Source organism: Anabrus simplex, chromosome 1 (assembly GCF_040414725.1).
Source record: "Anabrus simplex isolate iqAnaSimp1 chromosome 1, ASM4041472v1, whole genome shotgun sequence".
In the NCBI taxonomy this organism is placed as follows: Eukaryota; Metazoa; Arthropoda; class Insecta; order Orthoptera; family Tettigoniidae; genus Anabrus; species Anabrus simplex.
In genome coordinates, this window is record NC_090265.1 from 658,937,617 (window position 1) to 659,081,795 (window position 144,179).

Sequence of the window (144,179 nt, forward strand, 5' to 3'; positions counted from 1 at the left end):
ATATTTCATTTTATTACCTTTTATATAATTTCTAGCCTGGTTCAGCCCTTATAAGGTAGATCGTTCGAGGAGGGTGAACGGCATCTGCCGTGTGCAATAAGATGCGTGTTATTGTAGTGGAGGACAATGTTGTGTGTGGTGTGAGTTGCAGGGATGTTGGGGACAGCACAAACAATCAGTCCCCGATCCAAGGGGATGAACCATTTAAAATTAAAATGATGCTCGCCAAGGTTCGATGGAAGATAGTACACGAAGAGGAAGACACAATTGATTGATATCCACAACAAGATTGGAAGGACATGGATCTGATGTGACTGACGGATGCTGATGATACAGAAAACTACTGAGTGCAACAAACTGAAATAGTCAGTACACACGGACCCCCTGTGGATGGGGACGATAGAATAACACCCACGGTATCTCCTCATAAGAGGCGACTAAAAGGATAACCAGGGGCTCTGCACTTGGGAGCGTGGGTTGGCGACCACCACCAAGAGTTTCATTTACTTGTGCCAGGCTGTTGACTTTCATCTATTCTATCTAACCTCCCTTGGTCAATTGTTGTTCTTTTCCAATTCCGGCGGTATCAGAGCGTTCGAGGCTTAGGGATTTTTTTCATTTTCACGCCCTTCATGGCCTTTGTCCTTCTTTGTCCGATACCTTCTTTTTTCGATTTTTCCATGTTTTCTCTCTGATTAGTGTTAATAGAGAATAGATGCCCAGCTGTACTTCTACTTAAAACAACATTCACTACCACCACCACTCAGTACACACGGAAACTTTCCGTTTTGTTCACGTGTTGCACAACCGCAGAGTAGCGACGAGGAATAATGAGAAAATGTGAAGATTCTCCGAAATATTGTCGATCACAACTTTGTCTCTAGTCCAGTTTCTTGGATGATTGGACAGCGTAGTGGCCTTCGCTTCATACTGACCCAGGTTCTATTCCAAGCCGGGATGAGGATTTTAGCCGCATTTTGTTACTTCTCCTTACTTGGGGACTGGGTGTTTCTGATCGTCTTAACACTCATCTTCGCTTACGTACAATGTATCACTTGCTTTCCCATTTTCACACCAAGCAAGTTTTGGGGCTGTACCTTAATTAAAGCCAAGGCCGCTTCCTTTCCACTCCTAGCCTTTTCCTATCCCATCGTTGCCATGAAACCTATCTGTTTTTTTTTTTGTTTTTTTAAGGCGTGTGGCGAGGCCTGGTGCAAGACTTTCGAGTTGACGCCGTATAGGTGACCGGTGTGTCTGTGATGATGGGGCTTGGGCAGTATGTTGATGGGTCACCATTCAATACTACCACACTGTAAACATTAAATAACTGTGTCAGCCATATCACTACAGAATACAGAACTCTTGGCTACACACATACATACATACATACATTCATACATACATACATACATACATAAATACATACAGAAAGTGGCCAATAATCTATTTCAGCACATAAACTAATAAACCACGAAACGAATAATTTAAACATATTTTCAAAAACTTATTTACACTCAAATACACATATAAGAAGGCCGAGTGAGGAGCGCCAATGGGTGCACCGGCATCGGTACCTCGCATACCAGCTATCTCTCCGGAGATAGGTGGCTCATACGGATAACGCGGGGCAATTCATTAATTTATTGATCTTACTTCTACTCGTAATATTACTCCCGAATTCTTAAATGATGTTTTTAATTTCTCATATCACACACCCATACTACACCGAGTTATTACCCTCATTCCAAGTGTACCACCTTCTATTCAATCAAATGTATTATCCACATAATATTTGTCCTTTATTTCTAAAAAGTCTGTGAAACCCTCAAAACCCTGCGCCGTAACAATAGTGACAGCCTACCGCTATTTTTTTCTAATTGCTTGGTGTTTAAAGAGTTGAACATCTAGGTCATTGCCCTTTTTTCTGTTAGCTTATGCATCAGTTTATCGTATAGTACGGTTGGTACACCAAATAAAGTTGCACGTTTGATTGGAAAGTGCAACGTTCTGTGGACGTGGATGATGCCAAGAAGTAAGTTTCCATATAGGGAACCATTTGAAAATCCATGTATAATACCAAAATGGCGGCCATTAAAGATGGCGCCATTAGCGGTCGTATTGGCGCACAAAATCCTTTTGTATCTAAGCTCCTAATGGTCGGGTTTCAATTTTCTTTTGTTTGACACTTCTTGTCCCCATACATTTATCGCTGTACCTTAAGGGTTATGCACAACTGTCACAAAAAGTTAGGTATTATGTTTTTGTAATTTGATGATTTGTGCACTTCTATTAAATTTGTTTTGATTCCATTATAAAGGTTTGCTCATTTTAAACACTTAACCTTCTTTGTTTCATATTGAACAGTTTTGAAACTTAATGAAAATGGCTTCAAAGTGTCTGCAGCTGCCAAGAAAACAAAGCAAAGTGGTACAAAAAGTGTGCTCATAACTTTAATAAAACAAAATTTGACAGGGCAAACAAACGCAAACGTTCCTCGTCTTTTATTTCAATTTCCTTTACGTCGCACAGACACAGATAGGTCTTATGGCGACGATGGGACAGTAACGGCCTGGGAATGGGAAGAAAGCGGCCGTGGCCTTAATTAAGGTACAAACCCAGCATTTGCCTGGTGTAAAAATGGGGAAACCACCATTTTCAGGGCTACCGACAGTGGGGTTAGAACCCACTATATCCCGAATGCGAGCTCACAGCTGCGCGCCCCTAACCGCACGGCCAACTCGCCCGGTTTCCTCGTCCTTGCCCTGTACGTCATCTGAAGACAGTCTACAGACTCCACCAGAACCAAATTGGATAAAAGCAAGGTCTGGGGACCGTACAACATAATACGGGGGCGAATCAGAAAGTAAGTTACACTTTCAAATTATGGCCATTTGCCTACACATAGGCAACACAGTTATGACAACATACCCTGCACAATGCAAGTTCACTTTTCCACATAGTGCCCAAGAGACTGTAAATATTTCTCGCATTGATCAACCAACTTTTCTATTCCGGGTGCGTAGAAATCACCTCGAGCGCTATGTAACCACCTGGAGACAGCCGCTTTCACCTCCTCATCGTATCAGAATCGTCGTCCACCGAGATCCATTTTTAACTTACCAAACACATGATAATCGCATAGCGCTAAGTCTGGACTGCTTGGAGGATGTCGCCATACCTTCCTCTTGAATCACTGCAGCAGTTCGGACGTTTGGCGGGCCGTGTGAGGAGTTGCGTTATCGTGCAACAAAATCACACTGGCGCTCAATTTACCCCACCGCTTTTCTTTAATTGTCTTACGCAACCAGTTCGACGTTTGAAAATACGAAGCCGAATTGACTGTCATGCCCTTTGGGATACATTCCACGTGCAACACACCCTCCATATCAAAGAACACTGTCGTCATTATATTTCCTGGTGAAGGTTGGACGTTAGCATCTTTTCGTGCTGGTGATGTGGTGTGCACCCATTCCATGGATTTTCTCTTTCTTTCGGAGGTTAAGATGAGGACCCACGTTTCATCCCCCTGTGATGATTCGCCGCGGAAACTCGTTGCCCTCCACAGAATACCGTTGCAAAAATGCCAGTGACGATTGGAAACGTTGACCCTTGTAAACATCAGTGAGCAGGCGTGGGCCCATCTTTGAAACAGTTTACAAAATTCAAGGTGCTAGTGAACAATGGAGAACACACTGCCATACGAAATGTTCAGCATGCTAGCGATTTCCTGCATTGTTATGCGCCGATTCTCTCTAATGATCCCATCCACACAGTCAATATTTGCAACGGTACTGGATGTTACGAGCCTACCTTCGCGATATTCGTCCGTGAGATCCGTGCGCCCGGTGCAAATTGCTTACACCATTTTAAAATACCTGGGCGAAAAATTATCACGGTCACCATATACAGCAGTGATTTCACGATGGATGTCCGTGTAATTGAGCCGTTTAGCCCATAGAAATTTGATCGTTGCATGCACCTCCAATTAGGAGTGAACACCCAGTTGACGTGCCATTGACCCTAGCCCGCTCTGCACACATAACACGACGAGATACCACACCAGCCTTCCTATCGGACGTGTCAGTAGTTACTGTATCTTGCTCCATATTGGCCGCGGTCACGACACACAGCGTGCCCTCGTGGCGATCTAGTGTAACGAACTTTTTGACTCGCCCTCGTATACTAAAATGGAGGATGAAATATGTTTTATATGCAATGAGAAGGGGATTATTCGGAAACCATTGTATAATTTTGCTTCTCTACAAGACGATAAAGTTAAGAGATATGCCTAAATTACCAATAACATAGAATTTAAAGCGTTCCTCGAGAGTAGCAATTTAGTTCCCAAAGAAGCAAAGTACAACTCGAAGTGCTGTACAAAAAGAAAAGAAAAGAAAGTAAAAGAAGAAGAGGTCAGCTCTATCTGCGAAAGTATGGCCTCTGCTTCCATTGCACGCTTCATGGGAGAGAAAATCCAGGCCTCTGACTCTGGAAACACTGAGAATGCATTCCGTATGTCTCATATTAAATATTTTTACAAAAACAGGCTTGCAAATCATCTGAGTGTGGGAAGTAAAGACCTTCCAAATACACATACTACCCGCTTACGCGAGAGAATTCTCGATCACTTCCCACAACTCAAAGCTCAACATTCAGGCAGAGATTTCTTTCTGTACCGAAACCATGGTAATATTTTTCAAAATATTAATTCTATAAACCTTGATGGTGATGATGCTGTAGCATGTGGAAGGTTCATTAAACAAATTATAAAGGTAATATCCCAGGAAGAAAAAACTTTTGATGGTCACCTGAATGATGGCTCTAGTGTGTTATTTACTCCATGGTTACACTTCAGCGGAGAACACAACGAGCAACCCAGCCTGCTTTGACTACCAGCCAATTAATAGTTTTCAACTATAGTGAAAGCATTCCAAAAGGCAACATTGGTCGCCACAAGAAAAGTCATTAACTTCCTGTTCCATTATACCTTGACCGGTCTGTACTTGGGAAAACACGAAATAAGACAATAATTGAAGGCATGCGTAAAAGAGGCCTCTAAATATCACCGAACAGAATTAGGAGGATATCAGCAAGTCTTGCTTACTTGAATATTCTCAGAGCTCAAGAAGACGGTGTAATTTGCCCCTCAAACTTCCTTCATGATCTTTTCGTGATTGGTGCGTACGAAAACATTGATCAAAAATACAGCAGCACGGCTTCAGAATCATCATTCTACGGAACCTCAATTTCTATCTTTCAAATTTCCGCCAAAGGAGATGTCATTGAACCACCGGAAATTGTCACAAGCATTTCTTGTATTGATCACAGCAGCAGAAAAGTGCCAGTACTTCCAGATGGCTGTAACTTTGCCAAATGCAAATGAAACCACCTCCTTCGAAAATGTCAATTTTAGAATTTGGATCTGAGTGGAAAATGGAACAGGAACGGCTAGATCACATTCGTACTGACAGAAACGATGTTAAAAAGCTTATTTTTACTTCAAAAAGTCGCAATTTACAAAGTCTGACCCCAAACAAAAGAGGCACTAAGGCAGCTTTGCCTTCATTCAGCATACCAGGAAGGACAAGCTTGGGGTCGAGCGTGCTCATTGTTGGACAACATTCCAGAGCCAGAGGGTGGGAATGGACCATGGTTGCTGGGGAGTGGACGATGGTCTGGTCGTCTCTTCCTCCTGTTATGGCAGCCTGCAGAGAATTGGTTAAGCGTAATTGCTACGGATGGCGTACAAGATGCTCCAAGATAGTTCAAGGTTCCATGCACGCTACTTTGTACGAACTGCACTGGGGGACGAAAATGCAGCAATAAAAACAATGTGTTTAATTGATTATTTTTAAATACGTTTCACAATTTCAAGATCATATTGTTTTGTTCATCAACTGTCATAATATAATAATTATTTTTTCCAGGGTTGAACTGAAAGATGAAGATAATTGCTTCGATAAACAGTCATGTGAGCTGTACAGAAGCAGTTAATTTACAGGAATATTATGTAATACCCACCCCACCCCCCACCCCCCCCCCCCCACCCTTTCTTTACTGTTTTGTTCCTCATTCTTTCCGTCAACAGTTGGTCACGCTACTGCTGCATGTGGACTGTAGGGTTACACCTATATATCTGAAGGTGCTAATTTTACGAAGGCACGCATTATTATATGATATGTGTTCTGCTTCCTTTAGTTTACCTCCTTACTTAAACACAACTACATTCATGTTCATAAAAACCAGAACACCTTCAAAGACTACAGATATAAAAGTTCATATTCACAGGGCATGTGCATTTGTATGTTCTGAAAAAATTATTAGCATTTGAACCATGTCGGCCCCAAGGTTCAACGTCCACATCGATATCTCGGCGCACCACCACCGACTGCTAAAATGTGCCTGCGGCTCCCGTTGTCGCTATAAACCGATGGTAATGCATCAGTGTGACATGAGCAGACGTTCAGGATGCCTCGCAGACATATGCGAGAACCGTACTGTGAGATGCGTGAATTTGAAAGAGGGGGCATTATTGGCACGGGAGAACGTGATGCATCCATTCGGGAAATTGCTGCTCGTGTGAGACGAAGTGTGTCGGCAGTGCAACGGCTGTGTTCAGAATGGTTCACAGAAGGCCGTAGAACACGACGAGATGGGTCTGGTCGCACCACACAGATCACCTACCCCCCTCCCCCGAGAAATTTGACACCTCACCCGATTGGCATTGCAGGACAGATCTGCCTCCTCCTCGGCTCTGGCGCAAAGTGGAACAGTGTAACATACCATACACTATCAGGAGTGACAGTCCGTCCCCGTTTGTTATGGTGTGGGTTACCGGTGCGTCGTCCACTTCTCCGCCTACCTTTGACTAGTATGCATAAACATGCTAGACTGCAGTGGTGTATGGAACGGCGTCGCTGGGGACAGGAATGCCAGCAGATAGTGTTTTCGGACAAATCCGGGTTCTGTTTGTTTGAAAATGATGGGCGCATTTTGGTTCGCCGCAGACAGGGGGAGAGGCATCACATTGATTACATTTGCACGAGACATACAGCGCCAACTCAACGCCTTATGATGTGGGTTGCTATTGGGTACAACAAAAAATTCCAGTTGGTGTGTGTCCAGGGTACTGTGACCATTTTGAACGACGTGAATGACATCCTGCGATCCGTAGCCATACCCTTTCTGCACGACACCCCAGACGCCATATTTCAGCAGGACAATGCGCGACCACATGTTGCTCCACGAACACGTGCCTTCTTGCTGTAACAGGATGTCAGACTGTTACCCTGGACCGCCTGATCACCGGACTTGTCACCAATGGAAAATGTGTGGAATTTGGTGAAACGACGGATGTGGCGCTGTGACCCAATGCCAACCATCAAGGATGAACTGCGGAACCGGGTGAATGCAGCATGGATGGCCATACCCCAGGACGTCATTCGCGCCTTATACGCGTCGATGTCATTAGGCATGGAACAAGTTATCAGTGCCTACTAGGCAACAGGATACGTGCTGAATCTAGGTGACTGAAATGCTAATCGTTTCTGCAGAACATACTAGTGAACATGCCCTGTGAATATGAACTTCTTGTCTCTAGGCTTTCAAGGTGTTCTGTTTTTTATGAATATGAGTGTAGTTCTGCCTTCTCATTAATTTTCATTTCATTGCTGTTTACCCAATCACTAGCAAGTTCATCGCACGTTGCGGCTCGATTATGTCTTCAGTCGCAAATGCCATGCCATCAGCATAAAAGTACATTTCTGTGTCGGTCTTTTCCTTTAGAAATCACGAAAGCTGTGCGCGCTAAATTCAGGACTCCTCCATAATGTAAGAGGAAAACATTTTCATTGAAATGTTCTTTGTTTGCATTAACTTACCTCAGACCATATCACGCTACCAGCTGGTGTTTAAACAGTCTCTGCTATTACTGTTAAGAAATCAATTAACACTGAATAATACCAGTGGACTGTATATACTGCCCAGTATTGATACTGCCAAATACTACATAGTGTACGTTAGTCAAAAGAGCAGCATGCTAATGAAATGCTCATTCAAACTCCGCAATTAACAGGAGTAACATTGGATGTGTTTTTTCAAATGTTAATTAACATATAACATCCCATAGTGAACTTGTTCTGTGCACAACACAGGTGAGCGAGTACATGTACTGGCATTGTGCCCTATGAAGAGAACTACTGATGAAAGGGATAAAATACATTTGACCCGGCTGTAGTGTAAGAATGATCGCCAGAAGAGGTAGAGTAGTACCATGTAACGTCAGTCTAATTTATTAATACAAGCCATCCATTCCAATCAGTGGTGACCACTTCTTATAAGCTAATGAGTTGTAGCTCACAAATAATTTGTATTCAGCTCACTTTTGATGTACAACACTTCTGTAGATTGTAAACCGTGCTCGGGCCCCTTATCATTATATAATAATAATAATAATAATAATAATAATAATAATAATAATAATAATAATAATAATAATAATAATAATAACCTATTTAACAATTTGTTCACCGAAAATTGAAGGAATTGAAAAACCATTAAAATTCCAGTCCACCTCTGTGATGTAGTGGTTAGTGTGATTAGCTTCTACCACCGAAGGCCCGGGTTCGATTCCCGACTCTGCCACGAAATTTAAGAAGTGGTACAATGATTGGAACGGAGTCCATTCAGCTTCAGGAGGTCAACTGGGAAAAGGTCGTGGGGAGGTTCGATTCGCACCTCAGCCATCCTTGAAGTGATTTTCCGTGGTTTCACACTTGTCCAGGAACATTCCTGGAGGTACCTAATTAAGGCAACGGCCGCTTCCTTCCCTCTTTCTTGTCCATCCCTTCCAATCTTCCCATCCCCCAACAAGGTCGCTGTTCAGCATGGCAGGTGAGAGCGCCTGGACGAGATACTGGTCTTCCTCCCCAGTTTTATCCCCGACCCAAAGTCTAACGCTCCAGTACACTGCCCTTGAGATGGTAGAGGTGGGATCCCTCTTTAAGTCCGAGGGAAAAACCAACCCTGGAAGGTAAACGGATTAAGGCGACACTCCGGAGACAAAAATATATTTTTACTTAATGCATGGATTTCACGAAATTTTGTGGGAATGTCACTTACATAAAAGTAGAAATATCATGAACATTTCTTTCATATACAATTAATAGTTTTTCCAAAATATTCTTTTTGAAATTTTTCATTCCAGTTTTTCTTGTTTAATTAACATGCTAATGTAAATTCTTAATTAGGCAGATAAAACTTCTTTTAAAAGCAGTACGTATCAATTTTTCTGTACATTATTTATATAACTTAAGGTGATATATCGTACTAAAGTTTGTGTAATGTTTACGTTCTAAAATTTTGGACTTTAAAAATCCTATTACTTAAAAAAAATCTGCAATCCGAAATTCCATACGCAGGTTTCTTAATATAGCTGTGATACATACACCATACAAATTTTGTTACATTTGGCAGAATATTATGGGAGAAAAATGGGATTTCAATGTAAAATTACAATTGGCAAACAATGCATTATTACAGTGATAAATTGTTTGAATTCAGCCGAATAATTTCGTGACAAGAAAGAAACTCAATCCCTTTAATTTCAGTCACAAAAAATTCACCAAAATGACCAAAATGTCGATTTTTATCTCCGGAGTGTCGTCTTAGGAAAGAAAAATTTAAATTTAAATTTAAATTCTAAACTATATCACCCGTTGTAAAACCGAGCAAGTGGCCGCGTGGCTAGGCTTACGTAGCTCTCAGCTTTAATTAGGGATATAATGAGTTCGAACCCGACTGTCGGCAGCCCTGAAGATGGTTTTCCGTGGCTTCCCATTTTCACACCAGGCAAATGCTGGGGGCTGTACCAACTTCCAGTTCTTTCTAATTCCTTCGTCCCCATAAAACCCAGGAAACATTCCCCATGAATTGTAAACTGATTTGGTGCACATTTCAGTCAAGATGGTTAAAAATGTTGGCAGTTAGATTATGTGAACACGGCAGTTTAAATAATATTAATTTGAATCCGTGTTAGTGTAGATTAAAGAACTGTATTTACACATGTATATCATATATCATTTATATCATTACTGTATAGTGATCATTTCAAATTATCAACTGTATGTAGACACCGTAATACAAAGGATTAGTCGTCGATCAAAATGTTATATGCAGATTGTTTTACAACTGTTAGTCTTAGCCGTCCACAAAACCTTAGAAATAATTGTACCATGTATAATACTTGTCTCATTTAGCAAAATGGAAAACAGATACGTAGGGTTTACTTTGAAACACAATCACTTTCGACTGAATTCAGATTGACGTTTAGAGATCCCTTGCTGTTGTTAGTAACGACGCTGACACAATTCAACACAAAACCCGCTTTCGTAAATCCTACTGTAGCGAGCTTGACTTGCTCTTCGTCCTCCTCTGTCAAGCCGCTAGAATGGTGAACAAAACCTTTGCGTTATATAGGAAAATATATTCTATACAGAGTCTAGAAAATCGCGAATGATAATAAAAAGCAAATAGAAGGGATTATAGTGCTATGTTTTGGATGTGGAAGACACAAAGCCATTCCCTTTCAATCTCAAAATAAATGCTGTTTTTTTTCTTAAGTTAACTACTTCCCTCACATTCAGAGTACTTTCAGAGTCATCGGTTATATTTACCAATAAATAGACGGATTCGATAAGTTAAGCCTCCAGATGGGATTCACTGTATCCAACCTGTAGCTATTTCACAGGCCAGACCAAACTGTAGCTTCCACAAAAATCTCGGTCTCATTTATGACTGGGGCAGAATGCAAGCTGCTGAGGTTTGGGTAGTGCTCACTAATAGCTTTTTAGAACTCGGCTATTGCGTCTGAATGATATGAAAGGTTTTACTTATCGGGCCAATCGTGCTGGAGTTGCACTTTTTGGCCCAGTGAGGTTTTACAGTTTTACAACCGCATAAACCGCTGGGATAGGTAACATTGTCTGGCCATCCATCTATACCTTACATCATTTCCTGTACGGTTGCTATGGTTATACTTCCGTCACTCATTTTGTCGCATCACGTTACACAAATTTTCGGATGACCGCCCCCCCCCCCCAACCATAAGACATATTTATATTTTTTAAATGCGCATCTTGAAGGAGACATGCCAGGGGGACTTCACTGGGCACAGACACAGGCAGAGAATGTGGTGTGTGTGTGTGTGTCTGTGTGTGTGTGTGTGTGTGTGTGTGTGTGTGTGTGTGTGTGTGTGTGTGTGTGTGTGTGTGTGTGTGTGTGTGTGTGTGTGTGTGTGTGTGTGTGTGTGTGTGTGTGTTCAGTCCTTAGCCCTCAGGCTGGTTGGAACCTCAACAGCTCCGCCACCAGATTTCATAGATGGCTTAGGCATCACTGAAGAGGCCTACTAGGGAAATGAAGAGTGAGGTAGTTTCCCGTTGCTTTCCTCACCGAGCCAGAAGTTGCTGTTACATATCAGTCTGCCAAGTCCACTGAAATGCATGCATCAACCGAACCTATGAGCCACATTTTCATACCATTCATAGCAGGGACTGGCTGCATAAGAAATGACATTAGCAGCATCGCTCATACCTCAGTCACTTTCACATTGTCAAATTCAAGGATAAAACTGAGACACGTCAATGAAAGTAACAAGATTGCTCTAGCCTATATCAAAAGACATAGTGCACTGTAATCACTAGGCCCCACCAGCAAAGGCATAGCACAGGATGTATCGTCGTTGTCGCTGTAACTCGATCCGAGTAAATATAACTTCTTCTTGCATACATTGACCAGTTCAACTCAGTTTATGGATGTGTTTACGATGACCAAACAGACCAATCCTGGCATAAAACATACGCCCACACAAATCACACTGAATGGATGCAGGAGGGCGGGGTTGTAATTGACGGAGTGTTCTTGCTTGTCGCTTGGCCTCTTGATGTCTGCAGCGTTCTCTTTCAAACAAGTGGACAGCGGGGGATGTAGTGTTCCACCACAGTGAACGGTAAACAGCACATACTTCCCATGTCTGTATATTTATACCAGGTGTCTTCATGATGTGTTTCAGCTGGTCCTTAAAACGCTTAAGAGGGTCTCCATGAAGTCTACTGCCGGAGTAAAGTTCACCATAAAAAATTTGGCGGGGAAGCCAGGTATCACCCATGCGGTGAACATGGCCTAACCATCTCAGTTGATGAGCGATGATTGTTGCCTTACTGCTATTTAGCTGCGACTTGTCGAGAACTGCAGTGTTGGTCATATAGTCTTCCCACTTAATATTCAAATTGTATCTCATTTTCTGTTCGTGAAAGCGCTCAAGTGTTTGATACCACGGCGATAGAGAGTCCAAGTTTCACAGCCATACAGCAGCGTGGAAATGACAAATAGCTTTGTACACCATGGGTTTGATATGAAGTTTTAAGTCGTTATTCATTAAGACTCTGTGCATTAACAGTCTGAATGATGCATGATCAGCCCCAATTCTTTTATCAACGTCTTGTTTGCAAGTACACCGTTCAGACAAGATGCTTCCAAGATGTGAAAAATGATCAACATGTTCCAGTGTTGTGTCTAGGATGGAGATACTGAACTCAGGAAGAGTTAATCCTGGGGCAGTTTGTGCAAGTACCTTCGTTTTTTTTCGCATTAGTGGCAAGACCAAAGCGATCACATGCAGTTTTAAAGGAGCTGACTGATTGTTGTAGTTCTGCAGGTGTTCGAGCAGGAGCACAGTATGTATACACAGAAAACATCAAACCGTTGTACCGCGTCAAATATTAATTGCAGCGTAACAAACAGTTGCAAGATGCAATTAATACAATGGTCGACAAACCGTAGCACGGAGAATGGCGACGATATGGGCGGGCATGGAGGTGTACAGACTTCGGATGTTTTCCAGAGGAAGATCCTGTCACAGCTGGCACACGACACCGTCCATTGCTTCTCATAATGTTCATATGACATTCCAAAAAAGGAGGCAGAGCAAAACGAAGCGACAAAATAATTTATAGAGGTGAGGCAGTACATAAAGTGAGACATGTCAAATATCTACGAATTAGGGTACATAACAGACCAGCGGAGTACGTCAAGGAAAGAGCGGTCGCTGCAATCCGTGCTACGAATGGTATCTGTCATATCAGATTGCTCTCTCTAGACAGAGCGATTGAAAAGACCGATCTACAATGACAGGAAGCAGTAATGGCTACATTCCTAAAAAGAGTGCTAGGTATCTCTAATATAACTCCATCCAAGCTTGCAAAGGAGCCGTTTTTATAATTGAGGAAATAAGATTGGATTTTCTGCTTCCTTCCACAGCAGCGTACGAAATCTTTATACGGGAAAGGGCAGAGAAAAGGAATGATTTCTATCGCACTAGTGCGTTCATTAACCGCTGATAGACTCAGCCTAATCAAGGTTTAAGATACGTTGTAACACGGTTGGAAGTTCATGCCTTCCACCACAAAATGTGCTCCACAAGTATCTTTCACGAGCTCGACAACACTTGTGTGCAGATTGTGTTATAGACAGTGTACAAGATATCATATCCTATAGTGCAAAGCAATGACGAGATCCATCACTGGAATAACCATTGAAAACAGTATTTAAATGTAAATATTTTGTAACTATGGATACTAATGCGCAATAAATATTTATATATCTTCTGCAGTTTCCACTAGCCGAAATTATCGTCCAGTCCAGTCCCAAACGTTCCCTACAGACAAGAGGTCTGGAAACTTTCCTGGCCAAGGAACGAAGGTAGCATCAGGAAGGCAGGCCAGAGATATCCGCGCTGTACGAAGCCGGGCATTATCGTCCTGGGAAAATGACGTTGTAGAGTTGCACTAGGAAAGGAAACTCATACGACCGTAGAATTTACTGGACGCATCACCCTGCGGTCGGGGTTTCTTGAATTAAAACCACCGGGAGCGAGAATCGTAGGAAATTACAACCCACACCAAGACAGCGCTCGATGGGGCGGTGTGACTCTGCAGTGAAGCATGGATCAGTGCGCTGGCAAGAATGTTTTGGTACTCGAATTCAGAGGTCGTCTGTATACAGACATAGCTGTATTTCGTCGCTGAACACCATTCGTCGCCAGTCCGTAAAGTGACAACCAGAAGTTCAAACGGGCTCGAAGATGCTCACGTCGTAACGGTCGTAATGATCTTCGCTTATAGGTCCTGTTCTTCTTCCCAGCAATGATGGTGTAGCGACTCACATGGGTAGGCCTACTTACAGTCTGTGTACGATGAAGAGTTTCTCCTTCCTGGTGGTCGACTCATATGTATACTCTCGTATTCCCATTGCGTCCAACACCGACGCACAGTGTAGTCAGAATGGTTCAAGTGGCGAGCAATGTGCTGAACGTCCAATCTGCCTCTCTTAGACCAACAATGCGATCTCTTTCAAACTAATCTAGTTAGTCAGGTGCTCCTCGATACATAGACAATTGGTGCGAAAATTGGTCAGAGATTTTCGAAACAAAAATGTCAACAAGAGAGATCAACCGTCAACAATTAAAGGGGGAAAACGGCTAAACGGGTAGCCTCATTTTACCCAACCCTAAAAGAAGCACAAGTGCTGTGTGCAGTGACAGGTACAAGAAAGTAAAGATGCAAGAAGGTAATTATTTTTAAGTTATTGTTTCTACGTCCCACTACCTACTTTTTGACGGATTTTGGAGACGTCTAGGTGCCGAAACTTTGTTCCGCAGGAGTTCTTTTACCTGTAAGTAAATCTACCGACACGAGGCTGATGAATTTGAGCACCTTCAAACACCACCAGACTGAGCCAGGATCGAACTTGCAACGTTGGAGTCGGAACCCCAGCGCCTCAACCATCTGAGCGGTGGTAGAAGGGAAGCAGTGTATATGTACAACACCTGGACCAGAAAGCCTGAACTACATATTGGTTTTTGTTTTGAAAAGTAGCCTACCACACAGAATTTTTTTTTTTTTTTTTTTTTTTTTTTGCTATTTGTTTCACGTCGCACCGACACAGATAGGTCTTATGGCGACGATGGGATAGGAAAGGCCTAGGAAGTGGAAGGAAGCTGCCGTGGCCTTAATTAAAGTACAGCCCCGGCATTTGCCTGGTGTGAAAAGGGGAAAACATGGAAAACCATCTTCAGGGCTGCCGACAGTGGGGCTCGAACCCACTATCTCCCGATTACTGGATACTGGCCGCACTTAAGCGACTGCAGCTATCGAGCTCGGTGCTACTTGTTTAACGTCGCACTAATACGTTCAAGCTTTTCGACGACGAAGGATGGGAATGTGCTAGGATTGTGAAGATAGAGGCAGTGATGCTAATTAAGGTACAGCTCTAGTATTTGCCTGGTGTCAAAATGGGAAGCCGCAGAAAACCTTCAGCAGGGCAACCAAACTGTGGGATTCGAACCCATATACAAATACAAATATGAAATGTTATTCTTCTTGTTTCCGAATTTGGCCGCTTATGGACCGCATTGAACTTAAGGCTTCTTCTTCTTCTTCTTCTTCTTCTCCCGGAACCCCTTCATCCTTTCACTTCTGATCTTCCTTTCTTTCTCAGATATGACCAGTTTGGGTCTACATTTTGGTGGTATCTCCTGGAATGTTTTGATGCTGTCCACTCGGCTTCTAAATTCTTTTCTGTTGTGAATCATATCTATTGTAAGTCCACTTTCTATTGCATCCCTTTTTACCTCTTCTACCCACTTCGTCGAAGCTTTCAGTCCACTGAAGTACTTGAATATTTTCTTAGTTAGTCGTTTCTCATCCATTCTTTCTAGATGCCCATAGAATTTTAGCCTTCGCTTTCGCATGGTGAAATGTTATTATTTATTTATTTATTTATTTATTTATTTATTTATTTATTTATTTATTTATTTATTTATTTATTTATTTATTTATTTATTTATTTATTTATTTATTTATTTATTTATTTATTCACCACCCATGGTTAGTTTTTCCTCGGACTCAGAGTGGGATACCACCTCTACCACCTGAAGAGCAGTGGGTTGAAGCGTGAGACATTTGCTCGAGGATACTACTGGGAAGGAGGGTCAGTACCTCGCTCAGGCGACTTCACCTGCTATACAGAAGAGTCCTTGTCGGAGATGGGAAGACTGGAAGGGACAGGCATGGGAAGAGGGAAGGAAGTGGCCGTGGCCTTAAGTTAGGTACCATCCCGGCATTTACGTGGAGGAGAAGTGGTAAACCACGGAAAACTGCTTCGACGATGACTTAGATGGGAATAGAACCCCATCACTTAGTCAGTTGACCTCCGGAGGCTGAGTTAACCCCATTCAAGTCCTTATACCACGTTTCAAATATATTGGCAGAGCCAGGAATCGAACCCAGCCTCCGGGGATGACAGCTAATCACAAAGGCGGACAATATGAAATGTATAAATTGACGCTTGAACTAACCTGTCCGTTGCCTATACAGTGTGTGTCTACAGTATATATATATAAAGTAGAACATCTGTCTGTGTTTGCCTGTACCTTATGCAAATCCATACCGTTCCACCTATTTGAACCAAATTGTGTATACTTAACGTTTAGGACCCTGCGGGTAACCCCATCTACAATAAATTTTAACATCCCTCTCCATTCCCTACATTTAGGCCCTTTGGCACATTAACATAGGCTAATATAGGCGAAATATTCAATTTGCAGTACAAGGACGAGACAAACCTTATTTTGAGCCTCATGACGTGTAGAACAAAACTCAGTTAGGCCCTACGGGCCCCAAAAACCATGTCTTAAGGGCCTAAAACCAATCTTTTGGAGATATTGACATCACGCTTACCCACTCTAGAAAATTGATGAAGAAATGACCAGCAGTAACCATGGCAACGTCAACTCAAGGATTCTGCAGAAAGTATACAGGCCTGGTGTTCGAAGTAGGCACGTGCGTAAATGTAGGCTAAGCAAAGGAGAGATTCTGCTACACATATGACTGTCTCTGAAAAAAGCACTTTGGGTTGAACCACCCTTAGGAGTTGTGGTTAGTAGGTGTGGGATATATAAAAATAATCGAAAATAGTTTGAAACCATAGGTTTCGGGGTCACTGAGATGAACAGTGACACTTCACATGTCGTTTAAGTCCAAGTTCACTCCCCATCGGCCTGGGTGTGAGAAGGGCTGAAAAAAAGTCTAAAATGGCCCAGTTAATGGATTTATGTGTGTGCACCCTCTGAGCGGGAGTGGAAATGGGATGAAAAAAAGTAATATAAAACGACCAATATTAAAGTAGAATCCATAGTTTTCGGCGTCGCTTAGATGAATAGTGACACTCCAGGTGTCGTTTAAGTCCTAGTTCACCAGCATTCGCACGGGGGTGAGAAGGGGTGAAAGAGAAAATATCACAAAATGGCCAAGATTATGGGTTAATGTATGTGCCAGCGAAGCTTTCGAACAAACAAACAAACAAACAAACAAACACACAAACAAACAAAAAATGACTATAGGGGCAGGACTCCTCCAACATCGTGACACTTTGGATGCCGTTTAAGTCATATTTCAGGTCCAGTCGAAATGGAGGTTGAGAAGGGGTGGAAAAAATAATATCCAAAATGTCCTAGACTATGGATGTGTGTGTTATATTCCAGCATAGCTCTCAACTAAAATTGGTGCACACATGACTTACTATACTATATGGAAAAAAATCACGTGGGGTAAGACACCCCTAGCACCGCTGGCGGAGGGGAAGACGCTAAAAAATAATCGAAAACGACGAATATTACTGCCGAATCCATAGATTTCGGGGTCGGTTAGATAAATACTCAGGATGCCTTTAAGTTGAAAGTCAAACTCCATCACAGTTCTCAACCAAACTCGGTACGGATATGAGTTACTATCCCGAAAAGACACCGTAAGGGTAAGACACGCCTAGGGGAAGAGGTGGCATGTAAAATAATCGAAAACAGCCGACATTAGTGTCGAATCCATAGTTTCTGGGGTCACTGAGATGAATAGTGGCACTCCGGATGTCGTTTAAGTCCAAGTTCAGCACTCCTCGGTATGGTGATTCAGAAGGGATGATAAGGAAAATGTCCAAATTCAACGAGATTATAGGTTGTTACACAGTTTTCGGTGTCGATCGGCTGATTGATGACAGTCACGGTGACATTTGGAATCGTGTACACTATATCTATAACTCGACGCGTAAATACATTTCGTTATAACTTATTTTTAATATTTGCATGAAATTATCCGGGCTGCCACAAGGAAATACTTTAAGGCGAAACAAAATAAGCTAGAACGTACAATTATACATATAACAATATTTCTAAATTTACAAATTTATAAAAGTATTCATAATCAATCAACGTCACAACTAAGAAAACTTAAAAAAAAAGGTAAAAGGTGTCAAAATTATAGATGTACGTATGTATAACACTTTCCAGAATAGTCCTCAACTAAACTGCGTACAAATACGAATTACTGTCTCGAAGAGATACTGGAGGAGTAAAACACCTTCTAGCAAATCTAGGGGAGGGAATGACGTACAAGAATAATCGAAAACGACCGATATTAGCATCGAATCCATAGTTTCCGCGTTCGTTGAGTTGCATTGTGGCACTCTGGATGCCGTTTAAGTACCAGTTCAGCCGCGTAGGCGTGGCGAAAAGTGGTGATGAAGAGAATGTCGAAACTTATCGAGATTAGTTTGATTAACGAGATACAAAATAATCTATAAGATTCGAAATTAAACACATAACAATAACTTCTAAACTACAAAATAGTTTTTAATAAGTCAACATCACAATAACGAAATCTACAAATATTCTCTCCACACATCATTAACAGGTAATAAAATACCTAAAAGTAAACAATCAATAAAATGTCTGGGCAGCGCCGGGTAGTATAGCTAGTTAACTATTAAAAAGCAGACCATTTCATTGTTGATCAACCTTCAAGTGAAAATGAATCGGTCTGTAACAATTCAAATACTCACCGTTTCATAGGAAAAGTGTACCGGATGACACAAGCAAAACATTTAGCAACAAAGGGTAAAATTTTGCAGTTTCCTTGTTCAACCAGTTCAAAAATGCTTCAGCCAAGCAACTCAATGTTGAAACCATCTCAGAGATATGAGCTACAGATTTTAGGTAAATGAAATATAATAAAGCATGAGAATATATTTATTCATCCCTAAAAATTCCAACCCTTTTTCTTAAGCATCGTTATCCGCTCGATTAGATTAGCAGTTTACCTTCTTCTACCGCTACGGGCGCTAATGTGAGTCAATGCATTGTTTCACTTAAGCACCACTACGAGCGCTAATGAGAGTCAATGCAGGGTTTCACTTAAGCACCACTACGAGCGCTAATGTGAGTCAATGCATTGTTTCACTTAAGCACCACTACGAGCGCTAGTGTGAGCCAATGCAGGGTTTCACTTAAGCACCACTGCGAGCGCTAGTGTGAGCCAATGCAGGGTTTCACTTAAGCACCTCTACGAGCGCTAATGTGAGTCAGTGCATTGTTTCACTTAAGCACCACTACGAGCGCTAATGTGAGCCAATGCAGGGTTTCACTTAAGCACCACTACGAGCGCTAATGTGAGTCAATGCATTGTTTCACTTAAGCACCACTACGAGCGCTAATGTGAGCCAATGCAGGGTTTCACTTAAGCACCACTACGAGCGCTAATGTGAGTCAATGCATTGTTTCACTTAAGCACCACTACGAGCGCTAATGTGAGCCAATGTAGGGTTTCACTTAAGCACCTCTACGAGCGCTAATGTGAGCCAATGCAGGGTTTCACTGAAGTACCACTACAAGCGCTAATGTGAGTCAATGCATTGTTTCACTTAAGCACCACTACAAGCGCTAATGTGAGTCAATGCATTGTTTCACTTAAGCACCACTACGAGCGCTAATGTGAGCCAATGCAGGGTTTCACTTAAGCACCACTACGAGCGCTAATGTGAGTCAATGCATTGTTTCACTTAAGCACCACTACGAGCGCTAATGTGAGTCAATGCATTGTTTCACTTAAGCACCACTACGAGCGCTAATGTGAGCCAATGTAGGGTTTCACTTAAGCACCTCTACGAGCGCTAATGTGACCCAATGCAGGGTTTCACTTAAGTACCACTACAAGCGCTAATGTGAGTCAATGCATTGTTTCACTTAAGCACCACTACAAGCGCTAATGTGAGTCAATGCATTGTTTCACTTAAGCACCACTACGAGCGCTAATGTGAGTCAATGCACTGTTTCACTTAAGCACCACTACAAGCGCTAATGTGAGCCAATGCAGGGTTTCACTTAAGCACCACTACGAGCGCTAATGTGAGTCAATGCATTGTTTCACTTAAGCACCACTACGAGCGCTAATGGGAGCTAATGCAGGGTTTCACTTAAGCACCACTACGATCGCTAATGTGAGTCAATGCATTGTTTCACTTAAGCGCCTCTACGAGCGCTAATGGGAGCTAATGCAGGGTTTCACTTAAGCACCACTACAAGCGCTAATGTGAGTCAATGCATTGTTTCACTTAAGCACTACTACGAGCGCTAATGTGAGCCTGTTTCACTTAAGCACCACTACGAGCGGTAATGTGAGCCAATGCATTGTTTCACTTAAGCCCTTATAACTACATTCGGTGAGGAAATTTTTCAAAAAGTCAAGAATATCCTGAGGGTATTTGACCAAGAAATACATTACAGAAAGAACTATGTAAATAAGTTGACTTGCCTAGGATTTGATAAAAAAAGGAAACGAGTAAAAAAAAGAAATTTTAGGATGTTTTCCGGAACTGCATTTAGGCGGGAAGTGATTTTCGAAATTTGATTTTAAGTTTAATAGAGCTATCCAAGATTGACAATTTGAAACATTTCCTGCCCCTTTATCTCTTCAACTTCCGACACGTATTCGGGAGATAGTAGGTTCGAACCCCACTGTCGGCAGCCCTGAAAATGGTTTTCCTTGGTTTTCCATTTTCACACCAGGCAAATGCTGGGGCTGTATCTTAATTAAGGGCACGGCCGCTTCCTTCCCACTCCTAACCCTTTCCTGTCCCATTGTCTCCATAAGACGTATCTGTGTCGGTGTGATGTAAAGCAACTAGCAAAAAAATACTTACGATACAATTGAGGAAATTGCTTAATTTTACGTTTTCTCGTAGTATGGTGAACCCTACTTAGCTAAGAAATGTTTTCAATATTAAAACCTTCGTTTGTAAGCCTCAATACTGCGTACATGACATTAGGAATGACATTAGGAATGCGTGGAATGACATTAGTAGACGAATAGGTTTGAATGGCGTTTATAAAAGTAGGAAAGATCACGATATGAAGATAAAGTTGGAATTCAAGAGGACAAACTGGGGCAAATATTCATTTATAGGAAGGGGAGTTAGGGATTGGAATAACTTACCAAGGGAGATGTTCAATAAATTTCCAATTTCTTTGAAATCATTTAGGAAAAGGCTAGGAAAGCAACAGATAGGGAATCTGCCACCTGGGCGACTGCCCTAAATGCAGATCGGTATTGATTGATTGTACATTGGTTGTACGGCTGTTGACAAGTTCATACGTGATTGTTGTCTTTAAGGTCGTTCTGCTATTCTTATCTAGTGAATGAAATTAGCATTGTTGGTGACCAATTGTTACACCGAAGAGGTGGTGCAGACCACCGAACACATCACTTCTCCTGCCTTTAGCCGAGAGCAGCTCGGCATATTGATGATTTCCGTCTCGCTCGGCCTACGTGCTAAATTAATGGCGTACTCTCGATCATTTCAATGGCTCTCAATTATTGGACAATTATACTGAAATAATAACAGTAATGTTGGTAGGCACTTTAGAGCAGACATTGGGCAGGTGGAAGATCACGTCGTCAGATTAATAGTAACCATGTGGGTGAGTCGAGCTCAATTGCGGTTTAGACAAACTCAAATGCAGTTGCCAGAATGTAAGGGAAAGGATTTTACACTACCAAAAAAAACATTACAGCGGTAATAAGCTATTACCTTCAGTATATTATCGAATGTCTTGCAAATGAAAAAATATTGTGTTTTTTAACATCGTACAGCAGTACGCGAAATATCCGGTCACCAGGTCGCCATTGGCGGCGAAGAAATTGAAACAGGCGACCAAATTTTAAAATTTATAAAATATTATCTCTTCTTTCCTTCTTTATTTCTTTCCTTCTTACTTTCTTTTTTTCTTTCTTAATCTGTTTACCCTCCGGGGTTGGTTTTTCCCCCGGACTCAGGGAGGGATCCCATCTCAAGGGCAGTTTCTGCAGCGTGAGTCTTTGTGTCGGAGAATACAAGTGGGGAGGAGGACCAGTACTTCACTCAGGCGGTCTCACCTGCTATGCTGAACAGGGGCCTTGTAGGGGGTGGGAAGATTTAAACGGATAGGCAAGGAAGCGGCCGTGCCCTTAAGTTAGGTACAATCCCGACATTTGCCTGGAGGAGAAGTGGGAAATCACGGAAAAGTACTTCGAGGGTGGCTGAGTTCGGAATAGAATCCCCCTCTACTCAGTTGGCCTTCCGAGCCTGAGTGGAACCCGTTCCAGCTATCGTGACACTTTTCAAATTTCGTGCCAGAGTCGGGAATAAAACCCGGGCCTCAGGAGATGACAGTTAATTACACTAACCACTACACCACAGAGGCGGGCAGTGATTTCTTATCCTTTTAAATATTTGGTACTGTATTCCAAAATTAGAAATGCCTCTGTCTCGAAAATGTATAAATTCTTTAACGTTTTGTTCGATTTTCGTGAATTTAATGTTAAATCGACAGTTATCGTAGGTGGTTTACGCTATTTTGTCTTATATACCATCACAATTAAGTGACTGCGATGGCGAAAAGAAACTACTGTAATTTTCTATCGAAATATATTAACAATGACGTTAGTAGTCACTGCCACTAGATTGTGAAATTTCCTCCCTGCTAACATAACAAATTTGCGTTCTCGTAGGAGATTTAAGGTGGATAGCCGAAATCACTTGCTTAATGCTTCTACCTGACTTGTTTGATGAGGGAAGTGTGAATGAGTGCGTGAATGAGCATATTTTCATAAAAATTAGAAATGTATATGTTGGTCACAGGTTTTTACTCTATCTCCTTCTTTTATTGTTACTATTGTTAATTTTATAATTATCATTATCTTCATTTATATTGCCATGCTGTACATTCTACAATTAGTGATATCATTACTATCTCCATATTTGAAATTAGTACTACAACGTTATTTTTAATGATTTATTGTAATATTTTTAAATGTAAAGTGTGCGAGAGGACCTTGAGCTCTAACTTCGCTAAGAATAAAGGCGACTCACTCACTCACTCACTCACCGGACTATATTCCAGGGTAAACGTAAGCTATTCCAAAACAAAGTGATAATAAATAGACATGTACAGGTATTCAAGTCTGTTTGTCTTCTGTTCTGTGAAAAGAAAATATGAAGACGTAAAAAGGATTTATTCAGCATATATATTTACCATACAAACATGAAGTGGTAAAAACTGTTTCTTTTTCCTTTCAAAGTATAGTTTTTATCAGCATATCATTAATACGTAGCTATACATTAATTTGTTTTAATATTTTCCTGTGTAGAAGAAACTATAATAGGGATGAAATAATATTTTGTAACTTCGATTATATTCGTGAGAAATAAACTTAGTACCGGTCAAAGTATTTAAAGTGGCTACTGAATTTCCACTTAGAATTTCATGTCTTGTCTGGCAGCAAACAACACAAAATGTAAATATATTAACAATACGATGTCTGCCTCTGTTAGTAGTGGTTAGCATGAGTAGCTGCCACCCCCGGAGGCCCCGGTTCGATTCCAGGCTCTGCCACAAAATTTGAAAAGTGCTACGAGGACTGTAATGGGGTCCACTCAGCCTCGGGAGGTCAACTGGGTAGAGACGGGTTCGATTCCCACCTCATCCATCCTCGAAGTGGTTTTCCGTGGTTTACCACTTCTCCTCCAGGCAAATGCCGGGCTGGTTCCTAACTTAAGGGCGCGGCCGCTTTCTTCCCTGTTCCTTCCAACCTTCCCATCCCCCACAAGGCCCCTGCTCAGCATAGCAGGTGGGGCCGCCTTGGCGATGTACTGGTCCTCCTCCCCAGTTGTATTCCCAGACCCAAAGTCTCACGCTCCAGTACACTGCCCTTGAGGCGGTAGAGGTGGGATCTCTCGCTGTGTCCGAGGAAAAATCCAATCCTGGGGGTAAACAGATTAAGAAAGAACAATACGATAATAATAATCGTGTAAAAGGGATATGCATTCTAAGGGCTGGCTGGAAATGTCGTTCAAGTTGTTGAACTAGCAACTGTTAATGATTATACAACCATTAGCTCTGTCTTTATGTAATGGCTTTGATGATTACGGTGTCGCATGCAAATTTTTACCACACTGTACGTAATCACCTGGATGGCGTACAGGCTCCACACCATCAAGTTCTTATTGACCATGAAATTTTGAACAGATGTGTGAGTTCATTCTTGGTGTTCTCTAATGAATTACCTGTGTTGTAAGTTTACCGAGAGAGTGGCTGCGCGGTTTGAGTTACGTAGCTGTCAACTTGCATTCAGGAGGTAGTAGGTTCGAAAGCCATTGTCGATAGCCTTGAAACTGGTTTTTCGTAATTTCCCATTTTCACACTAGGAAAATGCTGGGGCTGTACCTTAACTAAGGCTGTGGTCGCTTCCTGCCCACTTCTTGCTCTTACCTATCCCATGGCCGCCATAAGACCTACCTGTGTCGGTGAGACGTAACCTGTTTCGTGTGCTCCAGAGATATTTTACTCACTAAAGTAGAGCATAAAGGGTGATACTGACTTTTATCTTTATAAATCTACTTACAGTACTTTGGCTGGATCTACGCCGTGACGTGCGCAGAGAGAACAAGATCGCTAAGCACTTTTTTTTTTTTTGCTAGGGGCTTTACGTCGCACCGACACAGATAGGTCTTATGGCGACGATGGGATAGGAAAGGCCTAGGAGTTGGAAGGAAGCGGCCGTGGCCTTAATTAAGGTACAGCCCCAGCATTTGCCTGGTGTGAAAATGGGAAACCACGGAAAACAATTTTCAGGGCTGCCGATAGTGGGATTCGAACCTACTATCTCCCGGATGCAAGCTCACAGCCGAGCGCCTCTACACCATGGGGCTAGCTAAGTGAATTGCTTAATATAAATTATTCTAGTAACGTGTCTACCTAGCGGAGTAGCCACCGATGTTAACGCGCTACGGCTATGGAGCCAAGCTCTACATTCGGGAGACGGCGTGGCTTCAAACGCCAGCGGTGACTGTCCTGATTGGTTTTCTGTTGTTTCCCAATTTCACTTCCAGGTAAATGCCGGGACAGTTCCTATTTACATACAACAGCTGATATCTTTCACCTCTTTACCCAGTTTTCATTTCAATTTAATTTGCTTTTCAACCGAGGTTGGCGTCAGGAATGGCATCCGGCCGTAAAAACATGCCAAATAAGTTTATCCAACCTCATTCCCGAATCGGAATCAAGAAACGGGACAAACAGCTAGTAAAATGCATGCTTTCTTTCTTCCTTCTTCCACTGCTTTTCCTAAACCCTGCTGGCCTCGTAGGTGCGAACTATTTCATATATGTGAAGGAGGCCCAGTTTTACAGACGGATTCCCTCCCTGTTGTTACTTATTTAACGGCGCACTAACACACCGAAGATTGCGAAGGTACTGGCCGTGGCCTTAATTAAGGTATGAAAACGAGAAACGACGGAAAATCATCTTCAGGGCTGCCGACGGTGGGATTCGAACCCACCATGTTCAAAATGCAAGTACATAGCTGCGCGACCCTAACTACACGGCCAACTCGCTCGGTGAGGCCCTTCCTGTCGCCAATCTTATTGTGTGTGTCTGTTATGGTTGGTAGTGTGATGAGTAACCCCGGATTCTTACGTAATTACATATTATTAACTTTGTATAGTAACGCTTTTCTTTTCTTTTTTTCATTTTCAGGCCATGAGGGCGACAGTAAATTAGCTACAACAACAAAATGTGTAAAAATATACCGTGATTTACAGTGCCGTGGTTGTGAAGGTGTCAATTCTTTATGGTCTGACACTCCCTCGGGGGAGCCTGTTAACTCCTAGAGGGCGCGTCCCTAGGTGGTGGATAGGGGAACCAAAGAATTTAGTAGGGCTGGATGAAACACCCAATACAACCCGCGGACCAACAGGCAGCCCAGTTCCTGAGGGCTTTAAAATACTGGGACACCCTCTCTCCAAGGGTCACAAATATGGAGGGCCCAAGCCCAGGGTATGGGTGAAGAACCCAACGGCATCAGTGGCGGAGAGAATGGACTTCGGTGCAGTATCGGTGGCGGAAGAGGAAAACTTGTAGCGTCTATACTCCAGTAGAGTATAAAATGCCTTTGGGAGTGGCGACCCCATCCCAATAATATCCTCTACATTACATGGCACTAGTAAATCAGCCTCGGAAAAGGTTAGGGCGTCCCCTGCAGGAGACGTAAAAGTTGTCAGGGAACTATGAGAAATGGGCGAACAGTAACCAACATTAAGACAGGAATAGTAAATCTTATGACCCTGACAGGAAGGGCGGATGAAGTAGTTGACTTCGCGGAGAAGGAGAAGATGGAAATGATGGGGTTGATTGAAGTGAAATGGAAAGGTAATGAAAGGAAGAAATTGAGGAAAGGAAACACATTATACTGGAGTGGTGGCCAAGAGACAATACACGGAGTGAGACTAATCATTTCCAAGCAATTGCAGGAGTATTTTGAAGTGTTAGAATGTGAGAGTGGCAGAATAATGAAGATTAGACTAAAGATGCAGAATGAAGTGATGGACTTTATACAAATGCATACACCACAGACGGAAAACAGGGACGAAGATATTGAAGGATTCTTGGAGAATGTAGAAAGAGAAATTTCAGGTGTGGGAGTGGTTATTATGGGAGGTCCGAATTCACAGGTCGGAAGCGAGAGACAAGGAAAGGAAGAATTCATTGGACCATATAGAAATGGGAAAAAATCGTGAAGGATAGGAACTAGTGTACTTCTGTGAAAGGAATGAACTGATAGAGGAGAATACATGGTTTCGAAAGAAAAACAGCAGGAAAATTACGAGATACGAATGGGGTGACGGAAGAACAAAATCAGTAATTGACTACTTTTTGGTGGAAAGGACAAATCGCAGGAATTTGATGGCTATGACAGCTTTTCCAGGAGAATCATTTGATGGGAGCCATAGAGTTGTAGTGGCAAAATTATGGTTGGAATAATGGGAAAATTAAAAGAGATAAGAGAAAGTAAAATGAAAGTATTGAAATTGAAAGATAAAAATGTACAGGAAGATTTTCAGAAGAGATTAAGCAACAAATCCCAGTTACTGAAGTGGAAAATATAGAAGAGGAGTGGGTAAATTTTAAAAAGGCATTTGTTAGTGCAGAAAAGAGTGTTTGTGGCAGGACATCTACAAGAGTGGAAGAAACGGAGATACAGTGGTGGAATAAGGAAGTGAAGAAAGTGGTGAAAGAAAAGAAGACAGCCTGGCGAGAATGGATCCGAGATCTAACAGAAGCAAAATGAAGTATCTCAACAGCAAACGGAGATGTAAGAAGGTGGTAGGAGAAAAAAGAAGAAGAGCTGGGAAGAACGTACACTAAAAATGGAAGTGAACGTAAGTGGAAGTAAAAGGATGCTGTGTGAACTTATAAAAAGAGGACAGAAAGAGTTATCACAAATCTAGTGAAAAAGGAAGATGGTGAATTGTTAACACATTCAGAAGAGATAAAGAGAAGATGGAAGGAGTATTTTGATAAGCTATTGAGTGCGAACAACTGTACAGGTTATATAGAATCAATAGTGTGAGAATTCAACAACAGATCAAATAACAATGCTGGAGGTGGAGTTAGGGGTACAAAAATATTAAGATGGGAAAAAGCAACAGGGATGGGTGAAATCAGTGTAGAAATTCTAAAGGCTGCTGGAGCTGTTGGTATGCAATTATTATACCGACTACTAAGTGTATCTGGAAACACAAATATGTAGCTGAAGACTGGAATAAAGGATAATAATGCCAGTGTTTAAGAAAGGGGACAGGGAAGTTCGTGGTAACTATAGAGGAATTACACTTATATCGCAGGTAGTTAAAGTTCTGGAAAGGATATTAGAAAGTAGAATGAGAAGAAAGATTGCAGGAGAGTTACAAGAGGAACAATATGGCTTCAAGAGTGGAAGATCTACAGCGGACCCAATCTTTAGCATGAGACAGCTGATGGATAAAACTGGGAATATTGAAAAGATCTGGTCATGACTTTCATAGATATAGAAAAGTCATATGATAGTGTCCCCAAAGGGAAGGTTTGGGAAACCATGGTTGAAAAGAGATTTGGAAGATAAATATTAGAAATGGTGCAAGCAATGAACAACTGTGTTAGCAGGATACTGACCCCAGTGGTAAAGACAGAATGGTTTAGGAATAAGACTGGACTGAGACAGGGGAGTGTGCTGTCACCTATTTTTTTTATTGTGGTCATGGACGAAATTGTAAAGAAAACAAAGGAAGCCTATGGAGATAACGAGATGAAGATACTGCTATTTGCAGATGATGTAATCTGGGGGGAAAACAGCAAAGAATTGCAACAACTAGATGTACTGAACGAAAAAAAATTGAGAAGTATGGCATGACAAATCAGTACAGATAAAAATAAGCCTATGGTGATGTCGAGAGGGGAAAGGCAAGGAAAGGGAACTGTGAAAATTGGAAGTCAGAGTCTGGAAATTATGGACAGCTTTAAATACCTAGGGTGGACATGGAGATTAGCAGGAGGGTACAGCAGGCAATGCATTCGACCAAAGTGTAAGAAAACTTGTTTGGAGCAAAGAAGTACCAAGGAAAAGTAAAGAGGTAATGAACAAACTGTACTGTGTACCCACACTGACTTAAGCAGCTGAGACTTGGACTTTGACTAGCAGGCAGGAGAGTAGAATTCAAGCCAGTGTGATGAAATTCCTAAGAAGTACGATAGTAATGACAAGGAAAGATGTTAGGAAGGAAGTTAGGATAGGAAAGCTAAATGAGAGAATTGAAAAGAATAAACTAAGGTGGTTTCGACATGTAAAGAGGATGGAGGAGAATGAAATTCCGAGACAGAAGCTGGAGGCAAAGTGCGAGGGCAAGAAGGCAAGAGGAAGACCTAGAATAAGGTGGACTGGATCACTGAAGAGCGGCATAAGAAGACGAAATTTAGACTGGGATATGATCATGGAAGAAATGGTGGAAGGAAAGAGGAAGATAGAGAAGTGTCATGAACCGGCAAGAGCTGGATAAGGGGAAATGATGATGATGATGACTGTGGTTCGAGTCCCGTTGGTCGAAAGAAGTTTTACCATCATAATGTTGGCCGGTGGGGTAGGAGAAATGGTGATATACGATTCATAATCACTAGACTACGTATCAGAAGCTGGATTCAATCCAAATCTTCTTTGCATTGTTCATATGGAGTGAGGGCATATAAAGCTGTTGATGGTGCTATTCGACTATCATATATCACGTCATTCATTTCATCTCATTAACTCTTCTGATGAGGTTCGCGTCACGAAGGGCATCCGGTCGTAAAAACTCGCTACGAAGATTCATCTCATTTCATACCCCACCCTGTAGAGAAACGGGACAAGAGTCGGATATAGCCTACACTACGTGGTTTTCATTGCATAACTTTTTTTAATTTTTGAAGTACTTTGATGATGTCTTTAACTTGATCATTTAATATGTGAATGTACTTATGGTCCAAGTTAATAACAGTAGAATGTGTAAATTATCTTAGAAAACAACAATAACATTGTCGTACAATATGGATGTGCACCACACCCAGCAGCAATATTAACGAAGCGTAACAGCACAGGAAACTGTGAAACAAACTGCAAACGCCGCCCTCTGCCAAGGGGCAGAAAAGGGGTACTGTGGCCGATATACAAAACGTAACTAAGGAACAATGGTCAGCAACTACTTGGAATAAAACTCAAAGTAACTTGATCTACATTTAATGATTACATTTAAATGAGTAAACTTTACAACAAATATAATTAAATAAACACAACCAATTAAAGTTTAGATTGAAGAAATCCATAGCACTATTTGATGAAAAATATAATAAGCAACTGATAAATAAAAAATCACTTACTCTCTATGCAAATCCTAATTTTCTAAAATACTTAAATAATTCATAATAAATTGTCTTAATTTTAAAGAAAAAATTTCTTCAGATTACATTGAACACATACCGAGCTCGATAGCTGCAGTTGCTTAAGTGCGGCCAGTATCCAGTATTCTGGACATAGTAGGTTCGAACCCCACTGTCGGCAGCCCTGAGAATGGTTTTCCGTGGTTTCCCATTTTCACACCAGGCAAATGCTGGGACTGTATCTTAATTAAGGCCACGGCTGCTTCCTTCCCACTCCTAGCCCTTTCCTGTCCTATCGTCGCCGTAAGACCTATCTGTGTCGGTGCGACGTAAAACAACTAGCAAAAAAAAAAGATTGAACACACACTCTAAAATTAGTAAATAGAAACTTAAATTTTACTAGCGCATAGTGAAAATTCTGACACAAATAGTGAGTTTCATAACTGTTTAAGAAAAATTAGGGTAACCTGTCAGAAACTTTTCTTTTCACATTCGCTTTTTTTATTTCAGCACACTGGAACATCATCGCACATTTTAAATAAATCCCGGAATCATGATTCATTTAAGTCATGTTACACTTACTGCCGCTAGGTAACATTCATTTCACAGTGGCACTGTTATCAACCTACTGATAGTTCAAGCTCAGCGTAATTGTGTTCTCTTAATGCAGTCCACAGTAGAGTATAGGAATAAGTAACCGCTACAATTAGTCTAATTAATGTTCATGCCAGCTATAATAGAAAATGCTACAGAGGAAATCAAAACAATTGTATTGGTTCATATCTTAACCATAAGTCATCACAAAAGGAATACACGAACATGTTTGTAAATTTAGTACATATTGAATTACATATTTCACACTCTGATAGCACATAACAATCAGGCTCTGTCGATGGGTTGTGTGTATATGAAGAGGTGCGTACTGAAACAAAAACTAACACTCAGTACTCCAGTTGCGGCTAAAATCCCCGACCCAGCCAGGAATTGAACTGGGAACCCTCAGAACCGAAAGCGGTGACGCTGACATTCAGCCAAAGAGGTGGACAAGTAGAGAGATAAAATACATAACATTAAACTAGCAACTAATAAAATACTAAAATTTGACGAACCCTACTTTTCAAGTTAATATTTACTCGTTCCGCTGCAGAATCCCGTGCACGTCTGTGATGTAATGTTTGTATCAGCTTCCGTACGCAGTGTACATTGATCTGCTTCATAGGTAGTAGAGGGAAGTCTGTACATGTTGACTCTGTGAGGTGGTGAGAGCTAATAGCCGTGTAGTGGTGGAGGTGTAGCTCATTGCTCATTCCCCTCGACATGAGCAAGAGAAGGGGAGGATGATAACCTCTAATAACACACAGCCGAGTGTGTACTGAATACAAAGAGCTCTTTGCTTCTTCACGGCAAAAATCTTCTTCCAAGTAAAATGCTTTAATAAAAAGATGTCTTCTTTCGACGTGACTTTTGCAATCGGAGCATGTTATTAACTTTAGCTACAGTCTACGTGCACCATATGGATAATCTGCATTACTTTGGTGTCTGTACAATCAACCGGCCCATATACTTAACATCAGTAGTAGTCACATCAGAATACATGAACTGTATGAAGCTTAGGATATCGTAATCAACACCAGGTGAACTTAGCGAGCCTGAACTCTGCCGGTTTTGGTGACTACACTGGTGTGTGTGAATGTGTGTGTTTGTAATTAATCGTCTTTGATCCTATGGACTGAGACTTCACTGAAAGCTACGCTTTTCTGTGACCATCCAAGAGATGGGTGGAAAAACTCCATAAATCAAGAAATAACAACAGGATTTATATATGTGTCTAACAAACTACAATTTATTTTATTTATTTATTTTAATTATTTATTTAATTTATAAAACTATATAATTAAGTACCAGTATGGTACCATTATTTTTACATAAAGTGAACAGATGTACGAATATTAGCTACAGCATAACAGTAATAATAAACAACAACAACAATGATTAAAAATAATTATCTGATAATTGAGGAGTATCTGTTCAAAAGGTGCTATTTTCACATCATTTTTTGTTAGCATTTCGTCCACGCGCAATGCAGTAGTTGCATTCTATCGAATGCCGTGAGCAATCCAGACCATAAAAATGTAATTATTTAAAAGTAGTACCATACCGGACTATGAGTACGTTCCATGTGTACTTTATTATACGCTCCCTTGCGATTTTCTACACTTTTCTTAGGGTGAAAATAGCACCTTTTGAGCAGACACTCCTCAATTAGCAATTAAAGAAAAAAGTAAAGAAATAAAAATTTACAAAGAGACAAAACAAAATTAAATTAAAGAAATTGAAACAATAATGATTTTCGGTTTACGTTACCAGAACATGTAAACATCAACAGACTTATCATATTTCATTTATGCAGTCATGCGTAATTTTTCCTCGTGCTGTCAATTTTTTTGAAAACATCTTAATTTAAAATTATAATTTATAAAAAAAGTTACCGCAAAGTAGAATGCATTACAGTTCATTACCAGTCTGTTAAATTGTTTACACATTCTTATAACAGATTGAATGTTTATGTAGAAATTACAAGGAAGCAATGCACTATAGAGGTCATTGCAAGCGTAAGTTAACGTGTTAATGTATAACTAAATGTATTGAAGAAACTGTCGGTTATCAATCACTCAGTTGACAGATTTATATAAGAATTTATGTTGGTCTATAACTCTGCGATTTGTTTATGACATGCAATCTTGTAGTTTTTCATAATACGAATGCCGTATAAATTTATTTTGTATTTTCACTATTTTATTTGCTAACTATTTTATTCTACGGCTTTTGCTACTGTCTTATGGAAAATGTTCATGTGAAAATTATAATGTGGAGCATTTTTAATTGTTAATTTTACTATACCTTTAGGACACCTACTGTAAATTGATATCGAGCAATGCTTCCTTATTCATCATTTACTAAACAAAATATTCAACCGTACAAATGATGTATTAAAAGTTACTAATAGATTAATTAAGTATATTAAACACACTGTGTACATATATGATTTAAAAGGGAAATTCACTCTCAATACAAGGTTTAATCTTTTGCATAATGCGAAAGGGTAGTCTGGATAAGCAAAAATCTGGATAATCGAATTCAAAATGTTGACGTTAATAAAATAAAAATGCAATAGGTATAGTGAATATCAGACTGACTTTAGAAAATGGAGGTGATGCGCAGAACAGATATTCAAATTCATGATCTCTAAGAAGCCAGTGCACCATGGTAATATTTGTTGACTTCAAGAAGGCGTTCGACTCAATTGACCGACCTACTATAATCAAGGCCCTAGAGGAGGTAGCGGTTGACAGGGAAACCAGAAGAAGAATTAAACAAACCCTAACGGACACCATCTCGAAAGTCGAGTTCTTCAGAGAAATCTTTGGTCCCTTTGAAATAAAGACAAGAGTCGGGCAAGGAGACGGTCTATCACTGATACCCTTTAACATCGTTCTGAAGAAAATCATGAGAACGTGGGGGAAAGGTTTGGAAGTGGAAAAAATAAAGGCAAAACACATTGGGAGGAAAGGTCAGAACCTGAATGTGAAATGTTTAGCTTTTGCTGATTACCTTGCCATCTAAGCCAATAACCGAGAATATCGTCGTAACCGTCAATCCGATTTCGATAAAACGAAATTTCGTTTGGAAGCCTATAGAGGGTCCCTAATATAAACACAGACTGAACATACGGTGTTTGTACTCAGCGCTACGGCAGCTGCAGTGTGGGAGGCGCGCGCATAGTTCTTGACCTTGCAAGCAGCCTGCGCGTGTTCGACCTGGCAAGCATGAGTCTCCAGTCTGAATCTCAGCTGTTGACAAGTTATGTGGTTTTGCGCGCATATTTTTATTTAAGCGGCGTGTTTTGACGACGGGACAAAGAAGACAATATTCAATAAAATTATAACTAAATAATTGTTTGGCAACAAGCACGTAGCAAAACAAGCAAAGATCAATAATTCTCTTACACGAGGGAATGGAATGTCATTACATCTGATATATTTTAGAAGACGATTCATACACTTTAATGAGTGACTACCATTGAGGCGTTATCCCTTATTGAGCAGTGCTAATCCAATATTATCAGCTGCTTTGAAATTTAATATTAATCCAGACACCAAACTCTCATTTAAATTTAGAGGGATTTTGAATATAATGTGCACTGTTCAACTGCTTGGAAGCAAACGAGCGACTGTTGCTGTCCACGAAGTACAGCTAACTAGTAAGACTGCGCATGCGGGGGCTAACCCCTTCCACTTCCCCTATCGTGTCACCTGCTCAGCGCTCTCACGGCTCAGGTGGTCTTGAATTTTTCTTTAAGATAATTTAGAGTCACTTTAACCCTAAGGTCTTATCGTGACTTCTAACTCTAGAATTTACATTAAATTACAGTAGGGTGAAGAATGAAAAATATATAAAAGTGGTATTTTAAACTGAACAGTTAAATTTTTGAATACAGACCAGTGTCTTTGAAAAACTTGATAGTTTGTTTGCACAGTGAAGGAGATGAGTGTGTCCCCTTAATATCCTTAGGTATACCGTGGTACTGGCGCCATTTGTCATACAGTGAACAGTCTGTTATGATGTGCTTCACAGTCAACACACTATTGCATGTTGTACAGATGGGAGGCAGTTTCTTCTCAAGGAGGTAGCTGTGACTTATCTTGGAGTGGCCAATCCGTATTCCAGTTATTAGGACTTGATCTTGCCTTTGAAGATTGTGAAGATAGTGTTGTACTGTAGATTCCGTTGTTACTTCGTGGAGTTTGCTGTTCGAAGTTTGAAGCCATTTTATCTTCCACTGTTGGTATAATTTTGTTTTAGCATAGGCAATAATGTCAGTGTGAGGGGTAGCAATTGTTAGATCGCCTAGCGGGAGGTAAGTAGCGTCTTTAGCTGCTTGATCAGCAGATTCATTGCCTCGAATACCTCTATGAGAGGGTATCCACACAAGGATGACTTGTTTGCCTTCTTTCATGATGTTGTTAAAGAACAGTTGTATTTCTTGTACAAGGATGTGTTTCGATGATGGACTTTCTATTGCGTTTAATGCACTTTTTGAATCAGAAAAATGATGGAGTTATTACAGGTGCTGGTTTTCAAAATATATAGCATAGCCTGCTTTATTGCGTACAGCTCATTAGAGAAGACTGTATAGTAGTCAGGCAATGGGTATAGCATGGTACGTTCAGGATATATAATCCCACGTCCATTTCTTTCCTCACATTTTGATCCATCAGTATAGATTGCAGTGTGCCTTGGGTATTTATTAGAAATTTCAAGAAATAATTGATGGTAGTGAGATCTGTCAGTTTCATCTTTGACACTGTAATTTATTTCAAAGTTAATTTTTGGAAGGGTAATAGTCCATGGTGGGACATTAAGAGAGTTGTCTGTGAGGAATATTGGAGGGATATTTAAATTTAGTTCTTCAAGAAACTTGGCTATTCTGACATTGAAAGGCTGTGGTATGATCCTGACTTAATGAGTGTACCTTGATGCTTGTTAGGAAAAGCATACAACTTAATTCTTGATTCACTCATAGTTGCTAACTTGAGCGCGTAAGTCAAACTTAGTTGTCTACGTCTAATTGTGAGTGGTGGTTCATTTGCTTCTATCTGAGTGCTGGCTACTGGACTGGTACGGAAGGCTCCTAGATCAATTCGAAGAGCTGAGGACTGGATGGAATCAAGAATTTTGAGTGAAGACATTCTTGCAGAATTGTATACAATGCTGCCATACTCTAATTTAGCCCTAATAATGGCTTTGCACGTGTTCATTAGCACTTGGTAGTCTGCCCCCCAGTTCTTTGCTGCCAGGATCTTCATTATGTTCAGCCTTCGCAAGCAATCATCTTTAAGGTTTTTCAGGTGAGGTATCCAACTTAACGTAGTGTCGAATAAAACTCCTAAGATTTTCATAGTTGTTACTGTTTCAATTTTGTGATTGTCCATGTACAGCTCAGGGTCTTGTACAGTATGTTTACATTTGGAGAAGAGTATGCATTTGGTTTTAGTTTTGGAAAAACTTGAACCCTGTAACTTTAGCCCATTTTTGGATATTATCAATTGATTCTTGAAGTAACTGTTGAGTAGTTAATTTATTTATTCCTGCACATAGTATAGTCAAATCATTGGCAAAAAGGCAAGCCTTTACTGGTAGGTGAATGTTGGAGACAATGCCATTTATTGCAACGAGGAATAATGTGACACTGATGACTGATCCTTGGGGAACTCCATTGTCAATGGTTACTTCATGTGAAAGAGTTCCATTTGTCCTGACTTGAATTCGGCGATCTTTAAGGAAATTATAAATGAAGTGAAGCATGTTCCCTGAAATATTATGTTTCATCAGTGTTTCCATTAGATAGTCTTTCCACACCATGTCATATGCCTTCTCAATGTCTAAACTAACAGCTATGAGGCGCTGATTATTTAGGAAAGCTTCTCGGATTTCTGATTCTAACATATCAGAGTATCTGTTGTTGAACGTGCTTGACGAAAACCATTTTGTGCATCACTAAAAAAGTGTATATGTTCCAAATACCAGCGTAATCACTTGTTAACAATTTTCTCCAGTAGCTTACACATTGTATTTGTCAAGGCGATGGGACGATAATTATCTGGGATCAAAATGTCCTTTCCTGGTTTGAGTATAGGCACTACAATAGCACAACGCGATTGATCTGGAAATAGTTTGGAACTCCATATATAGTTGAAAATAGCAAGTAGAAAATTGAGTGCACTATGTGGAAGCTGTTTTAAAAATTCATATGGAATGGTGTCTGGGCCAGGACTAGATCTGCCGCATTTGTTGAGTTCTGTAACCATTTCTTGTAACTGTAAAGTATCATTATAAGCATAGTTCGGTGTAGGTACAGTTTCACTTAAGTCTATTGGATCTCGAGTTGTTTTCATGCGAAGAAATTCAGGTTCATAATTGTTATCGCTAGAGATTTTTGAAAATGATTTAGCCAGTTGATCAGCTATTTGTTGAGGTTCATTCACAATTGACCCAGCGACTGGATCTCTTAGAGAGGTAATACAGAATTTATTCTATTTGCCACTTATCCTTTGGATTTTATTCCACATAACTTTTTGTAAAGTTTGGCAGGTTAAGGAGGAGACGAATGTTAACCAGGAGGTTTTCTTACTTTATTTTATTTTATTTCGTGCTATTTCTCGGTGTTTTTGAAAATTGATTTTATTCTCAGGCGTAGGATTTCTTTTGTATAGGTAGTAAGCACGGTTTTTATTTCTGATAGCCTCTTTACAGGAGTCATTCCACCAGGGAACCGTTTTCTTGAAGGGCATAGGAGTTGTTTTGGGGATGCTCTGGTCAGCAGATTTAATTATTACTTCAGTGAAGTCTTGAACAATATCATTGATGTGCTTAGAAGGAAATTTGGAGTTAGATCATTTAAATAGTTATTTACAATCTTTCTAAATGATTGCCAATTTGCCTTATTTAAATTCCATTTACAGTATTGGAGTTTTGATGTGTTGTCTGGAGAACTTTGATCATCATTAATTATGATGGGGAAGTGGTCACTTCCTTGTAGAGTTGAATAAATGGACCAGTTAAATAGTGCAGCTATGTCTGGCGTACATATAGTTAAATCTATGCTACTGTATGTTCCGTGTGCTATCAAAACGAGTTGGAGCAGTTGAGTTCAATAATACTAGAGTAAATTCATCTAGTATCTTCTCTATTTCTTTCCCCCCTTGCATCAGTATTGCGACTACCCCATAAACTGTTGTGGCTATTAAAATCACCCATCAAAATGAGGGGTTTGGGGAGTTGGTGTATTAGGTTTCTTAAATCATCAGCGTGAGATGTACTATTCGTAGGAAAATAAACATTACATACACATATAGCTTGTGGTAGGTATAATAAAACTGCGACTGCTTCTAAATCAGTAGTTAAAGGAACCTCTTGATGGTGTAAATTATATTTAACATAGGTGGCTACGCCTCCACTTGCTTGATTTGGATTAATTCGGTTTTTATAATGCATGTTGAACTGTCTTAAATGGGAAACATAGTTGTCTCTAAAGTTAGTTTCTTGTAGACAGACAACTGAAGGCTGATGTTTATTTAGTAGAAGTTGTAAATACTCTCGCTGTGACCGAAAACAGTTGAGGTTCCATTGAAGTAATGATATAGTCATAAGAATGACAAACATGTGTAGTGGGAATTTTATCATCATTATGTGAGGGAAGTAGAGTCATCGCTGGAGTAATCTGGAACTAAACTGTTAATTGCTTCACCTCAGTTTTCACTGCTATCCTTAAGCAGTTTCTTGACTATTCGAGTACTCCTGTTCTTAATGGATTTTTCAGTGTAGTATGGATATAGTTTTTGAAGGGCTTGGGCTAAACCCTCTAGATCTTGGGTGTAATTGGAAGCTATTGCTGCAATGTCATTAACTCCAATACTGTTTTCAAAAAAAGGATTGGAGTTGTAAGTAACTGATGGGAAAGGACTGAGGGTTGGCTTCTAGAACTTGCTTAATTGGCTTAAGCATATCACTAATAGTTGAGCTTTCTTTTTCTGTCTTTGGTTTCTTGTAAGTTTGTTTTGTCTTGTGTTTCCCTGTCTGTCCACTTGTCTTAGGTTCAGTTGTTAGGGGAGGTTCCTTAAAATCAAGGTCTTTTCTGCCTGTAGTTTCATTGCTAGATAGTGATATTGGTCTCTTCGATCCAGCAAGATGAACACATGAGGGGTTTTGAGGGCATTCCAAATGAGAGGTTAGAGTCGTTTCGACTGAGGGTAAAGGCCCACAGTTTTGATTTTGAGAACACTGAAGAGATGTAGATGTAGCAGTTGTCTGAACAGTAGTTTGTGAGGGAGTGCAGATAATATTTTCTTGACAGTTTGTTTTAATTTGTTGTGTATCCTCTACTAGTTGGGGAAGTTCTGTTAGATTGATTCTGCCACGAGAATGACTGTTTTGATTTAATGAGGGGCCTTCATTTATTATTTCATCATTATCAGGACAGTTTCTAGCTAAGTGCCCCTCAGTTTTACAAAGAAAGCAGGTGGGTGTGTCAGAGGATAAATAAATCCAGTAATTGGTAACCTCATATTCGATTTGGAGTGAGTCTGGAAGTTTGTTAAAGTCTTCATTTTGAATATAAATCTGTCTCCGAAAACTGAGAATGTGAGAAAATCGGGGGATTGTTATACCAGCTCTAATAGGTGATATCTTTGACATTGGTTTAATGCCGAGTTTGAGAAATTCTTCTTCAATAACAATATTAGGAATCACAGGGCAAACATTGGATAGAATAACTCGTTTGTTTTTAGTTAGGATAGGTCTTATTTCCAAGGAGACATTATTTATGAGAATCTTAGGATGTTTTGAAATTAATTCTTCAACACACTTTTGACTTGCAAGGAAGATACATATTCTTCCATTAGATATCCGTGAGACAAATCGGATGTTACTAGCGCTAGTGACTTTTCCAATTGCTAGTATATAATCTCGGATACTAATACCATCGCAAGATTCAATAACAATAGCTTGATCTTTGGTAGGGTAGGATTGCATTGCTGCAGAGTAACTTAACCTTGGATTGTTAGGAGATTGATTAAGTGTGTTAGGAACAGTAATAGAGGTTGTCATGAGGTTACCTGGTTCACCGGTACGGGTGGGAATTATGCTTTCTTTATTCTGTCGATTCATGAGGTTACTTCAGACTTGCTGATTTTCATTATTTAGATTCACTGAGTTAGAAAAAACTTGCCGACCTTCATCAACAGAGGCGGCCATTATCGGTTAGCTAACAAGATGAGGTTATAGGTATGAGATTGACCCTTTAATGAACACTAATCTTCACAACGCAGATTTAAAACCACACTCACTACAAAAGTACTTAGCAGCTTCACTCTGGTGCTTCAGACGGTAAATTTTAGCTTAGAATGACCGATTATTCAATAGTTCCAAGCGACAATATTACACGCGAACATCATGTAAGTCACTGCCATCTTGACTCCGTGGTCTTGAATTGTTGGTGAGTGTATTGGCCAATGACAATGCCACATTTTTCTTTAATAATTTAAAAATATACGGCAAGAATTTTTTATGCTTTTAAAGACACTCTGCAAATCTACAGGCCAAGGGTTTTCGTCAGAATGCTTTATGATGTCAGTCGGTTCAGCGGTTCTCTCAAAATCGATGTAACTAAAATCAGCCCAGTGTTTTAAATATTCCGGTAAGATTCATGTTTGTCCTATAATATGTAACACTGTACTACATCTACGACAAAAATAAAGGTAAAAGTAAAGAGAAAATGGTTGATAATTTAATCTGTGGAATATATATAAATATTAAGTACAATATTTAGTGTACTAATATACAAATATGTTAAGAAGGATAATTTAATGTATTGATTAAATGAATTGCAATAAACGAATGCTCTCTCCCCAGTTTTAGGTGATTCGTAACTAGAGGATGGGAGTATTCTATTCTACTTTAAACACCGTTATCAATCCGCTTTTCATTTGAACACACATTAACTCTCCACTTTTATAATTTGACCCTATTTCATAGCTTCTTAAAGGACGCCACTCTGCTGTAAACACCAAAATTGAAGGAGGCCTACCTAATAAACAGGGAATAAGAAAAATATGACATTTCAGGACAGTGGAAGATAGTCCAAAAAGGTATAGGCCTAGTTCAAGAAGCATTTTATTGAAGTAGATTATTTCTAACTTTTATGGTGTATAAAATAATTAAAATTGATCAGTCAGTAAGTTGACCTACCCTATAAAAGAACATAAGTCGTTTTTGCTGAAAGTGCAGAGTTCCAGTTGCCTCCTCCATAACTGAAAAGAATCAGATAATAATAATTCAGCTTCGCTAATCGGCCAACTAGGGACCACGATAAACCTCACTTTACATTCTGGTATTTGTTCGTTTTTCGCTTGATCCACATCGTCTTCATTAGCTCACTGTGTTTAGCAAACTACACGTTAAATGATAGAAAGAAACAGTGTCTGCTCACCCTTGACAGAAGTCCAGCACGAAGTTTACAAGTAAAATGGACACGGTCCAGCCGTGTACAGAGTTCCAGCTCCCACTGTCTTTAACAAGGTTATACCACAACTGACCTGCCGAATGAACGACACAAGGCCATATATATATATATATATATATATGCCAGCGGGGTAGATCGAGAACATACTATAGGCGTGACGTCAGAGTGGATGCGCCATGCAGGCGAGCAGTGACAGCAGTAGTACAAGCAGCCGGAAAGCCGACAGTTCGTAACAGCAGACGGAGAAAAGAGCACCAATTCGAAGGGGAGAATTTTTTTTTACGTAAGGTAAGCACAAACAGCTCGCAACAGTTCATAATATTTATTTTATGACGTTTTACAGAGCGAGTGGCTGTTCGGTTTATGTCACGTAGCTGTTAGCTTGTATACAGTTGATAGTGGGTTCAAGCCCTACTCTCGGCAGGCCTGAAGATGGTTTTCCGTGCTTTCCCATTTTCATACCAGGCTGTATTCTAATTAAGGCCACGATCGCTTTCTTACCACTTTTAGCCCTTTCTTATTCCATCGTCACCAGAAGAACTTTTTGCGTCAGTGCAACGTAAAGCAAACTGTAAAAGAAAACTTTATAATATTTATTCTTTTAAATCAATGTTAAATAAAATTGTCACCGTTCCAAAATTCTCATTCACGAGTTCCTTTCCCCTATTACTTCTGTTTTCACGTGTACCTACCACGGCAATTCTCTTGGGTAGCGGCCCTTTAACTTCTTTATGCACATGTATGGAGCTCTGAATTGCACTGTTTACGGTAATGTTGACACGATGTATTGAACTGCTATATTCTCATGTTGCACGCTTCTCGGCACTCTGCGCGCTTATGTACTGTCAGTTCTGACTACTTTGATATCTTGTTGTCTAGTATCCCGATCAAGGGCACTCTCCTAAAAACAAATCTCAATTACAACGCTATTTCTAGCAAGTTGATAGTAAGCAAAGACACTATTAAGTACAAAGAGCGTTACAGAACCAATAAAAAATAGGACTAAATCCTTCCACCGGACAATTATATGCAGGTGTCTCCAAGATGTAAATATCGTAAAGATTTAAAAATAACTATGGGAAGGATTAAAAGTAGAACACAGAATTATAAAATATGAAGCAGAGTAAAACAAGGCTAGTAAACTGTGATAGTACATATATCACACCCTCGCACTATGTGTAGAAGTGAGAAATATTATTGTCAGTGTTCGATTTATTATTATTATTATTATTATTATTATTATTATTATTATTATTATTATTATTATTATTATTATTACGGAGTTATCCGTGGAAGGCAGAGGTGAAAGAAGGTGCGGGCTGGAATGGGTCTAACTACAAGGCCAAAAGATGAATTTAAAGTTTCAATAAAGGTTATATTTTCAAAATATCAAAACTTAACAAGATTTAACAAAGAGCTTTAGACTTCAAAAAAACCCAGCGAGTCAAACAATAACCAAATATCCGGTCCAAGACAAAGAAAACAATTTTCCACTAGGTGAAATAACAATGAAAGGCAGGTACAAGAATATACGTAAATGATTTAGGGAATAATATAACATCAAAAATAAGATTGTATGCAGATGACATAATTGTTTATAGGGATATAAATACTACTGAGAATTGTTCAGAATTACAAACGGACCTTGAGAGTATCCAACAATGGGTTGAGGATAATAATATGAAGGTCAATGGAGGCAAATCAACTGTTACAACATTTACAAACAGGAGTTTTAAAACTGAATTTGAATATACTTTGGATGAGGTAGTTATCCCAAAAGATGGCAAGTGCAAATTCTTAGGTCTGAGATTTGAAAGTAATTTGCACTGGAAGGGTCATGTGGATGACATTGTTGGGAAAGCATACAGATCGTTACATGTCATAATGAGGCTACTTAAAGGATGCAACAAAGAATTAAAAGAGAAAAGTTACTTAAGTGTGGTTCGTCCATTATTGGAATATGCAAACAGTCTTTGGGATCCTCACCAAGAATACCTAATAAAAGAAATAGATAGTGTGCAGAGGAAAGCAGCAAGATTTGTAACAGGGGATTTCAGGAGGAAGAGTAGTGTATCAGAAATGTTAAAGGAACTAGGGTGGGAAAATGTAAGTAAGAGAAGGGAGAAAACTAGACTTATAGGATTATATAGAGCCTATACAGGAGAAGCAGAATGGGGAGATATCCGTGAGAGGCTTCAGTTGGAAAATAATTATATCGGCAGGACTGACCACAAATATAAAATTAGAAGGAATTTTAGCAGAAGCGATTGGGGTAAATTTTTATTCATTGGGAAGGGTGTAAGGAGTGGAACAGTTTATCAGGGGTAGTGTTTGATCCTTTTCCAAAATCTGTATAGATATTCAAGAAGAGAATAAACAGCAACAGAGAAAATAAATGAAATGTTAGAGGGCATTATACCAGTACAGGTTAATGTAAATAAAAAATGTGTGTGAATAAATTAATTCCATCCCCTGGTGTAAGGAGTTTGGACAGCCAAAGTAGGGGAATGCCTGTAGGGGTGAAGTACAGTGGGGACTTCGAGGGCCCTGGGACCGCTACGGTAGCTGTGAAGGCCCTTCAGGAACTCTGAAAAGTGGTGGCAAAAGGGGCTCTGGTTAAGACGCAGCAGGTCGTTATGCTACTTAGGTTCCAGAATGGGTAAAAAAAAGTAAATAAATGCAATATAAATTTTAATCTTATACCAGTTGTATAGTATCATTTGAAGTCATTCCATATACTGTACATCAGTTGACTATATTTGTAAGTAGTACAGGAGATATTATAAGTAGAATTTGCTAAACAACACAAATTTATTAAGGATGAGCTGTGTGTTTAATAGAAAAAACTGTTAGCGTAAATTGCATAATATTGTATTATAGGAAAATTTTCTTCTCTTGTTAATTTAATATTTAGTGCTTGACAATAATGTATTTTAGTGTACCATTTGCCACCGAGGTAGACATCTCATTTGCAAATAAAGAGATTCTGATTTTGATTTTGAGATACGTTTCGTCCATCGAGAGTCGATCATCCGTCGTATATGACCGTAGAAGCAAACCCTGCCTTTACGCATTGTGTCCGTGATAATAATAATAATAATAATAATAATAATTTACTTTTGTTCCGCCATACTGGACTACATTTTGTGCTATGATAAATGCGTCCATTAATCTGGTATTATATAGTCAAAATGTTTGCATACAACATTAAAATTTATTACCTTATTTTACACCCCAATAATATGAGGCCTGCTGCCATTTCTTGATGGATACAGTACTTTCGTATCCATCTCTTGGCACAGGCCAGAGTAATGTGTAGCTTCCACCGAATTCCCAGTCTCATCCATGGCTGTGACAATATGGAAGCTGCTGGGGTGCTGAGTAATGACATTCAGAGCACGACTAGTGCATGAGAGTTATGAAAGGTGTTGCTCATATGGTCAGTCGTGCTGCAGTAGCACTTTTTGACCCAGTGAGGAAAGCAATGGCAAACTACCTCACTCCTCGTCTTGCCTAGTACGCCTCATTTTGGTGTTGCCCTTGGTTTTTGCGGTTTCCTTATAACCGCATAACCTTTGGTGGTGCTATTTGAGGATCCAACCAGCCTCTGGGCTGATGACCTAACAGACAATATCAGTTGCACAAATAAGCCAATACTGAATATTTTCATTGAATCTCACTTAAACCAAATCTGTATGTGATAGCCGTAAATAGCTTGCGGACTGACAGCCACCTACAGTGAAGTTAGGCAGTAGATATAACATATTGGATTCTGGATTGCCGGCAGCTGCATTTTACCTACTGTACTTTGAAACTTCCAACGTCCTCTTTGAATCAGTGTGTTGGAACGATCACAACGAAACAGGTAAGATCACGCAAGAAGGTAATAAGTGGCACCACATGAACCCGAGAATTCCTTCATACCCCGAAGTCTGTATATTGATTTAATCAAACATCAATAGTAACTGAGGGTAAAAACAATGTGTTGAAGATCCTTAAAGAATAATAATGAGGATGAGCAATAATTAGAATAACAGTAAGAATTCTAATAAAGTACTAGTAAATGAAATAGGTATCGACACAAGGTAACAAGGAAGGTAGGGCAACCCGCCCTCAAACTTTTATTGGCTACAGTACACAATTACACACAAAATTGAAGAAGAAAGCCCCGATTGGCCGAAAATTAATTACAGAAATTCCTGATTGGCTACATTCAAAACAGGCGGAAAGAAAGGATTAATATTGCCAACCCACAAATGACAGAACAAAATTTAGCAAAGGCAAAACTTATGAATACAAAATTTTTCCAAGAAGGTTCATTCCTTCACACCAGAGTGCATTATCATACTTTTTGGGTAGAGACATCTGTTAGAGAATGTCCACACTTCTTGATCAATGAAAAACAAGAGCAAATCAAAAACACTCAGTGACATCTTCTGATAAACCGTAGAGTCGATTCAGTTGTTAAAGTTCAGGGTTTCTCCAAGTAGAAAGGTACTTTAAGGCGGAGAATTCAAATGTGCGGCGTAGAGGTGTACCAACGGGTACAATTATTATTATTATTATTATTATTATTATTATTATTATTATTATTATTATTATTATTATTATTATTATTTCATTTGTATATTTTGTCATTTATATTTGTAAGCTGGGAGATATCCACATATGTAGGTATGAGTAATTTGTTTTGTACTGGGAAAACATTGCTATATTGGACTCTGGTAATTTGGATGACTCATGAGGTCATCCCAGTCTGATGAGTTTAGCTTGTTGTTGTACTAGGAAAGTTCTATGACTCATGTAAAACAGCAGGGAGTTTGTTTATGTCTTGGGACCCAGAAGTAGTTCAGGGCATGGTCTTGACAAGAGGATCTATAATGACTGGTTGGCAAGGACCAATCCAGACGTATCATGTGAGAGGAAGGGGAATGCCGAAGTCTTTATATACTTCGACATCACAGCAGAAAGGGACTAGTAGAACCACAACAGACACTCGGTACGGAGAAGAAGGAGTGCTGACGCTGTACGAGAAAGAAGTATTGCGGACAGAGTGTACAGGAAGGAAGTAGTGCTGATACACGGTACTGGAGTGACACGGCTACAATGAACTGGACTTCAAACGTTCGTGGAACGTACTCTTGTTATGTTCGTGGAAAGTGGCTGATCGACAAATTGTGGAGTGTTTACGCATTAAGTATTGTAGCACTTGTGGCGGCTTGGCATTATATGTTGGTGATAGCTATCTCAGACTTTCCATAACTTATGTTCAGGATCGACAAGCGTGGGTTACTCAAATGTGTATATCTTTACAACAAGTGTTTAAGTCTGTGAACACAGTGTTACGTGGTACAGTATCTGCGTAATGTTATAACTGCCGATTATGAGAATCGACAAGTCGTATTGATACAGAGACAGTGAAGGGTATTTATCTACATATATATGTACATTGTTCATCGGACTATCTACAAATGGTAGCTTAGTTCTCTCTTTCGTTTTCCCACTGTTTTCATTATTGTTGTTGTTGTAAATATGGAGTCGTCCAGCAATCTTTTGTGTATATGTATAATTTTGTGTGTTGATGAGGTGCTCATGCACGGATTTTGTTGAGAATATAGTTAGCTATTTTAGAATCAGTGGAGTTATTGATGAACCTAGGTGCAGTTCCTACCTATTTAGTCGTTTTCAGAAGGTTAGGTAAGGCCTGAAGAAGATGTACCAGTACGCAGCATTATGTACACACCCTGGGATATAAAGTTTATCATGCTCTATCTAAATTCGAGGGATCCATTCTGGTGAACTCTGGCGCCCATACTACGGACATTTCGATTAAATATTTTTATTAATTTAATTTATTTCAAGTATTTTATGAAGTTTTTGAGTAATGTCATTTATTTACATATTTATATATTATTCATGATTTTGTTTATTAGTATACATCAAATTGTTACAAAACACAAAATACAACATAATTTAGGAAATATGGAAGTGAAAACTATTTACGAAATGTGAGGTGGATGCCGTGCTGTCTACGATATACACTGACTGACAGAGCAAATGCAACACCAAGAAGGAGTGGTCAGAACTTTATGCCAATTGCAGGGTAGACTGACGTCACTGAGGTATGCTCATGATGTGAAATGCGCCGCTGTGCTGCGCACGTAGCGAACGATAAATGGGACACGGCGTTGGCGAATGGCCCACTTCGTACCGTGATTTCTCAGCCGACAGTCATTGTAGAACGTGTTGTCGTGTGCCACAGGACACGTGTATAGCTAAGAATGCCAGGCCGCCGTCAACGGAGGCATTTCCAGCAGACAGACGACTTTACGAGGGGTATGGTGATCGGGCTGAGAAGGGCAGGTTGGTCGCTTCGTCAAATCGCAGCCGATACCCATAGGGATGTGTCCACGGTGCAGCGCCTGTGGCGAAGATGGTTGGCGCAGGGACATGTGGCACGTGCGAGGGGTCCAGGCGCAGCCCGAGTGACATCAGCACGCGAGGATCGGCGCATCCGCCGCTAAGCGGTGGCAGCCCCGCACGCCACGTCAACCGCCATTCTTCAGCATGTGCAAGACACCCTGGCTGTTCCAATATCGACCAGAACAATTTCCCGTCGATTGGTTGAAGGAGGCCTGCACTCCCGGCGTTCGCTCAGAAGACTACCATTGACTCCATAGCATAGACGTGCACGCCTGGCATGGTGCCGGGCTAGAGCGACTTGGATGAGGGAATGGCGGAACGTCGTGTTCTCCAATGAGTCACGCTTCTGTTCTGTCAGTGATAGTCACCGCAGACGAGTGTGGCGTCGGCGTGGAGAAAGGTCAAATCCGGCAGTAACTGTGGAGCGCCCTACCGCTAGACAACGCGGCATCATGGTTTGGGGCGCTATTGGGTATGATTCCACGTCACCTCTAGTGCGTATTCAAGGCACGTTAAATGCCCACCGCTACGTGCAGCATGTGCTGCGGCCGGTGGCACTCCCGTACCTTCAGGGGCTGCCCGATGCTCTGTTTCAGCAGGATAATGCCCGCCCACACACTGCTCGCATCTCCCAACAGGCTCTACGAGGTGTACAGATGCTTCCGTGGCCAGCGTACTCTCCGGATCTCTCACCAATCGAACACGTGTGGGATCTCATTGGACGCTGTTTGCAAACTCTGCCCCAGCCTCGTACGGACGACCAACTGTGGCAAATGGTTGACAGAGAATGGAGAACCATCCCTCAGGACACCATCCGCACTCTTATTGACTCTGTACCTCGACGTGTTTCTGCGTGCATCGCCGCTCGCGGTGGTCCTACATAGTAGTGGTGTGACGCCGGTTCTGATCCACTTTGGGGTGGGGGGTGGGCGGGGGGCGTGGTCTGTGCTCTGATTGGTTGGGGGGTGGGGGTGTGGGCGTGGCCTGTGCTCTGATTGGTGGGTGGGTGGGGGCGGGGCTTTGCTCTGATTGGTGGGTGGGGGCGGGGCTTTGCTCTGATTGGTGGAGGTGGGGGAGGGTGGGTGTGTTGGTCTGTCTCTGTGGGGGGAGGTGAGCGTGCGTGCGCGCGCGCGTGCAGGGTGTTGGGGGCGGGGTGTGGCCTCCACCCCCTTGGCGGAGGGGGGTTACGTTTCCCCCCTTTGTGCAGCTGTGTGTGGCAGTTGCGCGCTCCCCTCCCGCTGAGTCAGCCTCGTTCCCCTCCCCTCGCTCCCCCAGCTGAGTCAGCCTCGTTCCCCCCTGCTTCCTTTGTTCTTTTGTGCAGCTGTGTGTGGCAGGTGCGCTCTCCCACTGAGTTGGTTTGCACGTGCGCTCTCCCGCTGAGCCAGCCTCCTTTGTCTCCTATTTTTAAACATGCATGCACGTGCGCCCTCCCGCTGAGTTGGTTTGCACGTGCGCTCTCCTGCTGCGATGAGTTTAGTATATATATAGCCAACATTCGTTTGTGGAAACGTATTCGCTGGTTCTGCGACCTTGCTTGTGTACATCAGTGATCTATTACATATATCCTTGATTGCTGCTCGCGCTGTTCGGGATTGACCAGAGATTTGATTCACACCTAATCTTTTGGTAAGTTTTTTCTCTCTGTTTCTTTGTAACGCAATGTAGTAAGTTATAACTTGATGGAATAGAGAGGATAATATTAGGACTTCTTTTTTTTTTGTTTCAGAGTGTGATTTAACTGTTTGTCATCAAGTAATGGACTTGTTGAAGAAACTTTCTACTTTATCCAAATCAAGAGGAAGCGAGTATAGACCGCTAGATCAATTAGCGGTCAATGAAGTTTACAATGTACTCTCGTACCGAGCTGTTAAAACTCGGTACGGGAGGCGAATTGTTGCAGATATTTTAGAAAAATCTGGTGACGAAGAGGTGGCAACATCAGTATTTTTACCAGCTCAGTACCAAGAACTAACCGATAACGACGTGGAGGAATTAAATCAAACGGGATTGAAGCTTATATATAAAGGCAAAATAAATTCACGTAACGAGGTAGATTTTGTTAAATAGAAACTTTAAAATGTTTGCTTTAATATTCTAACATTGTTCATGTGTGTATAGGGGGAAGGGTAGTCTGCTGAGGAGGAGAAGGCGCTAGAATCTTCCCTACCTATGTTTTATCTACCATAGTTTTTTAGCTGTGTTTATATGTGTGCCTAAGCTGTTTTTTGTTTACATGTGTGTCTAAAATATGAAATATAAGCATATAAGTGTAAGACAGAGAGAAGGAATCGAACAGTTAGTTATAGTTTCTTCATGTCTTGAGGGTTGTAAGGCAGAAGAAGAAGAAGAAGACTGTTGGTTAAACAATATTACACCCTTAACGTTTACTGTATACACATCAGATTCTTCGAAAGAATACTATCAAGAGCACAGGAAAAATGTTGATGAGTGTGTGTTACGTGTGATATTACAGACTCCAGGGTTGGATAAAAATGCTCATGTTTTAATAATTTCTGGTTATAACTACAAAACTCTAAGGTTTGAATCGAATGTGATAGTGTTTACTGATATGTACAGTAAGATATATCAACAGCATTTGTTATGCAGTCTTCAAGATGAGTGTGATTCCGAACTAATTCACTGTTCTTGTGACGTTATACATTCCCCGTATTCGTGGATTCAAAAACAGTTATTGAACTACAATACGGATGTACATACTGTGTACAGCAACTGTCATTACTGTCTATTTAAAGTAAAGAAATTATGTCAAATGTATTAATGTTTATTGATATGTACAGTAAGGTATATCATTAGCATTTGTTATGAAGTCTTGAGAACAAGTGTGATTTGAAACTAATTCCTTGTTCTAGTAGCATTATACATTCCTTCCACAATGGTGGATTCATGCGGAAGTACATAACTGTTATTGCTGTTTTTTTATTAAAAATAGAGAAATTAGGTAAACAATGATGGAACCAAAACGTTTGAGGTTGTCAGAAGAACTTTCCTTTTCTTTGGATAATGTAACAAACAATCATAAATTTGAAGAATTTTTAAGTGACACATACACCTCCGTAGAGAGTATGTTAGAACAATGTGGTTTGGACAGAGGGTTGAATGTGTCTGTAGACGTTATTCCATCAACTCATCTTTCAATCTATGAACCCACGTTAATTGAAAATACAAATGAATTGAATACATATTGGGTAAATCTAGTTGACAGTCTAAAGAATTGTATACAAAACAATTGTTTAAGCAAAGTAACTGTAAGAGTAGAAAAATGTTGTATGGCTTGGACATTACTAGAAACTAGTTACAGGACGCGTATGTTTACAGGGTCAATTAGAAATAGTTGTGAGTTGAAGGATCCTAAATTGTTTTTGGAAAGGTGTTACATATGGTTTAAAAAGTATGTGCAAAAAGCGTTAGAAAGTAGTGCGCTTAAAGTAAACACATCATTGATATCTGAACACATATTGCCTAGTTCGGATCAGACAACTAAACTTCACACCAACACCAAAAATCATATTATTACTATTACAACAGATTTACGAGACTGGTATGAAGAAAATGTTGTGCAAGAGACCTTAACCAAATTGAGTCGCTATCCAGAGAGAGATTCTGGGTGGGCTCTTAAGTCGCTGTTAGAACTGCGAATAAACATAAATTCATATGTAGGATTTCATGCGGGTCACCATTTGAAATTACCTAAAGCCATACGGGATAAGAAAGCTGTTGTTAATGTACAATGCAACGATGATGACTGTTTTGCATGGTCAATTGTAGCTGCTCTTAACCCAGCAAGAACGCATACCGAGCGTCGATCATCATATCCACACTATAGAAGTGTTTTAAACTTAGAAGGAATTTCATTTCCTATGGAAATGCAAAAGTTGTCTAAATTTGAAAACCAAAACGATATATCAGTGAATGTGTATGGAGTAATGTATGAAAATGGAAAGTGGATGTATGCAGGACAAGATAGCAATCAACCGTTTACAATTGTACCTATTTACATTACAAAGAAATTAGAGGGTTCTGCAAGGAAGCATGTAAACCTATTGCTGCTCCAAACGGAACAAGATAACGTTGTATACCATTTTTCGTGGATCAAATCTCTATCTCGGTTGGTGTCTTCAACAGTTAACAAACATAATCATAAGATCTATGTGTGTGAACGCTGTTTATCATACTTTGGTACACAACCCAGACTAGATAACCACATGGTTACATGCAGTCAATTTAATCCTGTAAAGTTGGAAATGCCGAAAGAGCATGAAAAAATAATCAAGTTCATTCATTATAAACATAAAGAAATAGTTCCTTTTACTATTTATGCTGACATCGAATGCGTTTTGAACCCGATTGACACAGCTATGCCAAACAATGAAACTTCCTATACAGCTCCCTTGAATTATCACAGAGCGCACAGTATCGCTTACTATTTGCATTGTTCTTACAATGAAACATACAGTAGATTTAATTTATATCGCGGAGACGATTGTTGCGAATGGTTTGTTAGAGAATTATCTAGTATTGTTCAAGATATAGCACATTATTATGCTCAAGTAGTTCCGATAGAGGAACTTAATAGAGATCAGGAAGAAGAATATTTAGGAGCAACTACTTGTCATATTTGCGAAAAAGAGTTTGTCGCAACAGATGTTAAAGTTAAAGATCATGACCACTTAACTGGAAAATTTCGTTGTGCTAGTCACCAGTGTTGTAATCTACAGTACACCTTACCGAATTACATACCAGTCTTTTTTCATAATTTGAGTGGATACGATAGTCATTTTATTATCAAACAATTGTGTGAGAAGATTGTAGAGGTAGAGGAGAATGATGATAATGCGAGTGAGGTATTTAATCCAGGAAGGGTAACATTAATACCTACTAATACAGAACGCTATAAGTCGTTTACTAAAGTTGTTCCTGTTGTTGATAGTAAAGCTTTCAGGTCGCTGCAATTACGATTTCTTGATTCATTCAACTTCTTAGGCAGTTCATTAGAGAAATGTGCTTTGTACATGAACAATGATGCTAAACATATCATGCGGAAATATTTTCCAGATGCTGTTCATTTCGAATTGATGTGTCAAAAAGGTGTTTTTCCTTACGAATATGTAAAGGAAATAAGCGTATTAGATGAAAGACGTTTACCACCAAAAGATATGTTTGGTAGTTTGCTTACTGGTAGTTCTATTTCTGAGATAGAATATGAACGAGCACAACGTGTATGGAAAACTTTTAATTGTGTTACTTTGGGTGACTATTCAGATTTGTATTTGAAAACTGATGTGCTACTTTTAGCAGATATTTTTGAAAACTTTAGAAAGGTGTGCAGAGAGACTTATGGGTTGGATCCTGCTCATTATTTTACTGCTCCTGGTTTAGCTTGGAGTTCGCTTCTAAAGACAACAAAAGTTCACATAGAACTCATCACCGATGTGGATATGATGCAATTTGTAGAAAGAGGTATTCGAGGAGGAGTAGTATATTGTGCTCATAGGTATGTTGAAGCTAACAATAAATACATGAGCGATTACAACCCAGAAATACCCGACTCTTATTTACTGTACTTGGATGTAAATAACCTATATGGGTGGGCTATGATGCAGTATCTCCCAGTAGGCAATTTTTCTTGGGTAGAAAATGTAGATGAATTTGATGTGCTAAATGTAGATGATGAATCTGAAATAGGTTATATTTTAGAAGTGGATTTATTATATCCTCGAGAAATACATGATTGGCATAACGATTTTCCACTTTCTCCTGAAATGAGGAAATCTCCTGCACAAAAGGCTCTTCCTAAACTTATGACAACACTACATAATAAACATCGGTATGTGTTGCATTATCGAAACTTGAAACAACGTTTAAAGTATGGTTTGCAATGTTTAAAAATTTACAGAATACTACAATTTAATCAAGCTCCTTGGATGAAACCTTACATTGAATTGAATACAGAAAAACGTAAGCAAAGCACAAACGATCTTGATAAAAACTTTTTCAAGTTAATGAATAATTCCGTTTTTGGTCGCACACTAATGAATGTGAGAAAGTTTAGGGATGTTAAATTGACAACACGTTGGGATGGACCTTTTGGTGCTGGGCGTTTAATAGCGCAACCTACCTTTAAGAAACGAGTCATTTTTGATGAATCGTGTGCAGCTATTGAAATGGAAAGGGTGATAGTCAAGAGCGATAAACCAATGTTTGTAGGAATGACGATATTAGACTTATCTAAAACAAAGGTAGTTGATTTTCATTATGCGTACATGAAGCAAAAGTATCCAAAGGAGGGAGACCTTACATTAGTGTATACTGATACAGATAGCCTTATTTATCATATAAAAACTAAGGATGTTTACGCAGATATAAAGGAAGATATTGCTGAATGGTTTGATACAGGAGACTATTCAGAGGATAATCCTTACAGAATTCCTAGAATGAATAGACGTGAAATAGGCTACATGAAGGATGAATTGTCAGGTGTGTTGTTTTGTAAATTTATTGGACTTAGAGCAAAAATGTATGCTATAAAAACAGAAAAGAAAACTGTAACAAAAGCCAAAGGTGTAAAATCTACAGCGAATTTGACAATAGATGATTATGAGGAGTGTTTCAGAGAAAATAAGCATATGATGAAAAATCAGTATTCTATACAATCAAATCTTCATCATGTGTTTACTGTGTGTCAAAACAAAGTAGTTTTAACACCAGATGATGATAAACGATACATCCAATCAGATGGTATTTCAACTTTAGCGTGGGGTCATTACCGCATTGATGGTGATAGTAAAGAAGTATAAGAAGTATGATGTTTCATGTACTAATTAAAATGTATGTACAGGAACTAATAAATTATTTGTGTACCTATTTGATTGTTATTAAAGTATAAATGAAGTGATTATATATGTAATTAAATGTAAAAGAGCTAGTTTGTAAAAATAAAAATAATAAATTTATATATATTGCTTGTTTTTATTTTAACAATAAGGAAGGTGGTGAAATAAATAATACACAAAAGAGGTTATATGATATTTATTTAATCAAGACACATATACAAAAAATGTGTATATAAACATAATTACACCATCTTTTTTATTATTTATTCCTTTGGACAGCAAGGACTATTATAATACATCTCCTTCACCTTTTTTGTTTACACATACGACAGTCCTTCTTCATACTGGGAGTACCATCTATTTGAGTAGTAGCGTTTGGATCATTGTTGAAGTAATGTTCATAACAATATTCATATTCAGGATGTTTTTCCTTGAATTCATCTGGCAGTATGTTCCAAAGAAAAGGAAGTTGATGATCAGCAAGCGAAATCAGAATCTCATCAGGCATATAACACCAGTCCAGAGTGTTGAATGATTTAAGTCCACTATGACGATATTTGTTTATAGAAGCACTCACCATACGCATAACATTACTCTCTTTAGAGAGCCAATCATGCATGTGTTTATTATGCCATAACGCACATTTCTGTTTTTCTTCTTGATGTAGTTCACACGGAAAGTATTCATCATCACTGGTTTCTTCTGCTGTCAAGGCTGCTTTCGAACATCCGTACATTGACAAATCAGCAACAGGTTTAGAAAAAACAGTTTTAAACTCTTCACCCAATCCGTTCACCACAACGAAACATTTGTTTTGTAAGTCTTTTAAAAAAATTTTTAACTTATCTTGTTTGTCGAATTTAATTAAAGCTGCACAACTAAAGTCAGCATCCTTGGTGTATTCACAGAAAGCACATTCAACTCGCCCATTATCCAAAGGTTTCAGATCGATGAGAACTAGTGGAGACTGTTCCATGATGAAAGAGAAGTACACGCACATGGAGTGAAGGTTTCCTCTTATCCCACATCTCTTTTATAGTAACTCCATCAATAAACACTTTATAGATGGCGACACGAGCGCGGTGAAGGAAGCATTGATTTATGACGACACCACGCTATTGTTCAGTCATACCTATTTTTAAGTTCTAGTATAGTATGTTCCATAATAACAGAGAAGTATGCAAGCATGGTGAGTGTTTCTTCTCAAGTCTACATCTGTTTTATAGTAACTTCTCCGCTAAGTGGTTTATAAGCCACAATTCGGTCATGAAGAAGAAGTGCGTAAAGAGATGTATTCGCAGGAATGTCGGTGTTGGTTTCAAATTCTACACGAATGTCGACTGGAGATGAGCGAATAGAGTCATTTTGGTGAGAACAATCGATAATAATCAAAGGCGCCAATGTTTTAAACTCTAGTCTACCAAGCATAGGTCCAACGATTTCATTTTCCTCTAATGAGTAATAAGCAGCTTGAAATTTTGTATACATATCATACAGTTCGGAAAAGTCTCCAGCACTTATTTTAACACGTATGTCTTCATTTGGATAATATTCCTCATTGAGAAAGACTTTTAGTTTAGAAATATTACAATGATCAAACACACAAGCGTTAGTGTTTTTTTTCTTTCTGTCAGTTTGAAATCCAAAGATAATAAAACGTGGTTTTTCTAGTTGTGAAGATACTTTTATTGTCCAATTCATTCGTTTGGTTGCAGGCAGAGAAGGAAGTTCATACAATTCCCACGATCGAAATGCGATTTGCAAGTTCTCATTTCTTTCTACAATGTTAAGCATGCGTGCTTGTTCTTGGTGGGAGAGAGAGAGTGAAGGCACCTTCCAGTAAATATCCTCAATAATTATATTAGAGTTATCATTATCTTCTGTAGATTTGAGGGTGCAATTATCGTTGCTACTTCTAATTAATACTAGTTCGTGGGAGCAACCTGTGATACACTTTTGATAATCTTCAGCAAAACCTAAAATATTAGAAAGAGGTATAACGATGTGAAAGTAACCTGTTGTAGGGTCAGCTAGGGCATAACCTGGACTGACAGGGAACCAACCAGTATTTTGGAGATTGGTTGTAGATTTCGTTGATGCAAAAGTCTTCATAGTACTTGCTATTCCCAAATTCCTTGTTCGATCGATTTCTGTACCATTAAGTTCATATCGACATTCGCTGAAGAGAAAAGCACCGAAATTGCTATCTAGGGTAGAAGTAGTGGATATAGCTCCTGCTCCGTTTGTAACTTTACCTATAACGTGAAGAGAACTTTTTGAAGGCAACAGATGGTATTCTTGCTTGCGTGCTGGGATTCGTATTTCATCATTGTAGCCGAATGTTGTACCTGCGTAAGGGCGATAGGTTCGCTCCTTAACAGCAGTAATAGAACGATTGAAAACAGGTTTTTCTTCTATGTTTAGCGTACGAAACATGGTGGAGGTGTTGTTTACCATACAAAAGTTTAGCTCACTATGAGCAAAACACGGAGTGTATTTTACCTTTATAAGGGCTGATAGCACTTAAACTTAAAACTTTCGTTTGTAACTGTTGTACATATTGGGTGTACGTGTATCCGTTTGTAAAAACTTTAAGATTCCGCCTGTAACTGTACTTATAACGTGAGGATTACAAGAAATAGAATCCTTGCTTGCGTAATAGGGGATTCGTATTTCATCATTGTATCCTGCAGTACCCGAAGTAGAATGATTGAAAAACGGTTTTTCTTCTTTTGGCGCTTGAGACATGGTGAATATGTTGTTTTCTCTATAAAGGCTTAGCTGGCTGTAGGTGAGAACGAGGTGTGTCTGTTTAGTTTTATATCTTTATAAGGGTAAAGAACTTTGTATCCTAAAGATTCCAGATATCGTTTGTTGCTTAATGTCAATGGTTTTAGATAGATGTGGTTCGAAGCTTTACGTTCTCCACTACCACTTCTATCGCTTGTATTTCTGTAGACGATTCCCATGTGTTCATTCGATAGGTCGTATGTGAAGCGTAACCGAAAAGTTTTCGTCAAGCAAATCAACCTTCTTTTCAGTTTGATCTTTGAGAGTCACAGTGATGTTGTTTACACTTTGTAAGGCAATAGGATAATAAATGATAGGTAAGGGTTGCTCAACTATTTTATACCCTGGAGCAACGTTAGGATAAAAATCGTAAATGGAATGTGTACGTTTTCCGTTTAAAAATGCACCGCTTGCAATATTGCACTCTACACGGATAACGTTATTGTTCGAAATGCAGATAGGGGAAGGTGAGATATTAGTTGTGTTTGGTTTCAAAATAGTTCGCCCGAAACCAAGAATAGGTGCCAAAGAATCGTCAACGGTGAAATCGATTGTATACTTGCTGTAAAGTTTTGATTTTAAAGTATGTTTGTCAAAGCTTAAAGTAAAATTACTGTTGGGTCTGTTTGTACCATTCTTTTCGTATTCATGTGTTTGATCAGGAGTATCTCCTATTCGTGCAAACTTTCTATTTAAAACATCTATAAGATCCTGAATTTCATACATTCCTGGTGGTATCTTTATATCATGATTGATATCTTTATGTTTACCTACATACCTAATTCTCAGAAGATTATTATTTTTAGTTATGTTAGGAATCGTGTATGAGGTATACAAACTCTTCATGCCTACTTCGTACGAATAGTCATCTAAAACAAGCGCTGGAGATAGTTCCATGCACAATTCCGACCCATTTCCAGTCAACGTGTACACCGACTCCTTTCTACTCTTCATGATGAATGATGTGTTGTCAACACTTATCAGCAGTATTTATAGTTAGTAGAAACTGTAGACATAAATGTCCACAAATAACGCTATCAAAAGATTGGTAACGTTCGTAGTTATATAGAATACGGTTACAACCACGCAAATAGCGTGATACTTCACAAGGTGGTCTCAAATCACCAAAACTGTCAAAATAGTGTGCATGCTTCCCTCTTTTATATATTGCTACCCAGTGTGAACCTGAAAGGGAAGAGGGTTCTAGATTTACAATACAACTCTCGTTTTTGTGTGCGTACTTAGGCAACGTGTCTCTCATGTAAACACCACGAAAATAAGGAATTCCTAACTGTAAGGCATACTGATGTAATTCAATGTTAGAGAGCGGTTTGTATGGTAGTTTCAGAGGTATAGACCCAATCCTTTTTTGTAAGGAGCTAAATAGAGGCCTTTTCCGCCCCGTAAAGCTACTGCTTCCATGACATGGTTGTGACGTTGCATCTCGGACAGTTGCTCTCTTGCTTTTTTGGCTTTGTTTATAGCGTTCACTACACCTGCCGCTCCTCCCGCTAGGCTTCCTAAGGCTGATAGGCCTGCGAATAGTGGAATAAGTGGAATAATCCCCCCCAACTTTTTTGTGGTAATGGGATAACTCTTCTTCTTTTTCCTACACTGTTGTTGTTCTTGTTGTTGTTTCCTACAGCTTTGCGTGCTGCTCTGAGTGCTGCGGAAGCTGCCTGCTTGATGCCGACACCTGGTCCTAGACGTGCGAGCGCAGAGCGAGCTTTCTGAATAGCTAACAATAAATGTTTTTTTCTTTTTTGTCTTCTTTGTTTTCCAGCTCCTAGCTTTACCTTGCCTTTCATAATTCCAGCTACGGCTAACGCCGCAAGCCTTTCCCGTACGCTTGCGTCCCGTGACTTGACTCGAGCCCAAGCCTTAGAAGCTAATACTCGATCGGCTTCACGTCGATGATTTGCATCAGTTTCTTGGTACGCAATATCGTGCTCTTTGCACGCTTTATCTAGAGGATTGATGCCTGGATCACCACGTTTCAATCGTTTTTCGAGTCGGGTGCCTGGTCCACAATACTGGTAACCTGGAATGTGTGCTTCAAATGGGAGGTGGTCAATACCTTTGTTTATAATTTTATTCAATAACCCACGTCCACAACAAGTCTTCGTCTTCTTCTTCTTATTTTTCTTCGTCTTCTTTGTTGTACTAGTAACGTTGTTGTTACTCGTTCGAGTGACAAACATCGTGTGAAAGCTTTCACCTCAAGGTAAGCATATATATATAAGCATGCAGGTGATGCATATCATTCAGTCCGCTATGGTTAAAACGGTAAAACAAACCATCTCTCTACCTGTTCGTGTAATAGAAGACGGTGATGGAGGAGGAGAACAAAATGCTGTGCGACGCCACAGTGTTCTCCTTCCAAACTCTTTGCGTTGTATCATATGTGGTCCATCGAATTGTGGAAAAACTAATCTTATGATTAATCTGTTGGAACACCCAAATGGTTTGCGTTTCGCCAACGTCTACGTCTATTCGAAATCGTTACAGCAAAGTAAATATGCTCGCTTAGAAAAGGTGCTGGCTTCCATTCCAAGTATCTCCTATTACAGCTATTCTGAAAACGAAGATGTTATACGTCCTGAAGAAACAAAACCTCACTCTGTGATTATTTTCGATGATGTAGCGTGCGATAAACAAAGTATTATGAAAACATATTTTAGTATGGCTAGACATTTTGGTGTTGATGTGTTTTATCTATGTCAAACTTACACCTGTCTACCCAAACATTTACTTCGAGATAACGCAAATTTTATTATATTATTTAGACAAGATGTTGGAAACCTAAAGCATGTGTACGATGATCATGTTAATACGGATATGAGCTTCGATGAGTTTAAGGAACTCTGCGCTCAGTGTTGGAATGAAAATCGATATAGTTTCCTTGTTATCGATAAAAATAGTGAATTACATAACGGACGGTATCGTAATGGATTCGATAAGTATTTCGATACACGGAAGGTATAAATACTGCGAATATAATATGGATCATGTTCATTTGATCTACTGAGTAGTGAGTGTAAACATCATGGAGGTATGTGGAAATGTTAAGGTTGCTGTATCTTACCCAGTACTGGAAGATGATATACCAACTAAGGCTTATGTGGATGGTATTTTGTTTGAAGCTGTAGCCAATAACTTATACCGCACTGAAGATGGAGATTATTCATTAAATAATAAGCGACTACGTTGTGTAGCCGACCCTCTACTTGAAAATGATGCATGTAATAAAAAATTTGTTGTAGATTCTCTTAACGAATTCAAGAAAACAATTGTTAACAATTCTGGAGTGGGAAGTTTGGAATTAGGATCCACTACAGTTACCGGAATAGTAAATCAAAACGCAGCTTCTAATGCAGTGACCTTGGAACATCTTCATAATTATACACATTCTAAAGAGTATTTAGACGAATCAGTTGTAAAAGAACTTAATGAATTGAAACGTAAGATTGACACTTACGCTGATATTTTTGATATTCAAACAGAGAGTGATATAGATGTTAAGAAAAGAAGACTAACCGGTTTAGAAGATCCGAGAAAACCTCTTGATGCGGTAAATAAACAATATTTGGAACTGTATGCATCTAGTCAGGAAGATGTTAATGCTGTTGTAGAAAGCATAAACCAAGCTGTAAACGAACTCAAATCAAACTTAAATAAGCAAAATAACATTATAGAAGTAAACACTGATAACCTCAATATACACAATAAACGCATATCTAAAGCTTCTAATCCAATTGATTCTCAAGATGTTGTTACGTTGCATCATCTTGAGAATTATGCATATAACAAACAATACACAGACTGTGTGATAGCCAACCATCAAAATGATATTAATGAACTTAAACAGAACGTTGCTCACTTTGATATAAAAGAAGAAACCATTAACATAAAAGGTAAACGTCTATCTGATGTTTCAGACCCTGAAAATGATCAAGATGCTATTACTCTACACCACTTAAAAAATTATGCATACAACAAACAGCATACCGATAGCATAGAGGCTAACTATAAGCAAGACATCACTGATCTCACTCATATAACTGATGTAGTAACCAATGATATCAATAAACTTAACAATAACGTTACCAATCATGTTGCTCACTTTGATATAAAAGAAGATACTATCAATATAAAAGGCAAACGTCTATCCGGGGTTTCAAACCCCAAAGAAGCTCAAGATGTGGTGACTTTGCAGCATCTAGAAAGTTATGCATGCAGCAAACAACATACTGATAACATAGAAATTGCCTATAAGCAAGATATTGCTGATCTTAAAACCCGTATATCAGATGTGGTGGTCAAAGATATCAATGAACTCAAAAATAACGTTTGCAATCATGTTGCTCAGTTTGATATAAACGAAGAAACCATTAACATAAAAGACAAACGGCTATCTGGGGTATCAAACCCTAAAGAAGCTCAAGATGTTGTCACTTTGCAGCACCTAGAAGATTATGTGTACAACAAACAGCACACCGATAATATAGAAACTAATTATAAGCAAGACATCGCTAATCTTCAAACTCACATAACTGATGTAGTAGTCAATAATCTTGATGAACTTAAAAATAACGTTACCAATCACGTTGAGCACTTTGATATAAACGAAGATACTATCAACATAAAAGGCAAACGTTTATCTGATGTTTCAAACCCCAAAGAAGCTCAAGATGTCGTCACATTACAGCATCTAGAAAATTATGCATGCGGCAAACAAGATATTGATAAAATAAAGGTCTACCATAAGCAAGACATAGCTAATCTTAAAAATTTCATAACTGATGTAGTAATCTATGATATCAACGAACTTAAAAATAACGTTAGCAATCACTTTGCTCATTTTCATATTAACGAAGAGACTATTGATATAAATGACAAACGACTATCTGGTGTTTCAAACCCCAAAGAAGCTCAAGATGTTGTCACTCTGCACCACCTGGAAGATTATGCGTACAACAAACAGCACACCGATAACATAGAGGTTACCTATAAGCAAGACATCGCTACACTCAAAGCTAGCATGACTAAAACGCTTAATTTGTTAAACGAAAAGAACATAGAATGGATCCAAAAATCCATCGTTGAAACAAAAGATAATATATTAAGCATTGTAAATGAACGCGTTCTATCTATAGTACAGGCTTTAAAAAATAAGCTGCTTGTTCATTTCCTTCTACAAATAACAAGCATACCATCAATGTACGATAGTCCCTTTTATCGTCTCAATAATGGGCATCTTACATACACGTTACCACACTCGGGAACACTTGAAGTATTGTCTATTGTTCCTGCAGCTAACAAGATTCAGTGTAAACATAATGAAAATGTTATAACAATCGGAGAAGGAACTATAATTACTGTTCACGCAAAAGACAAACTGCAATTTAAATTGGTTGGAGACGATGGTAAGCATTCAACGACTACTTTACCTTTACATATTGTGTTTGACTACACAACAAACCTGGATTTCTCTATGATAGAATAAAAAGCGTTGAAAAACGTATTACAATACCATTATGGGTTTGTCTGCTCATAGATACAGAACAAAAGCTAAAGATCTACAGAACTTCTTTGAAAAAACATGAATTGTTCAACGAATACTTGTCCGAAAAACACTCGTTTGAAAAACAGGAGCCCTTCCAAGAACTCCCGTTTGAAAACAGCACCCGTTCGACAAACACCCGTTTGAAAAACAGCACCCGTTCGACGAACACCCGTTCGAAAAACAGCACCCGTTCAGCGAACACTTGTTTGAAAAGCAGCATCCGTTCGAGAAACCAAGTACAATCTGACATAAAGAAAGACATATATGACAATCAATATCTTGCGCAAGCTATTAAAAATGTAAAATATAAATATGATGCGCTTAAATCAGGAGAGCTTTTACAAGAAAATCAACTTGAAAAAACATTTAGTCCTATATCCAAACCCTTAAAATCTCTACTGGCTACCGTCTCAGAAAAATCTAATTCATTCAACTCTCCTACAGCACCTCCTATCAAACAAGAAGAAACAGAAGAAACAGAAGAAGCAGAAGAAACAAAAGAAAACGAAGAAAGAACTCTTCTAGAACAACCCAATGCAGAAGTTCCATTCATTTTTAAAGCACAGAAGCCAATAATAGAGAATATTGCTTCTTCTTACTTGGATTTATTTACACAACCACACAGTGTACGCAAAGTATTAGATCGAGTTTATGGGGTACGAAAAGAAGAAGCTAGATGGTTTCTTGGTGATTCAGAAATACGTTTCCACGGTAACGACATAGTCATAAATAACAAAAGCTATAAAGGCACGCGAGGTCTTTATGAATTAATTTTTAAATCCTTCCCCAATAATAGTATATACACAAAGAGAGATCTTTCAAATTATGTAAAAATATTAGAATCTACAAACGCGCACAGAGTTCAGCATCGATCGGATAAACAGTTAATGTCTAATCGAGGGTATAAATATACAAACATTATTAAACCACTCTTCTCTACAGAAAGTTCGCCATGTAGAAAAAGAAAGCGAACAGGCATGGGTTTGAAGTGGAAATATAATCATCAACAACCTATTGTTGACTATGTACACTGGGATGATCCTAATGAGCTTGTACAACGTCTACAGCTGTTAATGGCTTCTCAATCTGCAGGTCATACTGCACACGAAAACGAAATTTTATCTATTATTGAAGAACTTCGAGAAGCTCGAATTATTGCATAAATAACCAGTCTTCGTTTTATACCACATCAGAATGAGTGTTGACATCAGAGCTAATATTGCTAGAGAGTTACACCGCCCCGCTCGCAGATGTTACATGCGGCGGAGGGTTATTACTAAAGGATTAGATGATCTACACCAAATGGATTTAGTAGAAATGATACCCTATTCTCGAGAAAATAATGGTTTTAAGTATATGCTAACCATTATAGATGTTTATTCTAAATATCCTTGGGCACAACCTTTAAAAAGTAAGAGTGGAAAAGAAGTTGCTGCAGTGCTGCGTAAGATATACAATAAGAGCAAACGATTTCCTAAACATATTCAAACAGACAGAGGAAAAGAGTTCTACAATGCTGAGTTCAAACGATGGAGCACATCACACAACATTAATCATTACTCAACGTACAGCAATATGAAAGCTTGTGTTGTAGAACGTTTCAACCGAACACTTCGTGAACGTATGTGGAGAATGTTTACTAAACAAGGAACTCATTCATGGATACATAGGTTACAAAAGCTTATCCATGATTATAATCACACCTATCACCGTACTATTAAAATGAAACCTTGTGATGTAAAAGACAATCGACTGCTTGCAACAGTGTATAACGCAATTAAAACAGTAGATACTAGAAAGAGAAAATTTCAAGTAGGTGATATTGTTCGCATCAGCAAGCAAAAACATCAATTTGAAAAAGGGTATACACCTAACTGGACTACTGAGCTCTTCACTATTTATAAGGTGCAACCTACTAACCCTGTGACATACCTCTTAAAAGACTGTCAACAACATCTAATAGCTGGTGCTTTCTACACAGAAGAATTGCAAAAGACTAAACATCCAGACATCTACCTAGTAGAACGCATACTTCGAAGGAAAGGAAATAAAGTGCTTGTAAAATGGTTAGGGTATGATGATTCTCATAATTCTTGGATTAAAAAAACTAATGTATTGTAAGGAATAGATTGTAATAAAAAAATATATTGTGCTTTTTTTTGTTTCCCTTTTTTCTTCCTTCTGCTCTTAGTAATAATGAAAGGATACAGATAAAGGTTTAAGAAATAAAAAAAGATATAAAAATAATTATATATTTAAAAAACTAGTGCACAAAATACAATACAAAACAATATTTAAAAAATATTTATGCATTTACAATTTTTACAAGTATAAAATTCTCCGTTGTTACTTCTTTCCAAATTGGGTGCTTTGCAACACCCTTGCTCCTCAAGCCCCCTTTGAGCAACTGAATCAAAACTGAAAAATTTTTTCATCTCTTTGATGAATGTCTTTTCATCATCATCATCATCATCATCACTATCTTCTTCATCATATAGGTCTTCTTCTTCTTCCTCTTCCTCCTCCTTAAAGAGGAAAAGATTTTTTTTCTGCCGTTCCTCTTCTTCCTCTTCTTTTCTTATTAGTACCACCACTTCCTCAATCCATTTTACAATGGAACTATTGTGCAGCTCCTCCTCCTCCTCCTCCTCCTGCTGTAAACTTCAGTCCATCTCCTCCTCTTCCTTCTCCTGATGCTGCTGCTGCTGCTGCTGAAGTTGAACTCTACTACGAAGTGGTAGTGTGGTCTGCAACTCCTGCTGTCGCAGGCTGTCGTTACAGCTCAAGTCCAACAGCATCTCCGCCTCCTGGTAATGTTGCTGCCGCTGCTGAAGGCAACCACAGCTCAAGCCCAGTAGTGTTTGGACTTGAGGAAAGCACTGCATCTGTGGTGGTGTAGGCAGCATCTCCTTCTCCTCCTCCCACTGCTGTTGTTGATGCTGCTGCTGCTGCTGAGGTTGAACTCTACTACGAAATGGTGGTGTGGTCTGCAACTCCTGCTGTCGCGGGCTACCGTTACAGCTCAAGTCCAACGACATCTCCTCCTCCTGGTAATGTTGCTGTCGCTGCTGAAGGCTACCACAGCTCAAGTCCACTAGTGTTTGGACTTGAGGAAAGCTCTGCATCGGTGGTGGTGTAGGCAACATCTCCTTCTTCTCCTCCTGCTGGTGATGCTGTTGCTGCTGCTGCTGCTGCTGAAGGCTAAACCTCAAGTCCATAGGTTTATAGCATCGTGGCAACGTCTGCTTCACTCGTACCATTTTTCTGTTGAAAAGTATTCCCTTCAATAACTGAGACGAATCTCTGATACAGTCTACAAAACCCTCCAGCATATATACTCAATCTCTTACCCCTACTCTTAGGCACTACACGCTTATTTACTAGCAGGGGAGCGCACGTGATGAAACTGTAGGTGGTTAGGCTAGGGGGGAGAGCGCTCCCCCTGAAAGCGTACGTGCAAGCCAACAACGCTCCTAATTTTATAACACCCACTTTTTTCTTAAGCACTCCTGCTGCACCCGCATGCATTTAAAAATAAGAGATAACGATGTTGACTCAGCAGGAGAGCACACGTGCACACATTTTCTTTAAAAATAACAAAGAGAAAAATGCTGACTCGGCAAGAGGGTGCACCTGCGAAGGGAACAATGCTGACTCAGCGGGAGAGCGCACCTGCATGCATGTTTAAAATAAGAGATAAGGGAGGCTGACTTAGCGGGAGAGCGCACCTGCCACACACAAAAGAACAGAGGAAGGGGGGAAACGAGCCTGACACAGCGGGGGAGCGAGGGGGGAACGATGCTGGCTCAGCGGGAGGGGAGCACATCTGCACGCCATGCTGACTCAGCGGGAAGAGAGCGCACCTGCCACAACAGCTGCACAAAGGGAAACGCGGTTAAGGCTGACTCAGAGGGGGAGCGAGGGGAGGGGAACGAGGCTGACTCAGCGGGAGGGGAGCGCGCACCTGCCACACACAGCTGCACAAAGGGGGGAAACGTAACCCCCCTCCGCCAAGGGGGTGGAGGCCACACCCCGCCCCCACCACCCTGCACGCGCGCGCGCACGCACGCTCACCTCCCCCCACAGAGACAGACCAACACACCCACCCTCCCCCACCTCCACCAATCAGAGCAAAGCCCCGCCCCCACCCACCAATCAGAGCAAAGCCCCGCCCCCACCCACCAATCAGAGCACAGGCCACGCCCACACCCCCACCCCCCAACCAATCAGAGCACAGACCACGCCCCCCGCCCACCCCCCACCCCAAAGTGGATCAGAACCGGCGTCACACCACTACTCTACATCTTACTGAGTCGATGCCGTGCGCATTGTGTAACCTGCATATCGGTTTGAAATAAACATCAATTATTCGTCCGTGCCGTCTCTGTTTTTTCCCCAACTTTCATCCCTTTCGAACCACTCCTTCTTGGTGTTGCATTTGCTCTGTCAGTCAGTGTATAATTTGTTTAAATTATGCACGTCAATTTTTATTAAGAAAATAGTCCATGGTTATATGGTTAGTGTTCTAGCTTTTAGTCCATGTTGCCCCGAGTGCGATTCCCTACCGGTTCGGAGACTTTAACATTAATTGGTTAATTCGGATGGTTCTGTAGCTGGGTATACGTGCCATCTTCAGTATTAAAATTATTCATCATAGGTATGACCCCTTTCTCATAGATGCTTAGAATAATGTCAAGAGAATATCATTAGAATTGTAACAAAGTACGAGTAAATGAAACACTGACAAGGTAAAGAACTAGAAAGACCTGCCCGCAATAGGCCTCTCCAGAGGCCAAATGCCATTATTAATATTATTATTAAGAAAGTCATATTCTTAAATAGAAATATCTTGTTTAAGAGAATAATATTATAAACAAATAAATACTAAAGCCAAGAAAATAAAGGACGTGCTAAGGGCGTATTATTCTACAACAAATGGGTATGTAAAAAGCCTTTCAGTGTAGACTGAAAAGTACCCGATTACTATGCTACAGTAAAATTTTAAGCTGAAAATGTGGGCTGAAGTAAGGTGTGTCATATTTTCTATCGAAGAGTGCCATCTCTCGCTGTGACGATGCATCAGCAGTAATGGCGCCATTCCGAGCTACTTATTGTAGTTGTAGAGACACTGGTACTGATTTAAAAGAATTGGTAAGAGTGTATGGCTGTGGCGATGAGGTGTCATAACTGTATATAACAGTTAGCAGGGCGGGCAAACCGTGACATGTATTGCAGATTACCTCGTAAGGCTGCTGCCCGATACCATATCCCTCTATTATATCCGTACAGTCGTGAACACACAAAACCTGCAAGCTGGCTTACTTTCACCTTAAGTGAAGAGAGATATACACACCATCACTTTCAGAATGGACCTTCGTAATTCACGGGATTCATTCTTTGCACAAAAAATGCTGCAGGAACAGGGTAAAGGTTACAAGTATATGTGCTTCATAAACAGAACAGAACCCTCACGGCCCAATATGAAATTAAAATATACCAACCATAAATTTGTAGAGGTAATTGGAAATAACATTTAAATTTATGAGTATATTAGTGGACGTTCTCAATGTATACGACTGAATTAAGAGGGGAATTAAAATATTAAATTCTGTGAATAATATCTCATCAATGAAACTGTGCACAAAATTAATACTGCGCGGACAGCTTACGAAATACTCCGGGCTAGAACATGAATTGAATAAGGTTGAGGCATTTATCAGGCAAGAGTGATCAAAGCGGTGAATTTAAAAAAATGCTATGTTATTTAGGAAGTATGTAAGAAAATGCATCGAGTGAAAGGATAATGAAATATCTGAGATTCATAATGCGTTCATACTGAAGAACAATTTCCCAAGAAATATCTAATTTTGTGAAAATATAAATATCTTCCTTCATATTATCTAGGTTATTCTGTCTGCATGTCGAGCGAATCATCAAAATAAGAAATGAATAGACTGAGGTACATCCATTCAACTCAATTGCTATCGACAGTAAGCCAAAAACACACAATGACTTTAGGTAGATACATTAAAAATAAAAGCAATATTTCATCTCATGATATAGTTATGAAGTAAATGTAATACGTACTAGATAAAGATTTAAAAACAATCCTTTATTATTCCTTCTTTCTTTCTTTCTTTCTTTCTTTCTTTCTTTCTTTCTTTCTGCAACTTGCTTTACGTCGCACCGACACAGATAGGTCTTATGGCGACGATAGGATAGGAAAGGGCTAGTACTGGGAAGGAATCAGCCGTGGCCTTAATTAAGGTACAGCCCCAGCATTTACTTGGTGTGAAAAGTGGAAACCACAGAAAACCATTTTAGGGCTGCCAACAGTGGGGTTCGAACCCACTATCTCCCGAATACTGGATACTGGCCGCACTTCAACGAATGCAGCTATCGAGCTCGGTTTTTTCTTTCTTTCTTTCTTTCTTTCTTTCTTTCTTTCTTTCTTTCTTTCTTTCTTTCTTATCGACAGGCTTGATAAAAACGATTGATAGTCACCTATGGCTTGAAAATTATTTGGAAAGAAGTTCCTCAGGTTGTCCATCGCTAGCAATAAAAGATATGAGATTCTGTATAATGTATAATGTATCCCACACATCTCTTCTACAGCTCCAAGATGAAATGAATATGTTTTAATGTTTACTTAAAATTCTTAAAAGACAAAGAGGAAAATATCATACATTTTAACCCTAGAACCGTACATCGGGGCACCGAAAATTTTTAATATGCAGTAATTTGGTGTTGGCAACCTCTACGGTCTCCTACGTCCGTGACTTTCCTTTGACCTTCGTACACTCTCAGCACGTGACGACTGCTTGTATATCAGATCAGATGTTTGGGGGGTACAGTTTCCTGGTGTACGGTTAATGAAACTTTATTTTTCGTAGCCAGTTTAGTTTTCTTATACTTTTCTAACACGGATCTTTGTACTTCGTGTTAAGAAAGTTTGAAATTGCTTGCCTTGAAGGCGATGAACAGATTTTACCAGAACCATATAGGTCTGAGCCTGATATCCTTTATGATTTCCTCGATGATCTACACCAGTGGTTTCAAACTCTTTGTTTGACATACCCCCAAAATCGAACTGTTTTACCTGCGTACCCCCGAAGTACAAGTATAATGCGATTATACCAGAAATAACAAATGATTGTTGCTCAATGCCAAATAATACTAACTATACTCATCCTCATCATCTTCCTCAGCTTATCTCGCTTTCTCAGGGTCCCTACTCGCACTGAGGTATGAAAGATTTGGATTTAAGGTGGCATACCCTTCCTGGCACCACGGGATTTTCAATTGAAAATCCCACCCCAGCAACACCAGGAATCAAGACACGGTCACCGGGATTACAGGGAAGCACCTAAGCCGCTCCACCACCCTGTTCCCTAATAATAATAATAATAATAATAATAATAATAATAATAATAATAATAATAATAATAATAATAATAATAATAATAATAATAATAATAATATATTGTGTACAGCAGAGGTGCTCAGCTTGGCGCCCGTTGAGGCTAGCCCAGTGCGGCCGGGCTGACGTGACGTAAATGCGGGCAGCTTACGTAGCAAGCATACGTCACAGTGCAGCGAGAGAGCGAACACAATTTGCAGGGAAGCGAGGTAGCATTGACGTTCGAGTGCAATTACGAAGCTCTCCTCCAGTACTCAGCGAAGTCTTGATTGCGGTACATTATTTAAAACAAAACTCTATAATCGCAACAATAAAAACTGACCTTTTCAAGATATTACGGTTTAATTTATACTGCGCTCGATATAAACAGTTAGTCTTATTTTCTTATACTTATTCATACAAATAAAATTGACACGTTATAATTTTTGTGTTACAATCTACGAACGTGACTTTGAAGAGCACGTGGCTTGTCAAGAAAGCACGCGGAATTTCAAATTGCCTGCCACCACGTGCCTAAGGTGGTAGCCGTGAGGTTTAGTGCCGTAAAGATGGCAGCACTGACGTTTGCGATCGTCTGTTGTTTAAAGATGTCAGCTGTCAAAAAAGCACGTGGCTTTGTTTACAAACAAGAGCACGTGGTCATGACATTGCTAGAGGTCAATGAGGAGGAGGCCACTCCCGAGAGCCGGATGTGGAGACGGCCGCTGAACTGTCCAAAAATATCTACTGCTGGGCAACAGCAGTGTAGGTGAATGTCTAAGGAGGATGAACACCTAGGTGTCAACGACAAGGATATTATGACTGCGGCAAAGGTAAAGCACTCCTGTATTATTACCAAGAAGATTCTATGGAAAGTCTCTCAGTTGTTTCAATGTGGAACACTGGTGTTTATTTATTTATTTATTTATTTATTTATTTATTTATTTATTTATTTATTTATTTATTTATTTATTTATTTATTTATTTATTTACTTCGTCCACACCAGGACAGATAACCACAATTATAGAAGATCGTAACAGATAGCTTGAAGTATATACCGTAGACCAACACTGTATTTTACATACATATAGTTTGAATTATTTAGAAATAAAAAAGGATGCCACAACAAAATATTTTTATCTATTTTCCCTCCAATTTGTTAAATATGTTGCGCATTTTTATAACCGAGGAATTTTTGTGGAGTGAAATCAGCAGACTTACTCATAAAGAAGATGTAGGTCTATCCAGTAATTAAATAAATGTATTTGAATCTCAATTCAATTCCAATTTATTTGCTTGTTATTTTTTTTTGTCTTTGGTTTTATTTGTATTTACCTTTGCTAGTGGTTTAGCGTCGTACTAACACATCGAAGGCTTTCGGTGACCGAAGGATGGGAAAGGACTAGGATTGGGGAGATACCTGCCGTGGTCTTAATTAAGGTACATCCCCAGCACTTACCTGATGTGAATATGGAAAACCACTAGAAATCATCTTTAGGGCTGACGACGATGGGATTCGAACCCACCACCTCCCGAATTAAAGCTCACAGCTACGCGACGCTAACCGCATGGCCAACTCGCTCGGTAATTCGATTGTTAGTCCATTCAAGAACTGAAATAATGTTCCTGGAGCTGAAAAAGAGTTATCTCGGGTTTGTGAGTATAATCGGGATCTCTTTGATGTATAAATGTCATAATATTTAAATTCATTATGCTGACCAAGTAGTACTCCAATATCCTCAGTTCATTTCTATAGATTTCAGATCTTTCAACAGCTTTGAAGTTCAGGTTAAGCTTACATTGTTTAGATAATATATATTTTGAACCATTAAACCTTTAAACATGATTTAAAACAACTTACATAGAATTATAATTTTGTCCTACTCTGGGCTATTGAGACTCTTTAATTTTCTATAACATAGAGTTCAGTCGGCTCTTTATTGCTGAACACTGCATTCTTAAGAGTTTTGAAATTGTCATTTAAAGAGGACGCAGTATCCCCCCTGTGCCAGTTCCAGGCAAAGAAAGAGAATATAAATACTTAAGGAAAATAAGAAAACACGACCACTGTGAAAGATTCAATTAAGAAAGAACGAGAAAACGGAGTGGCGAGATCCAGCAGAAAGGTTACAAATACAGGTCGAGTGAATAGCGAATGCAAGGTTGGATGTATAGAGTTGTAAGCCGGCTTCTTCCAAGTAGGTCAAAACAGCAATATGCAACTTCGTACTGTGGGATATTCCAAATACCTTCTGCAGGATATCTGGCTTCCTTTTACAGTCGTTCCAAGCACTGTCAGTCTTATGTGATAGTCAAGATGATGTTCACGTATTCTCCTTCTTAAAATAAGTTATTTTAAGGGTGAAGAGAATACAAGTATAGAAACAGTTGTGTGTAAAAAAAAAAAAGGACCAACCTTCTCTTCAGAAATGTAGGCTAACGCTTACCTTCTTCTTCTCATGCTTCCTCTTCTTGTATAGTTCCTTATACCGAGTGGTACAGCTGCCCCAATTCACGCAGTTTTATACAACCCGCAGGTTATAGTCTAACCTAAAAACATTGACCTTGGCAACTCACAGCTATGTCTGGTCTTACTTTTTTTTTTTTTTGCTAGGGGCTTTACGTCGCACCGACACAGATAGGTCTTATGGCGACGATGGGATAGGAAAGACCTAGGAGTTGGAAGGAAACGGCCGTGGCCTTAATTAAGGTACAGCCCCAGCATTTGCCTGGTGTGAAAATGGGAAACCACGGAGAACCATTTTCAGGGCTGCCGATAGTGGGATTCGAACCTACTATCTTCCGGATGCAAGCTCACAGCCGCGCGCCTCTACGCGCACGGCCAACTCGCCCGGTCTGGTCTTACTATGCTTTCTATACTTCGTTTATTCGTGACAACAAAATCAGCATTAACGATATATTACCGAATGATTGTAAAGATCCGTGAAAATTCTGTATCACAGAAACTTCATATAAAGAGAATATAATATCTGAATAACTAGAAGTAGTGTTCATATAACGCTGCAAAACATCAGCTTATGATAATCCAGTGTGCTAGAGATTAGAGGAAGAAAGCGGTGTTCATTAGTCGGAGGTTCGAGTCCGACTGTGCACGATTTTTTATTTCGTTGCTAAATGTTCGTGTGAGTCGCGTTGTTGAAGACAAATCTAAATCATGATCAGGTGTCATGTTGCAGGTACTCTGTTAATGTTCATTCCTAAGTAGCTCTTAAAAGAGATATCTCCAGTAAAATAAGCTATTGTCGACAGAGGTGCAATGGGCTTGTGCATGGCCATTCAATTAATGAAGGAAATGTTCAGAATAACCACCTCCTTCGTTAATGCATATCTGAGTACGGTAGAGGTGAGTCATTCTTGCTTGCTGCAACGTATGTGGTGGAACCTGACTGCACTTTGCTGTAAAAATTACTATGTGCTGTTGCATGTGCCCTACGTATGAAGTCCAGTCATTCATCGAGTCAAACGTGCACAGTTGCTTGGTTGAATAGGTGTGTCATAATGCTGACAATAAGAGCAGTGCGCTTTATTCGTTGTAGCCGTTTGCCATATAAAAGTTACATGTTATTATTCCTTTCTGATGTATGCTTTCTTTATAAATACCTTAAGAGTATAAAAATTAACATGAGAATCTCTTAGCTAGATTCGAACTTTGAACCCGTCGGAAAATTCACATGCTGGTTGCGATTAGTACTATGTAGCCATTCCAGGTGACAAAGAGTATCTCTCATATCTTTGTACTAATGGAATAATCTTCACTGTCACTTCGAAACTGATCTTGTATGTTACAAGTCCTGCACTCGAATGTGCAGACAGGTTTGCCTTCCTGCAAACACCACAGTATGCTAAAGAATCATGTCTCTCTTAAACCCCAAATAGTTGCAACCATTCCCTACGAGTAGAGTATGTACCTATTATCTGGTGAAATGAGTCCAGGTCCACCTCTTTGGTGTAGTGATTAGTGTGATTAGCTACCATCCATGGAGGCCCTGGTTCGATTCCCAGCTCTGCCACGAAATTTGAAAAGTGTTACGAGGGCTGGAACGGGGTCCACTCAGCCTCGGGAGGTCAACTGTGTAGAGTTGGTTCGATTACCATCTCAGCCATCCTGGAAGTGGTTTCCCGCGGTTTCCCACTTCTACAGGCAAATACCGGGGTGGTACCTAATTTAAGGCCACAGCCGCTTCCTTCCCTCTTCCTGTCTATCCCTTCCAATCTTCCCATCCTCCGCAAGACACCTATTCAGCACAGCAGGTGAGGCCGCCTTGACTAGGTACTTGTCATCCTTGCCAGTTGTATCCCCTACCCAGGGTCTGAAGCTCCAGGACACTGCCCTTGAGGCAGTAAAATGGGGTCCCTCGCTGAGTCCGGGAGAAAAACCAACCAACCCTGGAGGGTAAGCAGATTAAGAAAGAAAGAAATAAATGAGTCCAGCATTGTGTTTCATGTGGTATTCGCAATGAATTTTTCAGTATTCGGTGTTTACGTGGCGATAATATTATGTCTGTTTATTATAGTTTCCTTAGAAGAATATTGAGACTTCAGAAAATTCAAGTCTTCGGATGCCTGAAAGAATACGAAATGAAAATTTTAAAAAGCATGACTCCTTAAGGTTTCTATCCCTCACTGCTCCCTGTAGCTTACCCAGGCGCATCTAAGATGCCTAATTCCGCGCAGCTACTTCCTGCTAGAACGTCTAGCTCTTACAATTCTGTATTTACGCGGAGAGCGAAAGTTCTCGCTTCGTAAATTTACTAATGTGTTACAGCCTTTTGGTCCAGTTTTATGACTATTGAATGCTGTGGCGGTAGTAATCACATGACGTAAGCTACCACATCTGCTGTACAGCATTTGCATGCCATAGATTATAAAATACTGTGAAAAACACGTTTCTAACAATTTCGATGTGATGAGACTATACAAAATGGCGGTGAAATGACATGTCTGTAATTGGTCCTAACCTATCACGTTTTCTATGATACCGTGACCACCCTTTTCGGTCAAAATAAAATGGCCTCTTGGACCAATCAGGTGCGCAATTCTCTACCGACATCTAAAGGAGTGGTGATGGTTTGCCCAGTACAGTAAATGGTACAGTGTTTTTGAGATAGGCCTCACTTACTGCCTTTTGTACCGTTCTTACATTGTGCGGGGAAGTCTATATAGGACTAACTGCGCATAAAATTGCTGTAAGATGTTGCGCAAGATGGGACTAAGAGACATTTAAAACCTACCTGGTTGCATATGTTTGGGAAAAAATAGGGGCAGCTGTACCACCCGGTATATAAATATGCCGGCCTTCCTGCCTCGGGGCTGCGAGCCTGCCTCTTACCGGGAGAACCCGGGTTCGATAACCAGCCAGGTCATGCATTTTTATCTGGTTCTAAGGGCTGGTTCTAGGTCCACTCAGCCTACATGTGTAACTAAACGTCAGCTGCCTTGAAGATGTATTTCTGATTTCAAATTTTCACACCTAAAAAATTATAATTGATGTTGTTGTTTTCAGAGAATCTGACATCAGCCCTTGACCCTTGCAGCTTAATAAAGAGCATGACCGCTTTCTTCTGAGTCTAAGACATTTCCTATCCCTTCGTCCCCGCAAACAACAACATAAAATGACACTGCAGTTGTTTAAGGACTGTGAATTCAGTTGTTTTAAAGGAGTTAAATATTATGAAAATGAGACGATATTCTGTTGAATAGGAAAGAGCTCAAGCCGGGAATCAAAGAGCGGAAATGGCCTCCTAAATTTTCCATAAATCTTATAATAACTTCTGTTCGTTTTATAAGACAGTAAATCTTTCTCTCGAAACCAAACTCCACATAAATCAAAGCCGCTAGCGACCTTTAAACATGCGACCCTCCACACTTGCCATGAACTTGGATTAAAATTTCTGGCTACTGGGAAGAATTATTTATTCCCCAGATATCACGCAAGAAAAATTTTTCATTTTTAAAAACTATTCAGTATCTTAATTTAGTTTGCCTGTTAGAAGTGATGTATAGATAACAGGTTACAGAGCAGTCCACAACATCAAAAAAGTTTTTAATCCGGCTTTTTGTCTTACATCTCCCCTAAAATGGTCAGAATAATCAAATTAGATCATCAGACATCTTTCAGAATTACGAATAGGAACATTTTTAAAAATATCCTAATCCAAAATGTATAATCATGCGAAACATTTTAAAAATATATTATCATATTTATTTATTTATTTATTCTCGTTACACCTTTCTGCTTACATTGTAACCAAATGTATTTCATTCTCACGTTCCTTTTCAGCCATTCTGCCCCCGAGATATTCCACGATTTAGCAGGTTCTTTTTCTAGATCATCCTTCAACCCCGCAATAGCATTCATAAAATGGGTCCTCTCCATTATGTCCCCTGGTCTTATATAATTTACCTGCATATGTTTCTGAATATTATTATTATTATTATTATTATTATTATTATTATTATTATTATTATTATTATTATTATTATTATTATTATTATTATTATTAGAGCTGCCGATTTAATCGATTAACCGATTAATATAAAATTCCGATTAACCTAACAATGTGCTTTAACTGATCAATCGAATCGATTAAAACTGTAGTGTGGTGAAGGAAAAAGAAATGTTTTTGCGTGGCACAAGATCTGTGTATTTTATTATTTTTTGTCATTTGGTGTGCAAGCCTCAGCTATTATGTGATTAGAAGATCATTAAAGTAAGCTGATGTTCATGTCTTTCTTTCAGAAAGATGAAAGCAAGAATACCACGTTGATTGCTTTCTTCTGAAACGAGGGTAATGACTATTGTTGTTACAAACTTTTACAGGCTACTTTAGTATATTTCCGGACCTTTCCAAAACGCAGTCAGGCAGCATACTCTGCAGGGGTTGGAGAAGGTACTTGGGTTGCTGAACAATTGCGGTCCCGGACATTTGCGGTCGCCGGCCACTTGCGTTCACTGAGATAAACTTGTGCCCACTCACAGAAATTCCCCACTTGTCACAGGACATTTGCCGTCACTGCAGCAGGGGGTCGGCCTCATTAGCTTAATCTCGGGGTATCCCCGCTAACCTGCCTGAGCACCTGCTCGCGCCTTGCAGATCAACATTTTTCTCTCGCGGGCATTATTTAGAGGTTGATACCTTCAGCCACAAACACCATTCTATACTGAAACTTCCTGGTGTGAGTACTGCATTTACTAATGTGTGCTGTAAGGGAGTTGACAGTTACTGCTCTTTACAAAGGTTCTATGTACAGAAATCATAGGGAGAGTCAACCTGCTATCGACACCTGGGTGTATCTGAAGGAGAAGAACAGGTGTAAAGGACGACTGAGGACAAAAGGCGAAGAAATACTTCATACCGTCGTTCATCAGTGTGGACCACCTGAAAAAGCTGCCTTTACAGTGAAAAAGCAGGTTCAAGAGTCAAAGAAGAAAGCAAAAGAAGAAGCGACTCCACTGTCACAGATTTGCGTGCAGGAGTTGGGTGATCTGCATAACAGGGACTACGACTTTGTCACTGATATGCCAGCTCAAGGAACTTTTAAAAAACAATGCGTCGACGACGAAATCATGCACACGGACTTCAAGTAGAGCCCATAACAAGTGCTCAGATAATTCTTAATGAAGAGGCGTTAAGGATGAATAATGGCAGTCCATTTCACTTAGCTGACGACGGCATCGGAGAATTACAATTTTTGGTACCGAAAAAGGTATAGAAAGTCTTAGGCACTGTGCGCAATGTTTTATGAATGGCACGTTCAAGAGTTGCAGCAAACAGTTCGCCCAGATATACATCATTCCACGCAAACCTTCGAGGACGGAGTGATGAAAGAAACGTGTATCCAGTCGTCTTTGCGTTCATGTCTAACAAAAATAAAGAAACTTATATTCGTTTCTTTCACCTTATCTTGGAAGCGGTTCCCCTGTGGAATCCTAAGAAAATCACTACTCACTTCGAAGCAGCTACGATATCAGCCCTACGAAAAGTATTTTCGCCAGCAGGGTAGAGTGGCTGTTTTTTTCTACATGAAGCAATGTCTGCGGAGAAAAACACAGGACCTTGGCCTGACGAGCGAATACAAGGAGAACGAAGATATACGTCCCCACATCCCAATGTGCGCTGCTCTGTTGAAGCCAGATGACGTCAGTGGGGGATAGCTGGTGATATATTCTCAGGCACCTTCACAGAAAAACTTACTGGCTTCTTCGACTATTTTGTAGACTATAGCTTGAAAACAGCGAGATACCAACCATTATGTGGAGCTGTTACAGAAAGCGACATCGAAAAACAAATACTGTAGAGAGATGGCATCACAAGATTAACTCTTTAGATGGAAATCCACATCCTCGATTTGACTTTTGGTGGTTTGTTTAAAGAAGGAAGCAGAAACGACGAACTGCATGTATCTAAAACTGGAGCTCAATCTTGGTTGTAAGAGGAGGAAGACGAAATATGTGAAGAAATATGACAGGATTGAAGGAACCCTTAAGAAATATGAAGAAACCAACGACATCAGATCCTGCTTAAAGGCAATTTCTTACAGAGAAAAACTGGCGTAATCTTCTTGCTGTTTCAAGTATCTCTAGTGTAAATATGTATGCACAACGAAGGAACAAAATTATAACGACGCTTACCTAAAGCCGACAAGAATAATTGATGAAGCTTAGTTACAGCTCATTTTAAACACGACAAAATGATTTTAATACAGTCATCATGCCAGTCCAAAGCCTGAATAAAGTGTGATGGGAATCAGCATTTTAAAACATATAATTTACTGTCGACCAAATTATTGTATGCACTCGAGTTTGGAGGTTGTGACCCCCTGCGGGTGGGGGACACAGGCGTAGAATACATCCACGGTATCCCCTGCCTGTCGTAAGAGACGACTAAATGGGGCCCCGGGGGCTCAAAACTTGGGAGCGTGGGTTGGCAGGATCGACCCTGCCAAGATGGGGCCAGAAGGCCAGCGCCTCAACTGTGTGAGCCACTGAGTCCGGCATTTCTAATTCTTTCCCATTCCATTTTCTACGAAAAATATGTTAGCGAGACTTTAGACTATCAGAAATTAATTAATTAATTAACGATGGATTAACTTTTGTTTTTCTAAAATTGAAGGACTGGTGCGGAATAAAACAGTGTCTTTTACCTTGACCTACTTTTAATTATTCCACGATAAGTAAATAAGAAACTTAGTTTTTGAATTAGCCTCTGGTGTGTGTTTGTAAAAATTCACTTTGTGGTGTATTAGAGTTTAAATATTTATACGAGCTTGTATATCTACGTGACTGTTTATATAGTGGTAGCCACGGAACCGTTTCGTGATGGTGGTGATTACTGTTTTTGTGAGAAAGTAGAACGGTGCCGCCATCCTCCCTTAGAACTGACCAGAAAAAAGTCGAATAGGTCCGACTCTCTTTTAGAGTAAAAGAAGGGAAAAGCCACGAAGAACGTGAAAGTGTAAGACTGCCTGGGCTTGGCAAACATCGTACCGTGGGGGTCGGATGAGAACAAGAGTTGACCAAGAGAGGGCGGATAGGAAATATAATAGAATATATTTATTTATCATCTGCAGAATTGTATATTACCGGAAACATGACATGACTTGTTTTTCTCCTTCAGACACACCCAGGTGTTGATATCGTGTTGACCTTCCTTATATTTTCTGTACATATAACCATTTGCCTTATTAGTAACTGTCAAATCCATTACAGCACACAACAGTAAATACACGAGGAAGTTTCAGTATAGAATTGTGTTTGTGTCTGAAGGTATCAGTCTCTAAATAACGCCCGCGGCAGAAAAATTTTGATCTGCAAGGAGCGAGCAGGAGGTCAGGCAGGTTAGCGCGGATACCCGGAGATTAAGCTAATGAGGCCCAACCTCTGATGTGGTTAGCGCAAATGTTCTGTGACAACTGGGGAATTTCTGTGAGTGGGCACAAGTTTATCTCAGTGATCGCAAATGTCCATGATTTTGTGATGACCGCAAATATCCGTGACCGCTAATGTCCGTACACCATTACTTAAAGGGACTGTCATTACGGAATTTTCAGAAATTTCCAGGTAATGTGTGAATGGACAGATACTAGTTGCCAAAAATAAACAGTAGAAAAAGTGACAAGTTAGACCTCAGTTCGTGTGTGGTTGTTATTCAGAAGAGAGTATATATTCACATTCAGTGATTGTTGAACCTCAGTTACAAATGTGGCTGATGAGCCGAAGGTAGGAAATCTTGGTGAAAATTTTGGATTTAAACTGAACGATTGTGTTAAGGTGATATAAAGGAAAAAATCCGACTATGATTTTTAAGAAATTCGGAAAATCATTCAGTTATACTGGAAGTACAAATAGTCATCAATATCATTATTAAAATATCATCATGAAAATAAACTAAAAGAAATTAGAATAATAAAACAAATTGCTAAAGCAAATGGCTACAACCCAGAAATGGTAGACAATATTATACGTAAGAAGTAAAAAGGTGGAAACATGAAAAACCATGAGAAAAGAAAGAAAATCTATGAACGTAATCAATTTATAACATTTACGTATTTTGAAAGTCAAGTTTTTAAAATCGCAAATATATTTAAGAAATTTCAACTTAAAACAGCGTTTAGAACCAGAAATAAAATATCAGAACATATATATAATGCACATAGTGTCAATAAAAAGATATATATACCAATTCGGGAGTATACAGGCTCACTTGTGACGACTGTAAAATGTGTTATATAGGAAGAACTGGGCGAACCTTAAATCAAAGATATCAAGAACGTTTTAAGGCAATAAAGTACAAAAGATATTCAGTTTTTGCGGAACACATTTACAACAATAACCACAGCTTTTTGGGGATCGAAAAGGACATGAAATTAATGTTTAAGGGTAATTATAGATTTGAATTAAATACACGTGAAAATGTTGAGATATTTTTGGCGCAGACAATGGATCCAGATAAAATTATAAATGAAACAGTCGCAAGCAACATTTTGTTTACAATCTTGAGTTGACGTAACATCAGGTGTTTCCAACGCAACCTTGAGGTGACGTAAAATCATGTGCTTGCAGCGCGGTTCCGTAGTTAAAGCTGAACGTTTGTCAGTACTCGACCAACAGCCTATGGTATGTCCATACCTTTTACAACAACATTGTAAGTTTATATGTATTGTTTTCATACGTTTACACTTGTTTTTTTCTTTTTCTTATTTTACAGTTGATGTCAACAAGGCTACATTTTAAACTCATTTTAACTAATTTTGACGACGCACTCATGTGGAGTTAAATTTAAATTTTAACACTGATGATGGACCTTAGTGTCCGAAAACCGGTTATGTTTTAAAAAAGTGTGTGCTGATACGACTGGATATCTATATATATAAAAGCAAGTCGGGCTGGAGCGATGTATATATAAATATTTAAAAATGAAAAAAGACGTGAATTAATGAGGCACATCCAGAAATCTCAGAAATTTGGAACTTGGTACGGAGGAAACTGATGCCCCCAAGATCCCTAGAAAAATCGGAAATTCTCAAAATTCCCTGAAGGGGGCACGCTGGGGGGGCTCAAATTTTGGGCTCAGCATAAGAACACAGTCGTATAGTATATCCAAAACGATAACCTATAGGTTTCGTGGGCTTAAAAATTTTCGAGAATTTCCTCATTTTTATCCCCTATCCCCCCAAATCAAAATGGCGGCACAACCTGCCAGACGAAGTAGACAATTGAAATTTGGTGAAATTATAGCTTTTGGTCCCTAACCGACGGGAAAATTCCAAGATGTTCAAATTTTTCACTTTTTACCCCCCAAAGATATCGAAATATGGAGGCAATTTTAATGACTGTGCAGACATTCCTTTTGAGCTATTTTTTGGCTAAACGGTAAGTCGTATCACAAAACGGATGGCACAATGTCCCTTCAATTCGGAGTGATCTACAACTTTGGTCCTGTGACATTTTGTCGTATCTCTCTCCCTTATACGTTAAATTTGGCCGTATTTCTGGATTGTTCGTAAATTTGGTGATTTTTACAAGTATATTTCATTGTTTGACACACTTATAAGAATGATAGGATCATCACGTTGTGTGCGCACATTGGCACGATTAAGGGACATATGTGTACCAAATTTCATGATTTTAGCTTATACATAAGTAGGCAAAAAGTAATGTAAAATGTTAAAAATGCACCCAAATTTCACCCTATTCAAAATTTGATCTCAATTTACCCCCTTAATATGGGAGATACGAGGAAATGGTTTAGAAACAAACATGTAGAGCGATAAATGAGGCGTCTGATGGCGCAAACCGTTTCTTAATATCATAAACCGTTTAGGAGATATGAATCTCGAAGTGGAAGTCTGCACTTTTCAACGTGCTCATGCTTATCTGTCATCTATATATATATATAAAAGCAAGTCGGGCTGGAGCGATGTATATATAAATATTTAAAAATGAAAAAAGACGTGAATTAATGAGGCACATCCAGAAATCTCAGAAATTTGGAACTTGGTACGGAGGAAACTGATGCCCCCAAGATCCCTAGAAAAATCGGAAATTCTCAAAATTCCCTGAAGGGGGCACGCTGGGGGGGCTCAAATTTTGGGCTCAGCATAAGAACACAGTCGTATAGTATATCCAAAACGATAACCTATAGGTTTCGTGGGCTTAAAAATTTTCGAGAATTTCCTCATTTTTATCCCCTATCCCCCCAAATCAAAATGGCGGCACAACCTGCCAGACGAAGTAGACAATTGAAATTTGGTGAAATTATAGCTTTTGGTCCCTAACCGACGGGAAAATTCCAAGATGTTCAAATTTTTCACTTTTTACCCCCCAAAGATATCGAAATATGGAGGCAATTTTAATGACTGTGCAGACATTCCTTTTGAGCTATTTTTTGGCTAAACGGTAAGTCGTATCACAAAACGGATGGCACAATGTCCCTTCAATTCGGAGTGATCTACAACTTTGGTCCTGTGACATTTTGTCGTATCTCTCTCCCTTATACGTTAAATTTGGCCGTATTTCTGGATTGTTCGTAAATTTGGTGATTTTTACAAGTATATTTCATTGTTTGACACACTTATAAGAATGATAGGATCATCACGTTGTGTGCGCACATTGGCACGATTAAGGGACATATGTGTACCAAATTTCATGATTTTAGCTTATACATAAGTAGGCAAAAAGTAATGTAAAATGTTAAAAATGCACCCAAATTTCACCCTATTCAAAATTTGATCTCAATTTACCCCCTGAATATGGGAGATACGAGGAAATGGTTTAGAAACAAACATGTAGAGCGATAAATGAGGCGTCTGATGGCGCAAACCGTTTCTTAATATCATAAACCGTTTAGGAGATATGAATCTCGAAGTGGAAGTCTGCACTTTTCAACGTGCTCATGCTTATCTGTCATCTATATATATATATAAAAGCAAGTCGGGCTGGAGCGATGTATATATAAATATTTAAAAATGAAAAAAGACGTGAATTAATGAGGCACATCCAGAAATCTCAGAAATTTGGAACTTGGTACGGAGGAAACTGATGCCCCCAAGATCCCTAGAAAAATCGGAAATTCTCAAAATTCCCTGAAGGGGGCACGCTGGGGGGGCTCAAATTTTGGGCTCAGCATAAGAACACAGTCGTATAGTATATCCAAAACGATAACCTATAGGTTTCGTGGGCTTAAAAATTTTCGAGAATTTCCTCATTTTTATCCCCTATCCCCCCAAATCAAAATGGCGGCACAACCTGCCAGACGAAGTAGACAATTGAAATTTGGTGAAATTATAGCTTTTGGTCCCTAACCGACGGGAAAATTCCAAGATGTTCAAATTTTTCACTTTTTACCCCCCAAAGATATCGAAATATGGAGGCAATTTTAATGACTGTGCAGACATTCCTTTTGAGCTATTTTTTGGCTAAACGGTAAGTCGTATCACAAAACGGATGGCACAATGTCCCTTCAATTCGGAGTGATCTACAACTTTGGTCCTGTGACATTTTGTCGTATCTCTCTCCCTTATACGTTAAATTTGGCCGTATTTCTGGATTGTTCGTAAATTTGGTGATTTTTACAAGTATATTTCATTGTTTGACACACTTATAAGAATGATAGGATCATCACGTTGTGTGCGCACATTGGCACGATTAAGGGACATATGTGTACCAAATTTCATGATTTTAGCTTATACATAAGTAGGCAAAAAGTAATGTAAAATGTTAAAAATGCACCCAAATTTCACCCTATTCAAAATTTGATCTCAATTTACCCCCTTAATATGGGAGATACGAGGAAATGGTTTAGAAACAAACATGTAGAGCGATAAATGAGGCGTCTGATGGCGCAAACCGTTTCTTAATATCATAAACCGTTTAGGAGATATGAATCTCGAAGTGGAAGTCTGCACTTTTCAACGTGCTCATGCTTATCTGTCATCTATATATATATATAAAAGCAAGTCGGGCTGGAGCGATGTATATATAAATATTTAAAAATGAAAAAAGACGTGAATTAATGAGGCACATCCAGAAATCTCAGAAATTTGGAACTTGGTACGGAGGAAACTGATGCCCCCAAGATCCCTAGAAAAATCGGAAATTCTCAAAATTCCCTGAAGGGGGCACGCTGGGGGGGCTCAAATTTTGGGCTCAGCATAAGAACACAGTCGTATAGTATATCCAAAACGATAACCTATAGGTTTCGTGGGCTTAAAAATTTTCGAGAATTTCCTCATTTTTATCCCCTATCCCCCCAAATCAAAATGGCGGCACAACCTGCCAGACGAAGTAGACAATTGAAATTTGGTGAAATTATAGCTTTTGGTCCCTAACCGACGGGAAAATTCCAAGATGTTCAAATTTTTCACTTTTTACCCCCCAAAGATATCGAAATATGGAGGCAATTTTAATGACTGTGCAGACATTCCTTTTGAGCTATTTTTTGGCTAAACGGTAAGTCGTATCACAAAACGGATGGCACAATGTCCCTTCAATTCGGAGTGATCTACAACTTTGGTCCTGTGACATTTTGTCGTATCTCTCTCCCTTATACGTTAAATTTGGCCGTATTTCTGGATTGTTCGTAAATTTGGTGATTTTTACAAGTATATTTCATTGTTTGACACACTTATAAGAATGATAGGATCATCACGTTGTGTGCGCACATTGGCACGATTAAGGGACATATGTGTACCAAATTTCATGATTTTAGCTTATACATAAGTAGGCAAAAAGTAATGTAAAATGTTAAAAATGCACCCAAATTTCACCCTATTCAAAATTTGATCTCAATTTACCCCCTTAATATGGGAGATACGAGGAAATGGTTTAGAAACAAACATGTAGAGCGATAAATGAGGCGTCTGATGGCGCAAACCGTTTCTTAATATCATAAACCGTTTAGGAGATATGAATCTCGAAGTGGAAGTCTGCACTTTTCAACGTGCTCATGCTTATCTGTCATCTATATATATATATAAAAGCAAGTCGGGCTGGAGCGATGTATATATAAATATTTAAAAATGAAAAAAGACGTGAATTAATGAGGCACATCCAGAAATCTCAGAAATTTGGAACTTGGTACGGAGGAAACTGATGCCCCCAAGATCCCTAGAAAAATCGGAAATTCTCAAAATTCCCTGAAGGGGGCACGCTGGGGGGGCTCAAATTTTGGGCTCAGCATAAGAACACAGTCGTATAGTATATCCAAAACGATAACCTATAGGTTTCGTGGGCTTAAAAATTTTCGAGAATTTCCTCATTTTTATCCCCTATCCCCCCAAATCAAAATGGCGGCACAACCTGCCAGACGAAGTAGACAATTGAAATTTGGTGAAATTATAGCTTTTGGTCCCTAACCGACGGGAAAATTCCAAGATGTTCAAATTTTTCACTTTTTACCCCCCAAAGATATCGAAATATGGAGGCAATTTTAATGACTGTGCAGACATTCCTTTTGAGCTATTTTTTGGCTAAACGGTAAGTCGTATCACAAAACGGATGGCACAATGTCCCTTCAATTCGGAGTGATCTACAACTTTGGTCCTGTGACATTTTGTCGTATCTCTCTCCCTTATACGTTAAATTTGGCCGTATTTCTGGATTGTTCGTAAATTTGGTGATTTTTACAAGTATATTTCATTGTTTGACACACTTATAAGAATGATAGGATCATCACGTTGTGTGCGCACATTGGCACGATTAAGGGACATATGTGTACCAAATTTCATGATTCTAGCTTATACATAAGTAGGCAAAAAGTAATGTAAAATGTTAAAAATGCACCCAAATTTCACCCTATTCAAAATTTGATCTCAATTTACCCCCTGAATATGGGAGATACGAGGAAATGGTTTAGAAACAAACATGTAGAGCGATAAATGGGGCGTCTGATGGCGCAAACCGGTTCTTAATATCATAAACCGTTTAGGAGATATGAATCTCGAAGTGGAAGTCTGCACTTTTCAACGTGCTCATGCTTATCCGTCATCTATATAAATAAAATCGTAACGACCGTGTGTCTGTACGTTGATTATTTTGGCGAAATTTCCGTACAGTTATCCGTTTCACCTGTAATTATGACCATCTGCATCATTTTTAGCTTTGGTGTCCGTTTGTCTGTTTGTTTGTCTGTTTGTCTCTTTGTCTGTCCTTCTATAACTTGAAAACTACTGGATATATTTCCACCAAACTTCATATTTAGAATCCACTTGTCCTTGGGTAGGTTTTAGCGCAAAAAATAAAATCGTAACGATCGTGTGTCTGTACATTGATTATTTTGGCGAAATTTCCGTACAGTTATCCGTTCAGGTGTAATAATGACCATCTGTATCATTTTTATCTTTGGTGTCTGTTTGTCTGTTTGTCTGTTTGTTTGTCTGTTTGTCTGTCCTTCTATAACTTGAAAACTACTGGATATGTTTCCACCAAACTTCATATTTATAATCCACCTGTCCTTGGGTAGGTTTTAGCGCAAAAAATAAAATCGTAACGACCGTGTGTCTGTACATTGATTATTTTGGCGAAATTTCCGTACAGTTATCCGTTTCAGGTGTAATTATGACCATCTGCATCATTTTTAGCTTTGGTGTCCGTTTGTCTGTTTGTTTGTCTGTTTGTCTGTTTGTCTGTCCTTCTATAACTTGAAAACTACTGGATATATTTCCACCAAACTTCATATTTAGAATCCACCTCTCCTTGGGTAGGTTTTAGCGCAAATATCGTTTCTAAATCCCTGAACTGAGTGGGGATTTTTACGAAACCGAAACCGTGATTTTGCACTCCCTCAAAGTATACACAACCGAACTTAATGGAAATCAACCTGCCTTAATGAAAATGAATTTCTAAACCTTTTTTTTCTCATGTGCATCATTTCGATAACAGGATTTAGTAAGGGAGATATCATTAACGGACCGTTTTTCGGTACAAATCCCAGCGGGTGCGTCTAAAGCGTACTTCTTACAACTTGAAAACTAACAAGATATTTGAACCAAATTTTATATATAGCATCCATCTGTCCAGGGGTAGGTTTCCTTGGTGTCTGTTAGTTAGTTAGTTAGTTAGTTTGTTTGTTTGTTTGTTGGTCTGTTTGTCTTTCTCTAACTTGAAAACTACTGGATATATTTCCACCAAACTTCATATTTAGAATCCACCTGTCCTTTGGTGAGGTTTTAGGGCAAATATTGTTTCTAAATCCCTGAACTAATTGGGGGTTTATACGAAACCGAAACCGTGATTTTGCACTCCCTCAAAATACACACAACCAAACTTTATGGAAATCTACCTGCCTTAATGGAAATTAATTTCTAAACCTTTTCTTCTCATGTGCATCATTTCAATCACTTACAGGAAAGATAGTATGATCAAACTCTACACGAACATTGGCCCACCCAGTACCCATATGTGAGCCAAATGCTATGTCACATAATTATCCGAAAAGTAATGCAATGTAAGATATTCTTACACAAATTTCAACCTATTCAACGTTTTTGATTCAATCTGACCCATGAATAGATTAGATGCGAGAAAATATCATAGGACCAGCCATTTAGATCGCTAAATACTGCGCCTTACGGTACAATCCTTTGTCGATATGACGTACCGTTTAGCAGCAGTTAATCTGTAAATGAAGGTCTGCAATATTGTAAACATTCATATACTTTCGTATGTCCATCTGTATATATATTCATTGATGTCGATTTATAGCGATCGAGAAAGGATGTGTCTGCTATTGTAATCAGTACTCCCTACACCGACTTTGACTGCTGGCAGTAGGAATGGGGTCCTTCTCCAACTCCTGTGTAACTGGCATTAGTAAGGAGGGCCTACCATTTTAATGAATAATTCACTTTTCGATTTGTCTTGCAGAAGGCAAGGGATCATGCAGTTTTGTTTGAAAGTCCCCTACTCTATTGTGTTTGGCTCTAGGTCAGGGTGCCCGCCATTATAAACAAATGTTCCAATCTAAAATTTGACTAGCATTAGGCATAGTGGCCTGCTATTTTCATGGAAACTCACTAATTCTGTGTGACTGGCAGTAAGCTGGCTAGCAGCAGTAAAAAGGGACTGTCATTATAATGATAACTGCACAACTCAATTTTGACTGGTGGTAGGGAAGTTGCCTGGTATTATAATAAAAACTCCTCAACTGTAACCTGTCTGAAAGTAGGAAATGGGTCTGCCATTGTAACTAAAACTCCCCAAATCGATTGTGACCGCGCAGTAGGCATTGGGGCCTGCAATTATAATGTAAACTTGCCAACTCGATTGTGAATGGCAGTAGGCAAGTGAGCCTGGCGTTATCATCACAACTCCGCAACCCTCACTTTACATTGGAAACAACGTACGGGGACCTCCCCATGCTATTTCTCGGATAAGGCTAAGAGACATGCAATTTTAAAACAATCTCATTTGCTGCACGCACAGTATTTACGTCGATATCCGTATGCAATGTAGAATACCGTAGCGAAGCACGGGTACATTTGCTAGTAATGAATAATAATAAAATAACTACATCAGCACTGTTAACAAGAAATGGCTTTGTACATTGGGTGTACATTAGGTTATGTTTTAATAAATCATACATATTAATGTTATTTGAAGCAAGCAACAGTCCACTAAACTACCAGAGTCGTAAACATGGGAAACCTGTCCTGGATTAATGAAGGTAATACGAGCTTCATAATAATAATAATAATGGCTTGTGGCCTCCAAAGAGGCCTGGTGTAGGTCATTCGAGCTCACGTCATATAGGCGACCTCCGTGTCTATGAGGATGAGGTCCTACCTATGATGAATTCTAATGCTGAAGACGGCACACATACCCAGCCCCCGAGCCATTTGAATTAACCAATGAAGGTTAAAATCCCCGACCCGGCCGGGAATCGAACCCGGGACCCTCTGGACCAAAGGGCAGCACGCTAACCATTTAGCCATGGAGCCGGAAACGAACTTCATGATGTCCTGTGATATTTATCTATTGCAAGTCAATTAACCTATATATTAGTAACCATGGTGATGGCGCAGATTACCTGAACTGGGAATACAGAGACGCCATTTTTTATGTAGGGTGGTGCACAACGACGGTGCTGCGATCAGGTGGAGAAACAATTCAACCAGGTTAAGTTTGGTGTTCCTTGATTCGATACCTCTCCGATTATCCGTATTTACATTACTTGGAGTTTAACCAATCAGAGACGATTTTTAATAAAGCGTGCGGAAAATAATTGCAGTACCGTAAAGAGCCATTTTCCGCACACTTTTAAGTAAAGGAAGAAGGCAGTTACGTCATAGCAAGAAAAAACACCGTGTATCTCAGTGCTTAATGGATCGAGGGTAAGAAACGAATTGCTACAGTCGGTGCAGAACAGTCCATGGAGCTAGCTGCAAACTGAGATTCAATGAGGTGATTTACAGATTAATACAACTTTCGATTTTATGAATGAGCACATATTACTTCACAAAAGAATTGCCCTTTGAGGAAGATCTTCATTTTGATGTGACAATGTCCAATACCCAGGAGCAGATCTGCATGGAGAAAACGTTGGCCTTGCAAGGAACAACCTGTTTATCAAAGTACTTCTGTTGCAAACTATAAGTGTTACATTCGACATTCCGATAATTAGGAAATTCGATGTCTGACCTAAAGGTCTCAATCATAAAATTTAAGCGATGACCCAACCTCTCCCCGTGAAGGCCACTGCTTTCAGCGCTCAATTACGCGCACTCAGTATATTTGGAAGCGCCTGTTGTAGCGATTGAACGCTCGGCCTAAATAAAAAATTCTGATCTCATTTCGTTCGCAAATAGTCAGACCAGCAAAACATAATTGGCATTATAGCATATAGAATGCTGTAGTTTTATGAACAAGTATTGAAAATGTGCAACAATTACTTTTAAAAATCAGTCAAACTATAAATTCCAATGAAGAGGAGTCAACTGCATGTTGATACGATAAAAAAATAGGTAACTCAACCGACGTGTCACTCCACCTGTCGTCAATGGCATTTTATACTTAATGCCAAGGTTTCTTGGGGCCACCCCTAACATGGGAACAGACGCCTTTTGCAAGGCTCCTCACGTGGAGTACAGACGCTGCATGGTGGCTTTTGGTGGCATTTCCTCCAACTGAGGGACCACCACCCTAACAAACAAGCTCCTCCGCCCAAAGCCGTTTGCTAGATAATTTCCCGCCAACCAACACTCGGCGTAGAGACGCTGGTTGCAAAGTCTACTCTATTACTGTAGCAGGCCGAACCTGGCCTTACTCAAATAGGGCAAATCAAGAACGATGCTTTGCGGAAGAAGTTCAAGGTTGCCCCAGTCATAGCGAAAATTCTTGAATTAAGCCTGCGATGGTATGGACATGTACTCCGTAGCAGTGGAACCTCATTTGCAAATAGTGCCCTTCAATTGAACGTGGAGACTCGCAGATCACGAAGACGACCTCAATCACGCTGGCTGGACAGACTGAGAGATGACATGCGGCTCACCAAACTCTGCCCTCAGGACGCTATGGATCGATTGAAGTGGAGGAAACACTGCTGGAAGGCAGACCTCACAAATGGGAAAATTGCAAAGAAGATTATGATGCGTCAAATGTAAATTCCGACCGTTCATATTGGGGATATCATAAGAAAGACCTCTCTACGACCAAGATGATAGAATTATAACGTTTACCCTACAGCCCTTAGAAATAAAGTTATGCGGATTCGAAAATGTGAGAATTTGTTTCGTATGGACTCTTGTTGTTTGAGTCATCAGTCCATACACTGGTTTTATGCAGCTCTCCATGCCACCCTACCATGTGCTAATATTTTCATTTTTACGTAACAACTACATCATACATCTGCTCTTCTCTGCTTGTCATATTCATACCTTGGTCTTCCTCGACCGATTTTTCCGCCTCGACTTCCCTCAAAAAACAACTGAACTAGTCCTTGGTGTGTTAAGATGTGTCCACCGGTTAAACTGACCGCGCAGCTTGAGTCACGTAGCTATCAGCTTGCATTCGGGAGATAGTGGGTTCGAACTCTATTATCGGCAGCCCTGAAGATGGTTTTCCGTGATTTCTCATTTTCACACTAGACAAATGCCTGGGTTGTGCCTCAGTTAAGTACATGGCCACTTTCTTCCCATCCCTAGACCTTTCCTATCCCATCGTCGCTATAAGAACTATCTGTGGTGCGACGTAAAGCAACTTGTAAAAAAAATAACTAACCTGCATAGAACTACAATGCTTCCTATTCGAGGTTTGAGAGAGAAGGATTAGCCGCAGCACAAATACGAGGAACTTGCAGTTGACAATGTAAATGACACTGAGTGCGCCCCTTCAAGTTATTAAAGTTGATACGTCTAGTTCCTTCAGCAAGCACGTGTGAGATGTTATGATTCTATTATCTCTTCCTAGTTAATATAATTGAGTTACTCGTGTTTACTCGCCGTCTTTACAAAGGACTTTTCTTGCTCTGTAAAACTCATTACCCTTGGAAATCAACGGCTTTTGATGTCAGAAAGTGTTAAGTAGTCGGCTAATTGTATTCTTCACAAAGAACTAAGATGTTAAACAAGGAGAAACCAGGCGGGGCATTTTTCCACTCCAATGAGAGAAATGCGCTAATGGGGAAATTCGTACTTTCTCGTTACAAATTTCCTCATCCTAATTTTAGTATTTCAAGACGTTCTAGCCTTCAATTTCCTCTCTTCCTGGGTGTAACAAATGAAGCTTAGGTAAATTCAATTAGTAATCATTTAAGGCATTCACCAGTAGAGACAGAGAAGTGCTTTTGTTTCATCATAACATAATGCGCTAATGACATGTTAATGACTTACATTAAAGTACTGGTTTATCGACTTCTAACTAACCACATCCGACATCGATGAATTTCGTACCCGGAACAATCCTCACTTCCTGAAAGCAGCAATCCGAAATGGCAGTTATGGCCATCATATATTTATCAAGTATTGAAAGGAAAGATTCAATCATCTGCAATACGTATTCACGAATTTAAAAAAAAATACTCTGCATTCCATCCCAGCTACTTCTACTGAGCTCGATAGCTGCAGTCACTTAAGTGCGGCCAATATCCAGTATTCGGGAGATAGTGGGTTCGATCCCCACTGTCGGCAGCCCTGAACATGGTTTTCTGTAGTTTCCCATTTTCAACACCAAGCAAATGCTGGGGCTGTACCTTAATTAAGGCCAGGGGCGCTTCCTTCCCACTCCTAGCCCTTTCCTGTCCCATCGTCGCCATAAGACCTATCTGTGACGGTGCGACGTAAAAACAACTTGCTTGATAATTCTATTCATTTCCTGTGACTTGCTTCGATTTAAAATTTTCAAACCATGCAGGCCATCCTTTGAACTAATCGGGAACACTCAATATGCATCATTCCCAGCATCTGTTACAATAGTCAATAACTTTGTCCATCGAACTTCGAAGCCAGATTTTTAAAAAAAACTATATTCCACAATACTGGATAATTTAGAAATTCCTGATAAAACAATTAAGAGTGTTTCATGAATATCAATATTTTCATTTCAGTGATCTACATCTTGTTACCAGGTATTTCTTGCGAAGAATGTTTGTTTATAGATGTTATCAAAGTACTCGAAGATTGTATACACGCGCTCTTCCGCTTAAAGTTTATCATCAGCAATAAGAGAAGAACAGGTCAGTGGACGCAGAGTGGCTCGTTGTCCCAGATGCTCTGTACTCTAACCGGCCATCCGAGCAGAGGAAGGTTGGCCACGGCTCTCCCGTGGCTCTACGCCTCTGCATTCGGGATACGGGCCTGGAGCACAGTGCCGGACTTCACGCCTGGTCCCACCCGTCGGCTGTCCTGAGAATGGTTTTCAGTGGTTTTCCATTCTCCTGCACTAAGGTGAATGCCGGGACAGTTCGTAGTATAGGCCACGGCCGCCCAGGTGGCAGATTCCCTATCTGTTGTTTTCCTATCCTTTTCTTAAATAATTTCAAAGAAATTGGAAATTTATTTAACATCTCCCTTGGTAAGTTATTCCAATTCCTAAATCCCCTTCCTATAAATGACTATTTTCCCCAATTTGTCCTCTTGAATTCCAACTTTATCTTCATATTGTGATCTTTCCTACTTTTAAAGACGCCACTCAAACTTATCCTTCTACTAATGTCATTCCAGGCCATCTCTCCGATGATAGCTCGGAACATACCACTTTGTCGGGCAGCTCGTCTTCCTCCTCCCAATTCTTCCCAGCCCAGACTTTGCAACATTTTTGTAACGCTACTCTTTTGTCAGAAATCACCCAGTACAAATCGAGCTGCTTTTCTTTGGATTTTTTCCAGTTCATGAATCAGGTAATCCTCGTGAGGGTCCAATATACTGAAACCATACTCTAGTAGGGGCCTTACCAGAGACTTGCATGCCCTCTCTACACCCTTACTACAACCCCAGAAAACCCTCATAACCATGTGCAGAGATACGTACCCTCTATTTACAATCCCATTTATGTGATTACCCCAATGAAGGTCTTTCCTTATATTAACACCGAGATACTTACAATGATCCCCAAAAGGAACTTTCACCCCATCAACGCAGTAATTAAAACTGAGAGGACTTTTCCTATATGTGAAACTCACAACCTGACTTTTAACCCAGTTTTACAACATACCATTACCTGCTGTCCATCCCACAACATTATCGAGGTCACGTTGCAGTTGTTCACAATCTTGTAACTTATTTATTACTCTATACAGAATAATATCATCTGCAAAACGTCTTACATCTGATTCCACTTCTTTACTCATATCATTATACAAATATAAGAAAACATAATCCAATAATACTGCCTTGAGGAATTCCCCTCTTAATTATTACAGGGTCATATAAAACTTCGCCTACTCTAATTCTCTGAGATCTATTTTCTATAAATATAGCAACCCATTCAGTCACTCTTTTGTCAAGTCCGATTGCACTCATTTTTGCCAGTAGTCTCCCATGATTCACCCTATCAAATGCTTTAGACAGGTCAATCGCGATACAGTCCATCTAACCTCCTGAATCCAAGATATCTGCTATTATCTTGCTGGAATCCTACAAGTTGAGCTTCAGTGGAATAATATTTCCTAAAACCGAACTGCCTACTATCGAACCAGTTATTAATTTCACATACATGTCTAATATAATCAGAAAGAATGCCTTCCCAAAGCTTACATGCAACGCATGTCAAACTTACTGGCCTGTCATTTTCAGCTGTATGTCTATCACCCTTTCCTTTATACACAGGAGCTACTATAGCAACTCGCCATTCATTTAGTATAGCTCTTTCAAGCAAACAATAATCAAATAAGTACTTCAGATATGGTACTACATCCCAACCCATTGTCTTTAGTATATCCCCAGAAATCTTATCAATTCCAGCCGCTTTTCTAGTTTTCAACTTTTGTATCGTATTGTAAATGTCATTGTTATCATATGTAAATTTTAATACTTCTTTAGCATTAGTCACCTCCTCTATCTGTACATTATCCTTGTGACCAACAATCTTTACATACTGCTGACTGAATACTTCTGCCTTTTGAAGATCGTTACATACACACTCCCCTTGTTCGTTAATTATCCCAGGAATGTCCTTCTTGGAACCTGTTTCTGCCTTAAAATACCTATACATACTGTTCCACTTATCACTAAAATTTGTATGACTATTCTTGCCATCATGTTATCCTGAGCTGCCTTCTTTGCTAGATTCAATTTCCTAGTAAATTCCTTCAATTTCTCCTTACTTACACAGCCATTTCTAACTCTAGCATATGGATGTGGGCAAGTATTCCTTCGTATACAGGACCATAAGGGATTGGAATAAATTAACTGCAGCAGTCTTTGATAGATTCTCTTCCGGTATCAAAACATTTAAGAAGATCATTAGTGGTAGTGTAAAGTGAAAAGTAAAAGTTGTAAATGACGGACATTGAATTTGTAATTTTCTTCTGGATTTAGAATGTTACACTAGTAGTATTTCCATGGAATTGCTCGTTGTACTCTTGTTCTTATTATTTTATTTTTGTTGTTGTTTTTGTTGTTGTTATTCTTCTTGGACGATTACGTTATAACTTTGTTATTGTACCAGAGGTATGCCTTCTCCATCCAGTTGAACTGCGTGCCTTCTGGAAGGCCATCTGTGCTGTGAATTCTAAACTAAGTATCTGAATATATTTGGACCTTTAATATTCAGATGTCTCTACTATCGGCCTATGTGCTCCCTCTGGCGGGAGGATGAACTATTAATTTTTTAAGGGAATTTGCTATTGCCTATGCTGGTAAACCTTAAGTGTTTGTAGATTATTTTTTATGGTCTGAGCTTGTCAGCCCTACTACGGCTTCCTTCTTCCTTAAGTTATTAACCAATCAGGAAATTTTATATTATTTTTCTAGCCTTGCCTTTGCTGGCAGGACCTAGTGTGTACAGTGCACTATGTCTTATGGTATGGGCTAGAGTAATTTTGTTACTTTCATTGATCTGTCTCTGTCTTATACTTGGCTTTGACAATATGAAAGTGACTGAGGTACGAGCGATGCTAGTAATGCCATTCCTCTGCATCCAGTCCCTGCTATGAATGGTGTGAAAATGTTGCTCATAGGGTCGGTTGGTGCATGCATTTCAGTGAGCTTGGCAGACTGATATGTAATAGCAACTTCTGGCTCGGTGAGGAAAGCAGCGGGAAACTACCTCACTCCTCATTTCCCTAGTGCGCCTCTTCAGTGATGCCTAGGCCATCTATGACAGCTGATGGCGGAGCTGTTGGGGATCCAACCAGCCTTAGGGCTGAAGACTGAACATACAAGAACGGCCGTAGCCGTGTTGAAACACCGGATCCCGTGAGATCTCCGAAGTTAAGCAACATTGGGCGTGGTCGAGAAGTGGATGGGTTGCCACGCGCTGTTGGTGGGGGGTAAGGGATTGGAGGAGCGGAAAGGAACTGGCCACCCTACCGAACGTAAACTCCGGCTCAGGTACACCTCTGCGGAGGTTCGGACCTGCCTTCGGGCAGAACAACCCTTACCTTACCTTTCTAGCCAGTTAAATTGGGGATGTGTACAGGCATTCCGCCTAGGTCAAGAGATTTCTGGAACTGCTCCTCTGGGTAGCTATAAAAGCTGGGCACTTTAAGGCCGTATTGCCATCTTCATCGCTCCGGTCTAAGTGTGTTTACGGCGTAAGAGGAGGCAGGGGCAGCCTTGCCGTCGTCGGAAGGCCCAACAACTTAAGGTAATGGCAGACATCTCTTAACATGTGATAGCTCCAGGCAGTTAACTTGAGGGGAAGGTTTCACATTTCTTCCTTAATGTAAAATTCTCAAGTTTAATATCGCCTTTTAAATGTAAATGTTCAGGCAATTCTGAAGACTTTATTCAAATCCCTGCTGGGAAATATTTAACTTAGAGAATAAAGAGTGTTCACCCTCTATTCATTCCCATTCGACATGGTATAGGGGTGAGTATGGTTGTCTAAAACTTAAATCGTCAAAACTAATTTGGTTCTTAATATTTAGCATCTAGTCACCCCTCTGTAGTATAGCCTTAGCCTCTGCAACTTCGGGCCATAAGCCAATGTAGGATTTTAAATTTATTTCAAAAGGAGTGCATGTATTTCGCCTCCTAGCATTTTGTTCATGGCCGATCGTCTTGAACCCTTTATTTTATACATTAAGGCAATTTAGAATGGGCACTCATTGCCCTTGTTTATCATTATTCATAGACGAGTGTGTAATAGACTGTCGGCCTGAAGTGAGAGTTAACACAGTTTTACCGAGCTTGATAGCTGCAGTCGCTTAAGTGCGGCCAGTATCCAGTATTCGGGAGATAGTAGGTTCGAACCCCACTGTCGGCAGCCCTGAAAATGGTTTTCCGTGGTTTCCCATTTTCACACCAGGAAAATGCTGGGGCTGTGCCTTAATTAAGGCCACGGCCGCTTCCTTCCAACTCCTCGCCCTTCCTCGTCCCATGGTCGCCATAAGACCTATCTGTGTCGGTGCGACGTAAAGCAACTAGAAAAAAACACAGTTTTTGAAGATGATCTAATAGTCTGGATTGTATTAACGTTTGAAGCTCATATATGATGTAAGTCAGTGGAGCAAATATGCTCTTTGAAATAATGTACCTTTAGAGCTACAATGTTCATTCCTTTGTAAACTATTGTGTCGAATATCTTCTCTATTGTACCTGATTATTTTTTTATTTTTTACCTTTATTCCACCCTTGTTATCCCAGCTGACGAGCTCTTTAATTGTTATATGTTGTTGCTTGTTCAGATTATCTAGTAAATTTTAACCACCACCACCACCACCACCACTAAAAAAGAGGAAAGAAGTAAAATTTCAACATTTAGTGTTTTAACTCATGCTCTCATCTTTTCTCTGTCCACCCATTCACAGCAGCACCTTCTTACACCTCTGCGTTCCAAAAAATCCCCGTAACAATTATAATTTGTAATTGTAAGCTAGTAGTAATCTCAACCTATAGTATTGTAACCTGTAGTGTTAAACACTGGAAATACGCAAGTTGTGTGTGAATTTGTATAATTTATGGTACTGCTGGATTTACAATGTTAAACTAGTAGTATTTCTTGTAATATTTTATGGAATTGCTTGCTGTACACGCGTTGTTGTTGTTGTTGTTGTTGTTGTCAGGTCGGATTAATGGGAGTTAAAGGGGCTGCAGCCCCGGGCCCCGCGTGCCAAGGGGCCCGGGCCATTGGACGAACCTAAAATTCTATAAAAAGGCCTGCTGCTCCACTTCCATGCATGTATATGTATATTTACGCTCGCAACGTATTGAACACGCACTCTTCCTTCCTTTCTTCTTATCAGCTGTCCCCGTCAGTATTTCGTCACTGCTAGAATCAATTACCGTCCGGAGACTCGAATCCTCGCTACTTACGCACTGTAATTATTGTAAAGGTTATTGTTGACGAAAATTTAAATCCTTGCGAGTACGGGCAGAGGGGGGAAGGAGGGAAGAGGTCTAGGAAGTGAGCGGGAGGGGACAGGGCAAGCACGGTGCAATGCATCAGGAAGAGAACTTCCAGTTCACCTCTGATTATTGAACCATTCGTAAGTTACAACTGTAATGTTCTTGTAAAATGGACAGAAAATAACCTAGTGGTGCCAAAAAACGTAAGTTCTGTTTTGTATGTCGATTTTATAGTGATGATGAGACAAATGTAAAATATGTTTTGGCATTATGAAATATTAACATGAAAAATAGACAAAAATTCTAGTCTATTTCAACACTTCCCTATTCATCAATTTAAGTGGAAGTAGTTCTACAACGACTTAAATATGCTAGTCTTACGTGATGTTACGGAGAAGGGATCCCACATTTTTAAATAGCCCAGTGCCCCCAAACACCGTAATCCGTCACTGGTTGTTGTTGGGTAATTATGTTTTAACTTTGCCTTATTATTACACTACTGTAAGTGACCATTGCCACCGGCATATTTTCCGATTGCGATGTATTTGTTAACAATAATGAAATAAAGCACGGAGCGGCGGTCACAGTTCTCCCGTGGCTCTACAGTTCTGCATTCGGGAGACGCAGAGTGGCTGGTCCATACCATCGGCTGCCCTGAGAATGGTTTTTCGTGGTATTCCATTTTCCTGTTCTAAGGCGAATGCCAGAACAGTTCCTAGTATAGGGCAGGCCGCCAACACCCTCACCTTCCCCAGCATCTCCTTCACCGTCACAAATCCCTCGGCCCGAGAGACGGCTTACTGTCTAGGAGGCCCTCCGTCCCTCTCAGGGATGGAATGAGATCTTGTGTAGATAAATAGAATAAAGTACAACCAAGCATTGTGGCTCTGGCGCCAAGCAGTGTGCTGAATCCCGCCGTCGGCTGTCCTGAAAATGTTTTCCTGTGGTTTCCCATTCTCAACTCCAGGCAAATGTCTGGACAGTTCCTATTCACAGGCCACAATGGGTCACCTAGCTGAGGCGGTGAAGGCGTGCTCCGTTCATCCTGAAGAAAATCGGTTCGTTTCCCCGTCAGGAGTTGTAAACATTTAAGAAACCCAATTTCCACTCCTGGAGCGGTTCATGTAAATGTGGTTCCTCAGACTACCCCAGAAATGAGGACCAGGTTCAATCCTGGGGGGAAAGGCGGCCCCTCAGTTCCACTCAGTTCCGAGGATAGGGATGGTGGAAACATTTACTTTCCACTCCTCCAAGGGTCTTGGCCTGTTCGGAGATGACTTTGACTTTTATGGAATGATATTATTTGAGTAGACATTAACAGAACTGGGGATAGAGAACAAGTCAACCGATCGGGGAAAACTACTGTGATCAGTGGTTTAATTGTCCCATTTCAAATCGAAGTCTGGGAGTTGAAATCACATTAAACATGAAGTAACAATTTAAAGTCTTCGAATTTAAGCTCTCGAAAGAGATTCCTGCTATTGTCCAGAAACCAGTGTTGCTCCTTTTATGGGCCCAAATTAACTGCGTGGCGGGATATCCTTTCGAAATGTCTATTGTTTATTATTGTGATATATAAACAGCCACTAACACCACCTCTGTTCATTCATCGCTCAACTTAAACAAGTATCCCCCTTCCAGTATGCTAGATATCATAAGACTTCACAAGCTCGTATTCCGAGAATCTTACAAGGTTTAGCACTCGACGAATATAGCAGACTAATTGTACAATATATGCACAACTGAAATATTGCACTACACTCTAAAATTTAAGAATGGGTTTTATCATGGCATTAGAAATTTTATACGCAATCCTGGGCTACATAAAGGTAATGGGAAGCGGTAGTTAGTACAGTAGAATGTACAGAGTTGTTTGAAACTTGTAGAGGGAAGGTGTTATAAAGGGTGTGTTAGCTAGGATCTTCACCTCAAATAACTCGTAAACTTTAGATATATCGAAAATCTGTTTTCACTTTCGGTGATGTTACCATGTTACACTATGGACATGTGATGTTATGGACGACCGCGCTTTGAATACCCTGAACAACGCGCCGCACCGGTGACACTAATATTACGACAGCTTGACATCAAGACTAAACTGTCAATCAGTGTGAGCCAACGGCAATTCACGTAGTCCAGCCACTCAGCCAGAAAACCAGACACGTCGGAGAAACTTCTTGTAGAGCGAAAAGTTGATAGTTATCGACCAACAGGACGAGCAAAACTCGATAGATGTACCAAATGAATAGTGTGCTCAGACAGAGCATGCAAGAATCCATCCGTCGCACTAAACACTTTCGGAGAGTTGGACTTGGAGAAGAACTGTTACTAAGTGACTGATAATAGAAAAAGGAGCACTTTTCCATAGCTTCAGTATCCGCAAAGGTAATGATAATAAACTTTTTGTACTTTTAATGGAGCTACATTATTTTATACGCCTAACATTATTATTATTATTATTATTATTATTATTATTATTATTATTATTATTATTATTATTATTATTATTATTATTGTACCGGGCGGTACACCTCCACGCCGCTAATTTAAAATTTGCGCCAGTTGAAACTCCTCTGCTGGAGGAAGTCTGAACTTTATATACGCTATTAATTCGCTACCTTCTCAAAAGATGTCACCACGTGGAAAATTTTGAGTTTTTGAACTGTGTCATTTTTGATGTGTTTTTGTTTTGCTTGAAGTAAGAAGTGTGAACTTTCTCTTCTAGAGGACACTACTGAAGATCAACAATAGTGCACCCTAGTGCGAAGTCAAAGAACTATTTTGTTGGAGAAATTTTTATTTCAAATGTTTGTCTTTGCTAAATTTTTTTCAGTTATTGTTTAAGTTGGCTGTATACTCCTCTCTTTCCCCTTGTTTTGCATTTAACCAATCCCGAATTTCTGTTATTAATTTCTGACTAATCGTAGGTATCTTCCCCCAACTTGAATATGTTGCTGTATCCTACCCAATAAAAAGTTTGTGGGAGGGTGTTTTCATTCCCCTGACACCTAGAACCTTCCGCGAGAGGATATAAACTGCTGATTTTTGGGTCTCCGGGCCACTTCTGTTCCATCTTTCAGTGTATTAAGTACATAGCAGGAGGCGGGAAGCGCCTCTTTCCTCGGCAGCGGTCAACAACAAGGTAATGGCCGATTAATAACTTCTTTCTTTGCTTGCTCAGCAGTTTAACTCTCGGGGCGGGTTCTAAGCGTTCCACCATGTAACCTTTTCCTAAATGTAACTACTCTTTTCATATATTCTCTTTTAAAGCTACATACTGGGATAGAGAGTGCTAACCCTCTCGAGCTCCCACTCATATTGTTTTGAGGTGAACTTATTTTTCTCAACCTATTCTCGTTAACGTTAAACAAATTGTTCTCTTCTTAAGTCACCTCTTTAGTATGGGATTAGCCCTGGTTTTATCGGCCTAGTGCCAAGTAGGCCTTAATCAAAGTGTATTAGGAGTGCAAGTTCGCCTCCTCTCAAATTGTTACCTTAGAGGTCATTTAATTAACCTTCTTTTCATTTTATAGAGCTCAGTAGATTGGGTATTTTACCCCTGTGTTTATGTCCGTTGAGGACAACTTGAAGGTGGAGTTTGGTGTGGCCTGGGAGAGGCTTAAATTTGAGAGCGAGCGGCTCTTTTGAAAATTGAGAGTTGTATGCCTCGATGAGGCTTTTCAGTGTAATTTGGAGCAAGGGCTCCTAGGCATGAATGGGGTTTTCTGCCCCTCTGTTGAAACTTGTGTTTGGAGGTAAAACTGAGCTGATTGCCCAGGCATTGTGTTTTCAGGGCTCGAAGCCCAAATCCTGTAAATATTGTAACTACCTTTTGACTTGCTACTTTGTACCTGCCATGCTTGTTATTTCTTTGTTTTTGAAAAGAAAATATAACCTGGTTAAATTTTAAATTAATTTTACTTTAGTAGCTTGAGACCCGTTCACCACCCCGCACCTTCTTTCACGCATAACTACCACAAAAACACGGTAACAATTATTATTATAATTATTATTATTATTATTATTATTATTATTATTATTATTATTATTATTATTATTATTATTATTATTGATTATCCAAATACAAACCCTATTTTACACATGATATATTAGGGCTATAGATAATAAAACTAGATTAATACATGAAATAACAACTAAAACTTAAAACTAAAACGACTTGTAAATAAAAGGGTGAAATTTATGAAACGCATTATAACAGAAACTTTTGAAATAAACAATTGAAAGGTGCTTGATATTATATATCACATATATTTAAGGGAATTACTTATTCATATCTACTTCTTCCAAAAATGGTCCAGTCAAATAAAAGATGATAAACAGTTTGTGGCAATTCACAGGTACAAGTGTAGAGCGTCTGAATATTGATTCTATACCTCTCAAAATATGTTCCAAATTTTCCATGTCCTGACATAAACTATGTTAAAGTATGGTCATGTGTTAATCTACTTTTCAGTCTACCCTGAATCTTCGGAATGAACAAATTCCTTGTAAGCTGACCTATTTAGCTAGTTATCCATAGATTATTCCATATATTCTCCGTATACGTTTTCAGTTCCTTTTTGACAAATGGCATAAGATACTTGTCATATATTAACAAAGAGTCAGGGGTGGTTGTAGCTCCTATGACAAGTTCATCAGCTTTCTCGTTCCTCTTTTTTTTTTTTTTTTTTTTTTTTTGCTAGGGGCTTTACGTCGCGCCGCACAGATAGGTCTTATGGCGACGATGGGATAGGAAAGGCCTAGGAGTTGGAAGGAAGCGGCCGTGGCCTTAATTAAGATACAGCTCCAGCATTTGCCTGGTGTGAAAATGGGAAACCACGGAAAACCATTTTCAAGGCTGCCGATAGTGGGATTCGAACCTACCATCTCCCGGATGCAAGCTAACAGCCGCGCGCCTCTCTCGTTCCTTTGTGTGCCGTTATGACGTCGTACCCATGTCATGCAGATATGCTTCTTGTAGTCTAATTCATATGATCTTATATTAACAGCAATAGGATGAAAATCCAGGGGTGTAATTATTTTCAAAATCAGACAAATATTTCAAAAGAAAATGGAATAACTTCAAACGTGCTTTGTTCACCAGCCGTGAGCCGTCTTACTCGCCTGAATCACAAACTAATAGATCACGGCATGCATTACGTACGAATCATGATACAACTATAGATTCTTCACCTTCTTGTGACAGCAAGGTTTTCGCTGTAATGCGCACGTGTGACTACTGCTAGCATGATGCAGCCCATGTAAGGCAAGTCCTCCGACAAGGGTGGTCGGCATCGACCGTGTATAAGAAACTGCGTATTATTGTGGTGTATGAGTTAAAGGGATGTCAGGGACAGCATAAGCTCCCAATCCCCGATTCAGGGGAATTTAATGTTAAAACTCCCGACCCGGCCAGGAATCGAACCCGACTCCCTTTGAACCGAATGTCGCTATGCTGACCATTCAGCTAATGAGATGAATATTGGGCAATAACATGACTCAACAAATTCCAAAGTTGCCTAATAAGGGGTACAATGGTCAATATTACATGACAGGAAAATTATGTTTCTAATGCTCGGGTGCATCATTCCCGGTGAATATCAGGCGTTGCGAAACCGTGGTAAAACACTTACCGTGGTATTGTCATTAACCTGTTGCACCATTGCTAATCCTTGGATTCGAAAACACGATTTCTTGACGCTCATTTTTCTCGCTGTTATTCCCCCTCGGAAGTAATTTAAAGTTGTTTTCGGAACACAGTGATGAGTTCGACAGTCATTTATCTTTAATTTATTTAGAAGGCAGTGACAATTTTGACAGTCACATGTCGATGATTTTTCCAGTTGTTTACATTTTGTCTGAAACCTTCGGCTGTCTTTTTATTTCTAGGACGAATATTATTTTTTATTATTTCACACTTTCTCTTGGCAGGGTTAATCATATCTTCTACTACAACCGCCTATTTTTAAGATTAAATAATTTTGTTTCGTTAAGTTATCAGTATCAGCCGATATGGAAAAGGAAATGTGAACGAGAGTGTCAAATTTTAGTGCATTTGAAACTGAAATGCTCATTGACTTGGATGATGTCAAGGCGAAAAAGGATTATTTCTACGAATAGGGAACTCGAGTTGGTCACCTGTTAATTGTAATAACGATGTTACGGTCTCCCTCTCCAACTGAAACCTGTTTTGAAACGAGGAGTCTGTCCAATCTTCAAATGGATTTCCCCTGTCTCTTTCTATGTCAAGTATCCTCAAGATATATGAGATGTAGTGCCAAATCCAAGATAAGATCATGGTTCTTTGGATGCACGCAATGTGGTGTTATATCCCTAACTCACGACTGATAAACTTTTAAATCGGATTATGCCACTTTCTATGCACGCAATATACAATTTACAAGTGAGGTTATGTACAGTACGCAGGCCTTAAAGCTTCGGTTAACTTCTTTAACCACCGGAAAAACGTCAAAAATGTCAAAACTAGGCTTGATGCAACAGAAATTCGATGTAATCATAGTAAGCTATCCATTTTGCCATGGTAAAGTCGTAACCGACGTTGACGCACAGAGGCATTAGAAGTTATCACGTACTCGTTTTTCGTTTGCCTGCTACGATATTAAACGTGTTAAATTATACAATGTTGATATAGGTGTTGATTCCCACGGCTAACCTGCTATTCTTGTCCCGAATGAATAAATTTATAATACCAATATATTTTGGTCCATAACTGGGCATTATACATTCTCCAGCTAACTCATTCCTAGTACGGGGCGAGTTGGCCGTGCGGTTGGGGGCACGCGGCTGTGAGCTTGCATCCGGAAGATAGTGCGTTCGAATCCCACTGTCGGCAGCCCTGAAGATGGTTTTCCGTAGTTTCCCATTTTCACACCACGCAAATGCTGGGGATATACCTTAATTAAGGCCACTGCCGCTTCCTTCCAACTCCTAGGCCTTTCCTATCCCATCGTCACCATAAGACCTACCTGTGTCGGTGCGACGTAAAGCAACTAGCAAAAAAATAGCATTCCTGGTTGCTAGCGTTTCGCCCCAGTGTGCTCAGTTGGGCTCATCAGTTGGTAAATAGCACACCTACCAAGATGCATAGAGTGGAGGCCACTGCATAGACTACTTGGAACCACCGACAATGAAAATGCACTATGAGAGACTTTGCCTCATTTTCAAAACGCTGTTAACCAGGAATGAGTTAGCTGGAAAATGTATAATGTCCAATTACGGACCAAACAATATTGGTATTATACAATGTTATCCTAGCGCATTAGAGCTGTCAGAAGAATATGAACGATCTCTGTATGTCAACAGCCTCCTGAATTACACGGAGCGAATGACTTGACCGCTACGTTACAAATTCATCCAAACGCGGTGGCGAAAGGAACACTTTTCTCAACAACTACATGTCAGAAAACGGGAGTACCCTGAGAGAAACCTGTCCAACCTCCGCTTCGTCCAGTACAAAATCTCACAACGAGTGACCGGGATTTGAACCACGGAATTCAGCGCTGAGAGGCCGACGCTCTGCCGCCTGAGCCACGGAGGTTTCATCTCATTACCGTTCTTATTGGTCCATTTGAAGGCGTCCTTCGAGGACCAGCATATATTTTCTTCGTATCTTCTTTTTTTCTTAAAAGGTTGTTCATTTGTTCAATAATGTTGTAAAAAATTGAATTTTAAGAAAAACGCATGTTGATTAAAGTAAATATTTATGTTAGTTTGTCATTTTTTTACATTATTTTCAATTGATACCTCATTAGAACAACGGTCTTGTTCAGTAGCACAGTTAAACAATGTGATTTCGTATAACTTGTAGCATAAGTGTATATGCACTGCCTGTACTTGTTTACAAATTTTGTATTTGTTGGCACCACCCGCAGAATAGTCAGCAACCGCGAACGTTATTTGAGGTGAACTCAGCCTGTATAGTCAGGCTCGCACTCAAAGAAGTAAACTGTGTCCATGTGTATAATGATCGTCCCTTTATAACACGGCCCAGTGTCTGTGGCAGGGCAGAGAACGCGGTTGTCACCAGGCCACAGTCCGTGACGTTCTGCAGCTGTGAGTCCAACTTCACTCACGCCACATTTAACAGTCCGACAAGCAGGGAGGCAGCCTCGAGAAGAGCCACGCTAAAGCATTTTCCCCTGTCCGGTTTCCATTACATGATATCCACTCCGGTCGTCTCGCTCTCCGAGAAGATTACAGCATACTTACCTTCAGGTAATGTGAGCTCAAATTGAGCACATTCATACTGATAGCCTCTACAATATTTCAACAGCCATTTACTTTACAATGGTTTGATGTATGAGTTGCGAGAGTTTTGAAATCAATACCTGAAACATTTCCACCCACGGAGTGAGTGGCTACAAGGTTTGTAACACGTAGTAAACAGCGTGCATTCGGGAGAAAGTGGATCCGAATCCAACGGTCGCAAAGTAAGTAAGTCTTTATTTCTGCTACAAGTGGCTTAAACCGGTAGTCTTAGACCTTTGTGATATAAATAACCATTATACTCCAGTGTGTTGAATTTGCCGGCCTCGCGGCGTAAGTGTAGAGTGCCTGCCTCTTATCCAGGGGCATGGGGTTCGATTGCTGGCCAGGTCAGGGATTTTACCTGGATCTAAGGACTAGTTCGAGGTCAACTCAGTCTACGTGATTACAACTGAGAAGCTATCTGACAGTGAGGTACCGGCCCCGGTCTACAAAGCTAAGAATAACGGCCGAAAAGGCTCGTGGTCCCGACCACACGACACCTCGTAATCTGCAGGCCTTCGGGCTGTTCAGCGGTTGGCCCATCGAGGATGTTGCGTCATGGGGTACATTCTTTGTTGAACTTATTTTTCATTCATTCTTTCTTTCTTTCTTTCTTTCTTTCTTTCTTTCTTTCTTTCTTTCTTTCTTTCTTTCTATCTTAATCCGTTACCCTCCAGGGTTAGTTTTTCCCTCGGACTCAGCAAGGGATCCCACCTCTACTGCCTCAAGGGAAGTGTCCTGGAGCGTGAGACTTTGGGTTGGGGATACAACTGCGGAGGAGGGCTAGTACCTCGCCCAAGCAGCCTCACTTGCTTTGCTGAACAAGAACCTTGTTGGGGATGGGAAGGTTGGAAAGGATAGACAAGGAATAGGGAAGGAAGCGGCCGTGGCCTTTAGCCACCAGCCCGGAATTTCCCTGGAGGAGAAGTGGTAAACCATAGAAAACCACTTCGAGGATGACTGAGATGGAAATCGAACTCCCCGCTAGTCAGTTGACCTCCCGAGGCTGAGTGTACCCCGTTCCAGCCACGCACCAGTTTTCAAATTTCGTGGCAGAGCCAAGAATCGAACCTGGGCCTCCAGGGTGGCAGGTAATCACACTAACCACTACACCATAAAGGCGGACTAGATTTATTATTATTTTCTAAATAAAATTCAGATCAACATATCATGCTCATTTCAGGGCCCACAATTCAGCAGTTGACGTAATCGATAAAAGAATCGGTAACATTCAAGAATCAGTTTATAGATGCACTGACTCGTCCACACGACGCAGTGTAGCCACCCGGTAAGTAAAGTAACTGTGTTACGTGAATTGAGAATTGTTTCTGGTGATTTATTTTTACGTTGGTGAACATGGATGCCGTAACTAAAGTATCACTTTGAATAACGTGAACATACGAATTTCGAAATATGGTAGTAAGAAACAAAAAAATGCTAATGCCTCTATCAGAAAATTTTAAAATAAATATGGGAGTTCACGACTGCAATTACCAGTATTTTGTTACAGTAGAGGTTTACACAGTTGACTTCAGAGGGCCAGTTGGTTAGTCGTTACCTTTCTTTTTCCGCGACAGTAGGCTCGAAGTCAGTATTATTTGTTTTCCGTGGTTTCCCATTTTCACACCAGGAAAATTCTGGAACTGTACCTTAATTAAGGACATGGCCACTTCCTTCCCACTCCAAGCCCTTTCCTGTCCCATCGTCGCCATAAAACCTATCTGAGTCGGCGCGACGTAAAGCAATTTGTAAAAAAACAAAAAAAAAAGTATTATTTGATCGTGCTTAAATGGGACAACCAGTGGTTGCATTCCGCCACTTCAAAAAATTCTGACCTACCAGCGTCTCTTTAAATCTAAAGCAATTAATGAGGCGTTAAATAAGTAATAATAACAGCCGGGCTGAGTAGCTCAGATGATTGTGCGCTGGCTTTCTGAGACTCAGCACGTATTTGAAGGTGATTAAATACGCCAGAGATCGAGATACTGGAGTACCGAATGAACTCTCTCCACCCCTTCAAAAACCGACCACCTCTGCCGCGTTCAAATCCGCGATCTTTGGACCCGGTGGCCAACACTCTACTACTGATCCACAGGCGGACCTAGTAAGGCAATCTTTAATGCCTGTACCTTCTACAAACGTATTTTATAGCGTATAGCTGCAATTCTATCAAAACACTTGTAATATGGGTCACGTATATTGACTTACTGAATTAAGTGGAGCGGTACACCTTTTGATAGCTTAAATTTAATGAAATCCAATTGTTATAGCTCAGCAACTGCATACGATAAACAAATAAACCGACTTGACAGGTATTATGGCCACTATGTAATACGGCAAGGCTAGGACTGGGAAAGATGCACCCGTGGCCCTAATTAAGGTTAAGCCGCAGCATTTGCCTGGTGTGAAAATGCAAAACCTCGGGAAAACTATTTTCAGGGCTACCGATAGTGAAGTTCGAACCCATTATCTCTAGTGCGCAAGCTCACAGCTACATAACCGAAATCGCTTAGCCAACTCACACGGTAAACAAAATTTTGATTAGCCGGGCTGAGTGGCTCAGACGGTTGAGGCGCTGGCCTTCTGACCCCAACTTGGCAGGTTCGATCCTGGCTCAGTCCGGTGGTATTTGAAGGTGTTCAAATACGTCAGCCTCGTGTCAGTAGATTTACTGGCACGTAAAAGAACTCCTGCGGGACTAAATTCCGGCACCTCGGCGTCTCCGAAAACCGTAAAAGTAGTTAGTGGGACGTAAAGCCAATAACATTAATTATTAATTATTAAAATTTTGATTGTTAATATAGACTCGTTATCATTCTTGCAATAATATTCAGATATATAAAAATAGTATATTTTCAGTCAAATTTGTATCTTAATATTTTCCCGCTAAATGGGGTTTGTACTTAAATATGACAATGATTATTTTGTTGAAATTATTTAAAGACGTATCGACAACATACACTCTAACATTACTAAGATACTCATTGAGAGCATTTTTTCTCGAGCATTTCCTTTAATACCAATTTTCCAAATGTTTGCTCTATTTCACCGTCTTCCTAGTCCTTTTCTCAATTTCTTCAAGTCGGCACTTGCTGTGGATTTAGCCCAGTTTTATGCCCGGAGGCCCTTCCTGACACCAAACTTATGTGGAGAGATACTTTCACTATTGCATGTTTTTCCGGTGGCTGATGGTTCGATGTGTTGAACGTAAACGAAGAGACGGTTATTAAGACGAACACAAACACCCAGTCGTCAAGCCAGAGGAATTCAGCATACGGAGTTCAAATACCCGTCTCCCGCGAATCGAACCCCAGACCCTCCCAACAGCTAAGGAGATGGAAACATCTTTGTGTCAAAGAAAATTGCCTGGAGCATGTTGTTGATATAAATAAAATACACATGACGATGCAAATTTTATAAAAGTATCTTCAATAGCTTATTTCAATAATGATGAGAAATCATCCGTAAAAACGAATACCGGATGATGTCGATATGTAAAGACCTCTGGTTACACATTTGGTGTTTATCCGAAAATTAAAATTAAAACTCAGCCATAGACCACCCAGCAGAGATCCGGTTTACTCTGTCATCTGCCAGATAAAACTAAACATACAACTGACGCGCAAGCAGCCAGAATTGCGTAAAATTAAAATTTTTGCACACAGTAGCTGAGGTATTATTATTATTATTATTATTATTATTATTATTATTATTATTATTATTATTATTATTATTATTTCTTTTGAAAAGGTTGTCAGAGAATGGAGAAAAGCAGGTGCACCATCTCACCATTTAGAACCTAAAAATGAAGGTATAAAAATTGACTGTCTAGCCTTTGTTGATGATATGGCACTTATAGCCAAAAACATACCAGATTCACAAAAGCAACTTGATATTCTATACGAACAGGAGGCAAAAATCGGACTTCAAATATCATACAAAGAGCTAAATATATGACTGACAAAAAAGCACCACAAAAATTTATCATTGACATTAACAAAATCTCAAGAGTGAATGAATTCAAATACCTAGGTGAATGGATTACAGAAAATTGTAATGATAGGAAATCCATAACTTCAAGAATTCCAGCTAGCAATAACACTTTACAATAAACAATGTCTTTCATGTAACAATAATATACGACATTATAATACAGTAGTTAAACCAGAAGCAATGTATGCTGCGGAAACTCTCAACCTACAACCAGAGAGATTAAAGAAATTAAAGAAATTAAAGAACGGAAACTAATGAGAAAAATCTTAGGACCAAGAATCATAAACGGAATCTATTAGCCTAAACCTAATAATGAAATATACAAGCACATTTCCAAAATTACAGGTGCAATTTGAATGCGACGAATCCAATTTACAGGGCATTTGGAACGAATGAACCCCAACAGACTTTCACATGAAATTTACACATTTCTACAAAACACCACTAGACCAAAGTGGTACAAATTATTAGAGAAAGACCTCACTGAATTACGATCGCCAAATCTACTCGTATAAGATCGAAAGGAAATACAAAACATTATTCAAACACGGAAATTTGAGGAACAAGAAAGGAAACCCATACGATTGGTATGGTCGGAGGACCGGAGACGTGCACAATCATTGAAGATGAAGAACTACTGGGCAAAAAAGAAGGCCGAAAAATGTTGATTCCGCGTGGTCTTGGTTGACCCATTCACGAAGAAGAAGAAGAAGAAGAAGAAGATTATTTTAGCTGACATCGTCTGGGGACCGGGTTCAATTCCCGGTAATGCTAGAAATTTAAGAATGGCAGGAGGGCTGGTGAGTGATTAACATGGTATATGAAGCTCACGTCCATTGGGGATGTGCATGAAAAAAGCTGCACCATCTCAGGACCAGGACACGAATTTACTTTATTATTATTATAGGAAATGTACCCGTGCTTCGCTACGGTATTCTACATTGTATACGATTTCTCCGTAAATTACTGTAAAGACAGTGAGTAAGATTATATTTAATTGCATGTCTCTTAGCGCTATCCGAAAAACAAAACAGGGAGGACGCCATACATTGTTTTCGATGTAAGGTAGGCTTTGGGGAAGTTTTAACAATAATGGCTGGCCACATTACCTACTGCCATCACAATCTAGTTCGGGAGTTTCTATTATAACGGTAGGCTCACTTCGCAACCGCCATTCTCAGTAGGGATGGAGTTTTTGTTACAAAGACAGGCCCCTTTTCCTATTGCCAGTCACAATTGAGTTGGTTATCATCGAGAAATGCAGCGCTATCTAACGTATCAACAATCGAAACACGACACTAAATCATAAGACCATAGCTGTAGATCTCTCCAAATTGACCTGCAGTTATGCTATCAGTTTTGTAATACGACTTACCGTTTATAAAAATCTACCCTGAAACAAAGGTCTGCGCCTTGATTAAAATGCATCCATATTTCGATATTTTCCGGGAACGAAAGTTATACACTTGAACAGCTTGGAATTTTTCCTCAAACAACAGAGTGTCCAGGTTTTTGGATTAGCAATTGCATATCTACGGATAAATTAAGGAAGAAAGTAATACAGTTAAGAAAGTTGAAATTAATAGGAAATGGGATTATAACTGAGGTCAGTCGGATAGGACAAGTTCGTAAATACCAAGTGGATGTATTGGAAAATAAAATACCCCTCAACAAATTGTGATGCTATGAGTTATGGATATACGAAGGCGGCAACAGAGGAGAAATTTAGGCGCATGGATTCTTAGATAAACAGGTAAGAGGATGACTTAAGCCTAAAGAGCAAAGGCAGAGGCAAGAAATTAACACGGAAAACAGAAATAGAATAGAAATACAGTAAAAATGATGGCAAATACAAGAAAATACCTTACGGTGTGAAATAATGGGCTACACTCCGGAGTACTGTTGAAATATTAACAACGCCCCTTACTGCAATCCGACCGGGCGAGTTGGCCGTGCGCGTAGAGGCGCGCGGCTGTGAGCTTGCATCCGGGAGATAGTAGGTTCGAATCCCACTATCGGCAGCCCTGAAAATGGTTTTCCGTGGTTTCCCATTTTCACACCAGGAGGCAAATGCTGGGGCTGTACCTTAATTAAGGCCACGGCTGCTTCCTTCCAACTCCTAAGCTTTTCCTATCCCATCGTCGCCATAAGATCTATCTGTGTCGGTGCAACGTAAAGCCCCTAGCAAAAAAAAACTGCAATCCGAGGACAGTTGTAACCTCCAACAGTATTCCGCCAATATTCCGTAAAATGGCCGATTAACGTCTCTCTTGCTTTCTACCCAAGGAACAACCGCGAGTTTATAGGAATGATGACAATAATGGCAATATGTTACTTTCCTGCTGGCAAACAGTCAGAGACGTTGCCATGGTAACCTGTAGGTTCGTTGTCAGCCTATCGGGCACTCAGTGCAGAACGTGAGACCCGCAGAAAAATAGTATGTTTCTACGCCATTTGAAGAGTAAGCGAACAGCTGTTTATAATGAAGGGAAGTTTCCTATATAGTCCACGGATTTTACAGAAAATCTATAGTGTAAGAGAAAATGGAAGAAAACTGTTCTGGTTTTCCTATAAACCCTCCGTCTATTCAGATATTTTTAAGTCGTATTCATATCGAAACCTTCCCCGGGATGAGTTTGGTTGAGATCTATCCAGCCGTTTCGCCGTGATGGTGGAACAAACAGACAAACAGACACAAAAAATAAAAACCACTGATACGATCTTGAGTTCACCTAAAACGGATAAATATCTGAAAAATTGGCAAAACGAACGAAATTACAGACAGCGGACCCCCTACACTTTTATTTATATAGATTATTATTATTATTATTATTATTATTATTATTATTATTATTATTATTATTATTATTATTATTATCTTGCTTAGTTCTTACTTTATTAGCTACGTTTCTTTGAAAATATAAAACACAAGATTACTACGTAAAGTGCATAGCTTTTGAATTTGAGGGTCTTATTTCCTTGGCTGTTGATCCGTAAACTGAATCCATTCAAATTAGTCGTGATGGAATTAACAGACCTTCAATAGTAGTCGTGTTGTGAACACGGAAAGTACAAATTAAACCGAGGACTTGCTTGTAAACAGCACGCCTCACTCTCCCTTTTGTCCCTAATGCCGTCCATTATGCTACCGTTGATAATGTGTACTAATGGCTCTCGGTTCGTGTCCGGAGAACATAATCTCATTCGCAATAAGCAACTGACAATAAATAATCAATCACAGAAACTCAACTACAACGACGTGTACATTCAAAGTACGGGGTATTAAAGCATTATTTCGTTTATGTGTTCAAGGGAATGGGTAGTAAATAGAGGGGAATAACTGAGTTCCCACATACACTTATCTCAGTGTATAATGTTGACAACACAGCAGTAATCCTAGTACTCCCTGCATTATACACAGCGTACCTGCTTCATCCCAATACTAAATCTGTCTTCATTCTAACTAACAAAGATTGTACACCCTAGCTCTGCCCAAATTTGCAGGGGGTGGGGGAGGGGGCATATGATGATGATGATGATGATGATGTTTGTTGTTTAAAGGGCATAACAGCTAGGTAATTGGCCCCTAATGGTAAGAGATGTAACGAAAAGACATGATAATTCAAATTTTAAAATATATCCACTGACTAGAATTTAAAATAAATAATTTATGATAAAAAATAATTATGAGATTAAATCAGTGGATCTAATTCGCAATGCCTTGTTTTCTAATAATATTATAGAAAATATTGATTATAATAGAATAAAGCATTGCCTTGAAGTACAGAGATATATATATCATTCAAATTAGAAGTTAACATATTAAAATACGCAAACACGAACTAAATAGTCAATGGGATAAAAGCGTAGTTGAAAAAGTACACTAATACAAAATATATTATTACATACAATAAAAAAGGCCACTATCCCACATAAAATGGATCACGAGGTCTGCTGACTGCACATTACCTCGTAGGGTGAGGGAAATGGCACTCGGGAGTTTTAGACTACGGCGAAGATCGGCCAGGTCCACGCACTCCGTGGGGTTGTGTACCACGGTTAGATGACCGCCGGAAGTATACACCTGGGGGCCTTCACCCTTCAGTAGGTAGGTGTGCGTTACTATGCCATAGCCACTCCGAAGACGACATAATACCACAGCTTCTCTCCGAGAAGCTCAAAGCCAAGTCTTCCATACCTTCGTAGTTCCTTTTATCGCTCTCAGCTTAATTGGGAGAGTGGTGGCCTGCCACTCCACCTCCCAATGGGACATAACCAGATGTTTCTGCTGAGAGCGAATGTCACTGGCTGGAAAACTCTAAGGCAACGAGGGTACGGAAGGAGCACTGAATGCACCCACGGTATCATCTGTCTGTCGCAGAAGATAACTATGAAACCTAAGTGCTGTCAACTCGGGAGCGTGACTTAACGACCTCGCGCCCACAAGGTGAGTCTGATATTGTTTCCACTTAATTGTGGCAGGTTTTCCACTCCCTCCTCTCCTGTGCGACCTTCTTTGGGTCAATTCTTGTTCTCCGAACCCTAAACCTAGGCAGTCTTACATTTTCACGGTCTTTGTTGTCTTCATCACCCTTTAGCCGATACCTTATTCTTATTTACGATGAGACCTTCTAGGGAACACATTTATCCCTCTTTGTTGCTTCCTCTTCCGTTCTTTCCAGTATTCCTTAATCATCGCAACTGTGCTCTATTTTTCTCTCCTCAAACCACTTTGGACCGGGTTTCCTTTTCATTCTTCATTGGAATCCTTCCATTCTTAAAACTTACTTTCCTTTTAAATCCCTCGTTCTATAGTTCCCCCCCCCCTCTCTTATTTTATTTATTTCTAAATCTTTCTTAACCTCTTGTATCCAGCTCGTTGTTGACTTCTTCTACCAAAGATATTTGAATATCTGTTTTCTCGCCATTCTATAGATGTGTCCCAAAGATAGCAATCTTTTTTCCTTATTGTTTGTGTTATATTTTGTATGTTCTGGTATATTTTCTTATTACTTCTTTCCATTGTGCCTGGCTCCTTGGCTGAATGGTCAGCACAGTGCTCTTCGGTTCAGAGGGCCCGGAATTCGATTCCCGGCCGGGTCTGAGATTTTAACCTTAAATGGTTAATTCTCCTGGCTCGGAGATTGGATGTTTGTGCTGTCCCCAACATCCCTGCAACTCACACACCACACATAACACTATCCTCCACCACAATGACACAGTTTTTGTAATTATTTGTTCATGGCGTCGACCTCTGAAGATCTTTTGCAACTACTTACACAGTATGATATGTACCCGCGTGTAATTGTAATTGCGGAAGTGTAGAATGTTGAATGTGAGGGAAGGAACATTAAGGACGACACAAACACTCAGTCCCCAGGCCAGGGATATTAAACATTTACAATAAAAATCCCTGACCCGGCCGGGAATCGAACCCAGGACCGCCAAGTGACAGGCGGTCACGTTGCCCCCTATGCCGCGGGGCCGGTCTAAGACGCAGTTACTTACACATGTCCGATGCCGCCCACTCTAATCGGAGGGTCTGCTTTAGCACCCGGCTAGAAATAGCCACACGAAATTATTATTATTTTCCATTGTTCTGTTGTTTTCACTAGTCCTAAGAGTTTTCTAATGATTTCTCTTGCTGGCACTTCCAGTTTATCTAAACAATAGTTCATACCTTCATTCTTCAAAGTGTCGGATTTCTTCCTTTTTTTTCTCTCCCGATTAAAGTTAAAAGGGGATAGTTGCTGTCTGTCTACCTGTACCTTAAAACAATAATCACCACCTCCAACGCTCCCCTCCCTCCGTCTCTCTCTCCCTCTCTCTCCCTGTCTCTCGCTTCTTACCTTGAATCTGAATAATATTCATATATTTATTCTTAATGAAGTATTCGTGTAGTTGGAATTGAGTAAATGTAGAGTTCGAACCGCAACGTCGACCGCCCTAAATATTTTTTCAGGTTTCACACCAGATACAGTACCTACCCGTTTGATCCTTTCCTATTACAAAGTCGCTGAAACATGTCTGCATTTGCGCGTCGACAAACAGCTTAATACTTATATTTAATTTTTCGTCTATGGTTCCAGCCTTGAAGCAATTACAATCTACCAATGTTGTTTACTTTCTCTCCTACTGACCTTTGAATAAACTCACCCTTTCTTCCATTATCATAGAACAGCTTTTCAAGCATTGAATAATTATAAAAGAATTCCCCGTATTCACAGCTGTGTTGCGCTCACAGAAGAAGCTGATAACTTAAGATATAGAAGTGAATGCTTCTAATTTGAAACAAAGGGCTGACCTAGAATTGTCCAAAAGCTGATGCTACCCCAAATCAATTTTTCCCTCCTTACGGAGGAACGCAGTGATGCGTAAGTTTTAAACAGAAAAATTGTAATATCATCAACGACCTTGGTAGTGTTTGAGGATATCTTCTCAGGGTCACCCAAAGACTTCGAACCCCACCCGAGAAAACATCCCTGCTAAATATTATATTAACGATTATTTATCGAAAGACGCAATACCAACTACTACTACTACTGCTGCTGCTGCTACTACTACTACTACTACTAAAAACGTCGCGTAGACAGGCCAGGGAGATTTGCTGCGGTTAAGGAGATGTGCGGGGAAGGTGAGAGTGTTGGCGGCCGTGGCCTATACTAGGAACTGCCCCGCCATTCGACTTTGTGCAGGAGAATGGAAAAGCACGGAAAACCATTCTCAGCACAGCCGACGATGGGGACACACCCTGTGGTCCAGCCCCTCCCCTTCTCCCGAATACAGAGGCGTAGAGCAACGGTAGAGCCGTGGCCACCCCTCCTCTGCTCAGTTGGCCGGTCGGAGCGCAGAGCCACAGTACCTCGCGGTAGAACCAATTAATTACAAAGTATCTGTTCTTTCATTGACCGTTTCATATCTACTGATGTGATGGGAGCGTATTTAAAACTAGTCACTGTAGATGGAGTTACAAAATGTCCACGGTTACTGAGAGATCCTCTTTCAAAATTTGGAAAATCTGAAATATTTTCCGGTTTCCCTCATTTCCAGACATATCACTTGCACTTTTCGCCGCACACTTATATTCTGAAAAGTGTATGGTATCAACAAAATGGAAGGAAATGAATAAATACTTTATCAACGTACTGGTATAGCTCTAAGGGCTATAAATTGCTATAAAATGCAGTATGCGTCATACGTCAATCAAGCAAACACAAAAAACTAAAAGGGAGTTACGTTTTGCCCAACATCCTCACTCCGATGTGGCCAGATTGATGGAAAATTCGCACGAACGAGGGAATAGTTGACGTGCTTGTAGAGCCATGGAAAAAAGGGGGAAAATTAAAATATCCAGAAAACGTGAGAATTTTAATATAGCTTTTCCCTACTTACATAAAATATTTTACTATCCCTTTTTTGGACAAGTGAACTGTCCTATTAAAATGAGAGCAATACCTTCCTTTCATAAAGACTAGTATAGTATATGTTGACCAGGTGAGTTGGCCGTGCGGTTAGGAGAGCGCGACTGTGAGCTTGCATCCGGGAGATAGTGGGTTCGAATCCCATTGTTGGCAGCCCTGAAGATGGTTTTCCGCGGTCTCCCATTTTCACACAAGGCAAATTAAATGCTGGGGCTGTACCTTACTTAAGGCCACGGTCGCTTCTTTCCAACTCCTAGGCCTATCCCATCGTCGCCGTAAGACCTATCTGTGTCGGTGCGACGTAAATCCACTAGCAAAAAAAAAAAGTATATGTTGAAGCACCGTATTATTGCACAAACGCCGAAACTGTCTGCGACAGTGTGGTAGTCACTCAGCAGTTGGTTGATATAATTCAATTGTTTACGTTTTGAATGCGTTTATATTACTTATCAACAGAGAATTTTTACGTGCAGTTTTCATATGGAATAAAAAGGAAGGGAAGAGGTGCTAAAATGAGTTTTAAAAAGTAACAAAAAAGGTGCTGTTTCACTCAACTAATTCATAAAATATATCTTTTACTCTAGGCTATTGAGTTACAAACAAATACATCAAATCGTCAATCACCATTAATGAGAAAATACAGACATGTGTCGTATTTAAAGACATTGGACATCTCTACATATTTTTAAAATGAGTCAGTTCCTATTAAGAGACAGAACGTCTTTGTAGATGCTAAAGCTTCTTTCGACATCCAGAGAAACCAGTGAAGCAAACTTCGTATTTACTCAGAATGGCAACTCTACAGATATAGCGAATTACTCAAAATCCGGATTCTTCTGAAAACTAGACTCAAGTTTGTCTTTGGCAAAGCCCTCTAACTGTTTCCTCACCGAAGTAAAAATATCTCATTTCTTTTCCTTTTCGAGACCTTCTTCTTACAGTTGTTTAATAGCTGCAGTCAGGTACTTGTAGCATTCCGTAGAATCTTCTTCAGGACAGAGATGAAATCATTTGCGATGTCGTATTCATTCCTTACGGATTCACACACTCTATGAAGAACAAGGACTAGGCATCCCACATGCTTTAACTTAGGGAACAAAGGCTTCAATTGGTAAATTGGTTAAACCATGTATGGAGTCTGGTCCGTAACCAGCAGAAGAAAGTTTTCAAACACAATAGGTCCACCACTTGGCCACAGCTTTTGACAGAAGTCCATGATTGATTGCATTACTGAACTGGCATTGGCTTTCTCCAGTTCATACATTTTAAACAAACTTCTCCCCAGATAGGGGAAAAACAAACACGTTCAAAACATATCGTTCCATTGAATCCGTTGTTTCATCCATCATGATTCCCATAGGCTCCATGTAGTTTTTTCTTACGGTACTCTCATCGGGTACTGATATTTTTGTGCATTTTTTCAAGGAATCCTTTGAAAGGTGGATGGTTTACCTTACTGAGTGCAATTCCCACTTGTGTAAGAGCAGCACACAGGTCAATTCTGAATTCCTTCAAATTTTTAATTTTTTAAGTACACTGTTCAAATGCATTCCGTATTAAAGTTGTCACGAAATATTGAAGAGTCTTGTTCTTTTGATGCTTAGATCTGGATATATGTTGTTTGATGCTGTCTCATTGGTGTTTTTCATCTAACAAAATTTCTGAAACACAAATATTACACCGTGTTACAGTTACATCTGTTTCTATGGAATCTTGTTTGAATTCCTAAGACAGAGAAAAAATCGGGCCCTGGACACCTTCGGTATGGCACAATCTAGTATAATACCCTCGTTTTTCACTCACGATCAGCAGACTACTTATTTCAGTGAAATTAAGAAAATGGAAGTGAGAGAAAGAGGATTTGCGCATACACAATATTATTTCCCATAGTTGCAAGTGTTCACGGAATGAAATGCGCATTTTCATAGTAGCGAGCTATTTGTTTCGTTAAAGTGAGAAAACGAGGATTTGCACACAGACACAATATTATTTTCCATTCTTGCAGGTGTGCTTTCAGTCCCGTGTTCACTGGAAGTAAAATGGAATGAAACACACAAGTCATATCTCTCTGTGAATGATAAAATGCACTCTAGATGATTATTGAAACGCTGCATATAAGAAAAAACTGGGGAAAAAGAGGGGATTATGGTCACCGTTGAGAGAAAGGGATAAAATTACCAGAAAAGAGCAGAAATGTATTAGAAAAATACCTCCTTTCTCAGCTAGAGAGGAAATATCACGCTGTGGTACCATTCCATGATGTAATCTGCTGATAAATTTGAGTATTGTAGGAAGTATATCGTCGGGAATATTGGAGTGCTCCTCCGGTTGTATGTGCGAATTACATCACACATATAAAAGAAAAGGAGGAATTTCAAGGAGAATTATCAACTAAGGATGGGGGAGAACAACTGGTATATTGGACATATTATGGATTTTACCGTTTCCGTTTAGTTTTGTTATAGCAGCGAGGAGCATAGTTTGATATTAAAGATTATAAATATCAGAAAAGTGGGAAAATCCAGATACATGAGGGAAATGTTAACAATGTGGTGGGAATTTTAAGTTTAAATATCTGACAACACATCCTGGCTCTAATTTATCGGTGTACTAATAGGCACTGACCTCATTTCGTTGTTGAGAGATCCACCCCTTTAAAGTTTAGTCCGGTAGCAATGTGGACCGTGACTGGGAGGGTCCACATCCTGTTTAAATATGATGTGAGTGTTCTCGGTTTGACTCACAAATAGCTCCTCCAGTATAACTCAAGCACTCGGCACACCCCAGCCCTCCCCTACCAAGCCGAAGTCTGCCACCGACAGTGACGCAGTGACGCCGCCCTTGACTCAGGTGTTCATCTCTCTCGACGAGCTCAGGAGTCTCTCCTTCCCTCGCAATGACAAAACATTTCTTTCATTTTCCGCTATCAGCGAATATAACTACACACGACCTTGGTTTATTGACTAATACATCTCCTAAATCGCATATTCCTAAATTTCAATTTACAATTGAGACTCTTAACATTGTAGCACTAGTGTACTCGGTTGTTCATTGTCCTTCTATTCTCAATAGAGTAGGTTCGATCCCGACTGAAACTGGTGGGTGCCCTTTGGAGGTGTTGAAATGCCACAACATTTACCTCGATAGTTGACTTCTGGTACGTTAATGAACTCTTCCGACAACTAAGAAATTCTGAAAATGTACGACAATTAAAAATTATTAGTGATAGTAGTAGTAGTAGTAGTAGTAGTAGTAGTAGTAGTAGTAGTAGTAGTAGTAGTAGTAGTAGAAGTAGCAGTGAATTGTCCCAATGTTGGAAGACGTTAATCAAATAACTCAATCAGTTATTTCTGGATGCTTCTTATTGCTCCAATAGGCTTTCAATCTTTCCGAGAAAGCTTGTTTACGTTCTTGCGACCACTTTGGTCTGTACTGATTTTGTTGAGTTTGCTCTGATGTACCTTCCCATTGTATACTTTGTGTCTAAATATGTCTCTTTCTAGGATGTCTGTTGAATTTGTTTGCGTTTCTGAGATCCTTTTGAATTTCGCTAAGCCAGGGTTTTGAATTCTTAAATGAGGTTACATAATTATCTATTTTGTGGTCATTTGGAGGGATGACGGAAGAATTTCATTCGTCTTCTCCTAATGTCAATTTCGATGTCTGAGAACTTTTCTGCTATTTTGATTAATTATAACCTGTAACCGTCTTGGATGTATCTTGCTCCTAATATTTTTCTAATGACCTTCCTCTCTCTCCTTTCTTCAAGTTATTGTTTTATGTTAAATACCAGTGTTTCACTTGCGTAAAGGACTCTTGGTTTTATGAATGTCTTGTAATGCCGAATTTTTACATGTCTTGACATGGATGTTTCGTTGTAGATGTTTTGGACTAACCCTAATGCTTTTTATAAATTTTGTGGAGACGACTTTGTTGTGAGATCTTTCCAAGGCCTGTCGGTTCGATAAATTCTCCGAGGTATTTAAAGTAAGGCACTCTGTCAATTGTACGATATTTTGTTCTCAGGCTCTTGATATCTGTCTTTAAACATAAGAATTTAGTTTTCTCGAACGGTATCTGTAGTCCCACCTATTCTGCACTTTCTTTATCTCTAGCTGTTTAACGGCAGTCTCCGCATCCTCTGTTAGTATCGCCGGATCATCTGCAAAAGCGAGGTATTGTATGTAGAGGTTATATTTCGAAAAGCCCAGTCGGATTGGCTTCCACAACTCACATTTCTTGAGTTCTTTCTCCCTTTCTTTCATAACCTTGTCTCATGCCTGTTTGACTGTCACAGGGTTATCAGATTTCCCCCATAAATTTCACTTTAGATTTTGTGCCAGTCAGTGTTTGTTTTATGAGTTCTCAAGTTTTGGGATCTAGTCCCCTCTCTTCTAGAATTTGGAACATTGAGGGCCTGTCGATCTAATCGTAAGCCTTTTTGAAATCTGCCAATGTGCTTACGAGAAGTTTTTGTCTGAAAGCTCGCATTTTGAATATGATTTTGAAGTTAAAAATTTGCTCGGGGCATGACCTGTTTGGTCTGAATTCTGCTTAATATTAAGCTAATTTGGGTTCTAATTGATTTTGTGTTCTTTGCAACAGACATTCTGATACAATTTTGTAGATGATAGATACAAGAGAGATATTTCTATAATTATTTAAATCTGATTTGTGACCGTTTCTTTATGTAGTTGATGGATTAGAGCAATCTTCCAATCATCCGGGAGCTTCTCAGTTTGCTGAACGTTTCTAATTATTTTTGTAATCTCTTTGAGTGATTTTGGGCCTAAGTGTTTCAAAGGTTCGGCTCCAACTGCATCCTCCCTTGACGCTTTGTTATTAAGTTTCTTGATGTGTGAATACATTTCCTCTTGTGTTGGTGGTGACGAATTGTCTAGTGTGATTTTTGGCTGTATTTTAGGAAATCACTCTGTAGGCTCTGTACAATGTAAAAGCTGTGAGAAGTAAGTGGCTAGTTCCTGGCAATTTTATTTTGTTAAGGCCATGTTACCATCTTGTTTCCGAAAGCGAAGGTTCTGTCGAGAAAACCCTTTAATTTGGTTCGGATTTATTATCATTATTATTATTAAAAACTTGTGTTCATTGCCTTGATGATTTTCGCCTTCCTATTCTTCCAAAATCTCTTCGTGAACTCACTGTGTTGCCTCTTCCGATCTTCTGACCACTTTCTACCCGTCCTGCTGCTAGTTTTCTCCATAAATGTGTATTAATTATTATTATTATTATTTATTACTATTATTATTATTATTATTATTATTATTATTATTATTATTATTATTATTATTATTATTATTAATATGTCTATTCATAGAGCGCTTAGGAACTTGTGTTCATTGGCTTGATGACTTTCGCCTTCCTATTCTTCCAAAATCTCTTCGTGAACTCACTGTGTTGCCTGTTCTGTTCTTCTGACCACTTTCTACCAGTCCTGCTGCTAGTTTTCTCCATAAATGTGTATTTATTTAGTGAGATCCTGGAGAATTCACTATTTCTCGTTATGTCTTCCCCGATGGTCAATCCATTCATGTCCCATCTTGTTTCCATCAACCAATTTATCCTCCTATCACATTTAATGGGACAGAACAACAAGAATGCCCCAGTTTTTTTTCTGAACTAACTGTTATCTCAAAGGCTAAAATTTCAAATAAATCTCTGTAGATGTTAGCTTCAGTTTCATGGTAAAATAAGCATACTTGAATACATAAAATACTGTTCACTTCAGTACTCCCGTTAGCCAGGGCTACATGTTAGTCTGTTAATTTAACTGTATCTATGAATTTCGGTGGCTACGGCCGACTAAGTGCACGTAACAGAAATGAGTGAGTTCCTTTTTTTAAAGCAGCTTGGTGTCTCTTTTTCTGTGCTTGTTAATGCATTAAACACTTGTTGCAAGTGCCCCTTATTTTTATTTCCCCTAGGTGAAAACCTTCTATTGCTATCTTCAACGAGTTTCTTCATAATTTAAATAATATTTCAATATTATGTTGAGCAATTCCAACTTATCACCAAACGCTCCGTACAGAAGTAAATATTGTCGTTGCACCTATAAAATTCGCAATGTGATAATAGTTCAGCTTAGAACTCTGACCAGAAAGATTCTGTCGTCTAAGGTTCAGTATTATATGAGCTACAGTATATCTACGAATATTCGTTCTGAGTGATACATGTGCTGCGGGTCAGTATTTCTACCCTCGACATTGTCACAAAACGATATTTCTAGGCGAAACGACGTAATGATTTAATCTTCTCTTTGAACATAGTCTAGGGTCTACAACGATAGTTTTAAAGAACACCTAAAGACATTCTCAGATAGGAGTATATAAATTCGAACAATATTTGACTGTAAAATATGAACCGGAACATTTTACTTTTTTCATTTGTAAAAGGAGGAAAAAACGATGCTTCAAACAAAATTCTTAGCGCAGTGATTTAGTCTCCAGTGTCGACAGTAAAGAGTTTGTTGTATACCTCTGCTTCTATGAGGGTTAAGTCCCTTTTCCTTTCAACATATCAGATCAATCTGCGAGCAGAGAAATAAAGTGACTTTCAGAAGATGGATGGCACTCAAAGTGTTGACTGAAAGCGAGTGGGATTCCTCGTATCTTAGGAACCACGGTGTCTCGTCTCTGTTTGTTTGCTCTCCAGCACCAGCTGTTCCGCAGATAAACCCATATTCTCGCACTTTGAAGACACGAATTGTAAGAAGAAAGTCAGTATAAAATTATGTTTTGTAACAAGTTGATTTCCCATCTTTCTTTGTAAAGAAGTTGAGGGTGACCTTTGCTTCAATTTTGCCTCGAGTTAACGTGTTATTCACACGCATTAGCACTATGGAGGATTTATTTGTGGGTATTTTCTCCTTAATCATCCCTTTTTGAATGTGAGCTTTTATGTAAGTTATTTGGATACTTATAATAATACAATGGGCGTTCTTTATTCAATAGTTCTACGGATCATTTTATTTCCCTATCCATTGTTACATTTGAAGTCTCTGTATGGAGTGAGATTATTCTGGGCATGGTCATCACTATGGACTTAACTGTTAATGAATAATTATTTTCCAGATCTTCTTGTTTTTGTTGGCCTTCTTTATAAAACCATTATATATTTTAAAAATGAATTCCCGGAGGCCAATATAATTATATGAAAGGTGTAGTTTTTAACTCTCAATGTTAATTGAATACCCAATAGTAATTCTGTACAATATTTCATAATTAGATTTAACAAGGAATTGAATAGCTTCAGAGTTTGAAGTAAATTGAGACTATTTAAATACGACATGAAGAAAGAATTGTTTTAGTCGAGCTGAGTGGCTCAGACGGTTGAGGCGCTAGCCTTCTGATCCCACCCCGGCTCAGTCTGGTGGTTTGAAGGTGCTCAAATACGTCAGCCTCGTGTCGGTAGATTTACTGGCACGTAAAAGAACTCCTTCGGGACTAAATTCCGGCCCTCGCTTATTAATTCTCCTATCGAAAAGTTGCACTTGAGGAACATTTTAGATTTTCATTAAGTTTGGTTGTGAATACCTTGTGACAATGAAAAATCACGGTTTCGATTTCGTATGGACCCCGTATAGGTCCAATATTATTTCTGAATCCCGAATTGGTTTGGAGATTTATAGGAAGTAGAAACAGTGATTTTACCCTCCCACAAAACATAAATGAGCAATCTTAATGGAAAACTACTCGCCTTAAAAGAAATGACTTTTTCAACTAATCATAAGAATATTGGAACATTATATTTCATTTTTAGAATAAAACTTTTAAACCTAATAAATAACGGGTCAACAAATGTATTATACCTAATAAATATAACATCACATTTCTAAAAACTTTTTCCTCACGTGCACATTTTCGATAGAAGGATGACAAGGGAGATGTCATTAACGGACAGTTTTACAGGTTTTCATGTCATTGCAAGTTGGATTAAAGGGTTTAACGAAAGAGCCACTTTACTCTTTTCGATAGAACAGATAATAAGAGAGGTTATCGTCAACGATTGGTTTCATGAGTCTTTAGCCACAGATTCACTCCCAGTTTCAGATGAGCAATGTGTGGCCGAGAAATATGGAGAATTACGCACAACTACAGACCAGGAACAGTGCCGTTCAATAAATTCTGTGATCCTCCTCATTTTGTCTCCACCTTGTTCAGCTTTTGCGTATTTCGCGATACTGCTTCCGTAGAAGAATATCAGTTTAACATGCCGTATTAAACTTTTGAATACAGGCGTGTAACTTCGCATAAATTAATGAAGGAGTCGTGAAATCGATTACCAATTCCCGTGTGAAGAACGGGTACATATGTTAGTTAATAATAAAATAGTCATTTGTTAGATATTTCACCAATATTGTTAAGAGATGGTGTTTCATATTAAGTCTTCAAATAAATTAGCACAGTGTATTTACGACGATGGACTGCATGAAATCCACAACACACAGATACTCCTGGAAATGTAAACTTTTACAAACCGAAGTGTTTTCCTTCCAATATCTAATGCAAATAAACAGTAATAAAGCAATGGTTTCAATTTGTGGGATTTTTATAGTGAAGGCTGTCCCTTCTGTACTCTGCCTAAGTACAGTACGTGAACCCCTCTGGCACTGTTCAGGTCTCTGACACGCTGTGGCTTTCTCGCGATCAGTACAAAGACGTCATCTTGAGTACGAAGATCCCATTTCATCTGGGCAACTCTAAACGAGGTCTGCGACTTCCTGTGTAGGTTGTGGGCGATCAAAAACAGCCATTTTTCACCTTTTCCATGCATGCTCAATGCATTTCAAGTCCGGTAAATATGGCTGATAACCGCCTCTCTCATGAAATTCCTCACTGATACACCTCGATGAACATTGTCATCGACGAAAAAATTCAGCAGCTTATTCGTGCCTAGGGGGTTGTGCAAATGGTCGAAAAATTTCATCGGTACACCGCTCAGCAGTTGATGTCCCTCGAATTAGTATAAAAGGTATACGAACGCCGTGCATATTTCCATTCCAAAGCATTACAACTCCACCTACAAATGCATGCTCTCTTGAATATTCTGGTACTTTTCAAGGCGTCCACTATGTCTCCACACATTTGTCGTCGAGTATCTGACCTAAGTGCTCTGTCCTTTATCTGCAAACATGGCATTACCCCATTCATCCAACTTCTAATTCAAAATTCTCCTCTCAACATCATGACGATTCTCTACTGGGACACGTCGAATCTGTCAAAATAACCTCCACTGAGCGCTATACAGCTGAGTATGTACAGTTTGTACAGACACACGGACGCCCGCTGCCACCAAGAAGCCATCTCGTAAACTGTTGAGCAGTCGAAGTTGGTCTCGTCTGCGCTGTTGCACGGATATACTGATCACGATGTGGCGTTGTCACCCTCGCTCTATCAATCACATCATTGTGACGGACGGACGGACGGACGGACGGACGGAGTGCTCTCTATCACTTATAATAGCACTTCACGCGCCTTGTCATACATAGTGCCTGATTCCACAACATTCTAAATTTCTTTGAGGTGTATATATATTATCTCATGTTTTACTAACTTCAGTCATTATGGTGATAATATATGCGGTGTTCCTTTTGGATGGATCGAGAAATTATATTTTAAAGTACAGAAATACCGCGCGAGTTGGCCGCGTTGTTAGGAGCGCGTAGGTGTGAGATTGGATTGGATTCGAATCCCACCGTCGGTAGCCCTCCGTGGTACTGCATTTTCACACCAGGCAAATTATGGGACTGTACCTTAATTAAGGCCACGGACGATCCCTTCCCAGTCCTCGCCCTTTCCTTTCCTTACATCAGAGAAAACCTTCCATGTTTTAGTACGAAATTAAACCACTAGCAAAAAAAAGAAGTGCGAATAATGGTTTGTTACCATACCTTCTTACATAAAATGATGTAAAAATTCTCAAAATTTGGGAGAGTGAACTGTGCAACTCGATGAACGTCAGTCATTTGTAATGTAACCAAACATGATTTTGCCCCGCTGACAGCGAAACGGTGTCTCCGAAACGATCCTCCACCAAATGCTCTGTAGCATCGGTGGAGTGACTAGCATGTCTGAATCTGTAATGCGTTGCCTCATTTGTCGCATGGTGCCAGTAAATTCCAAAACAAAGTCTTTAAAGAGTGAGCTTCTTGGAAAACCCCATCGGAATAGTGCAAGACCCCTGATTCCACAACTGTTAATGATATCGGGTTAGTGACTTCCTTGTTCCATCCTCTGTCCCAGAAAACAAGAGACGTTTCATATCAAAATGTATGTTCCATAAACTTTACCCCATGCATTTTAAGGATATCTAATATCCATAGATAGATAGATAGAACCGATCCTCACGAAGGTCATGACTAGAGCCCGGATGTTTATGCAGTAATAGGTTAGAATGCAAACTTACTCAAGCGAGTAATAAGTAGAGTCTACCCGCACGACCGTAAAGCTATGAGGTTTCCATAAACATTAGGTGTTCGGCCCATTAGAACCCCTAGAATTTATGTTACTCCCACTACATTACGTTAGTGCAGGCTAGTCGATATTTCTTGCTAACATAAATTCTAGGGGGTTCTAATGGGCCTAAACCCTAACGATTATGCAAACCTCATAACATAACCGTCGTACGGGTAGACTACTTGTTACTCGCTTCAGTAAGTTTGCATTCTAACCTATTTCTGCATAAATATCCGGGCCCTAGTCATGACGAGTGACGTAATGTCAGGCATTTGACGTAACTTTGGGTATTGGGAGCGTTATTCGGTCAGTATGGTTTGATCTGTGCCTTTTTGAAGAGGAATCGATTTACATGCGTTTCAGTTTAAACGACTAATAAACTATAAAACGCACACAAAATTATGAAAATCATTTGAATGATTTTAAACTACGACTCCTTGGCTGAATGGTCAGCGGTCAGGCCTGCATTTCAGAGCGTCCCGGATTCGATTTCCAGCCGGATCAGAGATCTTAATCGCGTATGATTAATTTTTCTGGATCTGGGACTGTGTATTTGTGTTTTCCCAACACTCTCCACGCCTTATTTAGACAACATACTACATTACCAACCACCGCAGAAATACGCAATAGTGATTACATCCCTCCATATTTTTTGTCGTCAGGAAGGGCATCCGGTCGTAAATCAGGGCCAAATCACGCAGACCTACACAGTTCGCAGTCGTGACCCCACAGGTATGGGGAAAAAGGTGGTGGGAAAATAAGAATATTTAAATTATTTTACGACTGAAAAATGGAATGGAAAAATGCACGAAAGGTTCTTTCTTGTGTTATGAATACCTACAACAACTTGCACATTTTCGGTCTTCAATAATTAAATTGCCATAAATATTTTTTGCTACATTCCGTTGTATTTTTCCACGCAACGAGCTTCATTGCTTGCCTTTACATAAAATTTCAGGCGTTCTGTGTCTTGCAAGAAGCCAATCAGAACAACTGGTGATCAATTATTTCTCGGTCTCTCTAAGTGAAACAGAGTGAACTTTGGTACAAAGTTATATGAAATTGTAATAAGTTAGTTGTTCCACTGGCACTGTACTTTGAATTGTAATCCTGAAGCACGTATATCGATAACACAGTACGAGATGACAGGCTAATCCCACTACATCAGGTACAAATCTACCCTAATGAACATAACAACAATGCATAAAGACATTATCGACGCAGCCGTGTTCTTCATTAAGGGGATTAGACAAACAAGGCTCCGCAAAGGTCACGTAGTACGACCGGGGGGGGGGGGGGAGGGGGCGGTAACACACAACACAATGAGCGTCTTGAGGAACCCACTGACAACGAGTGTCTACTTCACAATGATATTTTAAAAATCTCAAAGAAAAATTAAAGGCGATTTCTAAGAGCTATTCTACAAGAGGTGTTCAGCAAGCATTCGAATAATTCTAAACATATTGTGAATAGTGCAAACGGCTAAGAAACACTAGCATTATCATTATTCCTCCATTACAACGGCGCTCACTTATACAAAATGAATGCAAGCACACCTCGGCGGTACAGTCATTCTCCTTCTGTACCTGATAGTCTGTTCGATCCTGGTTGAGATTGGTGACATTTAAGAGATAAAAATACAATAACACCATGTCTTCGGCTGCCAACAGTTAAAGAACTCCTGTAGGAAAATATTCCGATACCTCGGTATGTGGTCGACTCTATAGCAATTTCTATTATTATTATTATTATTATTATTATTATTATTATTATTATTATTATTATTCACATCGTTGTACCGAACTAAGGAGCGCAATTGAACTTATTTTGCAGATTAATTCGCTTTCTTTCCTTACCAGAATCTCTTCAACATTTCGCTGTATTTTTTCTTCCGTCCATGCAGAGGTGGTTAACATCTTGGGTTTTTCAGAAAAATCATGTTTGTTCACCAACGTTCTAATGCTGGGTCTGTCCCATTTAATTTCGCCTGTTAAGCTGATTTCTTGAAAGTATTTTCTTTAATTTCGAATATTCAATTATTCTTGACTTTTAGTGAGTGAGGAGGCATAATTAAATATCGTTTTAGTAAATCTTTCATTGTCTATTCTTTTAATAGACACATACAATTTCAGTCATCTTTTTGCTATATTATCTGTTCCCGGCGGGGTTATAATTTTAACCATAATTGGTTAATTTCGCTGACACGGGGGCTGAGTGTATGTGTCGTCTTCATCATCATTTCATCCTCATCACGACGCGCAGGTCGCCTACGGGAGTCAAATCAAAAAGACCTGCATCTGTCGAACCGAACTTGTCCTCGGACACTCCCGGCGCTAAAAGCCATACGCCATTCAATTTTCCCCTAGGTAAGTGAAATTATTTACCTGAGGGATTTATTATTATTATTATTATTATTATTATTATTATTATTATTATTATTATTATGTGGTACTCGTTTTACTCAGCTATGAGCCAAGATTACATAACTCCCCATCACTTTTTAAAGTTATTCTCTCTCTCTCTCTCTCTCTCTCTCTCTCTCTGCCCTTCCTAATTTGCAAATACTCCTGTTCCGCTTATGTTGTTCCCATTAATTTCTTGGATAAATCTTTCGCTTCCGCAGATTTCTTTCTCTTCACTTGTCTGTTTACTTCCTCTTCTTTCTTGACCTCACATATTTGTAAGCATTTTCATACATTTTTCAATAGGTCTTGACAAGCTTTATTGGACTTTTGACCAATAAATACACAGTGTCATTTAAAGAACAGATGTTAGTACTCATATCTCACTAATATATAATGCTTTAAGGCTGAATCGCCAGGATTATTATTTCCCTTTTCCAGTTATAAGTCTACAACTGTTGTATTTGGTCCCTATTTCTTGTGAAGCTCCAGTAGGGAGTTATTGTGTGTGGTCAAAATTAATGGGGCATTATGTATATTAGTGACCAGTAACTACAAAGGGAGAGTAGTTCTGTTTCTTTCTTTCTTTTCTTGTTTTAACACCACACCGACACAGATAGGTCTTGTGGCGACGGTGGGAGAGGAAAGAGCTAGAAGTGGGAAGGAAGTGCCCGTGGCCTTAATTAATGTACAGCACCAGCATTTGCCTGGTGTGAAAATGCGAAACCACTGAAAACCGTTTTCAGGAAGGCCGATAATGGAGTTCGAACCCATTATCTCCCGAATACAATGTGATTGCCACTAGCTGACAGTGTACATTATTCGAGAGTAAATTAATGTTAGTCGCGCAGCAGTATTTAATCTGAAATAATTTACAACTAGGATTTTGACATTTGGCATGGTACTGCCATATTTTTGTGGTAACTTTCAAATCTCCTTCTTCTTTATCGGTTTACCTTCGGTTAACACTATTGAACATGTTATCAATGCTCGGCGTTGATATGGATTAAGCTACAAAAGTCTTAATTCATGAATTCTATCATCATAGTCGATACGCTAAAACTGTATGACACAAATTATCGGAAATTGCATTCTCTATAACTTTTTCCATATGAACAATAACAATTACATTTTAGGTTCCTTCCCCTAAACTACCATTTCATCTAGCATGAATGGAATTATTTATAGCCTAGATTGTAGTGCCTTATTCTCCGACTATACATAATGATTTTCATTAAATTCTGTTCACCCATTCTCTCGTCGTCCTGCGTCGATGTGGACTTAGCAACAAAAATCGAATTTCATGAATATCTCGGTTATTATAGCCTGTACGGCAAAAATGTGTAGGACATAAATGGTCGAAAATTTAATTTTGTATAGCTTAAGGTGTGTAGTATTTATCAATAGGACCACTAACAACATAGATATTTAAGAATTAAATTTTAGGCCTTCCCCTATAATACAATTTGTTAGCGTGAATAAAATTACAGTATGCATACCCCAGATTGCAGTGCCTCATTCCCCTACTTTACATACCGATTTTCATCAAATTCTCTTCAGCCGTTTTCTCGTGATGCGCGTACATACATACATACATACATACAGACAGAGATGAAGGAAACTAAAAAAGTGCATTTCGTTGTGGACATGACTGAAACACAAATACCATTTGTTTAAATTCTGAGCAATGTATAGATAAAACACTTATTTTATGTATATATATATATATATATATATGTCGAAAGATTTATGTTTTGAAAAAGGATTAACCTATGAATTATCCAACATGTTGATGGCAGCATATTACTTAAAGTGGAAATGCAGCGACGCCATTTTTGGTGTAGATTGGTTCGAAACCACGTTGATGAAAATCAGGCGGAGAATCAATTCAACAAGGTTAAATTTGGTGTTCCTTGATTTATGACCTCTCCGACTATCAGTGTTTATCCCCCTGTGGGTGGTATATTAACACCCATGGTATTCCCTGCCTGTCGTAAGAGGCGACTAAAAGGGCCCTAAGGGGCTCTCAACTTGGGAGCGCAATTCGACGACCACGGGACCCTTAGCTGAGTCCTGGCATTTCTCCACTTACTTGTGCCAGCCTTCCCACCTTCATCTATCCCATCCGATCATCCTTGGTCAACTCGTGTTCTTTTCCGACCCCGACGCTATGAGGTTGCGAGTGCTAGGAGTCTTTCATGTTCACGCCCTTCGTGGCCCTTGTCTTTCTTTGGCTGATATATTCATTTTTTGAAGTGTCAGCCCCCCTCCCTTTTTTCTCTTCGATTAGTGTTATGTAGACCGGGCGAGTTGGCGGTGCGGTTAGAGTCGCGCTGCTGTGAGCTTATGACCGGGAGATAGTGGGTTTGAACCCCACTGTTGGCAGCTCGGAAGATGGTTTTCCGTGGTTGCCCATTTTCACATCAGGAAAAATCTGGGTCTGTACATTAATTAAGGCCACGGTAGCTTCCTTCCCACTCCTAGTCTTTTCCTATCCCATCGTTGCCATAAGACCTATCGGTGTCGGTGAGACGTAAAGCAAATTGTAAAAAAAGAAGTATTATATAGAGGATGGTTGCCCAGTTGTACACTACTTCATCTTAAAATAATAATCACCACCACCACCACTATCCGGCTCATTAGTTAAATGGTTATCGTGCTGGCCTTTTGCCCAGGCGAACCTGGGTTCGATTCCCGGCCAGGTCGGGGATTTTAACCCTCATTGGTTAATTCCGTTGGATCTGGAGCTGTGTGTGTGTGTGTGTGTGTGTGTGTGTGTGTGTGTGTGTGTGTGTGTGTGTGTGTGTGTGTGTGTGTGTGTGTGTGTGTGTGTGTGTGTGTGACATCTTCATCAGTAGAATTCGTCATAGGTTCCTCATACAGCCCTGTAACTGCACCAGTAATTACAGTGAGGTGAAGTGTCATTTTCGGTACCTATTTTGTGTACAGAAAGAAGCCAATTACGTCACAGTATGCAATAAAAGTATGTGCTAAGTGAGTGTGAATCATTCTCAGCAATTTGTAGTTTCGGTGTACTAATTGATCTGTGTATTCCAAAAGCCAGAAAAGACAACAGTAGTATTTCTGATACCTCCACATTTCCTAGCCTTACTCGGCCTAGCCAGTGTTCAAACCGGCGCATATCAAGTAGGAAGCTAAGGCTCACACCTAAATTACAGAACATCTGTCATCTACGTCTTCGTATGAGAGACGAACAGACACGCAATGGCATAGCTATTCGAAATTTAATCAATATCAATTTAACCAGGAAATTGGTTCAAATAGTCCATGGTAGCATGTGTGATTTTCAAAATAAAAATCCCTTAAATTCTACTCAGCGCTACTACAAAGCACGATTACTTTTAGGGCAGATTGTGAATTTAACAGAAAGTGAAACTTCGCGTTAAATTTTGTCATCCATCTTGATGAAGGATATCTACATCCTGCCAGTCTGCGTGTGTTTAGTCGCTGCCTTTTATTTTTAAAACGAAAATGATAATATGTTCAAACACTTGTTTAACGCTCACGTCCCATTACAAATAAATTAGCTCTTTGAATTTATTATTAGAGTCATCTATCAAACGAAACACTTCCAACACATATTTTCCAGTATACCACCTCTGTTCAAAAATGTGAACTGAACATGCTAATTCAATAAGACAGCGAAAAGCGGTATCCGTGTAAACTCCGTAATGGCATTCAACCTGCATCATGACGTGTTGGTGTGCGAGTGGACGGAAGATCTATTGCCCATTTTCTGAATTACAGCCCGTGCACTCAGGTGTATTAGGATGCTCTTTACATGTCAATTAGTTGGATAATGAAGTTTTACACCGATATAACATATGTGGTACAAAGCAGACCTTGTAGCTGCCTACACATCTCTACCGGTTTGTGAATTGAGAGTATGTTAATGAAAACGAAGGATGGCTTTAGAGTTATATTTTTCCTTAATTTTTTTCATAATATACCTGCTTTTACAATGACACATTAATTAGTCCGTTCTCTCAAAAGCGGACCAGTTTTCTAAAAATACATGAGTATAACATCAAATTTTATAATAATCTGCGTGTGATGTAAGGTATGGATGGATGGTCAGACAATGTTACCTAGCAACCGTGCAGACAATGTCTTATGTATGCATGCCACCTGAAATTAGCAGTCGGTGATAGATGGCCATGACCGAGAGACGTATTTAAAATCATTTGATTTTCGCAAAGGCAAAAGAGGTTTATTTTTTATAATAATTCAGGCGTATTTATTTATTTATTTATTTATTTATTTATTTATTTATTTATTTATTTATTTATTTATTTATTTATTTATTTATTTATTTATTTATTCGTTCGACCCTTAGGATCTCGAGTGACTTGTTCAGCACATCTTCAGTCTTCCCAATACCTCTTCATTCTTTCATTCCTATTTCTCTCCGCTTCTGTGATTTGTATCTTGATCTTAGTATCTGCCCATTTGTGACTTTCGACGAGCTTTCTGTAAGCAGTTCTATCTTGCACAGTCGTTAGTGGATATTTACCTAGTATGCCAATAGCATTCCAGTCCTCCCTAACGTCCTATATCCAGTTATTTCCCGTTAAGCATGTCGCATTCCATATCTTCTTTGTTAACCTGTTTTCATCCATCCTCATCAAATTTCCCACGAAACTCAACCTTCTTTTCCGTAATACACTTGAAATTAGTTATACTTTCTCATTTATCACCTGCCTTTATCTATGCACCCATATTTCACCCTGATCTTTGGTATCCCACATATATCTCAGGATCTTTCTTTCCTCCTTTTCCAATCGAATACAAGTTTTATTGCCCAATGTCATGGTTTCAGTATCGTACAATGCAGCGTTTCGGAAGGTCATCGTATAGTGTCGCAGTTTGGCGTTCCTCGATAGGTTCTTCTTCTCATAGGTCATCTGGGCCGTGAATCGTATTTTGTATAGGAGCTGTGCTTTGTCTCCGGCACTCCTATTATTCTGTAGTTTGGCTGTTATATTCTCACCTAGGTACCGGAAACTGTCGGTTCTCTCTACTACTTCATCTCCAACCTTCTAGTTGGACTTTGCATTCATTATTTTGGTATTCTTGTACGCTACCGACGGGCTAACCTTCCCCTAAGTCTTAGCTAGGTTTGCTAGTGTCATCTTCGCATCTTCTTTCTTCTCATGTAGCAATACCATACCATTTTCGAAGGCCAAACAGTCCACTGTGGCGTTGTGTTTGATCTTATATCCAACCTTCACACCTTCTATACACATCGTTTTGTTCTACTGTCTCCATTGTTTCACCACTTCATCCAGAACCGGGATGGACAGTATTGGTGAAAATCCATCACCTTGTCGGACTCCTGTTCTATTTCGATGCTGTCAGTCAGTGCATTTTGGAATCTAACTCGGGCAGTTGTGAATTCTAGAGATTCCCTTACTAATGCATATGTTGTTGTATCCAGTCCTAGGCATCGATATAATAAATTCATTTCTCCATTATCAGGCCTTCAATTTGCCCAGTTATTTCCCTTTAATATTTTTTTATGGTTAATCCTATAACTTAGTTTATATAACGGTACATTTTTTCTATTTTTTCTATTTTTTCTATTTTGACAAGTGAGTACTGTATTGTACATTCGTGGCGAGAACCATTACTGGAATATAAGAGCAGTTTCTTACTAATAATGATACTGAGGATCGTAATATCAATATTACTCGTTATTATACACAATAAAGGAAAGTGAATCGTAGAAATCTTACCTCATACCGGTAAAACATGTAGGAGAGAGAGATATGTACATTGCCAATGCCAGGGACCCACCAACCCATCCCAGATATATATCTAGGCCTAAGCTATACTTTTATATCAAATACCAGAAATCTGCGACATTTTCCACATAACCCAAGTGAAGAGCCACTGCCATTGGCTGAATACACCTTAAATACACCTTAAATAAACAAAAAACGAGTCACCTCAAACAATGATCACGTTCGAACTAAATCTAGAGATATTTACGAGGGCTTTTTTCAACGTTCGATCGGTCGCGAAATTAAAACCACAGTGTTGATCCGATGAAGTGCTACGCAGATGTGTTTCGCAGTGTCTCTAGTATGGCCGTCGACCTCGTCACGTCGCACTTGTCAGTTCTGAGTGAGCAGTGTGCACGTAAACATGCCTATAGCAATAGAGTTTCCCACCAAGTGTGAAGTGCGTGCTTTCATTCGATTTCTTCATGTAGCAGAAATTAATCGACGAATGAGTAATGAGTGACAGCAAAGTGCGGTTACGGTGCAAAAACTCTGAAGCAGGACATACAGACGTTCATGATGCAGGCGGTCAGGGAAGGAAGCGACTGTCAACCGATGATCTTGTTCAGCGAGTGGATCAGGCGATTCGATAAAATTGCATTGCATTGTACTGTATTTTTAGTTATTAAGATCGAAGACTTGTGTCAATGTAATTTATTAAGTACGCTACTTTAAAGATTTTTAATTTTACTGTAATCGGGTTTTACTACCCTGTTGTAAACCGGAAATTAAATAAATTATTATTCATTGTCATCACTCAGCTATCACCGGCCTTGAAGACCAAGCGTGCCCTAACTAATTGCCCCCATCTCTGACGATCTAGTGCTTCCCTCTTCCAATCATCCGCTACGTCCAACTTTTTTAGGTCTTTTTCCAGGTGATCTCGCCATCGTAACCTTGGTCTATCAAGGGGTCAACTGTTTCTGATATTCCCTCCATCACAGCCCTTTGCCCTCTCTTGCACACTCGCCACATGGCCTGGCCATCCAATTGCATTCGTCTGCTTCTCAAGGTATTTGCGATCTGATATCAACCCGTCACCCTGTAAACTCTTTGCTGTTGTCTGCCTATTCTTATTATTTTCAGTTTTTTAGTTTAGTTTTGGCTGTTTGTGGACCACGTTTGACAATCATTGCAGTATTTTTAGCCTTCTCTGTCTTCACTCTCTGCCATTACCTTTTCATCCTCTCTCCAACTTCTTTCTTCTGCTCTTCTGTGTAGGACCTTCCTTTTCTCATTAGCGTTTCCCCAAGTCTCCTGGAAACCGAAGAAATTTGTGCCTTGTCTAAATTGATTTCTGTCCATGATATAAGCTTCCGTAACCCCCATCTTCGTTAAGTCCAACCTCACTTCTCGAAACCATTTCAGCACTCTCCTCCTCTTCCTGAAGATTTCAAATAATATCTTCGTTAGTCTCTCATTATCCATCCTCAACAAGTGTCTATAGAACAGTAACCTTCTCTTCTTCATCAATTCAACCACTCCTTCTGTTTTTGATACAATTCTTTGTTAGATTTGAGTATCCTCTCCCCAGATTTTTTTTTTTTTTTACATTTGGGTCCAAAATGTTTCTTATCATTTCTCTTTCTCTCTTCCGGATATCTTCAAGTCTACCTTTTCCAATCATGTCCAATGTTTCCGCTGCATACAGGCACTCAGGTTTAATAATAATAATAATAATAATAATAATGATAATAATAATAATAATAATAATAATAATAATAATAATAATAATAATAATGGCTTTACGTACCATCAATGATATTTACTGTTTTCAGGTACGCCGATGTGCCGGAATTTAGTCCCGCAGGAGTTTTCTTATGTGCCAGTAAATCTACCGACACGAGGTTGATGTATTTGAGCACCTTCAAATACCACCGGACTGAGCCAGAGTCGAAACTGCCAAGTTGGGGTCAGAAGGCCAGCGCCTCAGCCATCTGAACCACTCAGCCCGGCAGCAGGCAGGTTAACAACGGTGTCTAGATGCTTCAATTTAGCCCCATAAGGTAAAACCTTTTTGTTGTAGGTGTTCCTTGTCAGTTGAAATGCAATGTTTATTATTATTATTATTATTAGTATTATTATTATTATTATTATTATTATTATTATTATTATTATTATTATTATTATTATTATTATTATTATTATAACTCTGTAAGAGCTTGACAGGTTGAGTCACTGAGGAGCTCCGTATTAGTTCCAATCAATGCGCTTACCTCATATTCTATTAAAACTACGCCAGAAAGATCTTGTACAGATTTGGAATAACAAAATTAATTTCGCTTCTAAACTGTGAACTTCTAAAACCTAAGTGTTTTTAAATATTTTATTATTGAAAGATGCATATTATGTAGACATAATGAGAAGAAAGCGCAGAGGTTTTATTTTTTTCCTTCTGCATGTACACAGCGTAGAATTTTCAGCTATCATTAAAGAGAAAAGATGACCCAGCTAAAATTTAACGAGCTCAGTTATGATTGAGAATCGATCGAGTGGATCCAGTAGGCCGATGTTAATTTGGCGTTGTTACTCAACAATAGAATGCTGGTAGGTATTGGTGTAACACAGTGTAGCAGCATAGAGGGGAGTTGAAGTGGACCCCTGGGAGTTCCGCTTGCCCGCAATGCAGTGTAGCTACTGCTGCCGGGGGAACATTCAAGGAGCAGGTGGCAGCTAGTCTTCGAACCATTGGTCTACATTCTCATAACCACTTTCACTGAGATTTCCCATTTTATTCGGGGAGAGTCATGTGCTCAAGCCACTAGAGACAAGAGGAATGTAACCACACTAGACTCGCCGACCTCCTTCCAAATATTATTGAGTTACACAGCTCAGCAGTAAGAGCGTAAAAATTCGAATCTCGATTATGGCACTAGGCTCCGCCAATAGCAATATATTTCAGTGTTTCGTACGGTATATTCAGTATTGGAAAGTCACCATGAAAAGATTTATGGGTCCACGGCGCTTTACAAGGTGTTTCTAAAAAGTACAGTAAATTGAATTTGCTTTACGTCGCACCGAGACAGAGAGGTCTTATGGCGACGATGGCATAGGAAAGGGCTAGGAGTGGGCAGGAAGCGGCCGTGGCCGTAATTAAGGCACAGTCCCAGCATCTGTCTTGTGTGAAAATGGGAACCACGGAAAACCTTCTTCAGGGCTACCGACGGTGTGATTCGAACCCACTATCTCCCGAATGCAAGGTGATAGCTACGTAACCCAAACTGCGCGGCCACTCGCTCGGTACAGGTTGTTCTCTTCTCTTTTTCTTTTTTTTCTTGTATAACTGGCCTTACGTCGCACCGGCATAGATAGATCTTATGGCGACGATAGGATAGGAAAGCTACAGAAAGGTACAGCTCCAGCATTTGCCTGGTGTGAAAATGGGAAACCACGGTAGGTTGTTCCAAAATGTATGATGCACAGCTTCTTGGTTACCACCAGACAGCACTGGAGTACCCCGAACGGACGGTTACGCGGTTTCCTTCCAGCGGAAATTGTTTTACTCGGGCACCCTTCAAACCTTCGAACTTATTTCCGCAGTTGGTAGTCTTTGTCTAAGAAATCATTCTCCGTATAAGTCCTGTGCTTCCCACGCATTACGTTTGCTTATCTGTGGAGATAATATTCACAAACCCATCATCCCAAACACATAGTGTTAGTCTGCCTATTTTACAAAACTATGACTCAAATGTATAGACAGGTTTACCTTGCTGCAAACACTACAGTGTTTTAAGGAATCATGCCTCTCTCAAGTCCAGATAGTTGCAACCATTCGCAACGACTGGAGGACGTACAGTCACTCAAAAGAAAATTGAGCGCTTAGCATTGTATAATAATCTCGCGGGAACACTTTTCTTCGAAACAATCAAAACTATTGATAAAATGTTTGTCGTGGGTATCTACAGAGTTTTTTAATAAGTGTTAAATGTTTAATAAGTACTCTTCAGTCTGTCTAAACTAACTCTGAATAAATAAATTTATAAACTACATGAAAGACAAATTATATGGTAACAGTATTACACTTGCAAAAGAAACAACTTAATTAAGAATGATGTATTTCGTTCTTGGAAGAACATCATCAAATTCTATCAATCACACTCAAAATATTTAGAAATAGATATGTATGTTTATTTGTTTGTTTAAATACTTGCAAAGCAAAACAAAGTCATCTCAGTACAGGTCATGAAGGACCTTGGAGGGATGGAAGGTAAAGGCTTCCACTTCGGACTCAGCGAAGGATCCCACCTCTACCGGCTCAAGGGCAGTGTCCTGGGGCGTGAGTCTTTGGGTCGGGGGATACAACTGGGAAGGATGACCAGTGCCTCGACCAGGCAGCCTCACCTGCTATGCTAAACAGGGGTCTTGGTGAGGAATGGGAAGATTGGAAGGGATAGACAACGAAGAGGGAAGGAAGCGGCCGTGGCCTTAAGTTAGGTACCATCCCGGCATTTGCCTGGAGGAGAAGTGGGAAACCACGGAAAACCACTTCCAGGATAGCTGAGGTGAGAATGGAACCCACCTGTACTCAGTTGAACTCCCGAGGCTGAGTGGGCCCCGTTCCAGCCCTCGTACCACTTTCAAAAGTTCGTGTAAGAGCCGGGAATCGAACCCAGGCCTCCAAGGGTGGCAGCTAATAACATAACCACTACACCACAGAGGCGGACATGCATTTCTTTACTCTAAAAAGTCTATGCTGTTATTTGTAGCACATACCTTAGCGCATTTAAACTCTGTATTCAGTAGGAGACCAAACTTCTCACTTCAAAATCGTGCTTGTGTTTAAATCCTTAAATCCTGGTTTAGTCCAAGATTGAAGCATATTTTCTAAAGATGATTAGAGGGTGGACTTCGCACTACATAAAACGGTCCAGTGTTTTTAACCTAGGTCTCATTTAATGCCTCTCGAATGGGTTTGGACTGTACGTGAAAGCCTGTAACAGGTGTCGTAAGTCTTGCTGAGAGACATTTAATTCCTAGAAGCTGCAAATGTTCAAAACAAATAAGTGCAGATGATTCACCTGGTATATCCCATTGGTGATTTTTACACCTCTGAAAGCTCTTGCAACAGCAATCACTGTCGACATAAAAGTACTAAATATTACCATTTCAGGACTTCGAACGGGTGAGATACACGCACGTGAATATCACAATTAAACTCTTTTAGGTTAAATAACTGTGAGCCATTTGCTGGTCAAGAACGAAATACTCCGCCTTCACCTGATTATGTAGCAAGACACCTTTTAGGCTATGTCAGAATGTGCTGGCCGATCTCCTCCATTGTGATGTTCTTGTAACTAACCTCTACGATTAATTATTATTCCCCTAGTATAAATAATTTCTGAACCTCCTTTATATTATTGATTTGGTAAAGATGCTCAGTAATATATCAAGCCACCTATCTCTGGATTGCTCCCAATATCTCAATAATGAACACAATAAGGGTCTCTTATGATAATAGAGTATTCCAAGTTAAGCTTCATGCTTATCTTCCTTGACATTTCTGCTATTGTCGCTTGATATCGTCATTAATACCGAATAGCTTTTAAGAAGCTAACAGATTAGACAGAAGACCTCTTGAGTGAGCTTCCAGGGTTCTTAGTCTCGGAAGACGTTCCTATAGGACGGTTTGCATAAATGGCAGGTGAACGGCCTTACAGAAACCCTTGTTCATTTTCTGACCTTTCAACCGGCAACGAAATCCGATTCAGAAGAGTCGAAGATATTATCACAAATAGACTAAAGTCTAAAATGCGTATACATTTGTCCCTTTCTCGTTATCGTGTTAAATGATTTACGCTTTATGGGAGAACACACTTACGACTTATTTATCTTACACAATAAAATATAAGGTCATGAATAAATAAACATCAATCTAATCATAGAAATGGTGGCTCTTTAGTTCAATGGTCAGTTTGGAGGTCTCGGTTCAGGAAGTACCGGGACTGCTTCTCCGTAGGTACAGTTAATTCGTCTGACTCGGGGACTGGGTATTTATATTTGTCACAACACGCTCCCCTCCGTATACACGTGACGCACCACGCTACCAACTATCACAGTAGTGAAAACGTACCTCCATACAGGGTTGGCGTGAAACAGAGCCAAGTCTACAAGTGTGACACAGTTCGTACCCACGACCCCGCCAGCTTGGAACAAAAAGGCGGTGGAAGAAGAAGTAGGAAAAATCATAGAAATGGCACAATGTAATGACAATTCTAAGGAATCCTCTCCCACAGCCAGTTCTATAAATTCCATAATTTGTGGAAAATAAAATATTTCGTAATCGCAAATGACGCGATAATTGGAGAAAACGTTTTGTGTGTCTACTGAAAGAATATCCACTTAGTTGCGTACAATTAAGAGGCAATCCCTAGCAACATACATGAAATACTGCTTTAATAAACGCAGACGAAGCTTCGTGCCTAGCCCGCAATACTCTATTCACTTGGCGGATTGCGTACCGTAATGAAGCAATACCAGCGCAACTACATGATGCAAAATGACTGGCGCCAATAGGCATACCTGCAGCACATACCTACCAAGCGGGTTGCCTGACTAACCATAATACAAAATAGACTTTCAGGCCCAACATACCCTAGCAAATACCAATCTAACAAACATAAAATGTATCCAAAACAACTTAGTCACAAAACCACGTGTATCAAACAAACATCCGCTCATTGTCATGGAACAAAGAAAGTAAATGAGGTCAGCGGTCCCACCAATCACCATTTGGGGGCCACCCAAAGAGAGTTGCAAGGATCAATTAGTTCACGTCATAACCGGGATTAAAAAAAGTGAACTTTCATTTTCAACTTGTATAGGTTAGACTACTTAGCATCCATAATCGGTGTAATGTTACATGTCATCAAAATATTTACCAAGCAACTTTTTAAAAATCGAAAGTTTTTTAATATATTTGTAGGAGCAAAAGATATTCCTTGTGCCAAGGTTATCAAATGAAAGCATATTAGGCAGTGATGAATTAAAGGGTGGAAGAAATTAAGAGTAAACTTTCAGGACATAAAGTGGTGGTGTATTGTAATGAAACTACAAACAAATGCGAAGAATGTACTTTTGTTGTCAAATTTAAAGCAATAAAGCCT